The 109,770-nt window shown below is 40.0% G+C and overlaps 3 protein-coding genes across 3 annotated transcripts; 2 read left to right on the plus strand and 1 right to left on the minus strand.

Annotated features, from left to right (window-relative positions):
* The first annotated feature begins 15,968 nt into the window (after positions 1-15,968).
* On the plus strand, positions 15,969-22,329 carry TMEM37 (transmembrane protein 37). The gene is made up of 2 exons (XM_070957056.1): positions 15,969-16,045; positions 21,757-22,329. The coding sequence occupies exons 1-2, from the start codon at positions 16,025-16,027 to the stop codon at positions 22,327-22,329; spliced, it is 594 nt and encodes a 197-aa protein (XP_070813157.1). The 5' UTR covers positions 15,969-16,024.
* Positions 22,330-30,959: 8,630 nt separating this feature from the next.
* On the minus strand, positions 30,960-61,099 carry SCTR (secretin receptor). Its single transcript, XM_070957062.1, has 13 exons — positions 61,076-61,099; positions 55,970-56,099; positions 52,342-52,452; positions 50,107-50,225; positions 46,909-47,006; positions 45,712-45,847; positions 44,671-44,824; positions 43,939-43,999; positions 39,791-39,857; positions 39,468-39,559; positions 38,193-38,331; positions 37,631-37,672; positions 30,960-31,142 (listed from the first exon to the last, which is right to left on the minus strand). Exons 1-13 carry the CDS (start codon positions 61,097-61,099, stop codon positions 30,960-30,962), a joined length of 1,356 nt encoding a protein of 451 aa, XP_070813163.1.
* Positions 61,100-76,815: 15,716 nt separating this feature from the next.
* CFAP221 (cilia and flagella associated protein 221) lies at positions 76,816-105,793 on the plus strand. The gene is made up of 24 exons (XM_070957063.1): positions 76,816-76,954; positions 78,288-78,388; positions 79,111-79,197; positions 79,327-79,422; positions 81,274-81,374; positions 84,152-84,255; positions 85,450-85,609; positions 87,860-87,992; positions 88,081-88,192; positions 88,744-88,855; positions 89,932-90,019; positions 92,201-92,290; positions 93,453-93,548; positions 95,326-95,425; positions 95,902-96,038; positions 98,649-98,729; positions 99,984-100,091; positions 100,184-100,324; positions 101,240-101,392; positions 101,472-101,572; positions 102,422-102,514; positions 102,675-102,779; positions 103,735-103,800; positions 105,414-105,793. Exons 1-24 carry the CDS (start codon positions 76,816-76,818, stop codon positions 105,535-105,537), a joined length of 2,628 nt encoding a protein of 875 aa, XP_070813164.1. The 3' UTR covers positions 105,538-105,793.
* The last annotated feature ends 3,977 nt before the right edge of the window (positions 105,794-109,770 follow it).

The following is a 109,770-nucleotide window of genomic DNA, read 5'->3' on the forward strand; positions in this document are numbered from 1 at the left end:
AAGATTAAAGTTTTGGGGGTTTTGGGATGAAATCACAGAGTCAGGTAGTGCATTCCAGTCATTGACCACTCTGTTGCTGAAGTCATATTTTCAGCAATCGAGTTTGAAGAGGTTTACCTTGAGTTTGTATCTATTGTGTGCTCGTGTATTGTTGTGGTTGAAGCTGAAGTAGTCATTGACAGGTAGGACATTGTGGCAGATAATTTTATGTACTACGGTTAGGCATTGCCTAGTTGACCCAGCCAACCAGAGACTGCTATGGCCAGGAGACTCATCACTAAGGCTAAGGTGAGCTGTGAGGCTCTTTGTCTTCTCAGAATACTTCTGAGAGCCCAGCTGGCCCATGTACACTTTCCTAGGCACACTCTCAGCATCTTCGAAGGCTGGATAAATGATTTGGAGAGGAGTTGAATCTCTTGATGGATACCTCCATTTAACTATTCCAAAATGAAATCCCTATAATATTTATGAAAATGCAAGCACCTGACACAGGAACACATCTCAGCCAAAAGGATTTTCATGCTTAAGAAACTAGGTGGGAAGGTGAGATGAACACAAGCAAAATATTCCTGCAATATGTTTATAGAAAACATATGTTTGGCAAAATGTATGGGAAACCTGTTTTACTTTGCTCAAAAGGGCTTCCAGGTTGTTATTGGAACTATTATCTTCATCAAAAATGCTGAACTGGTACAGTATAGTGGTTCAGGTGCTGGCCTAGAAACCAGGAGGCTGTGAGTTCTAGTCCTGCTTTAGACATGAAAGCTGTTGTGGTCGGCCAGCAGTCTGCGGAGATGGCAGCGGAGTCAGACAGTGAGGAGGCTGGGGAAGAATATGGGCCAGCTGAGTGACTTTGGGCCATCACACTCTCTCAACCCAACCCAACTCACGGGGTGCTTGTTGTATGGAAAATAAGAGAAAAGAGAATTAGGTACCGTATGTTTGCCTCCTTGTATTTCTTATAAAGGAAGAAAGGCGGGATTAAAATCTAATAAACAACCAACCAGAATAGGAAACCTTGCTTTCAATGCAGTTGGGAAGCTAAGCAGACTCAGGTAGGGTTAATATTTCAATGGGGAGAACCACCAGGAAATACCCAAGGTGGTAGGAGTTTTAGAAAGAGATGAAACTTTCCAGCTACTCAGTTTGGGACGGGGGGGGAGGGGGGAGGATATATCCTCAAAGAAATCAATGACAACATCATTTCTGTACTGTTGCCAGGAAAAATACATGGATATGAAACCACCAGGAATTAACTACAATTCAGAGGAAGTTTTATGGCCTTGAAAAGTCTACTTCTATTACATGGAAATAAAGCATGAGCCCTTAACCTTACCTTTATTCTGTTTATTTGCATTGTGATGAGCTACATTCAGAATCAGTGTCTTTAAATGTCTACATACCCCTTCAGTGCCAAACTATGGGAACAAAAATCCATTTTTACTGTTTCCACCAGCATTGCCATCTCCACCCCACTTCCTTGGCTTTCCAATGTGATCATATCGGCTGTCTTTACAAAGCTATTTAAGAGAATCAACCCAATAGTTTGTCAACAACAGATGACACCATGAATCATCTTTATCTTTCAAGAATGTTTAAAGGTCATGTGGACTCCACAGTCATTTTGTTAATTAAGAAAGGTACTTTGCTTTGTAGATGCTAGCCTCCTTTTTTTTAAAAAAAAAAGTTTAAAATTTAGTCAACGTGGAATATGGGATTTAGTATGCATTTTCTGGCATTTTGATGTCCACCAATGAACATCATTGATGTCTTGCTCAAGGGAATTGTTAGAAGAGAATATTTGTAGCTGAGGATTAAACTGGGGGTCCTTGGTGCTCTCTGAGTTTGGTGGTTTTCTTGCAAACATTTCATTAGCAAACTAGCGCGAAAAAAACCCTACCAAGCTCAGAGAACACCAAGGACCCCTCAAGGGAGTTGTCAAACTTCCTGATCATGCTCTAATTAAACATCTAGATTGCCATGTCTGCAGGAGCCCATTTGGACTTTGGCAGCGATACTGCTGCACTGCTGATAAAATAGGCTGTTTTTCTTTTTGATGCTCATGTTGCAACTTTGTCTGAAACAGGAACCATTGATCAAGTATGGCAAAAGTGTACAAAAGTTGACCATTTAATCTCAGTGATAAGGTTTTCCTGCTTATTTTAGTAATTAGAACACTATCTTGTTCAGTGTATGTAGAATCAAATGTTAATGTCTGAGACCTTTAGCCAATTCTCTGACCCATGCAAAGCTGTCAGTCTGTCCTCTAAATGTTAATCTCTGCTGTGTTTTCTGTTTGATCTTTAAAGGTATATTTGGAGGAAGGCTTAATTTGGGGGAAAAAAAAGACTTCCTAAAATGACAAAATAGAATGAATGAATGAATGAATGAATGTGTGTGTGTGTGTGTATATATATATATGCCACTAAAAGTACAATCATTCCTTAAATTTAATTACATTATTATTATGTGGAATCAAGTCAATGAAATGAGGTCTTGAAGTGTGTCAAGGAATTGCATAGAAGTCATCATCCAGAAAGAAAAAACAGCAGATACTTAGGAACACAGGAATATCATGAGGTAAATTAAACCGTATACTGAATACACAAAAGAAAAAAGCGGGAAAAAAGGGAAACTCCCCCTTTACACTTACGGCAGCCAATCATACCGTAGATTGCCTCATGCATGAATCAGCAGTCTCTAATCAACTATAACCAGTGGTGGTTTGCTACTGGTTCACCCCGGATCAGGCAAACCGGTAGTGGCGGCAGCGGGAGGCTCTGCCCACCTGCCCGGATGTTTCTGTGCATGCGCAGAAGCATCGCACGCACATACATGCGCACGAACACGCGCACGAACACAAGCACAAGCAAACCGGTAACAAACTAAACTGAAACCCACTATTGACTACAACTGTGTGTTCTGGCCTATTGTACACTTTACTGTTCCAGCTAAATTCAATTTCCTAATGAAGTGCAACTCTACAGTTCTTCAAAAGTGATCCACAGGATGCTTTGGGTCATTACTTGTAAGGAGTAATATTGCATAAAACTAACAAAATAATCAAATAAACATATTGCATTAATCATAAGAAAAGGTCAGAAGAGCACGCAGATCTGCTATATATTTCAGAACAACAACAAAAAGAAAATGGCCCATTCTGAAAGAAAATAACAGAAAATAGATGCATTATTTATGGCACAATTATATGCATATGTATTCAGGACTCTTCCTCAGTTCCTAAATTACAGTGCTGTCCACACTTTCTTGAGCCAGCAGAAAACTATCAAAACCGAACATTTGCTAATCCCATTGACAATTCCTATCCTGCCAGCATAAAATCAGCAAGGGGTGCTGTATGTATTTATGGTGTAGATGACACACCAGGAAAAGGGACTGGTGGATCCACCTAGTTTTGTGTTCTTCCTCTGTTATTGGATACCACTATCTGGCAGAAAACCATCTACCAGTCACTCACCTTCATGTGGGAATCCTGATAGGTAGCTAGGTTGTCGGATTCAATTTTATTCCACAGAAGCATTAAAATCCGTGTTGCAAACTGCCAACTGATAAAGAAGACTGCAGCCTGAGACCTTGTCTCCTTGTCTCCCACTTCTACTTTGCTGGGCAGCTCCGTTCCAACTGGTCAGCTGCAGATCCAGCCTGCAAACTGAGAAGTGCCCAGTTTGAAAGAATACAACTTTTCCCACTGCCCAAAGCCGAATGGCCCTGAGTCTCCAGGGACTGGGGGAAAATAGTGGTCAATAGATGCTAGACTGAATCCACCCTATATGGCTCACCAAGCTGTGCCACTGGCAAAATGCCTGGGAGAGTGCATCAGAGGGTATCCAGGGCAAAACCGGTGATAAAATAAGATAAGGATGACCTTATATTCTCTTGTATGGGCTGGGCATCAACTGAAGACAACATCACAGCAGACATAAAAATTTGGAAGGGCATGTTGGTGCTGACATTAGCTGCCAATAAGGAAAGGCTCTCATATACATTCTACTGTAATATAATTCAAAGGTCACAGAATGTGAAGCTCATGTATTTTTCATCATATCCACATTTCATTACTGAAGTCAGATGGAGGGGGAAGGGTTTTTTCCTGTCTTCTGCATGAGATCTTTGAAAAGGGAAGTGAAATGTGAATCCACATTCAAATCCTCATTAGTTTTCAGCCCAGCCTGCCTTAGAAGTTTCTTCTTAAAAGGATAAAATCAAATACTCCACATATCCTACTCCCATATTCCCCCAACCAACCCTTAATGCTTGGTTTAAAGATGTGCCTCCCAAGATGATCTGAGAACACAACCTGCAGCCCAAAGGAACTCTTGTATAAATTTATATCCAAGTCACAAAGGATGGAGAAACTACAGTACTCAGAATCTTCTTGTTGCTCCATCATCCTGTTCCAACAATCACTTCATTGCACAGACAAGGAGTGCTCAAGTCAAAATAGTCTTGCTCTGCTTGAGCAGAGGGTTGTCCTAGATGATCTCCAAGGTCCCTTCCAACTCTATTATTCTGTGTTTTATCTGTTTCCTTCATTCTGTAATTCCTGGATAGTTAATTCATATATCTATCTCATTTTTTATTGTTACACAGAGTATGCGGGTAGGATATGTGGAGCAGAGGTGGGTTTCAGCAGGTTCTGACCAGTTCTGGAGAACCAGTAGTGGAAATTTTGAGTAGTTCGGAGAACCGGTAGTAAAAATTCTGACTGGCCCCACCCCCATCTATTCTCTGCTTCCCAAGTCCCAGCTAATCGGGAGAAAATGGATTTTGCAGTAACCTTCCCCTGGAGTAGGGTGGGAATGGAGATTTTACAGTATCCTTCCCCTGGAGTGGGGTGGGAATGGAGATTTTACAGTATCCTTCCCCTGCCACGCCTGCCAAGCCACACCCACTAAGCCATGCCACATCCACCAAGCCACACCCACAGAACCGGTCGTAAAAAAATTGGAAACCCACAACTGATGTGGAGTATTTCATTTTATTCTCTTAAGAAGAACTTTCTAAGCCAGGCTGGGCTGAAAACTAATGAGGATTTGAATGTGGATCTCAAGGGACTATGCTCCATGCACATTCCCTACTTGTTCCAACTTGTGAGCATAAGGGGAAACATAGAGGAATAGTAGAAGATTGCCCATGGATCATCTTAGCATAATAATGAGATTAAAAGTGATCAGCAAAAGACAAAACGCTGACATGGGTTCCAGTTTTTCCAGACTCGCTAGAATTGTCCAAGTCCATATTTCTCCTGTGTCTTCTAATGTTATATATGTTGTGTAATTCTTGCTGGGCTTATCCCTGAGATGTTTTATAAGAAGGGATGGATATTTGTAACATTGTAAAGACGTAGCAAAGTAAAGCTTTGCAGGCTCATTCAGCTATGAAACATATGAAATGCTTTCCTTGGTTGAAAGGTTTTATACAAATAGGTTTTGAGATATCATAAAATCTGATTTGGCGTTTGTTTCATTGTTGCAGGCAAGGTATTAAGTTAATAAGCCAATAAAACAAAATAATGGCGTTATATGCAATTAGATGAGATGCAAGAAACAATTGGTTAATTTTTCTAACTCAACTGTCCTCCTATATATCAAAACATCTGCCAATAACGCTACTGCAGTACAGGTAGTCCTTACAACCATTCATTTAGTGAGCATCTGAAGTTACAATAGCACTGAAAAAGTGACTTAAAAAGTGACTTATTTTCACACTTACGACCATTGCAGCATCCCCATGGTCACGCAATCAAAGGCGCTTGGCAACTGGCATGTATTTATAGTTGCAGTGTCCCAGGGTCATGCGATCACCTTTTGTGACTTTCCCAGCTGGCTTCCATCAAGCAAAGTTAGTGGGGGAACCCAGATTTGTTTAACAACTGCACAATTTGCTTAACTGCAGTGATTCAGTTAACTGCTGCAAAAAAAAAAGTTGTAAAATGGGGTGCAACTCACAATTGTCTTGCTTAGCAACAGAAATTTTGGGCTTAATTGTGGTTGTAAGTTGAGGACTACTTATACATATGTGGTGGATCTGATTGGATTACTCTACCATATCTACACTCATTCATTTGACTCCTCTTACATCCCATTTTCTTCTTATCCAAGTTGAGCAAAGCTTTTGTTTTGTAAAAAAAAATAGATTAGAGTCCTGAAGGGAGCTGAGTCACAAGCAGTACTATACTTAGAATGGACGTTGTCTTACCTGAACGTCCCTTTTCTGGGCGCTGCGTACACTATCCATCAATGGGGGTTAACTTCTTCAGCCTTTGGCAATAACTGAGTGAGAGCTCAATTTCCCTTTCCTGTTGCCCTGACACGCCCCTCAATCCCATGATCCCCAGTCTGAACGAAGTTACAGGAGAACACACCGTGTCAGGTAAACAACATAACTTTAATGAAAACCATCTGTAAACACCAACAACTGTAATGGCAGAAGCCAACGAAAAGAAAGGGGAGGGTATGGATAGTGTACGCAGCGCCCAGAAAAGGGACGTTCAGGTAAGACAACGTCCATTTTCCTGTGCGCTGCTCCCACTATCCATCAATGGGATATACCCAAGTTTAAACCCCATGGGCGGGAAGCTGAGTGCCTCCAGAGTCCTCCTCTGTCACCACCGTCTGCAGCACCCTACGGCCAAAGGATGCTTCTGCAGAGCTGTAGGCGTCTATCTTATAGTGGCGGATGAAGGGCGTCACCGATGACCAGGTTGCTGCTCTGCAAATATCTGCCACCGACGCCTGCGTTGTCCAGGCCGCCGTTGTGGCCGCGCTGCGAGTGGAGTGTGGGAGAATCCTTCCCGGAAGAGGTTTGGTGTTCAGCTCGTACGCCAACGCGATGCAGGCCTTAATCCATCTGCTCACCGTAGATGCTGAAATCTTCCGTCCCATGGAGGCCGGGTTGAAGGATACTAAGAGCGCCTCGGTGTGACGGAAGGCCGCTGTCCTGTCAATGTAAATGCGAAGGGCGCGGCGGACATCAAGGGAGTGCCATTGTTGTTCTCTGCCGTTGCTGGGGCAGGGGCAGAAGTCCGGAAGGATGAGTTCCTGGGCACGGTGGAACCAGGAATTCACCTTGGGGATGAAGGTCGGGTCCAGCCGGAGGACCACCGTGGTGTCCCTGAAGATGCAGAGGTCCTTCCGGATTGAGAGAGCTGCTAGCTCCGAGACTCTTCTGGCTGAGGTGACTGCCAGGAGGAAGGCCACCTTGAACGATAGGTGTTTTAGGGACACTGAGCTCAAGGGCTCAAATGGGGGGGCTGTTAGGGCCCGGAGGACCAGCGGGAGGTCCCAGGACGGGTACCGGTGCACTGTGGGGGGGCGCAAGTTCTTGGCGCCGTGAAGGAATCCCTTGATGCGCGGGTGATGGGACAGCGCTTGGTAGGGAGGTGATGCGATGACCGTGGATAGCGCTGCTGTCTGGCGCCTTAGGGTTGCTGGCGCCAGCCCTTTCTCCAGTCCTGACTGCAGGAATTCGAGGATGCTCTGGATTGAAGCCGATGTAGGGTCTTCGTGGTGCTGAGAACACCAGCGGCAGAATGCCCGCCACGAGGCCTCGTAAATGCGGTTCGTTGAGGGCCGTCTGGCAGCCTGGATAGTATTTACTACGCCATCAGATAGTCTATCTCTCTTTAGGATGACCCTCTCAAGTGCCAGACGGTCAATCGTAGCCACTGAGGCTCTGGATGACTGACCGCCCCCTGGCAGAGCTCCAGCTGGAGGGGAGGGATCTGCCAGGGTTGCTCCACGGATAACGCCACGAGGTCGGCGTACCACGGTCTTCGAGGCCAATGCGGTGCCACCAGCAGTAGGTCGGCCTCCTCCGCCAGTAGCTTCCGGATGAGACGAGGGATGAGGGGAATCGGTGGAAAGGCGTAGAGTAGGCCCCTGGGCCATCTGCATCTTAGGGCGTCGTGGTCTTCCGCCTGTGCGGATGGGTATCGAGATATGAAGCGAGTTAGCTGGGCGTTGGTCGGGGTCGCGAAGAGGTCCACCTCCGGCATCCCAAAGCGGTCGCTGAGCTCCCGGAACAGGCGTGGGTGTAGTTGCCACTCCGCTGGGTCTATCAGTTCGCGGCTGAGCCAGTCCGCCCTGACATTGGTTGATCCCGAGATGTGCTCCGCTTTGATCGAGAGCAGATGAGACTCCGCCCAGGCGAATAGAGCCTCGGACTCGAACATCAGTGTGTGAGACCTCGTGCCGCCTTCCCTGTTGACGTGAGCTTTTGCCGAGATGTTGTCTGTGCGGATCAGAACGTGCTGTCCTTGAACTGCTGTCTGGAATTGCCGTAGTGCCAGCCTGATTGCCCGGAGTTCCAGGAGGTTGATGCTGCTTTGCCGTTCGCTCCTGGACCACTGGCCCTGGGCTACCAGGTGGTGCAGATGGGCACCCCATCCCCGCAGGCTTGCATCTGTGGTCAGTGTGAGCCTGTCCGGGTCCAGGAACTCGCAGCCCTTGAGGAGTGCCGGGGACCTCCACCATCCGAGGGAGAGACGGACCTGAGGTGGTAAGGTTACCCTGCGTTTCAGGTTGGTCTTGCCTGCTCTCTGGAAGGGCAGCAGGAACCATTGGAGGGCCCGCGAGTGTCTGCGTGCCCACGGAACGATACCGAAGCAGGAGACCATCTTCCCGAGGAGTGAAGCCAGCTGTATCAGGGGCACTCTCCCCGCTTCCGAGACCTGTTGGATTAGGTCTCGAATGCTCAGGATCCTCTCTTGAGAGAGGAAGACTTGGCCTCTGATTGAGTCGATCTCCGCCCCCAGGTGCAGCAGTCGAGAGGATGGCTGTAGCTGGCTTTTCTCGAAGTTGATGGAAAACCCGTGGTCTTGGAATGCCCTCAGGACTCTTTCCATATCCTTGGTAGCCTGGCTGTGTGACGACGATAGGATCAGAATGTCGTCGAGGTAGCAGAGGAGACGCACTGGGATGGCGTGTAGTGTGGCCGCCACCACCGCTACCAGCTTGGTGAAGGTACGAGGTGCCGACGAGAGGCCAAAGGGCATTGCGCGGTACTGGAAGTGCTGACCTGCAAATTCGAATCTCAGGAAGCGCCGGTGGCCGGGGTGGATCGGTACATGCAGATATGCCTCCCGCAGGTCGACTGACTGGAGGAGGTCTCCTTTCCTTACGCCCGCTAATATTGTCTTGAGGGAGTGCATTTTGAATCTGCGGTACTTTACCGACCGGTTTAGTCGTTTGAGATTCAGAATGGCTCTCCAGCCTCCCGAGCTTTTGGGCACCAGGAAGAGAGTTGAATAGAAGCCTGTACCCTGCTGGTCGTGAGGCACCGGTTCTATGGCTCGTATCTCCAGCAGGTGTGCGATCTCCTGTGCCAGAAGGTCTCTGAGGTCTTTGGACTGTGGGACCGGGCAACGTACAAAGCGACTGGGTGTAGGACCAGAGAATTCGATGGAGAGCCCCGATGAGATGGTGCGCTGAATCCACGAGTCCTCCGTTGATCGGGCCCATTGCTGGTGGAAGCGTTGGAGTCTCCCACCGATGGGGCCCCCGGCCCGGCCGTCACTTCCCCCTTCTGGCGGTTTTGAAACCGGCCCCGCGGAAGGACCGTTTGGCTTGCTGGGGTCGGCCGCGGTCTCGGAACTGAGATCTGTCCTGGTGTCTGCTTGCACTCTGGAATTGGGAGCGTTGTGGTGGGGTCCCCCTCGGCCCTGAGCTGGTCCGAAAGGGCTGCTGGTAAGAGTAAGGTGTGTATCTGCGGTCCTGCCGCCGGTACGCTGATGGGAGCACCTTCCTCTTGTCTTTATCTTCGATCAAGACTGGGTCCAAGGCTGCCCCAAACAAGTCTGGGGCTTTGTACGGGGCTGCGGCTAGCTTCCATTTGGCTTTAAGATCTGCCTTCCAGGGGCGAAGCCAGAACAGCCTCCTTGCTGTGATGTTCGAGGCCAGAGATCTAGAAGCGAATTTGGCGGAATTCAGGGATGCATCCGCGGCATATTCGGTGGCGGCTAGGATCTTATTCAAATCCTGATGTAGCCTAGCGTCTTCTGGGGGCAGTTTTTCCTGTAGTTGGCGTAGCCAGATGAGGGTGGCTCTGTTGAAAAAGGAGGTCGCCGTTGCCGTCCTGATTGCCCAGGCCGCTGCTTGATGGGACTTACGGAGGGCCCACTCTGTCCTCTTGTCCTCAGCTTTGAGCCCGTCTGCAGCATCCGTGGACACCATCGATGAGGAAGACAGGGAGGCTACTGGCTGGTCCACCGATGGCAGAGTTAAGAGGTCCTCCAATTCCTGGGCTGAGCAGTAGAGCTTCTTGTCTAGGCTGCTTGGGGTTGTTAGCGAGGCTGGCTGTCCCCAGGGGTTCTGGATCACGTCCGAAAACAGCTGGGGGCAGGGGATGCAGTCCTTCTCCTGCTTGGAAGACTTGAAGAGCGCATCGTGGGGGCCCGTGGTAGCGGGTTTAGGCGCGGACGTCTCGCCAGGTACGCCTAAATTGGTTGTGAGGCGCGCCTTGTGTAGGAGCGATTTGAATAATGCTGGGCGGAAGAGGCCCGTAAAAGCCGGAGCATCTGGCATCAGACCTTCGTCCTCTGATAACTCGAAGGTCTCTGGGCCCTCCTCGGCCTGGTCTGAATCCTCTGACGAGGATGACTGGGCATGCGCCTGTTGGTGCTGGGCCGGTTGCTGTTGGGGCGCCCCCTGGGCTGGTAGTTGGCGGGGGGCCCCTCCTGCAGCCTGCTGCCAGCCTGCGGCCAGGAAGGAAGACATTGCGGCTGAAAACATGGTTTGGAAGTCTAGCTGGCTGGCTGGTAGGGGTCCCTCTGGGGCACGCAGGCCAGCTGCCGTTGGTGTAAATGTAGCTTCCGCCCCACGGTGGCGCCAGTGAGGAGGGTCCGATAGTGGGGCATCTGGCAATGATCGGGATGCTCCTCTGGGCCGTGGCAGCTGCTGGTTGAGGCCAGCTGCCCACGGGGTTGCCGGTGTTAGTGTCAGCTCGGCCAGACTCGTGATGCCAGGGCCCGCCTCCGCACATACCTGAGGAGAGGGACTAGGGGGCTCGGGCCCTTGAAGAGGTGTTGCCGCTTTCTCCTTCTGTGCCTTCTCGCAGAGGCGTTCAAGGGTCTTATGGTGCCTTGCAGCATCCTTGTCGAGGATCGGGGGGGCCTTTTCCCCACGGTCTTTATGATGTGATGACCGTTTCCTTGAATGCTTTTTAGAGGATCTGGACCCCTTGCGAGCTGGGCTTGTTTCAAGCTCTGGGTCCGAGGAGAAAGGAGAGTCTGACAAGCCCAAAGCTGCCATCTGGCTCTCTCCACAATATGGCTTGCTGTGCTTAAAGGGGAAGGCTTCTGTGCTTGCAGCCGGATGGGGCCCGAAGATCCTCAAATTTAAAACAGCAGGCCCGTTGGGGAGGCCCTATGAGAGGTGTGGGCCTCCAACTGCCAATAAGGGCGGAGCTACCCTTATCCGGATGCAGCCAAGATGGCGGATCTGGAAATCCCCTGCAATGGAGGGAGCACGTGGCTTGCAATCCGAGGGCTGGGGAGGCTGCGGTCTCACAGCGGTGGCCCGGGGGTCCTACCGCCTGCCGCGCTCAGCCCGGTGCGGCCCCAAGGGCTCTGGCAGCGAAGAGGAGGAGGGGGGAGGCTGCTTCCCTCACCGCGCTGCTCTCCTCCGATCCACGTGTGAGCTGTGTTGCTTCGGGAGGCTGCGGACTCACAGCGGCGGCCCGAAGGTCCTACCGCCTGCCGCGCTTGTTTAAAGTGCTCCGCGGGGCTCCTGGACGGCGGGGAGGGAGGAGGGAGGGGTAGCTGCCTCACCGCTCTCCGCTCTCTCCCTCGTCGTTCCGTCGGGCGGCTGCTTCAATCGCCGCTCGCGTGGGTGGCTGCCAAGGCTCGCTCTCTCTCTCCCCCCCACTCTAAAGCGCCGGAGGAGCCTGCGAGGTGAAGCGTGGGCGGCCGGAGCGATCGCGCCGCTCAGCTGTAGAGCCGAACCTCCGCTTGATGCAGGCAGGGAGCCAAAAGAGAAAAAACAAGTAAAAAAGCTACTCAAAAATAAAATAAAAAAACCTAGGAAAGGGAGAAATTAGCTTGAAAGCCTGGAGCTCTAGGAAAACACTTCAGTCTTTGCCAATAACTGAGTGAAGACTGGGGATCATGGGATTGAGGGGCGTGTCAGGGCAACAGGAAAGGGAAATTGAGCTCTCACTCAGTTATTGCCAAAGGCTGAAGAAGTTAACCCCCATTGATGGATAGTGGGAGCAGCGCACAGGAAAATATTCTGCTCTTCTTTATCTTTCTTTATCTGTAGACTTTGATCCAGGAGGCTGAGCTTGATTATTTGCTTGCAGATATTCACCAGACTAGGTAATATCATCTTCAAGGACTCCTCAGTTCAATCCTGAACTACATATATTCTCTTCTACTGAAATTTTACATAATTTGCAATTGCTATAAGATGTTGATTTCATGAAGAAAAATAAACTATTTTAACAGCAGTACAGCTATGGATTAAGTAATTAAGCTGCTTTACTCAAAAGAGACAAATTATTATTAGAAACATGGCATCTTCCACCCAAAAACAAAAATTAGCCAAGGCATACTGGTCCTGGTTAGGTGACTGTAGAAAAAGGTCTTTTTAAACCCAGATTGCCATCCTGAAATGTTTTTTGAAAAAGGATGTTCAAAGGAAAACTGAAGTATGGAGCACCTGAATCGAAAATCTTAGCCTGGATTGAGTCACACATTAGACTCAGCCAAGTCTAATGTATGACTAAGTCCTGGCAAACTCAGCCAAGATAATTTAAAAATAACGTTTTAAGTAACAATGGTATAGCTAAATATTTAGCACTTCTCCTGTTTATTCAGGGAGTTTCTGGGAGCACATATGCTATTTTTTCTACCTTTCTAACTTTGCATCAATCCCATCAGATAAATCAAGATTGAATGGTCAGACAAGAAGCTCTGAGGTTGAGATAAAATTTGCACCCAAATATTTTACTCCCAATGTAACCTTCTATCAACTAAATGTTGCTCTTCCTTCTTTGTTTTGTTCTTGTAGGATTTACACTTCATCCAACAAAATTAGAGCATTACACAGTGTTGTTTTCACTTCCCTTCAAACCTTAATTTCCACCTCCTGGGCATAGTGTTTGATGCATATATTTTAACACTGCTCATCTCATTATTACCAGGAGTCTAATCAATCAAACACTGTCAGCTGCATGGCTGATTCAAAAAATACATTTAAGCACATCCCTCCCTTTCTTTCCACCAGTTTGCAGATAATAAGTGAACAGAGAAAAATGCTGAAATCAAGGGATTCCCAGAATCCTGATTTATTTTTGTTTTCCTGAATGGATATTATCTCAATTTTGCTGTACTTCAGAATGAGTAGTGTCTTCATAATACACCTTGTTCATACCAAAAAAAAAAAAAAAGTTTTCCTGTCCAGAGAATGGAAAAACAACTTTTGAAAACAGGGATAAGGAAAAGAAAATGTAATTATCTTCTTGACATAATAAATAATTGAGGGGGTAGGACACCTTTCCTAGCCTAGGACCCTATAGATCGGGGGTGCCACGTCATCACATGACATATTATGACTTTTTTTCCCTTCGCTAAACCAGGGGTGTGGCCAGCACATGACGCATTGGACCCGTGGGCCATGAGTTTGACACCCCTGCAATAGATGTACAGATAATCCTCAACTTACAACCATTTGTTTAGTGACCATCAAAAGTTATAACAGCACAGAAAAAAAGTGACTTATGATCAGTCCTCACATTTATGACCATCACACCATTCCTACAGTTATGTGATCAAATGTGACTTGGCAGAGTTGGGTGCTTGGCATCCAACGTTTATTTATGACAGTTACAGCACCTTGGAGTCATGCAATCACCATTTGCGACTTTCCCAACCAATTTCCAACACCAAAGTCAATGGGGAAAGTTGGCCTTGCTTAACCATGTGCTTCACTTAACTAGTGCTTCACTTAACAACCATTGCAAAAAAGGTTGTACAATTGTATTACAGCGATTGAGAGATGGGTCTTTATCCTACCTAATTTTGCTGGCTGGGTGTAGCATTCTGGATCAAGCAGGATAGGGCAGAGCAGGCAATATCCTTATCATATTTTAATTACTCCAATGTCCTGTCTTGTGCAACACACTGACCCAGAAACTAACCAGAAAGGCTGGGTTTGCACAGAACTGCTTATTAAATGAAAAGATAACTGGGTTGTGCTTCAGAGACTCACATAACTCAGTCACTGATTACAGTTAAAAAGCAGAAACTTTCCAAAATTCCACAATGTTCCCATTTCTACAATTAATCTACATTTGGGATGGGGCTACCAAAAGTGATCTGGAAAACTGACAATCACTGGAAGACAAGGTGGACAGTAAACTCTTATCGCTTTGTTACCATTTAGTGACCATCTTGATTTGGAAGTGTTTGCCTTTGTCACCAGAAAGTCAACATGATGTGATTATACTGATTGCAAGTAGCCGAGTCTGACTGCAAGAAGATGAAATCTTTTTTTTGGGGGGGAGAGAGGGGTTGTGGGCTTATTCTAGCCTCTCTTCTTCTGGCCTTTAACCCTCTTTATTTATCTGCTTTTAAAGAAGGATAAGCAGTGGGTGTCACTGCCCTGCAATTCTTTCCCGGGCGTTGAGTGGGATCCAGGAAATAAGATGCTACTCAGGCGTTGCAACATCCTGCCTGCATTTACATAAGAGATTAATCTTGATGAGTTTTTAACTTTGCTCAGATGTTTGTGTTTGTTTTCTTTGCGGCAGCCTATTGTGCGCAACCCATTCCGTGTGATTAGCTCACGGTCTCTTGTGCAACCATCTCAAGCGATTGGGTTAATTCAGGTTCCCGAGTTCCACTACTGTAATTAAGGTCTTCAGCCAGTCACAATGCAGCACAACCTCGGGGTTTGAATGACCCACTGACCCGCTAACCCCAAAGCAGCCACCCTTATATTAACTCAGCCTAGGGCAACACACGAACCAACATACTCGTTCCCTTTACAGCCCAATGTGTGGTGGCAAACCTAGGGGAGGGAGGAGGGAATGAGAAAGAGAGAGAATGAGAGAGAGAGAGAGAGGGAGAGAGAATGAGAGAGGGGGGAGAGGGAGGGGGAGGGAGAGAATAAGAGGACCCGGATTGTGGGGGCAATAAGCTGACTTTGTATAAAAAAGAACACCGCTTAGGGGGGCCCAAAAGCCCTACTAAGCAGGTATATACAAAAGTATGAAGGCTATTGCTTAACGCATTGTAAGCCGCCCTGAGTCTCCGGAGAAGGGCGGCATATAAACCGAACCAATCAATCAATCAATCAATCAATCAATCAATAAGAGAGAGAGAATGAGAGAGAGAGGGAGGGGGAGAGAGAAAATGAGAGAGAAAGAGAGAGAGAATGGGAGAGAGAGGGAGGGGGGAGAGAGAAAATGAGAGAGAAAGAGAGAATGAGAGAGAGAATGAGAGAGAGGGGGAGAGGGAGGGGGGAGAGAGAGAGAATGAGAGAATGAGGGAGGAAGGAGGAAGAGAGAGAGAGAGAGAGAGAGAGAGAGAGAGAGAGAGAGAGAGAGAGAGCACCGCCTTCTTGGAAGAACCGCGGGGGGGGCAAGGGGGATGTCTTGCCTTAAGTATTGACCCCCCCCCTCAATTTCGCGAAGTCGGCGCAGCAGGCAGCGGCTCTTCCCGGCGCGCCTTGTTTCTCCGGTGCACTCCCCCTCCCGTTTTTGCCCGCCTCCTCCTCCTCCTCCTCTCCTCCTCCTCTCCTCCTCCTCCCGGAGTCTCTGGGCTGCTGACTCAGCCGGAGGGAAAACTCAAAGGGCGCTCCGCCGCCCGGCTTGCCCGCCTCCCCGAGGATGTCGCCCGGGGGCCCGCTCTCTTCGCAGCTCTTGCTCGAAGCCGCCTGGCTCTGAAAGGGACGCGCGGAGCGGCCGCGGGAGACTTTTCCCGCCAGCGCCGGGAACAAAGCGGAGCGAAGTTGCCCTTGGTTTCCCTTCTCCTCCTCCTCCTCCGCCGGGAACCCCAGTCACCATGACAGCCATAGCAGCGCAAGTAAGTTGGGGAGAGCGGGGGCAGAGGGCCGCGTCCTGGGGGCGGGAGGGGCGCTCTTTGGGACAGGGGAGCGAGGTTTGGGGTGGGGGGGCAGGACAAGGAGGGAGGGGGGTCCCATCCCTGGAAGCCTTGTGTCGGCCGGTCCTTTGTTCTACCTGGTACAATGTTCGCTCTTCGCCCTACAGGCGGAGCGGTTCCTCTGGGACTGGGCGATCGGCGGACTCACCTGTTGCTCTTCGCAAATTTTCTCTCCAAACGCGGAGTGGGTGGAGGGTGGTGGAGGAAGAGAGCCCTCGCGTCCCCAAATCGAAAATCCCGACCGTTGCGTTTTCTCTTTTAGACGGAGGGCTTTCCCTAACCGAGCACTCAAATAGTGGAAAGTGGAAAGTCTTTTTGTCATGCGATTCTGTTCCTCTCCTTGCTCGCCCAGAAGTTGACTTTTAAATCTGCCTTCCGAAATTTTCTATCGCCCAGGGATGACAAATGGCTCGCTTTTTGTTGGCGAGTGGGTTGCACAGCTTGGAGAAGGGTTTTAGGGCTTGGGGAGAAGGGGGTGGAGGTGGGACACAATTGAAGATGGGGCTTCGAGTAAAGAGTGCGGTTCTCTCTCTCTCTCTCTCTCTCTCTCTCTCTCTCTCTCTCTCTCTCTCTCTCTCTTTCTTTCTTTCTTTCTGGTTCCTCACATAGTTCAAACTTTCTGGCCATCCATTAGCTGGGTGACTCTCCCAAAAGTGAACTAAATGAGATTAAAAAAAACCCAGGGTGGGTGTGATGGGAGAAGCTGGCAAAAGAAAGACTAAATTTCACAAAAGGAAAGCAGATCTGCTTGGAAGACAATCTTCCTGGAAGAAACACACACACACACACACACACACACACACACACACACACACACACACACACAAAAGGCAGCTGAGAAAGCTGTTGTTGGTCCATTCTTAACCTCCTCTCCTAGTCACATGACCCAGGGCAGAGCAATTAAGGCGAACAAAAGTAGGCATCCTCTCTTTCAAGATGGAAGGTCATCTGGTTTAGAAAGAAGCATTTACAGCCTGCCCTATTCTTCCCAGGGCTTACATACACTCAAACAAGACAGATGCAGCATGATGGGGTGGGGATGGGGGCAGTAACGCAGATACCATCAATCTACAGTATATGCATCAGCCTGATAATATTTTGAGGGGGATTCAAATAAACACATGCAAATCCAACTAGTGGAGTGAGGAGAGGCATACTATATGCAAAGTGAAATGTTTCCAACACAACAGAAGGTTGGAAAGAAATTGTGTAGAGAGATTCGGGACCCTGTCTATCTGCTCATGTGGAGAATATCCGTCCAAACATTGAACAGAGTTAGACTAAATCTAAGAAGGGAAGCCAACGAAAGACAGTGGAGTTTGAAAATTGGCCAGAGTTGGCCAAAAAGACTGCAAAGAAAAATATTCCGGGGGGGGGGGGGACTGCCTGTGCATCCCTATGGATGATCGTTTGGGTATTTTCACAGATTGAAATTAACTATTGCATTCTAAGACGGTTTTCCTTTTCTCTCTCCTGGTCATGTGAGCAGAGTATCTGCACACACACACACTCATGCAAACATTACACAAACACAGACAAGAGGTAAGAAAGAAATCACACTAACTCAGAGAGATGGAACATGTTACTTCATTATACAGAAGCAAGTACAGATGCCTCCTCTAACTATCGTTGATAAGGAGCTTGGAACAAATTAAATAACTTATGCTCCATATTCTTTCTCTATTTTTTTTTTTAGGGGTGAGGGCATCCAAGAACCAAAGCAACTCAACTTGCTCAACTTCCTTCTTTTTTCTTAGAATGCAATGAGTTGTTTACAAAGATCAGCAAATCTGTCTCTTGCTGGCATGTTGTTCCTGATGTTTCAGCAAAACTAGCTCATACACAGCAAGGCTTGTACAAGAGTGATTTTCAAAACAAAGTGCGCCACAGGAATGACAATTAAGAGAAACGGAAATCTGAGGGAATATTTCTTGGTCAATACTTTTAGAGCTAAATTTCTCAGAAATGGGACAGTGCTGATTAATGTGAGATATATTTCTTTAATCATCTTTAGCATTTATGTATATTAGAGTTTTCAATACCTCTAAATGCAAGGATGATAAATCATTAGTCCTCCAAATATTGCTGACCTTCAGTTCCCAGCATTCCTCATAATTGACCATGATGATTGGGAATTGGGGAAGTTTTAATTGAGCAATATCTGGAGCACTATTGTGTACCCATTTTGCTATAGTGTACTACTTCTTTATTTTCTCATATTTTGTCCAAAGTGAAGTGCACAATCTCTCATCTCTTGTTCTTATTTTTTTGACATACACACACACACACACACACACACACACACACACACACACACACACATTTCTTTCCTTCCTTCCTTCCTTCCTTCCTTCCTTCCTTCCTTCCTTCCTTCCTTCCTTCCTTCCGCCCTCCTTCCCTCCCCCCTCTCTTTCTTTCTTTCTTTCCTTCCTTCCTTCTGTGCAAAGTTTGGTCATTGCCTGCCAATTACTGCTGCTTGTTTCTCTTGGTCTTCTTCTGTCTTCTTTTCATCCACCTATGTCTATCAGATATTTAGCTCACTGAAGGTTTAGAATCTGTTTGGTATCTTCCCTTCAGCCCGTGTTCACATAGCATGTTTAACTGGGTCAAAGAGGGTATTAGGGGGGTCATGTGAACATCATAACACAGTGAAATAAATCTCAGTCAATGTTAATGCCAAGAAGAATTAATTTTTGCTGGAAATAAGTCCCAAGTTGTTCAAAGCCAAACCCCCACTTAGCTATCTGAAGAAGGTAAGAAAAAAAGCAGAAGAGGATAGGATAGATAAGTCCCCACAATTTTTTTAGATGATCATTCACTAAAAAAAAGAAAGAAATCCCCACGATAGTTGGATGACTTCAAAAATGTCCACCACGAGAGCATCCATAATCAAGTGGTGCTAAGCGTGGAGAGAATTGATTGCCAGCTGAGCAGCTGACTCAGAAATGCTATCCATACAGATCTTGCAAAGGTTCCTTATCCTTGGAAAGCCTTCTATTGCTTCATCTCTCCATGCTGATAATTCCAGCACATCTCTTTGTGTCACCATTACTCTACAACTCCATTGATCCTGAAATGAATGAAATGAATTCTCCCTTGGTAACCCTGATGCCAGAAACTATTTAAAAGAAAACCTTCCTCAAACTCCCCTCTCCTGAAAAGCCTTGAGAACTTTCTCTCTCTACCTCAATACTGTTATGTTATAAGCAAAACCACATGACCTGGGGTGGGGTGGGGGTATACCTATTCTTTCTTGCTATTCTGTTTTTCTTCTTTTGGGGGAGGAAGGTTGTTCCCTGGCCTGTCTTAGACTGCAGTCCTTTGGAATTAAAGTGTTTCCAGCCTGTTGCTTGTAAAATATAAGGAATACAGGTAGTCCTCGACTTACAACCGTTTGTTTAGTGAGTGTTCAAAGTTACAATAGCACTGAAAAAAGTGACGTACGAACATTTTTCACACTTACAACCATTGCAGCATCCCCATGGTCATGTGATCAAAATCCAGATGCAACTGGCAGATATGAGGGCTGCGGTGTCCGGGGGTGGTGGTGGTCATGTGATCACCTTTTGTGACCTGCTGCCAAGCAAAGCTGATGGGAAGCCAGATTCATTTAACAACTGTGTTACTAACTTAATCATACATGCAGGGATTCACTTAACAACTGTGGCAAGAAAGGACATAAAATGGGGCAAAACTCAGTATCTGTCTTCCGTAGCCATGGAAATTTGGGGCTCAATTGTGGTCGTAAGTCGAGGACTACCTGTATTACAAAACGAGTACAGTATTACACAGATGAGGGAAAGCAATTGAAAAACAGAGAATGAAGGATTGCTTCTTTGGCTCTGCCAGCGTGCCTTATAACAATGGCTATGGTTTTGTCCCTTATGGTTAACTACGTTTTAATGCCAGATAAACATCAAGAGCTAGCACTGTACAGTAGTCAAAGTGTTGGACGAGAACTAGGGAGGCCCAGATTCTAATATTTTCTAGCCAAAGAAACCTATTGGGTGATTCCGCATCTGCCACTGTCTCTCAGCTCAACCTACCTCACAAGGTAGCTCTTATGGATTAAAAATGAAGATAGTCCTACTGTAAGTGAAATAAATGTACATAGTTGGAGGACACCAACTATGGAGGATGGAAAAGCGGTTGCCCTTGTGCATGCACGAGATAGTCAAAAGAAGCTCTTTCTGGGACTCGGGATGTACTAAGGTTATTTCCACAAGAGGTGAAAGTAGAACCTTGATATTGTTACGACGAGAAAAGCTACAGCAAAGGCAACACATGTCTAATCCTGCAGCATTATTTCCTGTTATTCCCTTTCGGGGGGGTGGGGGGAAGCAGCACACAGACAAAGTGAGTTGGATTGTGCCAACTCCCTTCTTCCCAGTTTTGCCTCTGTTCCATTATTTTTCCTCAAGGATGTAGGAGTAAAGCAAAGGTCCTGCATGAGGCTTTGCAAACCAAATGGGCCAGGCAGATAAAGTCTGTGGGAGTCAAGCGAGAATGTTTGCTTGGGATATTTGTAGCACAATCTTAAGCCAAATAGTGCAATCGAGTTAATCAGAAATGCTTAGGTAAATAGATCTGTGCTATTCACAGAAATTTTAAAAGCCTATTTTGTAATGGGGTGGGGGGATTTCCTGTGAATGTCAAGCATCAGTCTCAACTCTGTTTGCAAAATGCATGCTTCTAGCTGTATCCGCTAGTATTAATAGCTGTATCTTGAGACTTCTTTGAATAGTTTGCCTGTCAGGATGTGTGTACAAAAAAATTCAAAGAAGGAAGCCACATTAAAATGACTGTTTTGGTTTAATTTCCTTGGGAATGACAAATTACAGATAATGTTCTTTATTTCCAAATATTACATTCCTATTGAAAAACTGATGGAACATTTACTAGGGCTTTTATTCTATAGAATTCATGAATTACATCAATATTGTTTATTATGCATTCTTCCCAAGGCACTTTCAGATCAATTGTGTATAAATGGTCTTTAAAGTATATTTAATTGACTTCACTGATGGTATTTATTGGCATGCCAAAAATCACAGTTTGTTCATTGTTTAAAAGAGATCCAGTATGGTAATGTTATACAACCTTCAGGCTGTTTTCAGAAACTTTGCAAGTGGGCAATTTAGATCTTCACTAACAACAACCTGCCCTGCCACCCTAAGGGACAGAGAGAAAGAAAGAATAGTAGAAAGATAAAGAATTAGAAAAGGAAACATCAGAAAGACAATATGCATGAGGGGTCCTTGGTGCTCTGACTTTCGTTGTCTTCTTGTAATGTTTCACTACCCAAAGTAGGTAACATAATTAGTGCACTGTAATGTTACCTAGTTTGGGTAATGAAACATTTGCAAGAAAACAACCAAGCACAGAGAGCACCAAGGATCCCTGAGTTACAGATATTCTCCTTTATCGGTAAAATATGCATGGCCTTTTGGACACTTAGGTGTGTGACTGCACAGCTACTGTCTGTCTTGGTTCCAGCCATCACAGGCACTGTGACTTTGAAAAGATAATCTTGAGGCAATGTAGCTCTTAACGAAAACGGTCTGTTCCACCTGAACTAAATCTATGTTTCTTTTTTCTTTTTCCTGTTCTTTCTTTGGGAATTTCTCCTGAAGACCCAGTGGTTACTTACTCGTAGAAGACCGAAGAAATCATTCTTTGAGACCTTTATCAGGAGCTTAATTATCCTCTGTGTTGCAATTGCCATTGTTCTGTTGTCCATTGCGGTATGCGATGGCCATTGGCTTTTCACAAAAGGAAAACTCTTTGGTCTGTGGCATTTCTGTACCCTTGGAAGCAACAGCACCTTGAAATGCACCATTGATCTCTCTTTGACCAATATCAAAGGGATAAGCATAGGAATGACCTTTATAAGAAGCGTGGTGTCTTTTGCCATTGTTGTTGCAATCTTTGGCCTGGAACTTCTCATGGTCTCTCAAGTCTGCGAAGATATCAATTCAAGGAGAAAATGGTCCATGGGCTCAGTCCTCATTCTTGTCTCATTTCTACTGTCATCGGCTGGAATGGTGAGCTTCTTAATCCTCCTGAGAGACTACATCACGTTCACAAGTTTTACGTTAACCTATTGGTGTGAATTTATTGCAACGTTCCTTTTCTTCCTTAATGGAATCAGTGGACTTCACCTTAACAACCTAACTTTTCCATGGAACAGAGTGAGAAAAAATTAAACATGATGAACCAAATATCCCAAGAATATATTGCAGCTCATTAACGTTCGAGAAAGACACCAAGGGGGGTTGTTTTTGAGGGGAATTGTTTAGTTTGATTTTTTGATTTTTGATTTTTTTGGTAGCATAAGGTAAAAGATTTCCAACAGCTTGCCACTTTCTAGAGGATGTCTCCAAATTAAGTTGATAATGGATGCTGAGTACTGGAAATGGGAAATTATAACCTGTTGGGATTTTAAATAATGCATCTAACCATAGTAATGGAATAGCAAAAAGTAACTTGCTTAATTTAAAACTCAGTTTCTAAGCCTCAACATCCTTAGTCCAGTTACAGTCATTATCTTTTAAGTGTCTCACTGAAATGAATATGACAACCAATCACATTATTTTTATTTGAGTTGGGTGGGAACCAAATTCCATAGCCAAGTAGAATAAGACCTATGCTGTGTAAATGGATTTTGTGCATTTTCATGATTGTGTTCTTCATATCAGTAATTTGTATCACCAGAAATATTTGTACTATGTAGGACATAGGACAGTACCAACTAAAACTTTACTTTCTAATAAACACAAATAATTTGCCTTTCCACATTGTCATATATAAGCCACGATTAAAGTCTGTGCTTTTATCATATATTCTCTGGCAAATATATGATGTATAAACCATGCCAGTACTGTGTGCATTTTCTACCAAAGTAAGATCCTTTACTGCTGAGAAGCAAGCTATCCAACCAACATCTTTTTAAAAGAGGCCTGTGCCACTTTTAATTATTTCATTAAAACAATTTAATGAATGATAATGGAGAGTCAGTCCCTTCCCACAAGCTAGAAATATTTTTTCATAGAGACATCTAAACTCTGTGTATTTCTAACCACAGAGTTTGTAACAAAAAATGCCCAGTTAAATTTACTTCCTGCTTTTCAAAATTACAGAAAAGTAAGTTTTTATCCTTCTAAAAAATACATTCTTTGCTAAGAATATAGGGCCAGGCCGTTATCATAGAAAGCATTTACTTGCACATATATGGTGGTAAAAGTGGAAGGAGGCTTCTGTACGCCTTTCTGGACATATAGCTTATATGATTTCAATCCTAAAACACACCCTGTGGTATGAATGAAATAAATTGTAAATCAGATTTGGTGTAAGTTTAAAGCATGAATTCTCTATTGTTCAGTAATAACTTGAACCCTTTTCTGTATATGTATTTCACAATATTTTACTACAACAATAAGTTTCATAAACTTGGGACAGTTGTTAGCATTTAAAATTGTAAATGTTTGACTCCATCCCTGTGAACTTTCTACTTCTAAATATCCTATATTATTAATCCAAATTGTTCATTATTGTCAACAACAAAAAAGTCAGTAGCCTAAGAAATGCACAGATCAGCTGGCAAATTTTCTATGGAAACCACTGCACTGAATCATTGTTTTTGAGAGAACCAGTGTTATTTCAATAAAGCTGCATGCTTGATTGAATTCTAGGTTCTCTAATCCTTATTTATATTTGTATCTTTACAGCTAACTGAAAGACTATTTAGGAATGCCCTAATTATTCTACTAAGTTTTTCACTAAAACTTTTGTAGAAGTTTCCAAGCCATTTACTTGGAAATAAACTAAAGCCAGTATGTTGGCAGTCTAGCCAAGCTTCCCCAAATCTGGCGGGGTCATATTAAATGCCTAACCCCAACCAGTATTGCATGGACTACTTTGGGCAATGGGAATTGAGGTGCAATATATTAAAAAGGACTCCAAATAGAAAGAGTGCTTAATAATTAACTAGACAGGTTATGATACCAGTAGAATCAATAGATTCACAAGCCACCATATACTTTTATATGTTTACTATGACAAAAAAAAGATACTCCATTTATTGTCCCTTAGAAAGATCTTGGCGTGTCATTCAGCTTGCATTTTTATTATTGCGTCTTATGAGCTGTTAAGATTTTGCACAGTTGAAGAACACAATACATTATACAGTGAAGTATCTCCAGACCTTTCCCAGGGTGAGGGATGACCCTGGAAAATTAGCAAATCGTATCTACCTGTATTGTTTAGTAGTCTGTATAAATTAAATTGTATGAACCTGAAGAAAGAAAGATTTGCTTGATTGGAGTTTTTCATGTTGAGAATATTTTGCAAAATCTATAGTATTTTTCCCCAGTTTAGAGCATTAATTCTCTATTATTGCCTATCTAGAAGTCTATTGTCTTGCTGATTTCATTCAACAGTTTTCCCAACTATCTGATGAAGAAATTTGAAGTCTTCTTGAAAAAAATAATGTGCTAAAGAACCGAACACAAATCTCTGTGGACCTGTCAAAATGATTGACCTTTGCTACAACAAATGTGGAATTCTTCCAGATTTCTTGCATGATATACTGCCAGTGTCTGTCTTTGCTGTTGTATTGTTTAATATATATATTTTTTGCACTGATTATTCCATCCTTTGCCTGGAATTTCAGCTCATTTTCAAAAGGTGGAACACTCTCTTCTCATGGGCTAAATGAATGACCATCATCTTTGCCTTTCAAAAATGATGGTTCTGATTAAATTAGGCCTTCAAAACTATCTAGCTGTAGTACATTAGAGATCAATTTTGAGCTGATGTTCTAAAAGAATTGTAAATACTATTTACCTTGACTCTTTTTTGTCCTATTAAAGGCCATTTGCCAGTAAATTCCAGAGAATGTTTGTTTAGGTGATCTTTATCTTTAATAATAATTGTTTTACTAAGTAAGTTATAACAAGTAAGCTTTTCTAAACTTTAATAATGATTGTTTTACTAAGTAAGTTATAACGTGGGCTTTTCTAAACTCTTTTCTACAAACTATAAAAGGAAATTGGAAGATATCTAGGATCAGAATGTCAAATGTTCAATAAACTACTTTTTAAAATGGTAATTCTAGTCACTTATAAGTGTCACAGCTGGGAGACATATAGCAAATGCATGTGAATATATATGCACACACATATACCCCAGTATATTTGCACTAAATTGTAGAGAAAAGGAACTGGAAAAGGTTCTCCTAGAAATCAGAATTTGAAAATGTTTGTAAAATAGGTTTAAACTGATAATGTCTTTTCTGCACAAACCTACCCAAATTGAAAAAGGGAGGTAACTTAAGAATTTGAAACAGAGTCATTAGATAGATAATGTGTAGAAATGAGATGCAATGTGCTTGGTCATTAGACTATTAAAAACACTCCTGAATGATGTATTTATTCAGAGTGTACCCTAACTTTTCTCTAAACCCAGCATGACTAGATGATTTTTTAAAATAAACCTAAGATTATAGAAACAACTGCCATATTTTACTGCTTTCAGCTTTGCATGGTGTACGTAGTTGTTGGATGGGATGATCCCACAAATGGGGACTGACCTTTAGAAAACAATAGTGATTCAGGAATACTGCATGGTCGGGATATATACCTTCTAGGGATAAATAATTGCCTGAGGATGCTGGCTTCCTTATTCATGCCTCATAGAAATTAATCATCTCTGAATGGCATGAAGTTGAGGAAAGTTGGGGTAAGGTATATTATCCATGGATCAAATCCAGCCAGGAAACTCTTTTCAGACATTAATTATTTAGCTTGAGCTGGTAAATCATGATAATTCACTCGGTTTATAGGTAGTCCTCAATTTACAACCATAATCGGGACCAGAAAATTTGTCATTAAGTGATACACTTATTAAGCGAGATACTATGTCACTGCACCCAATTTTACATCTTTTTGCCATATCCGTTAAGCGAGAGATTACATGATTGCGATTTGGGATCTTCCCTGCCAGTTTCCCCACTCATTTTGTTGGAATTTAGCTGGGGAGGTTGCAAGTATCAGTCACGTGACCCCAAAAAGCTGCAACTGTTGTAAATGTGAGCCAGTTGTCAACTGCTTGAATTGCAATCATGGGGACAGTAACGATTGTAAGTGTGGTGACTGATTGTGAGTCACTTTTTTCAGTACTGTTGTAACTTCAGTCACTAAATCCAATGGTTGTAAGTCAAGGATAGCTTCAAAATGATCATGATAGGCAAGTCAGACATGTCAAAAATGACTTATGGAATATTGATATTAATGGGTATTATTAAGCGCTCTCAGACTTTTTGTCTCCAGCAACTGTACATATTAAAGTATGCATGCTTATATGCACATTCACAAAAAGGTGGGTAGGTGAGAAAGAGAGCACACAAGATGGAAGCATAGCCAGAACTAAATTGACATAGATAACGCTTCTTACCATTATTGCAAAGTTCAATTCAAGACAAAGCTTAAGCATGACAAGGTTGAATTAAGACAAATACCCTAATTTTAACTACTCCAGTAAATCCGTATTATGATCAGGACAGAGAACCATCTAAGCATGCTGGCATGATGTGTGACAGCTCTTCCCCCCATTTCCTGTCTTGGGGTCTATATACTGATATCTCACCTGGGGCTAACAAACAGGTTGTTTTACTTTGAATTTCTGTTCAGGTAGCCACGTATGCCAACATAACTTTCTAACAACAAAACAAGTGTACATGGCATTCCCAGATAACAGTTGATATTAACAGAGCCTAAAGCCACTAATGTTTTTGCAACAAAGGCACCAAAGATAGGGGCATCATAAAGATCCTGTGACAAGAACAGATAGCCAGAGGCCACTCAGAGAGATAAATTTATTTCCTGCCTTTATTATTTCTATAAATATCTTAAGATGACGAACTCACACAATACTCCTTCTATCCCCTTTTCCCAACAACAACAACCCTGTGAAGAAGGTTAGGCTGAGAGAGAGAGAGAATGACTGCTCAAAGTCACCAAGCTGACCTTCATGCTTTAAGGATGCATGAAGCAGCTACCTCAATGAGTTGGTTCTCAAACTTGGCAGCATCCTAAAATGAAAAATTAATTTGTGTGATACCCCCATGAATAAAACTAATAATTTCATTGGCATCACCAGGCTTAATTATACAGTATATTTATAATTGAGAGATATAAGGCTACACAACACAGTTATGTTTGCTATGTATAGCAATTCTCCATTGAGAGCTCATGCAGGTAATTTGAGGAGAAAAGTCCAGAATAACTTTTTGACAGTGTTCCCATTTTGCTTATACATTTTTTTTAAAAAAATGTGTTCTGTCTCTTCTAAATTACTTGAGATCCTCAGTAGAGAGTCTTGGGTCACAGTTGTCAGAACTGTTGACATTACACTTTGGTCATTAACCTACGGGAGAATGGGGTTGATTTATTTTTATGCTTTTACTAAGTAAAACCCTATGAAAGCTAAGCATATACAAGGGGACTGGTTCTCCCACTCCCGTTCTCCCACTCCCATATGCAGATGCAGGAGGTTGGATTAAATGATCTCCAGACATTGTGGGCTATAATCAGGAAAAAAAAATCATAATGGTAAAACTGTTCAGCAATGGATCAGCCAGCTTTGACAGATTTTTCTCTGCTTATTCTAAAAGTTTAATCTGTTCTGCACCATAACAAGATAAAAATCTATACTGACAGTTTTCAACATAGTATAATGTGTGAACTCAATCATAGAAAACCAAAATGGGCAGAATGTAGCTGTAGGCTCTGTGTGAAATGTCTAACTGTTCCAGAAACATCCAAGTATCTTGGACAACAGATCTCATCACCTTGTACATACTGGCTTGAGATAATAATCTAACACACCCAGGGACCACTTGCATAGGGCAAGCTAATTTAGGAGTGAAGAGAGTCCACAAAAGTCATTGTTGGCTCAGAAAAAAAGTTTGTTTTGTTTTGTTTGATTTGATTTGATTTGTATACCGCCCTACTCCCGAAGGACTCAGGGCAGTGAACAGCCACAAGATAAAAACACATAAATACAAAATTTAAAAACAGAATAAAACCGAATTAAATAATTTGGCTGAAGTTGTGGGTGGTTGTTGGTTTTTTGCCTCATATGGCCCAGAAATATTATATTTGTGACTACTATTAAATACAACAGCACTTTCACTGTAGAGATATTTGGCACAGGCAGCGGATAAACTAGAATCAAATTCAATAATATGAAAACACATGCTTAACTTTCACAATAAGATGATTTCCCAAAGCCACAGAACAATACTGGTAACTGTCAATTCAAGCTACTGCCAAAATCAATATTCACTGATGCAACTCATCACAGCAAGCAAAAGTCTGACATGAACTATCTGTACTAGTTTGAACATTGTCCAACCAATGTAAAATAGCTAGAGTTTTAGCAAGTTTACAGTACCTGTCTTATTTTTTGTGAAAAATTCGGAGAAAGAGGAGGAGGAGGAGGAGAAGAAAGGCACTGCAAATGCCACTGATGTGCTAATTATTACAAAGATTTAAGTAGCTAAAAGAGCACTCTTGAAACAGTTTGATAATGAGAAACAGTCAATGGAAAGCAGGGATAAGGAACCCTCCAAATCAGTCCCAAAGGTGCTTTTTCAGGAAGCAACTGGATTTTTCTTGTTTTTTCTTTGAAAACGTTTCATTTCTCATCCAACAAGCTCCTTCAGCTTTGACTGGATGGTGGGGAATTGAAGGATTTATATTCCTTGCAGACAGCTGGTAATTTGCATCCTTTCAGAGAGTCATTGAGGCACTTGGAGGTTTATCTGTGTCCTGAGGGACATAGCCATGTACTTTGACATCAAATAATGTGGAAGTATTAACGGATTTCCAGAGGAAAAAACTGCAGACCACAGGAACCATTTGCACTACTCAGGTGACCTTGAGGACACAGATAAACCTCTAAGTGCTTCAATGACTCAATGATATGTGGACCAATTCAGAATTTTTGGCTCGCTGGGGAATTCTGGGAGTTGAAGTCCACCCATCTTCAAGTGGTAAAGGTTGAAAAATACTGCTCCAGACCTTCCTAGACTCGATTTATTATTAGTACAAGTCAGCATGGCTAATGGTCAGAGATGCTGCAAAATGTAGTACCACAGAACTGGGAAGAGTAATACTGTAGATACATAAAGCCACTTTGATACTTGGCCAATAAAGAATTCTGTTCTGTAGTAGTTAAAATATCAGGTTAGAAACTGGGAGACTGAGTCCTTCCTTAGGCATAAAACCAGCTGGGAAACCTTGAGCCATTTTCTCTCTCTTAGTCCCAGAAAGGACAAACCAGTTCCAAAATCTTGCCAAGAAAACTGCAGGGACTTGTCCAGGCATCATCAGGTGTCAACACTAGTTGAAGGCAAAGAAACACAGATATATGCATGGCACCTCCCAAATTCATTGGAGCTTTGTGAATCTAAAGCAATCTCTCAAATTAGGCTCAGAATACAACAGGAAATCATGTCAGAAAAATGGGCATCTTTCTAATCCAACTTCTGTCTTAGATGAATTGAAGATATACAGCAGTCTCTCACGGAGTGAATTGTTTTTAGCTAGCTTCCAAGTGGCAGCCCCAAGTCCCACAGAGCCACAATCAGCTCTCAAGAGGAAGTTGTAAAGGCCTTTTGTGGCAGCTGAATTGCCAAGACTTCCAAACAGCAAACTCAAATGTCCATATACAATGCCTAAAAAAATCCCTCAATTTAATTGTGGGCATGGGCTCCATACCAAAGAAATATCTTTTCTCTCTGCCAAAAAAATGTACACTCTATCATGTTCACACAATGCAACACTTACCGAAGATATATAACCAGTTTCTAAGTCAGAGTCATAAAGAAAATGGCAATACTGTTCAGAATCCTCACTCCAATAAAGAACCAAACAGAGAAGAGAAGGTACACTCTTTTGAAATGATAGATTCCAAAGAACAAAACCAGCAAGTTGAGAGGGATGTGTTGTGGTCCGCCAACAGCCTGTGGAGCTGGCAGCGGAGTCAGACAGCGATGAGGCTGAGGAAGAACATGGCCCAGTCCTGGAGGCTGGGGAAGGCCCGGATGAGGGCTCTGTGTCAGAGGCAGGAATGGGGCTAGGGCCATCGGGGAGTGATGTGCAAACTCCGGAGCCTCCAGAGGCTGACAGTAAAGAGGCAGAGGAACAGGAGGAGCCTGTTCCTAATGCACGTATGAGAAGAGCTGCCAGAAGGCAAGAGCAGCTAAAGCAAAGAGGATGACTTGAGAGTAGGACCAAGAGATGATTGGCCTCTCCCATAAGGCTTAAAAGACCAGCAACAGTTCTTAGGCTCTCTGTCGGAAAACAACGTTGATAGACTTGTTCTTGTCTTGCTGCACTTATCTCTGGTTGGCATCTTCTGCTTCTGAACTTTTGCCAAGAGAAGCCTTTGGCAGTTTGCCTAATTATACCAAGGTTGGTGATTAGACTGAAGAATTTGTCTTATGAAGAATTTGGTTTGATTTAGTTTGGACTATGCTTAGAATGAGTTAATTCTCAGCTGTTCTAATAAAGTCTGTTTGTTTTGGAACTGTTTGCGTCTAATACTACTTACTTGGGCCTGGGTCACAACAGGATGAGCCTTCTATTTGGAAATTATTTTTCACACATCATCTTTTCAAAATAATCCACATGATAGCAAGGTCAGGCCCATAGCCTAAGTCAGTCTCCAGGTAGAACTAACAACTAGCTTTTAAGTCCTGAACCACAATGCCCGATTAGGTAATGCAAGTTTCCTCTGAGTTTTAGCATGTCCTCGTGTGCCCTGGAAACATTTACAGTTTACTCAGAATTGGGTGAGAAGGTCGCCTTTCCTCCTGAGAACCAGGCTTTGTCAGCTGCAAGACTTGAGTGAGCCCGCTTACTTCATTCGGAAACAAAGAGCTGTGGTGCTTATGAGTACCGAGATGCTTCCTTAAATGCCACTGCCACCATTTTCTGTGAAGTTCCTGCCGGACCTGAACAAAAAGTTTCAGTTTAGTAAGAAGGCTCGTGGTTTTCTTAAGAGAAAGGGGACGTCCTCTCCCTCTCCAACATAGGGGATCAACCTTTGCAGTCAATAACAAGGATAAATCAGTCTCAAGTCAAGCAATATCCTGCCCTGATGGTATGTGGTTAGCCATTACTTGCCTGCAGAGGAAGGAAGCAAAGCCAAAATGTGGGCAGGGACTAACGGTGAGATTCAAGTAATTTAACAACCAGTTCTCTGCCCTAGTTATTTCTTTCAACAACCAGTTTGCCAAACTGCTCAGAAAGTTAACAACCGGTTCTCCTGAAGTGGTGCAAACTGGCTGAATCCCACCACTAGCAGGGACAATCAATTGTAGTAGACAATCATGGGTATACAAGTAGAAAAGGAGAAAGGAAGATCAGAAAGGCTAATAAATGGACAAACGTGGTGAAGAAACAAAAAGAAGAATGGGCTGAGGTAACAAGAGAAATGACATTGCATTGTAAAGATTTTAAAGACTTGATAATCCAGGACCCATTGAATCATCCTTTCAGAGATACTTTCTTATTTAAGCAGATATGGAATGATCACAGGTAGGGCAAAAAAAAACAACAGTGGGAATGGAAGGGACTTCCAATTTCCTGCTGGCTTCCCCATTGATATTGCTTCTAAGAAGCTGGCAGGGGGTATCAGAAATCATTCCTTCTCTTCCTCCTTGGCTGACCCTTAGAACTGCCTGCCACATTTGGGGGGGGGGAGAAATAAAGAGATTTGTGGACTGATAGAAAAATGGCACCCTTGCTTCTCATTCTGTTCCCAAGGGCCCCCTTGCTCCAGGGAGGAAGAAGGCATACCCATCAACTGCTGGAGACCCCAAACTAGCCCTACTTGCCAGCAGGCATCCAAATTGCTCCCTCACCCCTCCCATATTGTCCATCATTATTAAGAGATTTGAGATTCTTTCCCCACCTCTTTTGATTTTTTGTGCTGATCTTTTTACCATGGTTGTTGCATACCTTTCAAGGCTATCTTTGTACTCTTCTAAATATGTCTCCTAAAACTTCACTAGTCTGTTTCTTCCTGTTCTACATAACACTCTTTCTCCACCCAGACATACCAAGAAAAAAAACAAAGATCAAGACTATTCTGGATGCTGAAAGACAAAGCTAAAATCTTCTAGGAAGATCTCTTAAGAACTTCCCCTAATTCTAATATTCCTCTTTTCCTCCCTGCTTCCCTTAGGTTCCCTCATAAGGTACATTACCTAGTAAGACAGTCTGGCGATTCAACCAAACCGATCCAAGTTCTGCTTTTAGGAGGGGGGTATGAGGCGAGAACTCCAGCAAATGAGAAAACAAAGTGTCCCCAAGCCCCCCCTCCCAGAGTTTCAAGGATGGTTTGACCATTTGATCATTAAGAGCCATGGTGGCACAGTGATTAGAATGCAGTATTGCAGGCTAATTCTGCCAACTGTCAGTAGTTTGATCCTGACCAACTCAATATGCTGACTCTGGTAACCGCTTAGAGAGGGGTGTAAACAGTGGTGGGATTCAAGTAATTTAACAACCGGTTCTCTGCCCTAATGACTTCTTCCAACAACCAGTTCACCAAACTGCTCAGAAAGTTAACAACCGGTTCTCCCGAAGTGGTGCGAACTGGCTGAATCCCACCACTGGGTGTAAAGTACTATGAAGCGTAAGGTGACCAGACGTCCCGCTTTTGGTGGGACAGTCCCGCTTTTGAGCAATTTGTCCCACGTCCCGCGGCGTTTCAAAAAAGTCCCGATTTTTCTTGAGCCCCAGCTGATGGCTAGAAGAAAAAAAAACTGTTTAAACTCTTGCCCGGGGCTTCAAAGGGCCGCCCTACAGGCAATCAGTGTAAAGCAGTTTTTTTTTCCCCTAGCTAAGCTTCAGAAACGAAACCGAAACCAGGGTCTTTGGTGCAGCGTGACAAAATGAGGCAGAGAGAGATTTATTTTTATTTTTATTTTTCCTCCCCAAAAAAGGTAGGTGAAAAACTGCAAACAATGGGAAATTTAGGAGGAGAGTTCAAGATTTTAAAACACAAAGGAAAAAAAGCTGTATTTAACTAGGGAATTGTAATAATTGAGATACTATTAATTGTATATTGTGTTGAAAGCAGAAATGGTTAAGTTGTGGTTCGGAGGAATATATGGGAGAAATTATTTGGTTTATTATTATTGGTAAATATAATTAATTGATTTGTAAGAAATTGGATTGCATGGAAATAATTGGAATATTCATGTTCATATTGATTAATATACAAAAAAGATAGTTTTATAACTAATTGATTTATATTAAAATGTTGAATTTGTATTAAACAACTGTATTACATAATTAAACAATGTGAGGATGGATATAAAAATAGATGACAATGGGAAGGGGTATAATATAGAATAGAAGGGAAAAATTGAATTTGATTAAGATTAGAGATGAGGATGAAGGGTAATATTGGTTTTTTTAAAAAATAGATGAGGAATAAATATGGCAAAAAGGAAATATAGAAATTGTAAATTTAATTGAAATGACTAAACGCTGTTTAAATTTGTGAACCAGCCAAATATTCTGTTCAAAGAAAATACATTATATGTTTGTATGTGTGTTTCTAATTATTGCTATTTATTCATATTTGTTCTCTTTTATTCTTTAAAGTTTAACAATTCATTCTTTATCTTAATATCTTTATATTTGCTTGGGGTTGGCTTTCTTCCCTTTCATCTTTTTTATTGTACAGCAATCTTTCTCCTCAAACCTACCACCTCTCTCTTTTCTTTCCTTCTTACTTTCTCTTCCCCCCACCCTCTTTTTCTCCTCCCTACTTCCTCTTTCTTTCTCCTTCTCCTCCTCTCTTCCTCCCTCTCTTACCCTCACTCCTACTCTAATTTCCATTCCTTCATCCCTCTCTATTGCTGTAATCCTTTAATGCATATGGACTACTCAGAGGGCTGAAAAAGTTATTTTTGACTGGTCCTCACACTTTTGACCAGTCCTCGAACTTATGACTGTCCTCACATTTTACATTTTTGCCCTATCTTGTCATCATGGTGAAGAGAAGCAGTTGTGAAATGAGTGACATGGTTGTTAAGAATGCTGCATGGGCATAAATGTGAGGATGGTCATAAGTGTGAGGACCAGTCAAAAGTGCGAGGACCTGTCAGAAATGACTTTTTTCAGCTCTCTGGTTAGTCCTTTTGTGCATATGGACTACTCAGAGGGCTGAAAAAGTTATTTTTGACTGGTCCTCACACTTTTGACCAGTCCTCGAACTTACGACTGTCCTCACATTTTACATTTTTGCCCTATCTTGTCACCATGTTGAAGAGAAGCAGTTGTGAAATGAGTGACATGGTTGTTAAGAATGCTGCACGGGCATAAATGTGAGGATGGTCATAAGTGTGAGGACCAGTCAAAAGTGCGAGGACCTGTCAGAAATGACTTTTTTCAGCTCTCTGGTTAGTCCTTTTGTGCATATGGACTACTCAGAGGGCTGAAAAAGTTATTTTTGACTGGTCCTCACACTTTTGACCAGTCCTCGAACTTACGACTGTCCTCACATTTTACATTTTTGCCCTATCTTGTCACCATGTTGAAGAGAAGCAGTTGTGAAATGAGTGACATGGTTGTTAAGAATGCTGCACGGGCATAAATGTGAGGATGGTCATAAGTGTGAGGACCAGTCAAAAGTGCGAGGACCTGTCAGAAATGACTTTTTTCAGCCCTCTGGTTAGTCCTTTTGTGCATATGGACTACTCAGAGGGCTGAAAAAGTTATTTTTGACTGGTCCTCACACTTTTGACCAGTCCTCGAACTTACGACTGTCTTCACATTTTACATTTTTGCCCTATCTTGTCACCTTGTTGAAGAGAAGCAGTTGTGAAATGAGTGACATGGTTGTTAAGAATGCTGCACGGGCATAAATGTGAGGATGGTCATAAGTGTGAGGACCAGTCAAAAGTGTGAGGACCTGTCAGAAATGACTTTTCAGCCCTCTGAATAGTCCCTATACACATAGCCATGGCCACCCGGTCACATGACCAGGTAGCCACGCCCACCCAGTCACATGGCCTCCAAGCCACGCCCACACAATAAGCCACGCCCACAATGGTGTCCTTCTTACCAATGTTAAAATCTGTTCTCCTTACCCTATAGACATAGCCATGGCCACCCAGTCACATGACCAGCTAGCCACGCCCACAAAATAAGCCACGCCCACAATGTCCCTCTTTACCAATGTTAAAATCTGGTCACCTTAATGAAGCGGTATATAAGTCTAAGTGCTATTGCTATTTCTCTTGTGTGCTGCAGATGGCTGGAATTAAATCAGCAAAGCTACCCCCAGCACAAAGGCTTTTGTGAGAATATAGCTGATTTCAAAGGCAGGCAGAAGCCTCTGTGGAAGTCCCCACAGCTCCTCCCTGGATTCTTGGCTTCCTGATCTAAAAGATTTGCATAGAAATATTCCCCCACCCTACCCCAATTTCTTCCTCAAGAGACACCAGTCAGCAAGGGAGATGCTTGTACAGCAAAAGCTGGGGCATAATTCCATATCCCAATCATGGTTACTGTACCTAAACATTCTTCTGGTTTGAGGAAAAAAGTTTCTTTCCCATCAACTGGAATGACAATGATTTATCAAGCACTTTAAGGAGGGGCAGCACAAGAAAGGAGAAAAGAAAAGAAAAGAAAATAGAGGGAGTCCAACTGGTGCAAGAATCCCTCCATCCAATTTGCAACTGGAAGAAAGGACAGATCTGAATAAAAAAAAAATCAGTAGCCTGCAGTGGAGTCAGGGGTGGGCTTCAAAAATTTTAGCAAGGGGTTCTCTGCCCAGTTGCTGGGTGGGTGTGGCCATGGTGGGTGTGGCCTAGTTGGCCTCCTGCACCACAGTGGGGGGGAAGCATTTTTGCCCTCCCTGGGCTCTGGAGGCTTTCTTTGAGCTTCCGGGAGGGCAAAAACGGCCTCCCCAGGCTCCGGAGGCCCTCTGAAGGCTGGAAACGGGCCTGTTTCTGGCCTTCCCAAACTTCCGGTAGGCCTGTTTTTCACCCTCCCCGAACTTCTGTGCACAGCCTGCACTTACCTGCATCCAAAACATGCCGCGTGGGGACTCCTGGGAGGGGTGAGGGGGCGGGGCCAGCCAGGAGTGGGATTTGGGGGTTTTCCAAACTGCACAGAATCTTAGCTCGAGGTTCTCCTGAACCCCTGCAAACCTCCAGCTGCCCACCCCTGAGTGGAGACCATTAAGAAAGATGGCCTTTGAAAAGGCATTAGCTACATATTCCTAATGTGGTCCAAAAGAGCAGTAGAGTCACTTTTTTCCCCAACTAGAACAGGAACTTACCAAGTTTGCAGGTGACACAAAACACATTAAAAACACACACACACACAAAATGCCAACAAAAGTCCTGAACCCTGCTGGGTCATCTGGAATTTTGAAAGTATCTTAGGGCATTTTCACAAAACGACTTTGGTGGTGGGAGCAATAGTAACTCTAAGACCAAGAATAAACTGATCGCGTCATTAATCACCACCTCTACTCCCTTAAGATCACTATCATTTCCATTTATTTCTTTTTCTTGGGCAAGTGAGCTCTCCTTATCCCTGACTGATTTTATTTTCTGAAGCTATTTTGGGATATGTGTGGGACTTGAAAGTAAAATAAAGCTGATGTTTGAGATAAACACTTCAGTTTGCAATATACTAGCCTCCCATTTATTCTGTTTATTAGAAGGGTCAAAATCAATAATATAAAAATTAGGTGAAACATGGAGCCCAAGAGGCATGCTGATAGCAATAGCAATAGCACTTAGTAATAGCAATAGCACTTATATGCCACTTTACACTGCTTTACAGCCCTCTCTAAGCGGTTTACAGTTTCAGCATATTGCCCCCAACAACAATCTGGGTCGTCAGTTTACCGACCTCGGAAGGATAGAAGGCTGAGTCGATCTTCAGCCTGAGGGACTCAAACTGCCGAACTGCCGGCAGCCAGCAGTCTGCAGAAGTAGCCTGCAGTAATGCATTCTAACCACTGCCCAACACCGTTCTTGATGCCCAGGGATACCATGTTGGTAACCCACTATTTAATGCCATGGGTGAACAAGGACTTAAACTAGTTTCATAAGGATTCCTTGCTCCTATTTTTAAAAGTTAGATGCTGCCATTGCCTGGATTAGTAGCTTTGTTGCATGTTCTCCATTTATGAGAATGATAAACAGATAAGAATAAAATGTTCAAAATTACATAGGGTGAAGCTAAATGTATTTGCAGTAATGGCTATATATTACATGATCTATCTCAGTATCGGGAATAGCATACTCCTTACTGCTGATTGAAGGGGAACTTATGGTGAAAAGTGCTATTGTTCTCCAGCCCTGCATTTGGTGGGCTGCCATGGGAAACAGGATGCTGGGTTAGACAAACGTTTGATCTTATCCAGCAGGATTCATGACTAAATCTCAGTCCATGGGAAGCTCACCTCTCCATTAAGAAAACAGTAAAGCACAGCCACAGCCAAACCCTGAAACAAAACAAGCAAATTATTCATTATGAAATACACAATAGCAAATGGCAGTCTGCCATTCCAGAAGGAAGATGGAATGTCATTTAAAAAAAAAAAAATCACACTGAAATGTGATGCAGGTGGCAAAATGGAGATTACTTTGCAGCTTCGATGGTTCCAAAGACCAAGGCTGAGGATGGGATGTTTACTTTAGGCTGAACCTGCAGCATCCTACATGTTCTATTTACAAAATGCCTTTACCAATTATGCTAGTAAACTCATTAGGAGCTTTGAAACAAAAACAGCATGAAATAGTTTGATGCAGAAGATAGGAGTTACACCAGAGTGTGAACTTGTTAACAAGGTAGGCCAGCCTCCCCCCACAACATACACCATTCTAGAAGTTGTAACCCTAACACATTTAAGGGTTACCAGCTTGGGGAAGGTGGCTTCACTACTTTTGTGCTTACGTGCATTCTCTGAGATCCTAATTTAAGTATCTAAGGAATTTTTCATCAGAGGAACTAACCCCTCTTACCTGGAAAGATCCTAGGGCTTTTTCAAACAGAGCTTGAACTTCCATGGTGCCATTTGTGGTATCAAAAGGGAAAAAAGCAAAAAGAATGTAATGGATTCCAAAGAGAGGGATGAGCACCAATGTTGATTTAGCAAGCCTCCTAGGAGCAAGGAAAGAGAGAATGACAATAATGGTGATGATGGTGATGGTGATGGTGATGGTGATGATGATGATGATGATGATGATAATAATAATAATAATAACAACAACAACATCATCATCATCATTGTCATCTGGTACCATGTCCAAGAATTTTATAAGAGACATCAACAAATTGCAGCTTCCTGCAATAACATCAGTGGAACTGCAAAAAATTGCGCTACTTGGAACACCGTACATCTTAAGAAGGTACTAGGTTGATACCAAGGACGCTGGCAGCAACCTGTATCAACCATTAGTACCAGTCAATGGTATTTATGATGCATTTTTGAATGTTCAGTTGACTGAGTTTCATGTTTAATGAATAAAGTATATAATAATAATATTATAAATAATTATTATTATTATTATTATTATTATTATTATTTAACATTAAGAAATTGCAGCTTCCTGCAATAACACCAGCAGAACTGCAAAAAACTTCACTACTCAGAACATCATATATTTTAAGAAGATACTTGGTTGATACCTAGGACACTGGCAGCAACCCATATCAACCAATAGCACCGGTCAATGGTATTTGTGACACATTTTAAAATGTCCAGTTGACTGAGTTTCATGTTTAATGAATAAAAGAGATGATGATGATGAGAATAATAATATATTTTTTTAAAAAAGAGGGCCAGTTTAATATTGGCTTTTGGATGCAGATAGGTCTATGCTAGCTGGGGTCATCTCAATGTGTTACATTGCCACTTAGAAGTTATGGAAACCTTGTCTTCCCTGAATAACCTCTTTTCCTGTTTCCCCCAAAGATGTTGACAGGGTGGGTTCATCCTCTCCTACAGTGTTATGATATACACTTGACTTTTAGCAAGAGTTGAGGTTCTCTGTTACATAGCTGGAACTCTGCAACTTGTTCTATTCTCTGCTCCTAATAACATAGGTGAGCATAAAAACAGATGCCTTAAATAAAAACATAGATAAGTTTAGTACCCTTCACTGTAATGGGGCAATCATCCTTGAGGCAGCTTTCTAGACAGATCCATGACATGCAAACAAAGAAAACCTTCGCCCCCTGGTCATTTTGTTTGCTGTTGCATTTATTTGTGAGGCTGTTTAAAGAAGCCTCCTTACTTGTATTGACTGGAGTCCTTGCCTCTTCCATCTGGCCATCGCAGTTTGTTCATCAGAATCCTTATAATATTAACAAATAGAATGAAATTGATCTACAAAACAAGGAAGCACAAGTGAGATGGAGGTAGTTCTTCACCACACTCACCTCATTCCTCCACCAGCATTTTGTTACATCTTCTCGGATCACCCATTCATTGTTGAGCATACAAGCTTTATCCTAGGTAACACTAATAATCTCAGCACTACAACGTACATCGCTATAACTTGGTAGTGGGGAAATAGACAAGCGTTTATCTGGGAAATTAGCTGTGAAGTAGACTTACTACAATAGAAGCCACCACCGGGCCTTGAATGAGCCACAGGGCATATGTAAGATGCATATCCCAGCACCTGGAAAAACAACAAACAAACAAACCTGCAATTGTCGAATGAATAATAGGTTGTCATTTAGAAAAACCGGTGGATGAACATCCTAGAAAACTCTGTGCTGAGAGAAATATTTCATGGAAGAATGTAACCATCAGGTATTTCTTACCATCTATCACATTATAGAAATTTACGGCAGGCACATATAATTATTAGAAAAGAGGGCACATTGGGAGGGTGAAGCAGAGGGACAATCTTGTTTGGACTTGAGAGCTTAGTTTTAAGGAAGTTTTGAAAAGTTCAGATGAACTCAGGAACTTGCAGTGATGCAGCAAAGCAAGGAATCATTACACTACCCAAGCTTTTCACTTTTCTGTTGCTTGGTAGAGCTAAAGGCTGATTCACACAGGCACACATACAGGTAGATCACAAATTAGTATGAATTCAAATAGTGCAATATTCAATTTTCAATTTTAGTGCAAATTGTAAATGGATACCAGGTTGCATTTAATGAAAGTCAAAATTCAGTTAATGTAAAGCTGGTGGCCACACGGGGTTTTTGATGCTAATTGTTGTGTACACAACAACAAAAGGAAATGTTCTGTTTGGGGAAAGTTCAAAAAAGAAGGGGCTCATTTTGGAGAACCAAAGCAGAATATAGGAGATAGCTTTGGATATGAGCGAAGGCTCTAGTTTAGCTTTTGTCCATTTGATTTATTTATTTTAAATATTTAAGAGGATTATTAATCTAGAACATAGATAGGAATTATATTTAGTAACTTTGTTAAAGTTTGTTACTCTATTTTGGCAAGGTTAAGCTGGAACCAATTACCTTGATTTCCATAGAAATATCTCTTTGAATAGTGTGTAATTGAATAATGTAGCCATTTGTGTCAGCATTAATTGAGAACAGCCCCTTGATCATTGTGACACCAGGATATGTTTTCTGGATGACCAAAGTAACCAAACACCACTGGCAGAATTTTATCATCAAGTAAAGTACTGTACTTATAAATGAAATCAATTCATAAATCTCTCTCACACACTATTTTGGGTGACTGGATATCTGCAGAAAAGATTTTATTTGTATCTTTTTTTCAGCATGATGCCACTCTCCTTTATTGTACCTTATGGGACTGTGGTGAGAACAGAGGAAAATTCTTTAGGTATGCCTCCTCCTCTGCCCAAGAAACAGTGGTGGGTTTCAAATATTTTTTTAATTTTTTTTATTTTTTATTATTATAACAGTGTAATTAAAAGAGAGGGGACAAGAAGAAACTGGAATAATATAAAGGGAAAAGGGAGAAAATATAAATACTAGAAGATCATCACGAAATAGCTTTTAAGAGAGGATATATAAAAATGTTGTATGTCTTGTAATGTCATTTTATGTTCAAATATTTTTGCTACTAGTTCAGTGGGCATGGCTTGGTGGGCATGGCTTGGTGGACGTGGCAGGGGAAGGATACTGTAAAATCTCACCCCAATCCAGGGGAAGATTGCTGTAAAATCCCCATTTCCTCCCAATCAGTTGGGACTTGGAAGGCAGAAAATAGATTGGGGCAGGGCCAGTCAGAAGTGGTATTTACCGGTTTTCTGAACTACTCAAAATTTCCGCTACCAGTTCTCCAGAACTGATCAGAACCTGCTGAAACCCACCTCTGGCAAGAACTATATCACTTTCTCCCATGAGATTGTTTTCCAAATTTTCTGAAGCCCTAAAAAAGGTAAATTACCTGTCCTGATTTGATCGTAAAGTAAAAACTTAAACTAAAATGGCTCTTGGGAAAAAAGGAACTTGTCAAAATGCAACTTCTTTTATTTTCATTTGCTACATTCGATTTATTTCCCAATTTCTGAACTGGAATGCAGTCTCCTTTGAATCAGAGCATTGCAAAATCTCGCCCTATTGGATGGTAAATTCTCCATATCAAAAAACTGAATGGCATGCATTGCAGTACACTGATCATGTTTTAAGAGCCAGTTTAGTGTAGCGGTTAAGGCATCTAGTAGAAGACAATGAGATCTTGTCTCACACTTTTTAGGCACAAAGCCAGCTGGGTAAACCTGGGCCAGTCCCTCTCTCACAGTCCTAGGAACTAGGAGGCAAAAGGCAAATAACTTTGGAAAAACCTTGCCAAGAAAATTGTAGGGACTTGTCCAAGCAATCTCCCTGAGTCTGCACTGACTCGAAGGCACAAAGTAAATGTATAAATCATGTTTTAAGGGATTTAACTGCCATTTTTGCTAAGAAAGAATAAAATAGCTATGTTTTTTTTTAAAAAAATCTGTATTTTATCATGCTAAGAAATGCAAATAATAACTGCTACCTGTAATGCAAATAATAACTGCTACCTAACCTGTAATTATAGTCAAAAAGCTCCTGAAAATGTCATGCTCTCACAGAACAGTTCTAAGTTACTATAATGAACTCTGTATAGTCTGTTGATTCAGCTGAGGTCTCCTGCTAGCCCCGACAGCTAAATAACCCATTGGGTGTGTTGCTAAATTGTGCTGCATGTTGTCAGTCCAAAATATGTGCCACGCTATCATTTGGTGTATTGCTTCCTCAAAAACCCAGGCTAAAAATCTGGATTGGTTTGTTTGGCAACAAGAAGACGGGATCTCGGCATCTGATGAAATGCTAAATAATGTTGACTCTGTTTACCCCAGCAGAAGGATCCAAATGGAGCCAAACAAACTATGTTTCACTGCACATTGCTCATTCCTGGGAAGCTAGATTCATCTGAACAGAGGATAGGATCACTATCATTAAAATAACCTTGTTATTTTACTTCATTAATAAAAGTGAATTCCAGGACAAGCAGCTAGCAGCAGAAAAGATATCTCCCTGTGGTACCGTGTTTCCTTGAAAATAAGACCCTGTCTTATATATATATATTTGACCACTGAAATAAGTGCTTGGCCTTCTTGCCATGCGCTCAAAAAGCCCGATTGGGCTTATTATCAGGAGATGTCTTATTTTGGGGAAAACAGGTTATCTATTCAACAGGTATGACAATGCTTTGAAACCAGATTAACTGGAACATTATTATCCATCATTAAGAGGGACAGGAACAGTCCTTTTGTAGATTGTGAATTCTTAAATGAGAATTCTAGGGATTTAGACAAATGTTGTAGACTTGTTGTAAGTTGCCCAGAGTTGCCTTGAACTGAGCATATCAATTTCATAATAAAAAAATAAAATAAATGTGCAGTTGCCCTGTTCAACCATGGAACATTAAGGATCCCACTTCTTTCTATCTCTTTTGTTTTCTTTTCTTCTTTCTTTCTTTCTTTCTTTCTTTCTTTCTTTCTTTCTTTCTTTTTCTTTCTTTCTTTCTAATCAGTCTGTATATTCCCACTGCATTTCTACAAAATTGCCACTCCTTTCTAGAAAAATGTGTTTAAAAGGACAGTTTGGCATAACTGTGCAAAGCCCATGCTTCTCCTCTATCTCACAAAGCACTCCTGTTTGTTTCCACAATAATTATCAAAATGTCATGCTCAGAACCCATCAGAGAGAAGCAGATTTGAAATTCAGGAACGGAATATAAGAGCTGGCTTTTTATTAAGGGCTCATCTCTCTAACCGAATAGCAGAATTTCTTTCTTTTCTCAGAATCTCTGAGCACTTCACAAACAAAGAAAAAAAATCAGATTTTAAACCAATTACTACTCATTCTGTGGAGCGATGAGAAACATGAATACATAATTTGCTGTGTTTACACGAAGCCATAATATGTTATTTGTTTAGCTTTGGCAAACCAACATGAACCCTGCCATTTTATAACTTAAAAGGAGTTCTGCTGCAAAACATTCAAACCCTAAAACTAATTCTGGGTATCACAAAATAGATGGTTTCAAATATTCCAGAAGCGATCCAGAAGCTGTTCTGGACAAATTCAAAACGGGCTTATTTTGAGGATAGATCACTTCCAGAATATTCAGAGCAGTTTCTTTCAGGATCAAAACATTTTGCGATGGCACATTTTGCACACTTGCGATACTTTAGTATTCTGCTTTATTCAGTAAATCACAGTTGGAACCAACTGCGTCTTAGCATGATTTACAAACAGACTGCTGAGTTTGGAAAACGTGCTTACCCAGCATTTTCATGTAATAGTCTGGCTATGACCCATGCAATTACAAATAACTTTGGAGCACCTGCAACAGAGAAAACAATTTTGTGGTTAGTGCCTACTCATAATATAGAAGAAAAGCTAGATTAGGTTAGCTGAACATTTTGAATAATAATAACCAAGTCTAATAACCTTATGAAAAGGAAAAATGGATCTGCCTAAAAATAAAAGAAGGATGGACCCAACACACCTAACAAAAAGCTGAAGTGCACAGAAATACATAACCTTTCAAAATGTCCTTACCCATTAAGACAATTCCCCTGCTTTCACAGCTGAGTGCTGCACAAACAATAAGGGTGATGGGTGAAGGTAATGGGAATTACAACCCAAAATTCCTCTACAGAATCGTATTTGGAGGGAATGGTGTATACCTGCTTGCAGGTTCATATTCAGTTATATCAGTGGCAAGAGCTTGGGCATAAATCTCATTTTTTTCCCCCAAGCACAGGAAAAGAGATGGAAGAGGAGAAAAAAGTCCAGGACAAAGAAGAAGAGTAAAGAGGTAAAGAGGAACAAACCAGAAGCAAAATGCAAAGAGGGGGTGGGGGGGGGAAGTGAGCCAAAGGCAATGTAGGGGAGAGGGAAACTAAGAGATCACTGCCACAAAGTAGGCAAGGGGAGTATTTTGAGACTCTGCAATAGGTCACTGAACATCCCCAGACAACATACTTATCTGGTAATTATGTAGATGCTTACCCCATCCCAGAGCCACAAACCACCAGAAGAACTTTCTGCCGGAGAAGAAAGAAATGGCCAGCAGGCTGTGGAGATAAAGCCCTTCTACAAGAAGCCAACTATAATTTGCCATGATGCAGAAGTTAACAAAGGCTATGATCATCTTACACCTGCCCTGAAGAGGAAACAAGAAACATTATAAATAAGGTATGTTTCATTTATTTTCATTTTATCTCCCTTCCAGAGAACCTTTGCCCCATTGAGCTTCATTCATCAGTGGTCTATCAGTTCCTCGATCGCAACACCTTAGAAGAACCATGCTAGATCAGACCGTCTGCACTGGCATTCTGTTATCATAGCAGAAGCATAAAAGCACGTCATAAATCTGCTGAAATATGAAAATCACCACCAGAGTGTTCCAGATGTCCTCATACTGGATGAATATTTTACTGTATATTTTTCAGTTCATTTCCTAAGAGCCCTTAACATGGGATTTTTATTTTTCCACCAGCTATGGGCTAGGGTAGCATTTTCATCAGGTATTAATCCCAGAATCCTTTGAGTAGTAAAATTGCTTCTGCTTCGGTTTCTTCTAAAGATAATCAAGATTATTAGACCAATTCCTGCAAATATTTGATCTCTTGCAGGGGACAGTACCTTGAGCAAGTACCGCTAATCTTGCTACCTTACCTTTTCTAGATGACACTTTCTTCAGTCTGATATTAACTAGGAATTAACCAAAATTGTTTACAAATATGTTTGCCCTATGTTTCTCCTCTGAGCTCATATGGCTAATTAATCTGTGCTGATCATTTTAATCAAGTTGTTACTGCCACAAAATCAAAGACAAATTAAACACAATTTATGCCACTTTAAACACTAACAACTTCTCAAACTGAAATTTATTTAAACAAGAGAAAGGTACCAGAATAAGCAATGTGGCAATAACTTTATCTGAGTTTAAAAGGGATAAAAGTGATTCCCCCTCCCCCAATTTGCGTTCTCAAGTAGCTTTTTTGATGCTTTAATGAACTGGGTGGCTGTATATTTCTACTTACTTACTGTGTGTAATTCACAGTAGACAGCATCATCCGTGTCCTCTGACAGTATAGGATCCTTGATAAAGTTTGCAGTCACCCTTAAGATGAAAGAAGCAAAAAGCTGTATGTGGATGTAATTCCTTGTACAGTGGAGTCTCCTATTCAAAAGGGGAAGACAAAGCATTATGCAGGATTCAAAATAGGTATTCTCATCAGCCACATGAAGATTTAGGGAAGACAGATCATTACTATTGTCTATGCTGCTTGGAATAATTTGCTTTAATCTGCAGCAGGCTTTTCAAGATCTCAACCAGACGACTTTCCAAGTCATCTTGGTGGAACCCATTCACTAATGGCACTGGGAACTACATGTAAAAGAGAACATACTGCCTAGAACCCAATTATATGCAAAGACGAGCACATTGCCACTCTAGCTTAATATTTAATGTTGATTAAACATTCAATCGATATGCTGATTAAATTAAAAAATGTTGATTTTCAATGCTGGACACCTCCTAGAGTCACTGTGTGCAAGTCGGGCAGCCATATAAATCTACCTAATTAAATTTTAAAAATTATGGATTTATCAAATGGCTTATTCCTGAGGGTAAAAACTCAAATGAATTCAGCTGGACTTGGGTGAGTTCACAGACACACATATATAGGTTTCCTGGCTGAAGTGGTTTGCCACTGCCTATTTTCAGGATTTTTCCCAGTTTAGCCTAAAGCCCTGGAGTTCAATCAAATTCCCAGTTTAGCCTAAAGCCCTGGAGTTTTCTAGTGGTCTCACAGGCAAGTACTTTTTGAATCTCAATCCTTTTTAACTTTTTGAGATCATATGACCTCTGCTACATCCTGCAACCGAGTTGGGCTTCTGTATGGTAAAACTGATAACTAAAATATGTTAATTTCTTGCACAGTGGCTCTCATGGAAAGATGGTGTAAAATACAAAATCCACTTAACAAATTAAATGCAGTATCATACGATCAAGTAAAAGCAGATGAAGCAGTACGGTGGCACATTCTGAACATATCATGGGAAAATATTGTCAGACCTCTGAGTCTCATCATTTCTCCACTCTCAATGCCACCAATGAATGGAACAGGATTCAAAGTATCTCAGTGTTTCACATCATTTAATACACAGAGGCATATTCATGTGGGTCATTACAAGATAAACTAAGGAAAGGGAAAAAATATATGGATAATTCTTCCTCACCGAAAAGAAGCTAAAATGCCCAATGCTGCTGCCAGAGCTATGAGGGAGATGCTGCTTCCAACAGTATACACTGTCTCCAATTTCATGAGATAAGATACCTGTAAGAAGACATCCAAGGATAATTTTTTTCAGGTAGGAGTTGTGTTCATACGAGAAGCCTTTCAATGTTGCTTTTAAAAAACAATCACAGTAATGTATCTTTTATTTGCAATAAACTTTAGCACCACCATGAATTGAGGCAAATAACTTTCTCTGCAAATCCCAGTTATTTCTCTGGCAGAACTCAGCTTGGTTGAAAACATGGAAGAAACAAAACAAAGAAATATCCCCAGCCAGGTGTGTAATTCCTTTTAGCGTATTTACTGTAAATCAGAAGTGGGATATACTGGTACATATTACACTAGACCAGAATGTGATTTATTTGGGGCTCAGTTTAATGTGTGAACATCACCATTATGATTGGTAAGCCAAGATTTACAATTTAGAGTTATGTGCAAGCTCAGTCACTATGGCTTTTTTGACAGAGCATGGCTAATTATGGTCTAGCAACAGGGGTGATCTTCATGAGTACTTATGTGATTGCAGTAGAAATCAATGATCTGAGGCAGGGGTGGGCAAATATGGCCCTGTGGACTTCAACTTCCAGAATTCCTGAGCCAGCTTGGCTGTCTCAGGAATTCTGGGAGTTGAAGTCCACAGATTGTAAAAGGGCCACCCCTGATCTGAGGCATGTTAAGTTGCCTTGTTCACATGACCCTCAAAGGCAACACCTAATTCATTTAATGCAATGACAGATATATGATTCTGCCATTCCAACATTTTGAAAGGGTATGTATTAAAGAGGCTCTTGAATTGGGCAGTACTAAATTGGATCACTAGGTGTTGCTATTTACAATTATTTTTCTTACATGCAGCAGCTCTATTGTCTCTGAATCCAAGTAACCCAGCAGAAGGAATAAGCACTTATAGACTAAAGATGAAAGTAACCCCAAAAAATGCATTTTCTGTCATGATAATAAAATGTCTTTGTTCCTTGGATTTTATATCCCACCTCTATGTCTATTTAAACAGAATATAAAATGCTTAGTGCCTGTGCACAACAATTACAAAGGAACTAAATTGCAAAATAAAAGCAGGTCATAAAGCACAACCACTGAGAATAAAAGAGCCCATTAAATGACTGCAAAAATAAAACTCTCTCGGGCCTGCTTAAAAGAGGGCAAGGAAACAAACGATGACGACATCCCACTTTTTGTATATTGCACCTTCCGATCTAAGTCTGTTGGCAGCATACTCAAGTGTAACTTAAATTTTCAGGCAGTTTGCCAGGACAGTCCCTCGTGGAAGCCACTGTAGTAATCTATTCTGTAATTAAGTAGAGTGTCAAAAACAAAGGCTTGCTCCAATTCCTCCTTCAAAGGGCATAATTCACTAATCAGACAAAAAAGAGAATATGTATTCCTGCCCTTCCTGTGTGACCCACCTATCCATTTGCACATCCATGTTTCAAACATGTAGGTTTAGGAAAGTTGAATCCTTCTTCAAAATTTGTCCATAGCACAGATATAGGGGTGTCCCGTGAGTTCTTAAATTAGTGGATTTCGACCTGAATCAGTCAGGTTGGCACTCTATTTATCCTTGAGTGTGTTTCGTTGAACCCAGTCCTTCAGTGCGCCAAGAGAAAATCCAGTTCCATGAGGTCAAATGAGTGCAATTATAAATTTCAGAGATATAGAACACTTCCAGACAAGTGGTTTTTCTGATCTACCAATCCTTCTGAATCCAATTTAAAATGCACCTACTGAATGAGATGGCTTTAAACTATTTTCAGACCTATACAGAATATTAGGTACAAGGGCAGTATAGAGTTCACAGCGAATCTCCCATCAATTACTTGCTCTTTTGTCCAACAGAAAGAACTATCAGCCAATTAGGTGTCACTTAACAGCCAATCACTGCAGTGGTGGGTTCCTCCCGGTTCCACCCAGTTCCACCGAACCAGTAGCGGTGATGATATGACATCACCGAACCAGTTCTGCCCACCCTGCCCCCCCCGCCCCCACCCCACCCCCGCGTTATTTTTACCTTTTATTTGCCTCACCCCCAATCTATTGCTGCCTCCTGAGTCCCAGCTGATGGGCTATAAGGAAAAACTGTTTAAATTCTTGCTGCGGTGCTTCAAAGGGCTGCCCTACAGCTGATCAGTGGTAAAAGGCAGTTTGGTGGTAGACCGGTGCCTCCAAAAACAAATGAGTAGACCGGTGCCTGCAAAAATAAATGGGTAGACCAGTGCCTGCAAAAATAAATGGGTAGACCAGTGCCTGCAAAAATACATGAGTAGACCAGTGCCTGCAAAAATAAATGGGTAGACCGGTGCCTGCAAAAATAAATGGGTAGACTGGTACAGCTCTGCAAGCAGTTAAAAGCCTAGTAGACCAGTACCTCTGCTAAATCCTAAAGAATTGTCACATGACCATCAAGCCACGCCCACAAAATAAGCCACGCCCACAGAACCAATAGTAAAAAAATTTAGAACTCACTCCTGAATCACTGACTGCCTATATCCATGATGGCAAACCAAGCTTGGAACTCAAAAACACAACCTACAAAGTTACCCCTGCATGACCCCATGGGAGTCTGACAACCAATCAGAATACAAGGTCAAATTCAAAAGCCCAGAGAGGGTATAAAACTCAGGCACTCTCAGCATCTCTTCCCTTTTTTTTCTTCACCCAAGATCTTCAAGGCATGAGATCCTGTCCACCATTAAAAACCATCTTTCCAAGCAGCCACCATGTTTCCAGTGTCTTTCTCCACACTTGGAACTGAAACCAGAAGGACATTTCTTCCAACATTCTGAAGTTGAATTTGTTGCCTTGAAACAGCAGTTTTGCATCCGTGGTGATCAGTGATATCGCTGACATAGAGACAGTGGTGGATTTTCTTCTTATGTTGACTTTCACATTTCTGTGAATGCTAAACAGTGGCTGGACCTATGTACATGCCAATTTTCACATGTTCATAGCTAATTTATGCACCTGCAAAATATGAATGTGCTTTTACGCATTCAGAAAATACCTCCCCCTTCTTTTTTTTTTTTCTTTTTTTTGATGTTCTACACAAGGGTCAAACATTTGAGCTTGCATAAAGGATTTTCCATCGCATGCAGAAATATTATAGCTGAAGAAGTGAACTCACCTTAGATTCCCACTCAGTTATAGGGGCATTAAGTTGTTTGGCATTTAAGCCACAAGCAATATATGGTTTGGGGTATTTTTCTGACCAGCCTTCCCTGGTGCAATTACGATACATAAACCCTGTATTGCAACAACAAGAACAGGAAAAACCCATAAATTAAGTAGTGGAGTATAAATAAGAGGAAAATGTCATTTTCAATCTAAATTATTTGATTTTATTGTTAAAATTAAAGCAAATATTGATTGCAGTGTGATGAAAAGGTCTAACATTACTTCCACTTTCCTTTGCTAAGGAAATTATTTTCTTAAACATAATCTATTTTATTTTAATTTTTTAAATAGGAAGCCAGAGCTAAAACAAAGATACACACAAGACCACACAGGTTTACAGCTGTGTCGTGATCCCAAGTACAGCATTGATTGGATTAATATGTCATGCATGGAAGGTGGGGAAGGGGAGCTAGAGTAAACAAGAGGCAAATGACAAAATGTGTGGCATAGGACACAAATATAAAAGGGCCAGGTTTGCATTGTGATGCCACCATGCACACTTTATTGTTTCCTGAATTGTCATGGTTTATACCCAATGTCTCTGAAAGCGTACTAATTAATGTTTTGTTGAATGGATCATTATTAACTAAGTTTCTGCAATGCATTATGTGAGCAATATGTGAACTTTTTGTTCATTTCATAAGAACATCAAGCAAGCCCTGCTGAACAGAATCTATGATCCATCTAATGCACTACCCTCTTTTTCAGGATGGCCCCGGTAAATTCTTTTGGGAGGGCAGTTCTTCATGCTGTCCTTCTGGGATATGTAGGCCACAGCTGCCCTCCAATGTAATCTCTTCATCAACTGGAATAAGTTATTCCTCCTAACCATCATGGTTAATACACATTGATGAGTATATCTTCATCAATATAACTGTCTAGACCAGCGGTCCCCAACATTTCTGGGTTCATGGACCAACAGCAGCAGCGAATGTGTGTGTGTCTGTGTGGGTGGGTGGGTGTCAGTGGTGGTATTCAGCCAGTTCTATCTGGTTCGGGCTAACCAGATAGAACCGGCTGAAGAGGGTCCACCCACCCGCCCAGACAATGTCCCGTTTTTGATGCTCTGCGCTTGAGTGGAAGGCCCTGTGCATGCACGGAGGTGGCATGTGCAAGCAAAGCGAGCTTCCGCACGTGCACGCTCACATTTGTGAAACCAGTAGCGAAGGTAAGTGAATATCACCCCTGGTGTGTGTGAGGGGATGGTTTTGCACACACAACCTAATCCCGCACATGCACAAATGAAGCTTTGCACCCTTGCCTACCCTTGCACAGATCAGTTTGCCATGGGCCGTGGATTGGTAGTGGTCTAGACAACTACCAAGTGTCACTTTGAGTCTTGTAGGAAATAAACAAGCAAGGAAGCAATCCAATTCTTGGACCTATTACTGTTTTGCTTTTTTAATGCAACTCTCAGAGCTCAACCTACAGTGTTTTGGTGCCCAAAATGAGCAACTATGGTGTCCTGGACTTTGGGGATGAAAAATAGACAAAATTCTTCATATAAGAACAGAAGTTGGTCCCATACAGTTTGAAAAGTAGCCTATGTCAATTCTGAAGTGAACCTGGTTGAAGCCATCTTGTCCTGCCTCACAGTTGCCACAAAGCCTGAGAAAGAAGGGGAGGGGGGGAAGTAGATAGCCCAGCTTGCAGCCAAAATAAAAAATTTTCCTGTGGGAACCAAGGTCATTGTAACAGGTGGCTGGTGAAGGAGGAGAGGAGCCTGACAGCCATATTCATTGGACAACATGACTGATGACACATTGTAAGTATTATTCTTTTAATTAGGTGAAAACCACGGGAACTTTCAGTTGGTTTTTACTGGCTGTGCCGATATGTTGTATCCAATAAACATATTCTTTGGGGAATCTGCCTGCCTCAGAGTTATGCTTTCAATGGGTGCGTTACTCGGGACACTGACAGCCAAACCTAAAGCAACTCCCAGATCCTCTGAAAACATGTGAGACCATTAAATCAGTGGTGGGTTGTTACCGGTTCTCCCTGGATCGAATGAACCAGTAGTGGCGGTGGTGGGAGGCTCCACCCATCCACGCATGCGTGCGTTGCCCACGCAGGCATGCACAGAAGCGTTGCATGCATGAGCAAGCGCGCAAGCACCCACGAGCAAACTGGTAGCGATGGGTTTTGAAACCCGCCCTGCATTAAATCATGGTTTTCATGTTACCTGTTTGTCCAGTGACTATTTGAAAGGCTCGGGGACAGGGTGCACTAACAGTTTGTCCGATGGAAGAAGACAGCCAACAGGTAAGATTATCCCACATGCCAAGGCATCTGCCTAAGGTACAAGAACACAAACACATCAAAATAGTAAATGAATCCCACAGAGAGTAGGGGGAAAAAAATCACATCACGATCCAGATGCTGTCCTTGCATAACCAGTGTGGGGAAAATCAACCTCTACCATTGATGATGTTACCTAGTTGGGTAATGAAATGCCTGCAAGAAATCAGCCAAGCTCAGAGAGGGTCAAAGGCCCGTCGTTTCAGCCCTGAGCTACAGATATTCTCCTTTATTGGTAAATCAATCTCTGTGAAGCAGAGTAGAAGTGAGCAATAGCCTCACACCATGCCCTTTAGCCTCCTTCTTTCTGATGCCACCAGTATTTTACAGCTTATAAAAATATATTAAAGAGTTCCTCCTATTTACCCAGCGTCTCACAATGCATTTGCTGTAATTTCGATCAGATAGGCCTGCATAATATATAAACCAAACAACACAGGTTTTGGCAGTCTACCAGCCTCCATTAACTAATGCCAGTAATCACAAATCATGCCATCCCAGGAGCCTTTATTAATGGACTGCTGAGTGTGCTAAGAAGGAAGGGAGAGGTGAATTGGTCCCTTTATTTTCTATTAAAGGTCTACCTTTACTTTGGTGTTCAGAGCTGTGTGAGATTACTATGGGAGGGCAAGGAGCAAACATATACTCTAAAAGCAGATACAAGTTGGACAGATATTTCTGAATTCAAGGTGCTGATTAATAAGGCATGCAAGGCCATTCTTTTGTTTAGACAAGGGCTGAGTAGGTCAATGAAACCTAATTAATTAAAACCAGGAAGAAGTGCCTTCATATTAGTCTTCAATCAACCATTGTTCCAGAAATCTCTTTCCCAGAAGGCAGCTCTATTGCTAATCCTCTTGAATATTTAAGCCTACTTCATCATACCACGGAACATAAATCCACCAAACAGATCACTCTTTTTCCACAAGGTTTAATTATATACTAACTCTTTTGGTACTGTCGCTCTCTTGAGGGAGCTGGGCAGTGTGCTTTCCATTGTTCAGAAGAAATATAAAAAATAGCAAAGGGGTCATAATATTTAAATCTTCATTTCCTAGTTATTGTGATAGTCCAAAATTGTGGTATCAGAGAAAGGTTTTAGAGATTTGCGGCAAGTTAGAGTAGAGATTTTGGCAAACAGGCTATTCCCAATATTGATTTTTGAAAGTTAATCTCAACTCTTCTTCTTCAATGCACAAATTGACAAAGAGAGAGCCTATCCTGAAATGGTAAAACAATGTGATTTGGAATTCTTTCATTTTCATATCCTATACATCCTTGCTCCTATAGGAGAAGTAGACATCAGAAATTTAGGCTAGATCTATACAACACGCCATGATTTTCTGGATTCACAGGACATGCTGAACCATCAACAAACCATAAATTAGCTGAACCATGGTTTACCTAAATTATACAAGCCTATCCTTAGCGCTAATCCTTAGTCTGAATAGGCAGCTGCACTGGTTCCAAAAGTCTTTTGTCTCTATATATGAATATAAGTAGACACAAACACAGTGTATACACACACACACACACACACACACACACACACACAAACACACATACACACAAACATATGAGAGAGAGAGAGAGAGAGAGGGAGAGAGAGAGAGAGAGAAAGGGGGGGATCTTAATGTGACATTAATTAATAGTTTAACCTTCCAGCTTCTCTACGGAATATTCTTCCCTGATCAGTATAGCTACAGAACTAATTGCAAATTAGTCTTTGGTTCCCCCTTAATTAATCTTTTATTCCTTATATGGAATTATTCTGATCTTTCCTTCTTCCTTTCTTATAATCCTCCACTTCCTGAGTTCTTTATAAAAATGAAAAAATAGGTTCAAAAAACCAGAGAAGAACTATGGATTAAATTGCCATTTCTAAATTTGCAACATAAGCTGTTTAATTAAAAGGCACTTTATCACTAATCATTCAACTAAATCAAACAGGAGTAATATAATCACAAAAGTTGCAAATAAGTGATCATATTTCTGCTATAACTTGGAATACAAGTTGCTTATTGAATACCTTAGTTTGGGGGAGGGGGAGTGAAGGCTGAATAAAAATCACTGTGTTGCACAGGATCCCAAATGCTGTGTTTGGATGGTTGTAGAAAAGACCCTGACAAAATAACAGATTATGAAGCAACTGAATACAATAGCTCAAAATTGGGAAAGAAGTGCACCAAGGCTATATAATGTCACTTTACTTATTTAACCTGCATGCAGAAGATATGAGAAAAAATAGAAATTGGAATTTAAAGCACTGGGAGAAATATCAATAACCTCAAAGAGAACTGCAAATGCGAAAGACTTAAGGAATCTTTTGTTGAAACTGCAAGAGAATACCAAAGCCAGTTTGCTGATGAATATTAAAACAATACCAAAATAACGTCGGCAGATAAAGTGAACTAGTGTAAATAAGCAGAGGAAAAGTTAAATAGTAAAAGTTTATCTTATAGTCTCATAAATTCACCAAGAGATGGTGACTATAGCTGTAAAATAAAAAGATTTTGATTCTTGGAAGAAAATCTAGACAATACACAGGCACACAGACGAAGCTATACCTAGGCAAGATTTTAATGTGTAGAGATGTTATGCTGATAACTAAGATATATATTGTCAAAGCCAGGGATTTCCAGTTGTAAATGAAAACTGGACTAGAGGACCCAAAATATGGAAACACTCTTGAGAGCTTTGAATTGCCAAAAGTAAAACTTTATTGGATACACCAATTTTGGTACTGAAGGATTAAAACCAGCTCTGGTTTTCCCATGTGAATAACTTATTCAGCTGTCATACAATCTTACCCAGTGGTGAAATCCAAATTTTTTACTACCGTTTCTGTGGGCATGGCTTGGTGGGCGTGGTGTGGCTTGGTGGGCGTGGCAGGGGAAGGATACTGCAAAATCTCCATTCCCAACCCACTCCAGGGGAAAGATACTGCAAAATCTCCATTCCCACCCCACTCTAGGGGAAGACTACTGCAAAATCCCCATTCCCTCCCCACTCTGGGGCCAGACAGGTGGTATTTGCCAGTTCTCTGAACTGCTCAAGATTTCCTCTACTAGTTCTCCAGAACCTTCAGAACCTGCTGGATTTCAACCCTGATCTTACCCCAACCTGTCTCTGATTATTTTATCAGCATAATTTACTGTATACCTATCACTACCTTACAAATTCTTATTTTAATAGAAGTCCACAATGATCTAGATCAGAGGTAAAGATCAGAGCTGTCAAACTCCTGGCCCACTGGCCGCATGTGTCATGTGCTGATCAGGCCCACGCCCAGTTTAGTGAAGGGGGAAAAAGTCCCGATACGTCACGTGACACCACCATGATGACATGAGTTTGACACGCCTGGTCTAGATCATTGTGGGCTTCAATTCCCAGAATTCCTCAGCCAGCATGGCTGATTGAGGAATTCTGGGTATCTGAAGTTCATAATTCTTAAAGTTGCCAAATTGGAGACCCCTGATCTAAATGGCCCCAATTGATACTCTGGGACATACCTGCACTCCTCAATAATTCATTTCCAGCTGTTCTGTTTGCTTCTTCCTGGGCAAGTGCTGAGGAGCACAGTTCTTCTTCCATCCTCATGGTTTTTTTTATTTCGCATGATGAAATGAAAGCTCCAATCTGCTGTATTAAAAAGTATCATTTTATCACTCTTTTGTTACTTTGATTACAAAATACTGCAGCTAGGTCCTTTTTATATATAGTTATAATTACAGCATTTTAAAATAACACAGTGACTTGTTTTTCTTCTGAACTCAACTAGAATCCAAACTCATTAGAATTCAATCCCGTGATTTGTTTGCAGAAGTGGGGAAGCATTCTGGAAGACAAAGCTGCTTTCTTCCACCCTGAAAAAAATTTTTTTTTTAGCAATCCCACAACAGTTCTGAAAAGGGTATTCAAACTTAAGGACAAAATGGTTAGCTAGATTCCAATGTAGACAGATCTTTTTTTTTAATTGCCTTTCTCAGGTTGTTTCACGTTACACCTAATTCCAATCAATGAATCACATAATTCCAGATGAGGCTTATAGCACAATCAGTCAAAACCATAATGAGGTTATTCCATCAAGGTTGTCATAGGCATATACTTCAAACTGGGAAGGCAGAAAAACGACCCAAAAAATGCATTCTTATATCATTATGTAAATGCTTAAATTCTGGGCATTATTTTGTGACATCACAATGCAATATGTTGTGACATCACAACATTCCTTTGTGTCTTCTTGTCCTCTTGGGAGGTCTCCTCTGATAGTTGTCCCCATTCCATTCACTACTGAGGCCTCTTTGTATTCGTCCAATCTTTTTTGCTTAATGCAAGTAGTGTACAACACAATCTAAATTGAAAATTATTTACTCATCAACTCTATTTTTGGGGTTTTTCTAAGGAATTTATTAAGTCTGGGTTTGTACCACATGCTGTATTCAAATGTGATTGGCTGGTCTGCGGTTTAGTAAGTCTTCCGAATGCAACTACAATGCAGTTACTGTGTCTTTTGACTGGATGCATGGGAAATTGAAAGTGCCCCCGTTTCTCTATGCCTGCACAATTTAGGCACTACCAGTGGAATTAAGATTGTAAATTGTATATTGCTAGTAAGAAGATCCTGGGCAACCTTTTGCAATTCCAAACAAGCAGCCCCAAGAGATTTACAACATTCCTGGCAACTGCCTTATATGGTGGTAAAGCATAGTTAGCTTTGCAGGTCAGTTTATGCAAGCCTGATTTACATCAACCCTGCCTAGTGTACAAGAAGTATCTATTACTATTTGTGTAGCTGGGCTAATCTATTTTCACGCATTATGAAAAAAGGTAGTATCACCATTATTGGGCCCTGAATCCGCTTCTTCTACTAAAATCAATTATGTATCTAAATTAGAAAGTTTTATGCAATAGATACCCCAGAACTGATGATAACAGTTTATCTTGACATGTTACCTCCTGCAAAGGATTGTTGAATGCTGAATGCCCACAAGGCTGTCTCTCTCACCCAACCATTCTTCATATAGGTTTCTATTACTTTACTTAAAATACTTTTGAAATTCTAATTCGCAGGCCAGTTTATGTTACAGTAAAATGATTGCCTTTTAAATCAGATTTCTTAATCCATCTATTCCTCTCTCTACCTGGATGGGGTTATGTCCAGCTAGATAGCTATCCAAAAACCAAAGGGGAAAGAAGAATTGGTTCAGAAAGAGCAACTGTAGGCAGAAGGGGGAAAGCATAGGATGTTTAGCACATCAAACACATGCAATTTCTCTATTAAGGAATTACAAAGGCTATTGCATAGGTAGATCCAAATCAAAATTTATTTTATAGAGCATCTCTTTTAGGGTATGCAACAACCCATCAGTTATATATTAGTAAGACTTTCTGTTTATGCAGCTGAATCATTTCTTTGATTAAGAGATGTGAGTCTTATTGGAATTAAGCTTGAGTTTTAATTTATGAGACCTTTTAGAATATGGCTGTAACTCAATGAAAAACATTTCAACTTGATTAACCTAATATTATGATTAAGTAACTATGCAGATAGATGTTGCAGTCAGATGCATGGTGTCAACATTAGATATGTCACACAGAAGGCAAAGATCGCCATCTTTGCCATAAGTAAACTGTCTTCAATCCTGGGTAGGTGAGATATAAGGCTTCTACTATCAAAGAAAAACAGTTTTGCAAAATTTGCAAAAAGTCCTTCAGGCTTTTTGCAAATAATTTAGGAAAGTTATAAAACATAAGCGGTTATCTTTATACCAGTCAAAACTATTTTGTCCACCAAGCCAATACTATATTTTCAATTCTGACAGGCAATTGCTTGCTGTATTCTTAGGGGAAGATCTTCCTTTTCTTCTGTTCTTTCTGAACAGAGATGCTAGAAATACAGCCTAATGTTTGAGAGGTCACACTTGGATTTTTGCAGACTGTGGTAAGGCAAGGGTAAAGTAGGAGTATCCCACGGAAAGCTCTTATTTTGCCTTAGCTGCATCCACTTTTTGAGGGTGATTTCTCCACTCCCATCCATTTTCTCACTTTGTCTTAAAATGACATTTAATTTTATTTACCTATCAATAAATTCATAAGGAGTTGAGGAGAGATATACAGGAAATATTAAGAGCTTGATGCATCTTGAAGATATACAACAATATTGACCTCCATATGGGAGACAGGGCTTCAACTTTGCATATGGTCAAATGGGATGATGGCAGTTATATGTTCACCCTATCTGGAAGATCATAGCTTTCCTACTAGTAATCTACCAATTGGCCTAACCTTATCCATGTTGATGAGACAATGACAAGACTCCCAACAAAAAGGGGAGGTTTCTACTTGAGGACATTTCTCTAATCGCTATACCAAAGACAGAGTATTTAATTTTTTTTGTTATTTATTTATTTGTTGAGTACGTATTAGATAATATATATAAGTATAAGCATAAAATGAATACATAAAATGAATACAATTAAAGGGAACATTAGGACAGGGACGGTAGGCACGCTACTCTTATGCACGCCCCTTACAAACCTCTTAGGAATGGGGTGAGGCCAACAGTAGACAGTCTAAGGTTAAAATTTTGGGGGTTTTGGGATGAAATCACAGAGTCAGGTAATGCATTCCAGGCATTGACCACTCTGTTGCTGAAGTCATATTTTCTGCAGTCGAGTTTGGAGTAGTTCACTTTAGGTTTGTATCTATTGTGTGCTTGTGTATTGTTGTGGTTGAAGCTGAAGTAGTCATTGACAGGTAGGGCATTGTAGCAGATGAATTTATGAGCTATGTATAGGTCATACCGAAGGTGGCATAGCAGGGGTGGGTTCAATTTACCTTTATCTCTGGTTCGCAATGGGGCCGCCCGTACGCGGTTGCTTTGCTCGCTCGCGCACACTTCTACACATGCGCAGAATGACATCAAGGTCGATGGGCGGAGCCTCCTGCTGGTTTTACTACCAGTCAGGGTGGATAAAAATCAATGATTTTTTTAAAAAAATAAAAAAAATCAGATTTTTTTAATTTAAATCCGATTTTTTTGATTTAAATCAGATTTTTTTTTATTTTTATTGAATTTATTTTAATAAAAAACTTTTGGGGTAAAAATCTATCATAAGATAGTTTTCTATTTAAGATACATAAATAATTTAGTTTATTCAGCATGAAATGGAGCTTAGTTATGTAGCATGAGGCTGTATATTCTCCAACACTGGGACTATCGGTGAGTCAACAGTGGGTCAAAGGAGTAGCAGAGATGACAGTTGCTCTTTAAAAATTATGATTTAAATCGAGTTGATTTAAATCAAGCCTTTTTACTAGTGATTTAAATCAACTCAATTTAAATCAAATCCACCCTGCTACCAGTTCTTGCGAACCAATCCGAACCGGGGGCAACCCACTATAGTGATGTAGTTCTAAATTTTCTAAGCCCAAAATTTAAAGTCTGTTGGCATAAGCTATTTTGTTGCGAGCAGAGGAGTGGAGGACTACTCTTGTGAAATATTTCTGGACACGTTCAATTGTATTAATGTCCGATATGCAGTGCGGATTCCAGAAACTTCAGTTAAGAAGACAGCCTAATATTGATAGACATTAAAGCAAGCTGTCAGTCATATACAGAAGGAATCATGTTTATGCAAGAGGGAGTTTTTCTTTCTTTGTCCTAAATGGCAGATGTTATATAAAATTGATGAGCATTTATTTTGGAAAAAGAAACCTATGACAGAAGGCATCAAGTGTGAAACTTAGCGGTACCATATCAGATCTGGAATGTAACTTCTGGAAGATCACTCAGTGGAAAGAAAGAAAGACAGACAGACAGATAGAATGCTCTTTTCATTCTAATGATTGCCCAGATTTTTGCAGCCTAGATCCAGTAGCCCTAATGAAGTTTGAGCCTTATAACCACAACCATAAGAAATGCAGGACAGCAAGTTAAAATTAAAACAATAAAAATAAAATTAAAAGTTAAAATTAAAACAATAGAATACCTTATGCCACCAGGCTTGAAATCTTGGACTTAGACAACTTAGAACTACGCCGCCTTCGGTCTGACCTAAGCGTAGTACACAAAATTATCTGCTAAAACGTCCTACCTGTCAATGACCACTTCAGCTTCAACCGCAATAATACACTAGCACACAATAGATACAAACATAAGGTAAACCGCTCCAAACTTTTTTTGCAGAAAATATGACTTCAGCAACAGAGTGGTCAATGCCTGGAATGCACTACCTGACTCTGTGGTTACTTCCCCAAACCCCCATAACTTTAACCTTAGACTGTCTACAGTTGACCTCACCCCATTCCTAAGAGGTCTGTAAGGGGCGTGCATAAGCGCACCAGCGTGCCTACCGTCCCTGTCCTACTGTCCCCATTTATTCGTATCCTTATCCTGTATTCATAATCATGTTTATACTTATATCTGTTATCTTATATGTATTTGACAAATAAATAAATAAATAAATAAATAAATAAATAAATAAATAAATACTTCTTCTATTTCAACTTGCAGAAGTAAATCAAAATTGCCCGAAATAAGTCAGGACTAGCAACAGGTTTCAACACAAGATGCATTCTGCCTTTCAAGAACAAAGCAAGACCTTTTCCCTCACCTTAGAGGATGTACCGGTAAACATGTCAGAATAAGTCACATCACATACGGTTTCCTGAAGTGATTCAAGGGCTTGAATTGGTTTCCATGCCTGACATTCTAAATACCAAGTGATGTTTATAAATGTGTGTGAAATAAGTTGCCTGAAAAAGGGAAAGGCATGAAACGGTGCTGCTACAGTTACTCAGTCAGTAACTCATAAGTCTTGCAGTAGGTACGGATAGCACATCCTTATCACAAGACAGTGTCACAATTGCTGCACCTGCTTATGTGTACGATATGGGGAGGGGGAAGGAGTGGGAGAAGTATAGAGGAAACTATAATGTGATGGAATGTGATGAACACTATGCAAAAGATTTTAAGGTCCCTCAGCTACTGTCCTCTAAATATTTTGGATGTCAACTTATCATCCCAAGCTATCATGGCATTTTGCTGGGAAATTAGGAGACTTCTTGGAGGGTACCAAGCAGTGGTGGAATTCATTTTTTTTAATACCAGTTCTGTGGGCGTGGTGTGGTGTGGTGTGCGTGGTGTGGCTTGGTGGGTGTGGCAAGGGAAGGATACTGCAAAATCTCCATTCCCACCCCACTCCAGGAGACGGATACTGCAAACTATCCATTACCACCCCACTCCAGGGGAAGGATACTGCAAAATCCCCATTCCCTCCCCACTCCTGGGGGAAGGATATTGCAAAATCTCCATTCCCACCCCACTCTGGGGCCAGCCAGAGATGGTATTTGCCGATTCTCCAAACTACTCAAAATTTCTGCTACTGGTTCTCCAGAACCTGTCAGAACCTGCTGGATTTCATGTCTGGTACCAAGTTAGGATGATCGGCCCTTCTCTACTCGGGTTCTGTAACAGGTCATGACTAAAAACAACCAAACATTCCATTTTAAATGTTGCATACCACTAAATGCTAGTGCTCGGAAAGGGGAGAATTTCTATGCACAATTCAGTTTATTAATCACCCTGTCCTGTAGATATACAGTGGGGCAAAAAAGTATTTAGTCAGCAACTAATTGTGCAAGTTCTCCCACTTAAAAAGATGAGAGAGGCCTGTAATTGACATCATAGGTAGACCTCAACTATGAGAGACAAAATGAGAAAACAAATCCAGACAATCACATTGTCTGATTTGGAAAGAATTTATTTGCAAATTATGGTGGAAAATAAGTATTTGGTCACCTACAAACAAGCAAGATTTCTGGCTCTCACAGACCTGTAACTTCTTCTTTAAGAGGCTCCTCTGTCCTCCACTCATTACCTGTATTAATGGCACCTGTTTGAACTTGTTATCAGTATAAAAGACACCTGTCCACAACCTCAAACAGTCACACTCCAAATTCCACTATGGTGAAGACCAAAGAGCTGTTGAAGGACACCAAAAACAAAATTGTAGACCTGCACCAGGCTGGGAAGACTGAATCTGCAATAGGCAAGCAGCTTGGTGTGAAGAAATCAACTGTGGGAGCAATAATTAGAAAATGGAAGACATATAAGATCACTGATAATCTCCCTTGATCTGGGGCTCCATGCAAGATCTCACCCCATGGGGTCAAAATGATCACAAGAACAGTGAGCAAAAATCCCAGAACCACACGGGGGGACCTAGTGAATGACCTGCAGAGAGCTGGGACCAACGTAACAAAGGCTACCATCAGTAACACACTACGCCGCCAGGGACTCAGATCCTGCAGTGCCAGACGTGTCCCCCTGCTTAAGCCCGTACATGTCTGGGCCCATCTGAAGTTTGCTAGAGAGCATTTGGATGATCCAGAAGAGGATTGGGAGAATGTCATATGGTCAGATGAAACCAAAGTAGAACTGTTTGGTAAAAACACAACTCGTCGTGTTTGGAGGAGAGAGAATGCTGAGTTGCATCCAAAGAACACCGTACCTACTGTGAAGCATGGGGGTGGCAACATTATGCTTTGGGGCTGTTTCTCTGCAAAGGGACTAGGACAACTGATCCATGTACAGGAAAGAAGAATGATTTTGAGTGCAAACCTCCTTCCACCAGCAAGGGCATTGAAGATGAAACGTGGCTGGGTCTTTCAGCATGACAATGATCCCAAACACACCGCCTGGGCAATGAAGGAATGGCTTCGTAAGAAGCATTTCAAGGTCCTGGAGCCTAGCCAGTCTCCAGATCTCAACCCCAGAGAAAACCTTTGGAGGGAGTTGAAAGTCCGTGTTGCCCAGCGACAGCCCCAAAACATCACTGCTCTAGAAGAGATCTGCATGGAGGAATGGGCCAACATACCAGCAACAGTGTGTGCCAACCTTGTGAAGACTTACAGAAAACATTTGGCCTCTGTCATTGCCAACAAAGGATATATAACAAAGTATTGAGATGAACTTTTGATATCGACCAAATACTTATTTTCCACCATAATTTGCAAATAAATTCTTTCCAAATCAGACAATGTGATTGTCTGGATTTGTTTTCTCATTTTGTCTCTCATAGTTGAGGTCTACCTATGATGACAATTACAGGCCTCTCTCATCTTTTTAAGTGGGAGAACTTGCAGAATTGGTGGCTGACTAAATACTTTTTTTGCCCCACTGTAATATGTTTTAAGGCAGGGATCCCTGAGATTTGAAAATTATTTCAAGGGGCTTCAAGGGTAAAAAGCTTGAGAAAGACTGATCTAGACAGTGATTCAATATTGAAGCTCTTATTAGTGTCCCAAATGTGCTTTTTCAAAAGGCAACTAGATTTCTGGTTTTTCTTTGAAGTCGATTCACTTCTCATCCAAGAAGCTTCTTCAGCTCTGACTGGATAGTGGGGAATGGAAGGATTTATATTCCTTGTAGACAGCTGATCTCCAGGTAGCCTCAGTGACTCGCTAAAAGAATGCAAATGACCAGCTGTCCGCAAGGAGTATAAATCCTTCCATTCCCCACCATTCAGTCAGAGCTGAAGAAGCTTCTTGGATGAGAAGCAAAATGTTTTCAAAGAAAAACCAGAAAGTCCAATTGCCTCTTGAAAAAAGCACCTTTGAGACAACCATGACCTGGATAACTGAGAATCTTCATAGACTCAAAATTTTGAGCGGATTTTTTATATTTATAAGCAGATTGGCTCAAGGCCTTATCCTTGATCCAGTGGTGAAATCCAAATTTTTTTACTACCGGTTCTGTGGGCGTGGTATGGCTTGATGAGCATGGCAGAGGAAGGATACTGCAAAATCTCCATTCCCACCCCACTCCAAAGGAAGGATACTGCAAAATCCCCATTCCCTCCCCGCTCCTGGGGGAAGGATATTGCAAATTCCTCTGGGTGGCATTTGCCGGTTCTCTGAACTACTCCAAATTTCCGCAACTGGTTCTCCAGAACCTGTCAGAACCTGCTGGATTTCAACCCTGCCTTGATCCCTATCCCTAATGAAAGATTGGTGAAATGGTTGCCTTTCAAGATACTGGATTAGTTTCCAATACTCCTAGCTAGCATAACAAGCATAGTAGTTACTAATCATGACACTTATATTCCAAGAACATTAATCACATCTCACTCTTAGCTATAAAATCTCAGGAACTTCTGCATAATCAAATATTGACAAACCTTTCCATCGGACTAAATAAAGAAGCAATTGGTTGGATTTACATAGCCTGTTAAGACAAAACCAATAGTCCTCCTCCTCCCCCTTCCTGCAATACATTTTGGCTTAGCACAATGTGCTATAGTAGAATATTAAAAAAGTGAGCCATAACTTGTGATCTATGGTGAGCGCGAATGTAAAAACAGATGCCAGGTTCAATTTTCTTCTTAGATAATTTTGGGTTCTAAGTTATCATCCTTCAGAGCCATTCCAAACACAGGGGTTGTACCCAGGCAGTCCTCAACGTACAACGATTCGTTTAGTGACTGTACAAAGATACACTCAATGGCACTGGAAAAAGTGACTTATGAGAGTTTTTCACCCACACAACCATGACAGTATCTCCATGGTGACATGATCAAAATTCAGATACTTGGCAACGGACTCATACTTATGATGGTTGCAGTGTCCCGGGATCATGTGATCACCTTTTGTAACCTGCCATCTGAAATGGTGTAGGGTCTCTTGCTTGGGTGGGGGGTTGGACTAGATGACCTACAAGTCCCTTCCAACTCTGCTATCCTGTTAAAGTATTCTAAAGGTAAGTATTCTGACCTTCTGACATGCCAAGTCAATGGGTAAACCACATTCACTTAACAACTATGTTACTAACTTAACAACTGCCGTGATTCACTTAATAACTGTGGCAAGAAAGGTCATAAAGTGGGGCAAAACTCACTTAACAACTGTCTCGCTTAGCAACAAAATTTTGTGGTCAGTCGAGGACTACCTGTACCTCCAAAATCATCGCTGTTACACTACTACACATCCCACAGGAAATGTTACCGAAATATCATACAGCTTCCCAGGGTCTTCATGAAATGAATTGATTAATCAATCACTCCTCTTTTTTTTTCCAGAAGAAATGTAGCAAGGACAGATTTGCTATATCTCCTCTATAGCTGCAAGGCATTGATTGCTTCATTTAGAGGCAAAGTAAGGATGTCTCAGTGCAATCACTTTTTTAAAATTGAAAAAAGTAACGAGATGCTAAATTTAATTTAATTTGGGCTATAATTTTGCACAGGGACTTGTATCACATCTGAAACTCAGCTTACTCTTAAACGTAAGGAATTAAAATTTTAGATTTTGTCTGAGAATAATAATAAACACTCTTAGTTTAGAAACTACTCTGATTAATAATTGTTAGTATTTTGGGTGCCTTTGCTAAGTATTGACTTGATTTTAACAATAAATTTTAAATACTAAGGTCATCTTTGTATACAATGCTAATATAATATTACTTTGAAAATTCTTATTTAATTTTATATGGCTTGGAAATCTTGTCTCTGTCTCTGTCTCTGTCTCTCTCTCTCTCTCTCTCTCTCTTTCTATATATATATATATAACATATTACATAACATATATATATAACATATATATTACATATTACATAATATATATATATAATATAATATATATATATATATATATATATATATATATATAATATACATATTACATAACATATATATATAACATATATATTACATAAACAAATATATATATATATATATATATATACACTGTATACACACACATTGACTTATGACAATTGAGCCCAACATTTCTGTTGCTAAACAAAACAGTTGTTAAGTGAGTTTTGCTCCATTTTATGGCCTTTTTTGCCACAGTTGTTAAGTGAATCATTGAAGTTGTTAAGTTAGTAACACGGTTATAAAGTGAATCTGGCTTCTCTATTGAGTTTGCTTGACAGAAGGTCTCAAAGGTAATTTCATGACCCCGGGACACTGCAATTGACATAAATATGAGTTAGGTGCCAAGCGTCTAAATTTTGATCACATGACCATGGAATGCTGCAATGGTCCTAAGTGTGAAAAATAGTCATAAGTCAACTTTTTTAGTGCCACTGTAATTTCAAAGGGTCACTAAATGAACGGTTGTAAGTTGAGAGCTACCTGTATACACACATTCATACATACACGCCCACACTCTTTTCTTTCATTTTTTCCTTCTTCTTGGTTGCACTTCAAATAAAATGTGTGTGTGAGAGACAGTGGTGGGTTGCCTCCGGTTCAGACCTGTTCGCAAGAACCGGTAGTAAAACTGGCAGGAAGCTCCACCCACTGACCCGGATGTCATCAGAAGTGATCTGCATGATGCGAACTAGTAGTAAAGGTAAGTAGAGCCCATCCTTGGTGTGTGTGTGTGAGAAAGAGAAAGAGATGGAGGGAGGGAGGGAGGGAGGGAGAGAGAGAGAGAGAGAGAGAGAGAGAGAAGGAGAGGGAGAGAGGGAGAGAGATCTGCAGGGCAGGTGATTCTCTACAGGAAAAACCTTCAGTCTTGTTTCAGTTCCTGGCATTTTGCTCTTCCAAGAAGCAAAGTTATAATGCCACTTTGTCAATGGGATCATTTTGCAAATAGGACAAAATTATGGAAGTTAACATCTTAGAACCACAGTGCCACATCACAACTTTATTGCAACTTATGCAGGACTAAGGCACAATTACATCACAAAAGTCATAGATTTTGTAAATAATGTTGATTTTGTAAATAATTTTCGCCAAAATACCTGAACAGAAAAGTCACAGATGACTTCTGATACTTATTATTTATCCAATACTATCATAGCAAAACAAATTATCTGTCATTTAAAACTTATAAAAATAAATGCAATATTTTATTCCATTTATTTTTATTTCGATTTACTATTTAGCTTCCCTTAAGTGTTAACCCTCTGTGAATAGAAAAATTTCAAAATGAACGATTCAATAAATTGTTATAAACTGAATAATAATTCAAATTTCATGTTTACATATTCATCTTTTTTATTAGAAACATAATAAGTTCTATTTATTTATACCATTATTTGCATGCAGTCTCACCTGACAACTAATCATATTTTTAATATGTGCTGGATTATTTGTTTCATCTCTATATCTTGGGCCTCAATTTAAACTAATCATTCTAGCCCATACTAAGCAATATTTGAACACGAGACAAGGAGCAAGAAATAACCTTTTAATCAGACATACATTAGCACAGTTCCTAATTTTAAAGTGAAATTAGTGTGTCAATTACAATAAATTATTATACAGAACACAATTAAATATTTATGTTTGACTAGCAACTGTCTTTATATGCTCCTTGACAATCCAGCAAATTGCTGTCATAAATTATATTTTTACAGACTGCGTAACGAGCTGATTGTCCTGTCACTATAATGCACAGCTCTTGTGCGTTTTGGTCTCTGAAGCACAATCAGACAAGTTTATGCAACCTACACATTTTAACTTTGATGAGGGCAGGGGGGACTCTCTAAAGCGCATTGTCATACTTTTTATAATCCCACTGAAAGAGTTCTAAGATATTTTAAGCAACTCCAAATCCCGGTTTGGATTTTTCCCCCATTTTATATCACAATCCTATATAGATTGTGGCTCAGAAGCAAATTCCATTGAATTTTAAAGAAGTTGTTCTGTATAAGTGCACACGGGACTGCTCCAATAGCCCTCTCCCATATTTTTCTCCTTCTCCTTTAAGTGGGTGGACAGAGACATTTGGCTTCCTTGCTACCAAACACGGTATTCCCCTGATCAGTTACAGCCCTTACCGTTAGCTCCAGAGATGTGAAGATAATTAACGTAAAAACCCACATGGCTGGTGCTTCCTTCTTCCCTTCACTCCTTGCACACAGATCAAAAGTTACTTCCATGGGTTCCTTGATGTTCTTCCCTCTCTCCTGGATAACGTGGCTGTCTGCATCTTGCTGGTGCTGTTATATCTGTCTCTGAATACCAACAGGATGCTACAACACCTCCAGCCACAGGCATGTTAGGGTTTGTGCAGTCATGATATTTCCACCTCTCTCTTCCATTACTCATTGTTATCATCTCATGTCAAGAGGAAAGATCAATCCTTTGTGTTCCCATGGATAAGGGAACAAATCTGGTTATGGGACAACTGCATTCGTTTCACCCAACCAAAGATAAATCTGTCAAGGCATGGAAAATAACAGAAATTGTTCCAGAACCTAGAAGGAATAAAGTGGCGGCATAAACCAATTTCTGGCAGGAGAAAAGCCACCATCCATGGGGTGATTCAGCTAAACTGAAACACTTTGCTAGTATCTGCCCTGTGCAAATTGCATTTCCCAGGAGCACAGATATTCAGAGAGCATCTTTGACAAAAATGTATGCTCCATCTCACAGGATGGCTGCTGGATGGAGTAGTCTTGTCTCCTTACTTGGGCAGAAAGCAACATCAGTACAAAGCAATCTATTCTGGTATGACAACTATATAATTCCATCTATACCAACATGATTCTCTAAACAAAAGGGAAAGACAGGATATAAGTTTCATAGAGACCAAGAAACTTTTTAATAACTACAGGTTATATTGATGTGGATGGAGGAATGGAAGAGGGAGGGAGAGAGGGGGGGGAGGGAGAGAGGGGGGGGGAGAGAGAGAAAGAGAAACTAGATGTACCAGAACTCAAAGTTACCATAACAAGTTAATTTTCAGAAACAGAAGGATTCAGAAGAGGAAAAAAAGTAAGATAAGAACACATATTGTTCCATTTATGTTTAACTTACACAGCATATGCATCATAAGCATAGTGTGGGGAAGAGATGACAGCTGGAATAAAAGTTGAAAAGTTTCAAAACAATAAGAATTTGTGATATGTAGATGATGCCAGGGGTGAAATCCAGCAGGTTCTGACAGGTTCTAGAGAACCAGTAGCGGAAATTTTGAGCAGTTCGGAGAACCAACTGTTCTTTGGAGGGACAAAAACTGAAGCTCAAGCTCAAATACTTTGGCCACTGAATGAGAAGAGAGGACTCCCTTGAAAAAAACCCTGATGTTGGGAAAGATGGAAGGCAAAAGGAGAAGGAGACAGCAGATGATGAGATGGTTACAGAATGTAGATTGTGCAACCTTTCAGTACCGGAATCACTTCCAACACTGGTTTAACATTCTCACAGTATTCAAATGCCCCTGCACAAAAGGGGCCACAAACAATATAGCCTTAGCTCTGCATTGTTGGAAGAAATGTCCATCTGGGTTCAGTTCCAAGTGGGGAGAAAGACACTGGAAACATGGAGGCTGCTTGGAAAGCTAGTTTAATGGAGCAGAACCATTAAGCACGTGGTCTTGGTGCAGCTGAACACATGGAGTGGAGAGTGAGTGTTATTTATACCCTCTCTTGGGCCTTGTCCTAGAGCTTCCTGTTCCTGTGTAAGAAATGTATCCTATTTGTTGCTGTAGGGGTCATGTGCAAATCCTAGGACCGTGATGGCGAACCTATGGCACGTGTGCCACAGGTGGCACCTGGAGCCATATCTGTGGGCACGCAAGCATTGCCTAACTCAGCTCCAGCACGCATGTGCATGCTGGCCAGCTGATTTTCGGGCCCTCCAGGCCCACTGGAAGTCGGGAAATGGGCTGTTTCCGGCCTCTGGAGGGCCTCCGGGGGGAGTGGGGAAGGTCGTTTTCACTCTCCCCAGGTTCCAAGAAAGCCTCTGGAGCCTGGGGAGGGTGAAAAATGGGCCTCCTGGGCCCACTAGTAACATTTTTGCCATCATGTGCCAAAAGCGGGGAGAGCACGGGGGGCCGCGTGCGCATGCGCAGGGGATGGGAAGGCATTGAATTGTGGGTGTGGGCACACGGGCACGCAACCACCCTGTGCTCCCCCCATTTTTGGCACGCAACGGCAAAAAGGTTAGCCATCACTGTCCTAGGAGATTGTCTGAGATAAACCTGGTTGAACTGTGCTGGGTGATGTAATATCCCCAGATGCCATGTGGTGAGCTCTGCTGCTAGATGGGTAGAGGGCTAATCCTATTATGTCCTGGAGGGTCATGTCTTAATCCCATCACCCTGGAGCTGGAAGCCTTTTGTTATGTAGATAGGATGGCCCAGTCTTTCTGGGGCTATTAACAAAAGTGGGGGCTGCTTTCCAAGAGCTTGTTTCTCCTTTTCTCATCCAGGGAGGTATAATATTCTGCCTTTTCAATATTTCCTAGAATATTTCGTTCTTCTGGGAGATGGGTGGGTGCTAACTTTCTATAGCATCGGATAGTGAAGTTGGACTTACTGAAAGTAAGCAAACATCTTAAGTTAAAATTGGCACTATTTTGCTTGGAATGAGGCAATAGTTCCATTTGCAGTTTCATGTTTATATATAATAGGTAGCAGCACAGTGTCTTCTTCCACTGGGCTTGTTTCTAGTATCTGGGTAAAATATTTATTGCAGATAATGCTGCTTATCTATCACAATGCTTTAGAAATGATCAAAATGAGCATAGTACATTTGCAAACCTGCTACTTTCAGGGAACCTTTTTCTCAAAAGCTGGAACAGTTCCAATTATTTATTTAAATATTTATATCCTGCCTCCCCCTCCACAGACTTATTTGAAAAAAGATATAATCCAGACCTAGAAGTATACCTGCTCTGTTTCAATTGGAAGGAAGATGTATCTTGGCAGGAATGGGAAATGTGCGGCCTTTGCTGAGCTTCATCTCACAGCATTTCTTGACAGTGGGCTTACTAGTTAGAGCAGCTGCAAGCTGTCCTTTAAGAGTGCCATAAAGTCTCCACTGTTGACACAGAGAACAATGCAATAAATCAGAAGATGGCAAAAAGATGCTCCCCTCATGGAGAGCCTAAAGGGAATAATCTGGCGCTGGAGGTCATGTCCTAATGCTACACTACCCTCTGGTTTGATTTGAAAATATATGCAGTGCAGCTAAGAACTGTACTGTATTTTTTAAAAAGGCAAAATCTTTAAATGAAGCTCAGATCCCAGTGACTTCACAGGTATGTCCTTAAAGGGATTTTGGAAATTGTACTAAAGCTCTTTACTAGATTGTTTCAGTACAAGCCTAGTGACAGTCCTGGGATTTTCTGGTGGTCTTCTCTCCTAGTGCTCTCAAGATCAGTTGTCAGTTATTTGCTGCTACCAAGCAAAGCGATTGGGCATGGACACACATATCTATACAATACACAATATTGACTGCAAAATATGGGTTACTCTATATATCCTTTTAAATACGTAGTCTTAGCAGCTAAAAATGTATCAGCATATTTTTACAGTGACTGTGCTGGCACATTTACTTCTCAACTCTTCCCTGTTTTATTTTTTATTTGATGTTTTCTCGGATATAGTTTTTTGGGAAAAACAGCTTTGAAGTCGAACTATATACACGTAGCTGAGATAATAAAGGCGAAGGGTGTTTACCGTGTCCCCCTTTATTAATTCTACCCGCCCCATTTCCTCTTTCAAATTCAAATTCAAGTCTTGCAATCCCTCGGCCGTCTCGGCTAAATAATTAATTGCCACAATTTGCTACTGGTTAATTGCCAGTAATTAATCGTACAGCGCTGTCTCTATTATTCAACTCCCAACTCTTTTCTAAGAGTTGCAACGCAACCCGAACGAGCACAAAACCATTCTGCTTTCCACGGCCGAGACAGACGTTGTACGCTTTGCTGGCCGTCCGTCAACATCTCTTCTCCTTGTCTTCCCCTCCCAGGGTTAGAGAATGGTACGGTCCAAAGCCCTGTTGCCGCTCTAGAACGTCACAGTTGATGAACAGCATAGCAACCGAAGCTTTTGAGGCGGGCGGGCGCGAAGTGGTTTGTGAGCTACAGATCGCACCTGGCCGGTTCACCGGCTCAAAATTCTTCCTCTGTGGAAGGACCTCCGCTCCTGGTAGGTTCGCCGGTCCCTCCAAGCGAAGGACAAAATAAAACTGGGAGGGACCGTGGAGGGGGGCAGGTAATTGAGAGTTTCTGGGTTCCGCTGCAAATGCAAACTCCTCTCCTTCGGAGCAGCGCCTGCCCGCTTTGATCTAGTAGTGGCTTCTTTCTGTTTTGCCTTAAGACTAAAAGTTACCACTTGCACATTTTACTCCAGGTTCTTTCTCCACCTCACCAAAACAGACTATATATTTTGTGTATTTGTGTGTGTGTACACACACACACACACACACACAAATATATAGCAGGGGGCTTTAATTGGAAATGCTAGGCATTAGACTGAAGATTTCTTTTTTTTTTTTAGCAAGCATTCTGCTTGCTGCTAAATTATCAGCACTCCACTCAGCTGAATCTTATGTTTAAGCATGTGAAGAAGCAAGCTTGCTTTTTTTCTAGGTACCAAGATTGTTAATTATAGTATATATTTTATACTATTTATAAAATTACACGTTTAAAAAAGGTGTATAATATATTTTTATATTATTTGTAAAATTATATATTTTTAAAAAAGATACACAGGTAGTCCTCGACTTACAACCATTCAGTTAGTGACCATTTGAAGTTACAACGGCACTGAAAAAAGAGATTTATGACCATTTTTCACACCATTGTGTTCACAAAAACACAATGGTTTACAACCATTGCAGGATCTCTATGGTCATGTGATCAAAATCCAGGCGCTTGGCAACTGGCTCACATTTATGACAGTTGCAGTGTCCCAGGGTCATGTGATCACCTTTGTGACCTTCTGATAAGCAAAGTCAATTCAAAAGCCAGTTACTAACCATGTTAGTAACTTAACAAATGTAGTCATTCATTTTACAACTGGGGCAACAAAGGCGTAAAATGGAACTAAACTCACTTAACAACTGTCTTGCGTAACAACAGAAATTTTGGACTCCATTGTGGTCGTAATTCGAGGACTACCTGTAATGCAGTTTGGCCATCTCAACTGTGCCATAATAGAAAAGGAAAGCTCCAGAAACTAACTGGCAGGTGTCCAACTCTGTCTCCATTTCTTGGCCAAGGGAGCCAGTGTTGTCACATAACATTTTCAATGGTTATGTGGCCAGCATGAATATATGCCAAAGGCGTATGGAACACTGTTACCTTCCCACCAAAGTGGTACCTTTTAATCTACTTGCATTTGCATGCTTTCGAACTACTAGGTGGGCAGGAGCTGGGGCAAGTAACAGGAGCTCACCCCGTTGCGTGGAGTTCGGCTCTTGTACTTGGACTGTTAGCATCTTTAACTGCTGAGGCATCTATGGCCCATTGCAATCACTATATCTAATGAAGACAACTAAATGGAAAGAAGGAGTAACCTTCTTATGTCACTTTGCTGCCCAGTCGTGTTGAGATTTTAAACCCTTCAGAAGGGTGATGCTACCTGCTGAGGCAAGTCAGTATTATATTTTCTTGGAAGAGAGATATAGAAGGTACGGCACAGCAATAAATTAAAAACTGCACCTTCACTCTTTTTCTTCTCAATACAGGATTTCTTGCTCATGCCTTTTGCCAGCTAACTCAACAACCTAAAGCCATAATACTGTAGAACAAGGCTAGGGAAATAGATTCACGCATCATGTCAACCAGGGTGGATAAAAATCAATGATTTTTTTTAAAAAAATCAGACTTTTTTGATTTAAATTGGATTTTTTTGATTTAAATCGGATTTTTTTATTTTTATCGAATTTATTTTAATAAAAAACTTTTGGGGTAAAAATCTATCATAAGATAGTTTTCTATTTAAGATACATAAATAATTTAGTTTATTCAGCATGAAATGGAGCTTAGTTATGTAGCATGAGGCTGTATATTCTGCAATACTGAGACTATCTGTGAGTCAACAGTGGGTCAAAGGAGTAGCAGAGATGACAGTTGCTCTTTAAAAATTATGATTTAAATCGAGTTGATTTAAATCAAGCCTTTTTACTAGTGATTTAAATCAACTCGATTTAAATTAAATCCACCCTGATGTCAACCATACTCTAATGTAATTTGTTTGAAGTTTGAATGTGTGTTTTCAGCCATTGTCACTTGTAAATCAGGTTTTATGATTTGGCATGATGCATAAGCTCAGGCAATTACAATTTACTAGTAAAGTATTGTTAACCAAATTATGAGTTGGCAGAGTGTATGACCTAGCAGTGGGTGAGGGATGACATAGAAACATAGAAAACTGACAGCAGAAAAAGACCCAGTGGTCCATCAAGTCTGCCTTTTGAGTGTTTTATTTGTTTTTGTTTTCTTTTTAATTTATTATTTTTAATTTTAATTATTTTCTTATTATGGTTCATCGCACAGTAAGCCAGATGTTCAGACTGGTTTGGCATTTTTATCAAGTTCTTTCTAAGGACTTGGAATAGGCACATGTGGATGTTTAATGGTATTACAGACATTGTCACAGGTTGTAAGCTGTTCTAAGAACAGCTGTTCTTAGCTGTTGTAAGCTGTCTTTTGCAATTGACTGATAGTGAATTTATCAGTGCTGGTGGTGCTCAAGTGGTGCTCCATTTGTTTTGGGATTTCACCCAAACCTCCTATTTACTGTTCTTTTCTTTTTCCACAGTCATTGTATTTCTAGTTGCAGGTCTTTATATTTCTATTTTGCTGTCTCCAGGTACTGCCACATCCACTAGCTAGACCAGTGTCAGCGCATCTTTTCGGCACCAAGTGCCAAAAACTCACACGTGCACATGCCAAAAACTGGAAGAGCATATGCATGTGTATGCTCACGCCGGAAACCGGAAGATTAGCCACCCGGTGCCTGCATGCACACCAGGCAGCTGCTCTTCCGGTTTCCAGTGCTCCCGGGCTCGTGAAGACCAGCTGGCCGGTGCGCCAGAACCCAGAAGAGCAATGAGCGATGGCTCACATGCCCAGCGAGATGGCTCTGTGTGCCACTTCCAGCACGTGTGCCATAGGTTCACTATCATGGATCTAGACTTTTTTGTCTTTTTTATTGAAATTTGTTAAGTCTAGGGTGTTATGTGGCAGGTGCCTGTCTGCTTACTATTATTTTATTTATTTATTTTTGTTGGATGATGGGCCTGTGTTTATCCCAAGCTGGTTTAAACTCAGTTACTGATGACTGATCCACTACCTCTGTTGGAAGTTGATTCCAAGCTTCTACTACTCTTTCTTTGAAGTAATACTTTCTAACAGTACTTTTGAACTTTCCCTCCTGTCAGTTTGAGATTATGTCCCTGTGTTCTTGATTTTTGCTTAATAGTGAAAATACTGCCTTCTAGAACCTTATTCACACCCTTAATATATTTAAGGGTTTCAGTCATGTCCACCGCTTTCCCTCCTATCCTGCCGGCTGTACATATTCAGTTCCTCCAATCTCGTCTTAAGTCATTTGGTTAGGTGTAAGAAGTTTTGGCATTGGGATGCTGTTTAATGGTCAGCTTCACATTATAATATTTATTTATTTATTTATTTATTTATTTATTTATTTAGTTAGTTAGTTAGTTAGTTAGTTAGTTAGTTAGTTAGTTAGTTAGTTTTTTTATCTTCCTGAAAAAGTATTTGTTTCCCTTTGACATTGTGAGGGAATTGGCAGTGACAGTTGTCAAAAAGTCATATTTTGGGAACTGGCGTTTTATAGTTTAATTTTCTGTGCTGAGCCTCAAGCTAGATTTACATTTAAATAATTCATCTTATTCCAATTGGACATATAATTTCTTCTAGGTCCTACTGTGTTTTATAATTATCTTCATTATGTAAACAACCCATTCTAAAGTTATTTTAAACTTTAAACGCTACTGTTATGCCCCGTATTAAATGAATGAAGAAAAAACTGGAAAAGTTAAGATACTTCTAAATATTGCCTGAGGAAAATAATTATCAAATAGACAGATACAGGGGTGAGGGTGGAGGAATCATTTCAAGCTGTGGGCAGCAATCATTTGTTTAATTTCATTGGAAAATCTTACTAATTTGTATACCACATAGCAGTTGAAATAAATATATTGGTGCATGTAGAATTTTTATATGTAGTGGCCTGGTTGTGAGGATGCTCACCTCCCACTTGGAAGGTTGAGAGTTCAATACCCAGTAGCGGCAGATGTTTCTTTCCTAGGCATAAAGAAAAAATATCTGCTGCAAACTCTACATGGTGTCAGGAGGGACATCTGGCCAATAAATGCTCAGTTCCATCCGGTTGCCCTGACTCTACTCCGAATTAAGGGATAACAGCAAGCCTGTCAAACTGGCAGCCTGCAGGCCAGATATGGTCCAAACGGTCCACACCCACCCTGGCTCTGCAAAGGCAAAAAACATCCCAATGTGATTGGGTTTGACACCCCTGGATTACAGGGAGGGTTTTTTTTATGTTACATGTTTTGTTTCAGGTAACAAGGTACTATCTTTTTGCTATTCTAGAAACCATAAACTCCAACCAGAGGATGGAAGTTGTGAGTAATATTCAGACTGACTTCCACAGCACCAAAGGGTCTTTCAGAAGCCCTCCATCCCTTCTTCTGGACAGCTTTGTGGAGGAGTCCCAGCATACAACTGATGTTCCCCATCACCTCCTGGAATCAAGTGAGTGATTAGTTGACTATTCTCAGGCAGAAAAGAATTGTTGGTTACCTTAATAATCTTGACGAACTTGATTGTTTATCACCTTGGCTTACAGGCAGAGTCTTGTTGCACCTAAATTCATTTCAAAATATAATAATTCAGTAGATTATCACCAGTTGTTGCTGTCTCTGTTAATACCATGCAGGCCATTCCTCCCTTGCAATCCACTTCTGAGGTTGGAAGATCCTTCCCAGTGGTTGAGGAAGGGGGAAATGTAGGGCATTGCCAGTGGAGAACAGAGAATTTCACTGAACTAACAGTCCTCTTTTATATTCTTTCAAGACATATATCATCATGTAAAATAATCTGAATTTGAATATTTTGTTTAGCCAAGTGTGATTAGACACATAAGGAATATTTCTCCGGTGCAGAAACTTTCACTGTACATGCAAAGCAACAGAATAATAATAACCATAATCTTAATACCAATATGAGGAGGTAGTAAAGAAGATAATAAGATGGATAAATAATAACACTTCAGCCATACATGGGTAAATATACATATATACATGACAGAAACATAGAAACATAGACAGAAACATAGTTTCTGACATTCTAGACATTCATATTGAATGAACAGAGAATATTAGTTATTTGTTAAATTTATTGGCTGCCTATGTCACTGTGGGGCTAAACTAGTTTACAATAATAAGAAAATGAAAGGAGCATAAACAGAAGAGAAATAAAATAATGGAACAATAAAACAAATAATGAAAAAGCAACACAACAAGAGTACAACAATATGATAACCAAAAAGATGGACAGGTGGAAAACAGAGAGCGGGGGGGGGAGGCAGGGGGGACGACTCTGCCATCAGTCCAGCAGCCACCTCCAGTTTAGAACTCCCCCATTTGATCCCCAGGTTCTTGTGGAAGGATAAGAGGGTGGGAGCAGATTTTAGATCTTAAGATACTCCAAAGCACAAGCACCGCAGCAGAGAAGGCTCCTGGATCCCAATAGTTGGAGTGGGATCTGAAATAGTCCCTCTCTACCTATATAACATAACTGAATAATACAATATAATTGATCTGCAGTTGAATTCCATACATAATGCTACCTTAGGATGAAGCCTAGTATTGGCCAGAAAAAAAAAGACTGTCAGATTGAGGAATGGGGTAGTTTGTGGTTTGGTAGGCTAAATAGATTGTTTTCGTGCAGGGAAGATCTTAAAATAGATTATATCAGTCTATCTAATATTAGGAAAAAAATAGAATAAAATTAGTCATAGTGAATTCCTGGAGCTATTGTCTGGCTGTGCCAATTATTGTTTTGTTTCCTTTTTTTATTATTTCAGAGATTTATACAAAGCTATTAAGAAATAATGCTATACAAGCTAAACCTGCTATCATGCATTATGGAGGATTTGAGGTAGAAAAACATCATCAGCAAGTGCTGGTAAGTAAGGAAAGAGTTGATAGCTGATACCCTGAAATGAGTTCATGCATTTATTAACTTATTTATTATTTACCCACATATATATTTAGGGTGGGTGGCTTAGGGGTTTTAATGTCTTGATTTTTAATATTGTAATCCATCCTTGGTCACGTATTTGTGAGTCGGGTGGCCATATAAATTTGCTTAATTTATAAATAAATATAGTCCTTATGACTCAAAGCCACTTACAATGTATAAAGATAATGACATATATAAAACATAATTTTAAAAGCAATAAATTAATTACTGTTCATAAAAGCTTGTTGTCCTTGGGGGCATGTGATTTTAGAGGGAGGGAGCTGCTCCTGAGAATGCAATTCTCCAAATCCCAGCATCCCACTTGTATTGTATTCTCTTTCTGCTAAAACAGAGTAGGGCAGACAGATTCTACAAGAAGAAGAAAGTCCCCAAAATAATGAGGTCCTAACTGTATAAGATGCTATACTCAGGGCTTTGAATTGGCTTCAGAAGCCATAGTCAACCAGTGCAGCTCCTGCAGAGGGGCATTACCCACCTGAATTGACTAGTGCCAGTTAACAAGTTGTATTCTGTTCCATTCATGTCCTCCACATTAACTTAAATGTTAACCATTTTATCTACATCACTTTCTGTCTGTAATTGTGCCAAAAATACTGACAGGAATATCTTTTTTCTTTCTTTGAATTATTTGCTTTATCCTACAGAAACTGATAAATATTTCCGGAGAAGTTATAAACATCCATATTATTCCGCCAGAGACAAACTATTTCCAGATCAAATATAACAAAATTGTAAGTGTCTGTTCAGTAACCTTGAGAGTGCTCACGATTATTTCATTTCTTCCTTTTTGAACTTCGCCAAATTGCAAAACAAATAATTTGAAGCCTTCCATAGGAAATTGTTCTGCTCTGTTTTTATAGCAGCGGCTTGTCCCTGGCTTGTCCTTTACAGTAACAGTTGATTTTTGCCCTGATGAATGGCGATACTATTACGACTGCATCCGAATCCATTCTCAGGTAAGAAAAGACAATAAATCTAGGTAGGAACTCTCCTCTCCCTATAAATGCAAATCAAGATAGTGCTGACTGTTCTTGACATCAGCACATACAATGAATATTTTTACTATGCTTAGATTGAAGATTCTTTAGACTCTTTAATGATCAGTTCTTTTACTAGGTTCTTTGACTCATTCCTTTTCTTCAAGTTATTTTGTTCCAAGGCCAATCAAAAGAGAATGCACCCAGCACCCGGGTGGCATGGGGGGGTGGGGGGGATGGACCAGTGGTGGGTTTCAAATTTTTTTACTACCGGTTCTGTGGGTGTGGCTTGGTGGTGTGGCATGGCTTGGTGGGCATGGCAGGGGAAGGATACTATAAAATCTCTATTCCCATCCCACTCCAGGGGAAAGTTACTGCAAAATCCCCATTTCCTCCCAATCAGCTGGGTCTCAGGAGGCAGAGAATAGATGGGGGTGGGGCCAGTCAGAATTTTTACTATCGGTTCTCCAAACTACTAAACATTTCCGCTACCGGTTCTCCAGAAGTGGTCAGAACCTGCTGAAACCCACCTCTGAAATGGACGCTCAAAAGGAATATATACTTCGGTTTAAAATAAAGTAGGTGACGGGTTTCCAGCATTTTTTTTAATTGCTTTCCTAGGAACTGGGATGCCTATTTAAAAACATTCATGAACATTTTGTAAGATGGAACATGTAAACTAGGTTATCAGCTTTAATACTAATTGTGCTACATGCAACTTTCATACTAATTGTGATGAACGTTAGTAAATTGGCCAAAATGTGCCAAAAGCGATCAGTAATTATATTAACAGTATTGATCACTTTGGCACATTTTGGCCAATTTATCACAACTTCAACCAAAGCTCAGTTTTATTCCGAATTTCTTCTACTCTAAGTTACGATTTCTGATTTAGAGATTTTCTTGCAAACCAAGATACTGGTTGCATCCCACCAACTATGCAATACATTTATGCATAGTGAATTGTAACTAGGTTTCACGAGGTTTCTTTTTTCTGTTTAGAACTCATGTTTCCAAGTACTTTGGCATCCTGTTTCTTACACCTTTTCTGAATTCAGCATAATATTTATTCTTTTTTAATACAATAATTTTTTATCCAGAAATTTAAAATACAAGCTCCAAAAAAGATTTTTTTTTCCAAAATAAAACAGTTAGACAAAATGTTTTTTTAAAATGTGCATTAGGAAAGACACACAAACACAGACAGATAGACAGACAGATAAACAGAGAGACAGACTGACTAGAGATAGATATAGTCTCCCTACTTGAATACTGATAAATATATTGCAGCAATAATAGTTTCTGCCCCTTGCAAAGCAGACCTACAATTTATAAATTTCTGCAATCTATTTACTTCTAATTTAATCTGTCATCTATCTACTACCATATAGGTAAAGAAAGGTAGTTAACAGGAAAATTAAACAGCAAAATTAAACATCAAAGCCCTCTGTTAACAATCTAATGTTGTATTTAACTAGTCAAAAGTCTAAATGTTTCTCACCCTAAAAGAAATACCATGGTGTACATGCATGTGTGCATGCATGCAAGTGGAAAAATTCAGATCATGTTAATTTTGGGTGTCAAAACTTCAAGAACAGGCATGGTAATAGGTTTAGTCCTCCCAGGTCTTAAATCTAGGAAGATATATAAAATTAGGCTTTCATATGCTGCATGTTTTATATTAACTGGGAATTAAAATATCCCCATAATTATTTAAGTCATTATGAGCAGTGTAATCTTAATGGTGTAAGAGAGCAGAACTAGTTTCCCTCTAGATCACAATTCTCCTGAGACTGACTGTATCCTTCTCTTCTCTTCTTTTCTTCTCAGGGAGATGAAACTTTGCTGATCCCTCTCCATGCCTATCCTGTGATGAATAATGTAGATTTTCCAGCCTACATTAATTTGTCGGATGTTCCACTGGGACAATGGCAAGTGGCTATTAAAGCAATAACTTTTCTTTCATCTCTTCTTCATGCATGATAAAAAGAATTGGCATAATTAGACTTTGGCCGGTGGGCAGCGAAAGAACAGAATGCCTCATCTACAGCAATGATTCAATCGGGAAATGCAATTGAAGTTGTTTTTATTCTCAGCATATTTATATATTTTTCATTTGGTGATGAGGCACTGTGAAATGTAATTCTGGAATTACTTTGTAAAATTATTGATAGCTATCACACCCTGGTTGTGTTTGTTCACTGATGACTCTGAGAACATTTGCAAAGAGAGAAAATGAAAGTGGGAGACTAAAGTTCTAGATAATATTTTTGTTTTCTGGAGCCTTACATCTGTTAAGAAAATGTGATTGGTGGGGAAGTATTCCTCTTTTTTTTTTTTTCCCCTGATCTTACTGTTTTGAAAAAAAAAACAGGATTTGTTTCATCTTTTTCTCTGAACATCTTTATATTGGTAGGGATAAATGATTATATATGGAGAAAGAATATGCCTATGGATAACTGCTATGAAATAATAGTGTGTTCGTAGTATAAACTGAGTAGAATTACTGCTCTCTGAACTTACTGTAGTTGTTTTCTTGCAGATGTTTCATTACTCAAACTAGGTAACATTATAAATGATGATTTTACCTAGTTTGGCTATAATGAAACATCTGCAAGAAAACAACCCAAGTTCAGAGAGCACCAATGACCCCTCATTTCATTCCTGAACTGCAAATGTTCTCCTTTATGAGTAGTATAACTTGGTAGTAGGAGTAGTAAGTTTTATACTCAAATATACTGTACCATCCCTGCCTGTTGAAGGGAGCCAGTTTACCTGCAGTTCGTGGTGCCAATTTCAATTGTATATTCAAGATTGAACTTCTTTTCTGTTGTAGAATCAGATGTATACATAATTGGAAAAAATTATATAAAGAGGTTTTTGTGTTCTCTGTGTTGTAAATTTCATATATCTCTTGTTGGAGCAAGGTCTGAAATTTATGGCAGCCCCGCCTATCTCTAGCTTTCAGGATAATCCTGCATTATTTCTCAAGAATGTTCAAATTCTCCATCTAATATACTTTTTAAATGAACTGAGAATTATTTCTGAGTGCATCTCAGAAATAACGAAATGAGAAATGAGTAGGATTAAGGGGTTAGATTTTTTTTTTTACTTTTAAATCTTACATTTTATTTTATTTTTTCCATTACAAATGCTGTCTTTTTTTTCCCTTTTCTTTCCTCCTGCTTTGATTCTTGGCCAATACCCTCTATACATCCATGGCTTCAATTATTTGCAAAGGAAAGAAATGCTTCCCAGGTTGAACTTCTTAAACGCCCATCAAAAAAAAAGATACTATTGTTGGTATTCACACAAACAAGAAAGACAGAAAGAATTGTTTTTAGGAAGTACTGTATGTAAACTGCATTCCATTGTAATCGGCTAGACAGGATTCAAGTGAGACAGTTTATTTATATTGGAGTTCATGGAATGAAGTAGACTTAAATGGAGAATATTCAGAATTTTTTTCCCTAAATAATAGTGAAGCAGGAATTGCTTATCTGCACAGAAAAGTAAACTTGGGAAAAAATTATGAGATACTCAAGAACCTACAAATTGAAGCTACATGCTAGTTATAATAGCATTGGATTTTATGGAGGAAGTCCATTCCCTGAAGCTCCATTGTCTAATGCCCGCCTAGAGGGTCATGGCAGAATTGCATTCAGTGCTTCACCCTTGAATTCCATACTAAGTAAAGCTTAGTTATTGATTTAAGCTGCTGTCCTAAACAAGAAATGAACTCATGCACATAAACATATCAATTATTAAACAAGGCTTTATAAATATGGTACCGTATATGCAGTATATATTACAAGTAAGAGTCAAGCTATAGATTTAGTTGTCCTCAATTCTACCCTTATTGGTAAAGAAATCTAATTTCCAAATGTCCCTTGTTCATTTTTATTATTCATGTCATTCCACTTGAAAAATCCCATTAACAGAAGTGAAAAAATTGTAGTCTTACATCCGTAGCCATTAGTGATTCTTTTCCCATATTACTTTCCAGAATTAAATTTACCGAATTAAAAAACGTGCAGTTTCATAGACTTTGCTGTGTTTTAAAAACAGAACAAAGTCTGTGAGGTTGCATGTTTTTGAATCGCAACAAGTAATGAATATTGCAGACCTATTAAAGAAGTAAGCCTCACTGAATTCAACAGGATTTCAGGGAGGTGGATGGAATAGAAATATGAAATAAATAAATTACAGCCGTGAAGCTTTAATTGTTAATTTTTAAAAAGGAAGAATATTTAAATTAAAATCAAGTGAGGTCTGTTTTTTACTCATGAAAACAGGAAGCTGCTTTTTCTTTTATACGAATTTATAATGCAAAAGCTCAAACCTCACTAAAATAAATTACATACATACAGAGGTAAATGCATATGTGTTTTCACATATTAATACGAGACTGCCAACTTTCATAAAATATGAAATCATAATTTATCTAATATAGTTGCTTGATTAGGGCTGCGTATTCATGTAGCTCATTCTCCAGTAACTAAATAAAATTTGGGTGCAAATCATTTAAATTGGAACAGGCTTTAATTTAACATATGGCAGGCATTATTTTGAAAATTGCTCTCCTGTTTACAGGTTCCGTATTTTATGCCATCATATCAGCATATTTTCTGCCATGCTACTGCTGGAATGATAATATTAAAAATTTGAATATAATTATTTGCTATTTGGTCCTGTTCTCCTTTTTCAGTAAGTCCTATGTGATCCCACTGCAGTGTAGCTGCCCCATAGATTTTGAGTTTCAGATTGAGTACCTTCAATCCCACAAAGCCTTTACTGTACAACCCATGTCAGGTAAGTTCTGAAAGGGAAGCCATGTTTCATGAATGTTTGGAATTTTACATAGTAATATGAATGAATGAATGAATGAATGAATGAATGAATGAATGAATGAATGAATTTTAAATGGCTATCTCCCAGTATGATTTCATGTGTCACCTTAAGTCCTCCCAAGTTCTGTTTGATTTTCACTGAGCATGTTATGTGAACCTATCCATAGGTTCTAATTTATACACCAAAGCAAATCAACTTACCATGTATATACTTCCTTCCTACTCTGCCTTGATAATGGGGACATTTGCTCAAGCATAGATTTTCGAAATACAGATGGTCTTCCCAAAACTTAGCCTGCCTTGGATGCCAGTCTCCGTAGGATAGGAATGGTGCACAGACCCTCTTTTTGTAAAGCTAACCAAAACTGACCTTTCGTAATCAAAACATTTTATGTTGCTTTTAAATCCTCTGCATCAATGTGTCCAGACATTGGAATGAACAATAAGAAAAATAATGGGAAGGATTTGAAAAAGCATGAATTAGGAAAGCCATGTCATGAACTTCTTAGAAAGCAGTCCTAACTGAAATTCAAGGGGAAGCAATGTACTCAAAATTTTCAAAACCCACCAATTCACACAGGCAGAAGTACTTTTCTTGGGCTTTTCAGTGCAGTGGATCTAGTTTTTGGGAAATTGACCCTACCCTCCAATTGAAAATAGCATAATGATCTGAAGGAGATGGGCAGTTCAGAAATATGAAAACTAATTAAATTAAATGTATTATACTACTCTAAATTGATTATTTGGGAAACTTGATCCAAGTCTTTCCAGGGAAACAAGAGGCTTTTGAATTCAAAATAATTTAGTTCCAAGCTACTTTTATTCCAGAATCATCTTTCGATACATTGGGCCACAAGGACAGCCAATGTACGATATGTACAAAGGTTCAGAGAGGAGACATGTTAATTCTTTAGAAAGCAATCCAAGTAGTTGAAAGTTGCTTTGCGTAGCATTATTTTCCAATTAGCTGATCAAAATATTTTCTCTCAACACACACACACACACACACACACACAGAGAGAGAGAGAGAGAGAGAGAGAGAGAGAGAGAGGGAGGGAGGGAGGGAGGGAGAGAGAATATTTAGACAGGAAAAGAATAGGAGATTTTTAGAATAAGTACATTAACTCCAACATAACATTTTGTTTGTTCATTACAGGAATAATTCCAGCCAGTGGGAAAGCAGAAGTGATGGTTACATTTGCACCTTTTGAATATGGGACAGCCCAAATAAAAATCCAGTTGTGGATTTCGCAGTTTAACTCAAAACCTTACAGTTGTACATTCACGGGAACATCTATTCCACACCTAAACTTTATGTATGTGAAGCTCATAATGTTTTGAATATTAGTTAACAGAGATCTTTATTAGATAATATTTGCAATTGAGGGTTACATATTCAAAAAAACTATATCAACTGAGTAGGTCTAACTCCCAAAAACATATCATGTTGAAAATGTTAATTACATTTATCTCCCATTGAAATTGATGTGCTATAAAATATCAGTCCTGGTTAAACTCTTTTTTTTTTGCATTGCAATCCGTAGATGCTTGCCTCAGTGATAGTTTGACTACTAGACCATGTTTATCAAGAATCCTAGTTAGTGGATTCTGGACCAGTGAAAAGATAACATTGTTCAACCATGCTTCCTGTCACTTAGGCTAGTAGAGGAAAGTAGCAAAACTGAACTATTTCACAAAACAATTGTCCACGGAGTACAATGGCTGGAGGGGAAATTTAGGTGAAAAGTTTTCATTTGAGTTGTAAGTGCGGGACAGCATGTCAGCAACAGAATCACTTAATATACAGGTAGTTCTCGTTTAATAACCATTCTGAGTTAAAATGACACTGAAAAAACTGATTTATGACAATTTTTCACACTTATGAACGTTGTAGCGTCCCCATGGTCACGTGATTTACATTCAGATGCTTGACACCTGTTTCATATTTATGACGGTTGCAATGTCCCTGGGTCATATGATCACCTTTTGGGTCCTTCTGACAAACAAAGTCAGTGGAGATTCACTCAACAATCATGTTAAATCATGTTTAACTGAAGTGATTCACTTAAGAAATGTGGCGAGAAAAGTCGTAAAATGGGACAAAACTCACTTAACAAATTTCTCACTTAGCAACATAAATTCTGGCCTCAATTGTGATCCTAAGTTGAGGGCTACCTGTAAAAAGAAACAAATGGAAGTAGGTCATTATAAAATGGTTCACTAGTCATAGGCGCCTTCCACCTGCAAAGGACTCACTAATATTGGCATTTCACGTCCCTGCTGGGTTATGGATTCCAGTTGTCTTCAGAAACTAAACTGATTAACTCAAGATGATTAACACAAGTTAATCAACTCAGCTCCAACATCAGAGGAAACACTGTGATGATAGTACTTCCTCTAAACTTGTGAAATAGCTTACACATTGTTGAGAATGCCAGCCTCATCTGTCTCCTGGATTCCCTCTCTTCCCCCCCCCCTCCTCCTCCTAGAAGCTATGGAGCTATGACTTCTCCTCAATCCCAGCTGCACAGAGAAGTAGCTTTACTGTTCCCTAAAGAGAGGTCAGCTTGCTTCCCCCCCCCTCCTTCCCTCATTGTTAGCTAATGCAGCATGACATGTGATGGAGACAAGCAGTAGAAAACCAGCTGTCTCCTCTTTTTGATACTCTGTTTATAAACTGGCTGCAGGAAGCATTGACAAGTGCCAAGAGGGTACAGATGATCATTAGAGTGATGAGGGCAAAGATGATGTCTGTGAGGAAAGAAATCATAGTATTTCAATCAGGAGAACATCATTCCAGAAACGTTCAATCATATCTAAGCCTTCAGAGCTCCAGGGAGAAAGCTGCCCTTGAAGACATTTAAAGAATGGACTGTTTTGGAGTAATAAACCAAACAAGCCAGTTTGAAATAAATAATATGCAAAGATTTTAATTGCAATTGAGTCTGGAGAAGTGATATTGCATTCCACGCCATTGAAGCAGTTTGCCAATTTTGGCCTCAGATTTCAAGAATCCCCATAAAGTATGTTTCAAAGGGAAAAGCGTTTGCTACAAGATTTTTTTTCTTCCAGTCCAAATGAAAATCTGAATTGGAGAACAGTCTTGGCCTCCCCCTTGGTTACTGCCACCACATTCCATTATTTCCCAAGTCTACTGGTGCTACACTCTAGCACAGGGGTGGGGAACTACGGCCCTTTTATGACTTGTGAACTTCAACTCTCAGAATTCCTGAGCCAACCATGCTGGCTTAGGAATTCTGGGAGTTGACATTCACAAGTCATAAAGGGACCATAGTTCCCCACCTCTGCTCTAGCACATCCCTTTCTTTTTCCTCAAAAATAGCAGGAACCAGTTTAATGTATATGGTGAAAAGGGAAATGTCTCCGTTTGTGCTGCATAATTTGAACTGAGTTCTGTGTGTGCTATGAATGTATGTAATTTTCCCAAGGGATCCTCTCTTTACTAGAGCTTTACCTTTTTAGAACAATATTTCATTACCCAGATAATAAAGCTAATGTGTTTCTCCTCCCCCCTAAATTTCTATACTCCCCCCCCCCAATTCCAGAAGAAGAGATTTGGAGAACCAAGAGTCAGTTTTGCAAAGAATACCAAAGTCTGCTGAAAAAGCAGTGTTGTGCCTGCCACAGAAAACACGATCACCAAAAGACAAAAAGCCCAGGCCGCTACAAAAAGGACAGGTACAGAATGGACAAAGATAAATTGTTGCTATAAAGGAAGGAAATAACATTCAACAGTCATTTTGACATAGCCTATTTATTTTCGTAGACTATTGAATATAAAAACTTGAGGTTCCCTGTTGATTTGTCAAATCCTTACGCTGTGGGAACAGTTTTGATTCAGGAACCAGGCAAATTGAAGATTAAACATTTAAGGGAAGGTAATAACTTTTATTATTATTGTTTGGTCACACAATCATCCAAATATTTAGACTCGATTTGGCATTTTTATCCACCAATCAAGTCCTACTCAAAGATAGTTAGGCAGATGTTGTTTGATGGTGTTAAAAGTCTCATTGCAGGATGGAAGCTGTTCTAGTTAAGCTGCCTTTTGCAATTAACTGACAGTGATTTTTGTCAATTCCAATGTATGTTCTTACTATACTTAATTATATATTTTATCCTGCCCTATTATATACAGTTTAAATTTATTTTACCAAGGACTCCACAAATTTATCATATATATAATAAATTAGCATTTATTGTGTGTGTGTGTGTCAATCGTGTAGGAAGTAATATAAAACGTATTTAATGATAATAATTTAATAATTAAATAAATTATCTTAGGATGCTCCTGATATCAGTGCAGTGTTTTGAAATCTTGCAACTTCTCAATAATTCTGCTTCTTTCAGATATTTAAGAATGAGAAATATGCTTAATGCTACCCTTTTAATATCCTGATTAACAGTTTTTTATTTCTGTGTTATGCAGTCCTAGGAGGACAAGGTGATGGAGGAACTAAAACACGACAGATAAAAGAAGCTGTTTTTCAACTAAAAGTCAAACAGGATATACAAGAAGAGGAAATTAATCAACTTAAGTGGTGAGTGATGGCACACTTTATACCAAACAGGCAGGAAGTTAAAATAACTCTTCCAATCAAATTATTCTGCCAGTTAGCATATTAATAAAAGAGGTTTTGCAATAAAAGTTACATAATTATCATTTCTCAGTTTGTCTGTTTGATTACATGTTCTAAAATTGTGGTTAGTTATTTCACTGTAGGTAAGCAGCAGATACCAATAAAAGTGGGAAGGAACATTTTTTAAACTGTTGGTGGCCTTGTAATAACTCTAGGTGTACTAACACATACATCCAAGGATAATAAAGAGGCTTGATAGAGGTTTTAGAATAATGTGAAAAAGCAGAAATAATAAGAGGGAATAATAAATAATCAAGTGTATTGCTTGATCATTTGATTGATTGATTGATTGCCTTAACATGAACAGAAGCATTTTTGCCAAGCCACCAATGGGTACAGTCAATTGACTAGATTAACACAATGCTCTAAGACTTTAAAAAATGTAAAAACAAATCGGGGCAAAGTATAAGATGTTAACCTAATTTATTACTTTCAAACCATGATTTGTGGTTTACTGCGCTCTGTGAATTCAGCCATTGTGGATTCACAGAGCGCAGTGATATGTTTAACAACCAGAGTTGAAACAAGCCATGATTTTACATATGTATGAATTAACCATTATGATCTTTGACCTGGCTTGTCCATTATTAATTACAAGTCCCACAGTTCTAAATTTGTGAAAACCCTATGAAGCATAAGTCAGCCAAGCATTTTACAGTTGGGTGACTTCAGGAGAACAAATTTAAGTTAATTTTGTTAACTAAAATAAGTGGATTTTTAAAATGTTCAACTCTAGAATATTGTTATCCATCCTGTCGCCTCACTGTCAGTCATGTGCAGCAACATGATTGATTGATTAATTTGATGTGTTTTAGTGAAGTGACAGCAGGTCAGTGAACAGATAATCTACAAAAGTCATTTTTATATTACCGGTAGGTTTATTTTTCTTCAGATGGAAGGATTGTTGGTCAAGAGGGCTTTGTCTGATCTTATTTTTTTTTTACTAAAACTCTTCTTCTTTTGAATTTCAAACATAGGCAAGTTCATTTAGGTAAAGATCCAATATGTCCAACTCTTCAAAAGCAAATCCTTGAAGATCGACTGAAAGAAGAAGAAATTTACAAGGTGAGTAGAGTATTATAATGTATAAAAATAACTCCTGGCTTTATATATCTATGGAGATTCTCAATAATTCAGGTCGTGGTTGTCCCAAAGATGATTTTTTTTTCCAAAAGGCAACTGGACTTTCTTGGTGTTTGCTTTGAAAACCTTTCGCTTCAGGAACTGAAAAACATTCTTGGATGAGAAGCAAAACGTTTTCCAAGAAAACACCAAGAAAGTCCAGTTGCCTTCGAAAAAGAAACAGCTTTGGGACTCTGGCTTCATATATTCTGGGAAATATCAGGAGAGTAGAATAATTTTTTTAGACTAAAGAAAATGGGATCTTATCTTGAAACACAGCAGACATCATCGTTGCTGCCATAATCTTTTGTATATCTTACTCTTATTTTTAAAAAATGGTTTATTTTCCTAACTCCAGAGTTCACATGCAATGTCAAAAGAAAAGAAGAGCAGCAGAAGAGAAATGGGGACAGTCTGCTGGAGAATCCCTTTGGGAACATCTATCCATAGTCTCTTGTGGTTTGGATCCAAAGATAGCACTACTGCTTTATTTCTTTTCGAGTCCTTCATTTTGTATATGTCAGATTGCACTTGGATGATATCCTGTCCCATAGAAAAACATGAGCTCTTCTGTGAAACCAGAGATCTGTCGCTTTCCAACTCTTTGTTTTTTATTTCTATCCTTTATTACAATTCTGTGGGTCCCATCATCTCCGACATCTTCTCTCAATTTATTTTTTCCGAAAGATAGCTCTCTACTCCAAGCCAGTTTTCCTTGAAAGAGTTATTTTTTAATGAACAACAGGGATGTGGAACTGAATAGATGGTGTTATAATTACAATCCCTTCCTAAGCACTTTGAAATGATTATTAGGGCTGTGCAGCAATCCAGACTGAAAGTGGAAAATTGCTTGGCTTTGTTGAACTACGATAGCATAAGGTCAGGAAAAGATGCTGCTTCACTAAGAGCCAACACCAACTTGATGGCACATGATCAGCCTTTAAGAAAGTATCAACGGACCTTATTTGAGCTTCCATGCAGATTCCAAATCACCTTTTCATCTTCAAGTGTAGCTTGTTGCAGGGCTTTCATTATTCTCCCTGCAGGCCTGATCTTACGGTTCTGAAAGGAATCCCATTGAACATAGCTGTATTTCATTCTGAATAGGTTGAAGATCTTCGATTTAAGATTGCTTTCAGCTGTATAAAATGATCTAAGGAATCCACGTATCATCTGCAATCCCTTTTTTTCCCCCTTCTAATTGTTCTAATTAAAATCCCTCACTTGTCAATATCTATCTCTGTTAGATACAGGTAGTCCACAATTGGGATGGGAATTTCCATCACGTGGTTGATAAGCAAACCAGACTTCCCCAATTGACTTTGCTTGTTGGAAATGGATTGGGAAGATACAGACCATGATCATGTGACCACAAAACATTGCTACCATTGTAAAGGCAAGCTAGTTGCCAAGTTGCCTGAATTGTGATCCCAGGACCAGGCGGGTGGTGCAACAGATGTAACGGGTCAAAAGTGACTTTTTCAAGTAGTTCTGAGAAGAAACATTTTGCGATAGCTTAAAGAGAAAAAGAGTCATATATAAATGTCTGTGGACAATTCTCAGTCATCCAGGTCGTGGTTTTCCCTTTTTGAAAAGGCAACTGGACTTCGCTTTTTCCTGGAAGACGTTTCATTTCTCATCCAAAAAGCTGCTTCAGTTCTTCAAGGTCTTTGCCTTCAAGGAAAAACAAAGTCCAGTTGCCTTTTGAAAAAGCACCTTTAGGTCATATATAGATCTCATTAGATTCCCGGGAACTATAATGTTACTATTAAATTTTCACTTCTGGAGAAAAGCAATGATGCTACAATATTTGGAGCTTTGGGTCTGAAAACAGCCCTATCCTGTCATGGGAATTAAGAGACTTGGACTGTCCAGATGTTTTAGACTTCAATATCTTCTAGCTCCAACCAATATGATAATTGCAAAGACATGTTGGAACTGTAGTCTAAAACATCTGGCAGGTTGTATGTCTATTCCTGCTCTACATTCACAGCGGTTTGTGCTTGGATGGTAATAGCAACCTTGGCGTGCAACATTTTGCTAATCAGCTCTGCTCATTATTACTAAACACAACGCTTTTGATTGATGTGTTTTATTCATTCATTCCTTTATGGTCCAAACTAGATTAAAAGAAGAGATCCCATTCTGGAGAAGGAGTTTGAAAGAAAGCATATTGAAATCTCTGTGAAACGTATCGTCCGACACATCAGTGAGGTATGGATTTGTTAAAAAGGCTTAAAAGTAGATGGAATTATACTTTAAAATTAAAATATACAAGTAAATGTTCATTTCCATTGTCAGGCCCTCTTGTTAGAATATTAACGGACGGAGAAGTCTAGATGTTTGGAGTTGCACAAGTGAGAATTAGATTAGTATTGCACAGGGATCAGATAGAAGATAGGTTTAACGGGATTCTCCTAGATTTAACTCATGTGAAGTTGGTAAAAAAAGAAAGAAAGAAGAAAGAAAGAAAGAAAGAAAGAAAGAAAGAAAGAAAGAAAGAAAGAAAGAAAGAAAGAAAGAAAGAAATTACATTGTCATCATAAATCTTTGATTATGATTTAGATTAGATTTTAAAAAAAAATTTAATTCTTTAATTTTACTTTTAATAAACTTCTCTAGCCACCTTCCTCCAGATGTGCTGGATTTTAAACTCACCATAATCCCCACCTAACATCCCCACCTCAGTTCAGGGGAACTGAAGCTTAAAACATCTGGAGGAAGCAGGTTGAAGAATGCAGAGTCTAGAACGTCAAAGATAAATCCATTTACAAGGAGTCCTTGACTTAACGACCACGATCGAGCCTCAAATTTCCATTGCTAAGCAAGACATTTAAGTGAGTTTTGCCCCATTTTATGACCTTTCTTGCTATGATTGTTAAGTGAATCACTGCTGCTGTTAAGTTCGTAGCAACGTTAAGCTTCCCCATTGACTTTGCTTGTTGCAAAAGGGGGTCACATGACCTTTGGACAGTGCAACTGTCATAAATACATGCCAGTTGCCAAGTATTTTGATCATGTGTCCGTGGGGATGCTACCAACATTCATAAATGTGAAAAACAGTCATAAGTCACTTTTTTTCAGTGCTGTTTCAGTGCTTTTTCAGTGTTCAAACAGTCACTAAGTGAATGGTCGTGAGCTGAAGTCTACCTGTAGTTATTAATAGGTACTGCTTAAGGAAGCTTCAGGGTCCTCCTTTTGTATTTTTACTGCTTACCACTTTGGGTGTTAAGGAAGATAAAAAGTTCAGGATTGCTGAGATGTAATGTTCCATTGTTAAATTAGATGTAATAACATTAAATCGGTAGTATCATTGGTTAAAATTCAAAACTCTGAACATTTATGGCTGCAACTTTCTTTTCTTGTCTGCCAATAGCGTCCCCAATTTCAGCCTACTTTTGACCTTCTGCTTAATAATCCTTGGTATCACAAGCACAGAATTCAGCAGCGATTCCAACAAGCTGCACGAAAGGTACTGAAACAAAATTGCTGCAGGTAAATACACACATGCAGATATCAGCTGCAGATATACTTATTCATTTTTGCCCAGCCTTTTTCTGATCCTATAGATATATGGTACCTGATCAATTTGCCTAAGAGATGAGCGCTTTTTAAAATTGTACTTATTGGAGCTATTGTAGATTCACAGTGTTTACCTGCATGAATAGAGTTGTGTATCTTCAGCCCAGAAAAACTTTCCATTTAGTTGAAGTGGAAAGGGTGGATCTATATTTATAATTTGCTTAGGACTAAACTGTGGAGTTCTGTTGCCCCCCCTTTTTTTTAGTACATATAATACGATCGTATAAATATGCTGTAGATTTTATTTTTCATAAAATAGAAACGTCATCCTTCGTATTTTGCTTCAGTATGAAAAGTTCTAAGTTCTGATTAAAATCAACAAGTCTGAGCATTAAAACGAAGGAATTCCAATATATATTATAAAGCTATTATAACCTTTAACATTCGCAACACTTGGCTCTAAATTTTTTAGATATCTGTTGACTGATAAATCTTCAAGTTTAGAAAAAATGTATTTCAATTTTCAATAAGCAAAGGCTCTGCTAAATTAAAATAATTTGAAATATATAATCTCAGTTTAGTCAGTATTAATACTGTTTTGTGCATTTCACGAACTCTCTATGCAATTATAATAATGTTCAGTATCAAAGAATAATATCCTATTATCGAAGAATAATATCCTATTATCAAAGACCAAAAAAATTATCATAATTCAATTCTTGATTTTAACAAGACATTATATTTATTTTCCCCACACTGGTCATACTCTTCTGCTGATCAAATTGTATTTCAAAAAATTCATGCTATTAACTACTTTTAATCTGCTATTGCAGTTGTTATGTTTACTCTTTTCAATACAGTGCTACCTTTTGAGGTAACTATTTGGCGAAATTAACATGAAATTTCCCCAAATAAATAAATAAATAAATGACGATAATAAAAACTTCCTCCTGTACTTTCTGCTTTTTAATTGGCTCAGACTAGCTATCATGGTTATGAAGCTTAACTGACTGGGTACCATGTTTTAATTTGACAAATTATGACTAGTAATTGTCTAGTAACCAGTATCAGAATATTTACTATGGAAAGTTTTGTGCTCCCTTAATCATTTTGTTCCTATAATTTTGGAAGCTTATTTTTAGAAATTTGGGTGTTCAGTTACAGTTAGGATAAGCCTAGGTATGCAGTCTATTTACTCCCAATGTGTTTAGTCTTTTATTCTCCATTCTCCGATATATGGTACTTTTCAGATATTTCAGAACTGCAGCTTGCACAGTCATAGCCTACATAGCGAAATACCAGGATTACTGGGGATTCTGGGAGTCGTAGTCACCAAATTCTGAGTAATCACAATAATGCATTGGTGATCAGCTTTCAGTTATTTTACATCCTTTCAGGAACATTTTGCAGTTTTTGGCTTATTTGCAAAAAGTTAAAAACAGTGTTTTGGCCTTTTGTCTCAAATATATATTATTATGATATCTCAGTGTTTATTTATTGTGCCTTAGTTTTTTTAAAAAAAAAATATGCCAAAGGATTATTTGTCTTACCTGTTTTCAAGATTGTTCTATAAACATTTATGTTCTATAAATTTAATAGAGAAAAACTGAGCCTGTCACTTTTTAGACTTACTGACTGATGGCACCTAGCTGAACATATCTCAAAGATAGACACCACTTTACAGAATTACTGAAAAACCACTGAATAAGTCTTAATCATTTTTATAGGTCCTGATTCAGATTCGGCTAGATAAAGTGATAAATTTGCTTCATGACGTATTTAAGCAGTACAAAGAACAAGAGGAAGAAGAGAAGAGATTGATATCAGGTAAACCCTCAGAATTACACAACTATTGCCAGTTTTTGATTCCTTTACAAGTACAGGTCATTTCATATGTTGCAATTAAAATATGTGCCGCCACAATGTGTAAATTGTGTGATGAAAACATGGAATTTATTAGATGTAAATAATTAGAAAAACATTTCCATGAAGGTGGCTTCCATTGTCAAGTGGGCCCATGTCTTTTTGTTGTGCTGCTTTCCCCACTTCTTTGTTGCCGGGCCATAACTCACAATTATTGAAGCCACAGAAGATGGGTAAATAGGTTGGCCCATTTGACTCATAAAAATCAAGCGATAGAGCACAAGGAAAAGATGAAACGATACATCTTGTCCTCTTCTTCCTCATCCTTGGAGTCAAGAGGTAAATGACTAGATGAAGCACCAGAATGCTTCTCTGTCGCCCATCCAATGTTCTTATACTTCAGATCTTAGCATTTGTCCATGTCTGTCTCCGTGTGGCAGAATGCAGCAGTTTTAAAACATCCAGCACCGCTGCTATAAATGAAGAGGAGAAGAGAATGCCTTTTGCCTTGATTGCAGCTCGAATACAGCCGTTTGAATTCCCTACTTACAATCCACCACAATGGGCTGATGAACTGGTAAGTACCACCAGGAGGACACTAACAATGCAATCCCTAAGAACCCTCTTTGAACCCTATTTTTTCTGAAGCCAACCAATCTATAGAACCAGCATCAGTGAAGCTGTCAAAACAAGTTTGTGAACATTATAAGCACTAAACCTCAGTTCTCTTAATTTTTCACAATTGCCCTTTTAGATGATCTTGTTAAAGGTATTATCCTAAAACAGATGTTGGATTTTTTCCCCCCTTACATGAGCCTGTGTGGCCATCGTCGTCGTTCAAGTTAAACCTGATTCACCAAATGTAAACATAAGTTTATTTATTTAGAAAATTTATATGGCCATCCATCTTAAATAAGGGACATGGTGGCTCAGTGGCTAAGACGCTGAGCTTGTTGATCGAAAGGTCGGCAGTTCAGCGGTTCGGATCCCTAGTGCTGCGTAACGGGGTGAGCTCCCGTTACTTGTCCCAGCTTTTGCCAACCTAGCATTTTGAAAGCACATAAAAATGCAAATAGAAAAAATAAGGACCACCTTCGGTGGGAAGATAACAGCGATCCGTGCGCCTTTGGCATATAGTCATGCCGGCCACATGACCACGGAGACGTCTTCGGACAGCGCTGGCTCTTTGGCTTTGAAACAGAGATGAGCACCACCCCCTAGGGTCAGGAACAACTAGCACATATGTGCAAGGGGAACCTTTACCTTTACCATCTTAAATACATACTCTGGGTGGCTAACAACCAAATAACCAAAAATAATTTAAAAACAAAATCCTATAGCCCCTGTAACCAAACAAACTATAGATAAAATATAAAAAGGAAGGGTTGGGGCATATTGAAATAGAGTCAAGGGAATGGCGGTGAAAATTTTTATCATGCAAGAAGAAAAAGAGAATAGGAAGTGAGGAAGGAAAAATGAATCTCTGACGCTTGCTCCCCTCAGTAGCTAACTTTTCAAAAGGTTTTTCTCACTCTGTCAGGTTGGAAGATTTTTTTTTTTAATGAACTTCAATATTCTGCTGATACAGTATTAACTTTTAAAGGGTTTTGGGATTGGTTTGGTTTTGATTTGTTTTTGTTTAGGTGGCTAGTGGGCTGACATCTTTTTGCAATGATTTGGAAAAAAAGGAACTGCTGGCTTAGCTCGTGTAATATTCCATGGCAAAATCTACTGAGGTTTTTTTGCTACTGTTTGTTTGTTTGCTGTGTGAACCAGCCATTGTAGTTTACAAACCATAGTTTATGTACAGTGCATTTTGTGAACGTAACCATTTGTAGTTTATTGAATTATACGAACATAGCAATAGTTTAACATGTGCAACTCATCCAGTCTCATAAACAATTTATGGGATAGGATAAGGTGGAAGGAGACATAAAGGCCAGCCTCAGAGCTGCACAGTTTCCCTCTTTGGACCTAAAAAAAGATTTGCAACCTTAATGTAGTAGCATTGTCTGGATAGTTCTGCCTAGCCAGGATTACTCTCAATGGAGGCAGTATACCATCTGTTACTGTATTACCTGGACTCTTATTCTGGATAGAGAATGGCAGAAATGTATCTGTAGAGATTCTAAACCATCCTGGTCATGGTTGCCCCAAAGGTGTTTTTCGAAAGAGAACTGGACTTTCTTGTTTTTTTTCTGAAATTTCTGTCAGAACTGAAGAAGCTTATTGAAGGGGTCCCCAACCCCCGGGCCATGGCCCACTACCGGGCCTTGAGCCTTTCAGAACCGGGCCACTGAAGTGGCGGGCAAGTGCATGCGCACCCCCATCTCACAAGCAGCAGGTAAGCACTTGCGCAAATGGAGCTGCACACCCACTCACCCATGCATGGAACCATCCCTTCCCCTAGGGGTGAAATCTACTTACTTTCCTTACCAGTTCGGAAGTGCACACGCCCCATGCGTGCATCACATGTGCGTGCAGACCCTCTGCGCATGCACAGAGGTTAAAAAACACATTACTTCCTGGTTTTAACGACACCTGGGTGGGTGGGCGGAGCCTCGCGCCGCCATCGCTACCGGATTGCCCAATCCAGTCCGAACTGGGAGCATTTCACACCTGCCTTCCCCCTCCTCCCCCACTCCTGCCAGTCTGCAAAGCCAAAAAGGTTGTGGAACTCTGGCTTATTGGATGAGAAGCTAAACGTTTTCAAGGAAAAAAATCAAGGAAGTCCAGTTGCCTTTTGAAAAGCACCTTTGGGGCAGAAATGTCCATGTCCTTGTCTTGGCTCTTTGCTGGATCTGTCGTGATGTGATCACACGTCTTCCTTTTGATCCTCCTGCAAGTAATCTTGGCTGCATTTATATACATCATGGAGCCAGGATTCTTTTCAATATACTTGTTCAACAAGCCATTGGTTTTGGACATAATGCTAAACTACGATAGGTGGATTTTCTCATCACAGCAAGCAACAGAAATAACCATACATTAGCCTAGTATTAAATGTGAACCAAGTAAATGTATGTGTCAGAATTTATTTTTGCAAATCATGACTAACAATGTGATATGTAAGCTACATTATGAACAAAATAAGTTCCAATCTATTACTGATGATTTTTTTAAAAAATGAGCAGAAACACATATCCAGATAACAATTTGGTTTGTTGATTTTTTTTTCTCCCTCCAGGCACCAGAAGTTTTGGGCATAGTTCCTCTTAAGTCTGCTTCAGTGAAAATCAAACAGCTCCACCACTTTTATGATCTAAAGGTTAGCTGCAATTGATTGAGTCATGCTCTGTGGTCAAAATAATGTATTCTATGCAAGCAGTAGTTAATGTTAATTTAGTGGCTGTACCCAATTCGGCATCTCCAAGTATGTAGGATTTCAATTATTGCAGCCCGAGATGACAATATGTTCATTTTTAATTGGGGGTGGGGTGTGTGGAATTTTAGAGGAGCAGAAGGTTCTGAATATAGGTTCTGAACATCACTTGTTGGCCTCCTTAAAGGAACTGCCCCTGCTGGGCTCCCACAGTAACCATGCCACCTATAAGTAAGGAGGCCCCAAGAGTGCTTTCGTACCCACTCCAAAGGATTTTCTCTCACCCTATCAGTACCCCTTAGTTCAAATGCACACAGGCAGTCCTCAATGTACGACTACAATCGAGCCCAACATTCCTGCTCTTAAGTGAGACATTTCTTAAATGAGTTCTGCCCCCATTTTACGAACTTTCTTGCCACCGTTGTTAAGTGAATCACTGCAGTTGTAAAGTTAGTAACACGGTTGTTAAGCGAATCTGGCTTCCCCATTGACTTTGCTTGCCAGAAGGTCCCCAGGACACTGCAACTGTCATAAATACATGCCAGCTGCTAAGAGTCTTGAGTTTTGATTACATGACCATGGGGATGGGTGGGGTCGTAAGTGTGAAAAACAGTCCTAAATCACTTTTTTTTTCAGTGCCATTGTAATTTGGAATGGTTACCAAATGTACTGTTGTAAGTTGAGGACTATCTGTATATTCTTGGGACTGTACAGCTACTGTGAGTCCAGGAAAAGATGCAACCTCTTGAAGGAGCCCAACAAGAGAGGCATGTATGCCAGTGGTTAAATTCAAAACTACCGGTTCTGTGGGCATGGCTTGGTGGGCATGGTAGGGGAAGGATACTGCAAAATCTCCATTTCCATCCCACTCTGGGACCAGCCAGAGGTGGCATTTGCCGGTTCTCCGATCTACTCAAAATTTCCGCTACCGGTTCTCCAGAACCTGTCAGAACCTGCTGAATTTCATCCCTGATGTATGCCCATATATGCCTATGAAGGAACCTTGCTGCTTCAGATTCAAAGTACCAGGCATCCATGGCATAACATTTTTCCTGTACCAAGAGATCTTTTGTAGCAAGTTATATATGCTGGGTGTGTGAATCATTAACAGTAAGGTACTTTTTAAATTTCATTTGGTTCATTCATTTGATTTTTAGGGATATCTGGTTTTTGTTTTGTTTTGTTTTGTTTTACCTCAAGGTACCCCAGCATTTCAGTAGCATGGCATATCAACCATTCTGTGTACATCATGCAGCCACTAGTTACAAGGTTCCAAAATATTCTCAAACTCTGAAATCAGGCGCAGAGGTAATTAATCTGTTCTGTGTTTTACTTTTCTTTTTCGGATCTGTTTTTTTGGTCGTGCTATTTCCCTGCAATAATTTTCTGCCTTTTTTCAGGAAGAGCTGATTCCACTAATACCTGCCTCTGAAGAAGAACCCTCAGTTACACAGGCTGAGGAATGGGACACTTCCCTCTTAAACCTGAAAGCCCCCGAAGCTTTGCTTCACCCTCCAAACCATCATCCACTTCAAATTTTTGTGAGTAAAACAGAGTAAGGAACACTGGGACAGTTTGTCCCACCAACAAAGGATGAGGAATACACGCAGATAAGATTGTTGCTGTATAATTTTAGGACAGTTGTATTTGATCTTGATCATATGCATACACACACACACTTTATTTAATATTTGGACAATAATCTTATCTAATTCAGGATTAATTAACAAATGTTTGCTAAGATCTTGGGTTTTATTCCCATTCCTGAATGTTTCCCAATGCCATTGTGTTGATTGGATTTGCACATTGTGCTGAAGCATAGTATAGTTTGCTTGTTCACACTTCTGGTTAGTGGATCCTATCCTATGACTTAGCATGTTGTGAGAATGCAACCATGGATGTTTATTAAATAAATCTTAAGAGTGTTCCCTAAACAAACAATTCCTCCCAGGCAAAAATTTATAGTCCTTTTTGCTCCAAGGATGTCTCTCCATCAGCAGCCAAGTATCATTTGGCCCTTGGATGGAAGCCTTTTTAAAAATGCAACCTCCAACTATAAAATAGTTTTCTAGCATGATTTATTTGAGCACCGTTGGTGAAGTTTGCATAGTCCACTAAGATACAACCCAAAGAGGCTACTTTCCCACAGTAGAAAAGGAGCAGCTATATTTTACCATGGTGAACGAACCCAGTCAAAAATATCAAGATCACTAATCAGAACTTTCAGAATTGCTAGGCTGATAATCTTTCTATCAGACTCAGCATGTCATCCTGTGTGACTTCATTTTATATGCTGAGGTGCTTCCTTTTTGATGGCAGTAAAAGCTATGCAAGATAACTGTAAGCTTTTCTTTGTTTTTGTTCCACAATTACTTGTCAAGGTTTCCCCTCCCCCCCCCCCCCCCAGTTGGCCCAAAAGTATTCTTGCTTCAATGTTTTTCTTCTTTGCTTTTCAGAATCCTTGTCCAGGACTGCTTGATCTCAAGCTACCCCTACCCTATACAGAAACCAACATGGAATATCACGTTTGCCCTCTTCCAAAATTTCCAAATTGCAATAAATTCCCAAACGGCACTACAGTTACACAAAAGAAGTTTCTTCATCATAGGGTAAAACTTGTCACTGGAACTTTTAACGGCTGACAGGGATGGTGGATAGCTTTTCCTAACACATTTATGGTCATTTCAGGAAGTGATTCGTGGTGTGACTAACTGGAGAAAATTCCCACCAGTTATCAATTCAACCTTATCAGGCACACTGCCTTTGAGTAACACGGCAGTGCCATTTTGGTAAGAATAATTATCATTTTTATTAAGAGCATCTTCACTCTCTAGAGCAGAGGTCTTCAAACTTGGCAGCTTTAAGACTTGTGGACTTCAACTCCCAGAGTTGAATAGCTGACTGGAGAATTCTGGGAGTTCAAGTCCACAAGTCTTAAAGCTGCCAAGTTTGAAGACCTCTGCTCTAGACCAAAGTGGGCCTTTTTCACTTGGAATACTGCTAAAAATGGTAAAGAGAGTTTCAGCAACATAATAGAAAAAGTTTGGAAGTGTTTGACTTTGTAAGAAGCAGTGGAAGCCCTTCCCCCAAAATTTCTGGATGCTTTCAGGCTGCTTTTCTTAAAGAAAAATGTCCTCTGGGTGTTTTAGATCCCCTATATTCCCAAATAAAATGTTTGTCATATTTTATAGGTTTGGTTAAAATTAAAAATATTGAGAGAGGATTAAGCTGATGCCTCTGCTGTAAAGTAATACTGCTTCTAGACACATTATATGAGTTGATTATATGGAATACTTTTAGTATCCTACTCTTCAGCTGTTTAGGTTCTTAAATTTGTTAGCTAAAGTCAGTTGCAAACAATGTGATTATTATTGCTCATCAGTACCTGGCTCAGATTTAGCTATAGGTACAAATCCTGGAGCTTACTTAGTTTGCTTATACTAGGCATATTTAATAGAAAATGAAACATAGTTAAAGTGTAAAGCATTGGGACCTCCACTTGTGTTAGAATGCAATACTTCTATGGATTAGGAGACATGAAGTCCCAATAAAACTGAAAGAGCCAGCCCTGAGGTTAATTTCAATTGTCCTTACCACGTGCTTCCCTTAACATCTCAATATGATTCCACTTTCTGCAGCATTGATCCTTATAACCCCGACATGCTTCCAGATGATGCGCCTCCAATTCTGCATGAGTTACCACAACAAGACAAGGAAAATGTGGTGGACGAGTAAGTTTTTTCTCCACTGTTCATTCCGCATAATTCTATTGCATATCAAGCACTGGGATTTAATATAAGCAGGTGTTTATGTGTGGGCGCATAATTAAAAGCTCACAAGATTGCCGTCAGACATCTTGAAAAGTAAAATAATTGGTAACTTAAATTTTAGAGCAATTGAAGGAGAGGCTGCAGTCTTACTTACACCACAGATGATAAAAGCCGAATTTCCACAGATTGACTTGTTAGCAGAAGAGAATAAATCAAAGGAGGGAAGGTATGTCTGTTTCCGCTGAAATCTCATGCAAAGCCTATGCTCTGGTCCTTAAAATGTGGACTTCAGGCAACATGCAGTTGTTCTGAACAGGAAATGCAGGGATGAAATATTCTGAATGGATAGCTTTCATGTGAGAGAAAGAGAGGTTTAAATGCTTCATGAGCCTTAGGAATAGTCCACAACTATTTATGGATGGTTTTGCCCTTAAGCACAAAAATCAGATAGGGGTTAGATACAGAAATCTACTCAGACGTGTAGTTTTTGTAGTAAGGAAGTAAAATATTTAACCAACCTTTCCTTGAGTTACAGTCTGGAATTGGGGAAAGGGATTATTTTTCTTCCTAAATAATAGTTCTTTGAACAAAAAAATGTTGCCACATTCTCTGTATTCAACTCAAGCTTGCTTGGATTTTTGTGGCAAAGCAATACACTTTATAATGCTGACTGACGAATATTTATCCTCTAGGCTTGATTAAGTTTTTCTGTTCTTAAGTCTAGAGTCTTAAGGCAACTAAGACGATGGTCGGAATAGTTCCTTAAAAATGTGTTCCAGGCGGCCAAGCGTGGTGCCCAAACTGCTACATTGTGCCACCATAAATTGCCACTACTTTAGTTCTGGAGAGCTTGCTGTCACATACATAATTTAAATGGCATTCAGCTCCATTTAAATCACATTCACACTAATAAAATGCATTGGCGACAAGCTTATTCATGCAGGAATGTTCCCTACAGGCAGAGTTGACAAAGAAGACTGGTCCATCACTCTTTGCCCCATCCCTGCACTTATTAGTTATATTAATTTATTTCTGAACACCAGGCCTTCTAAGACATTCTGGAAAAGTCAAATGTTTGCTTGCGCACTCCTTTATGTCATTCTATTGCTCATAATAAAATTATTACCCAATAATAGAGGGGTGCTTTTTTGACAATTATTTCTCTTTTATTTCTCTTTTAGTGAAGGAAATGCAGAAATGAAAATCGGTTCTTTTACATCTCTATATAAATCTGTGCCTATTTCCAGGTAATGGAATTGTTTGAATTGTAAACGCCAATGGATTGCTTTGGTATTAGTGCTAATAGAAATCATACTGAAGTGTATTGTTAGATGTACACTTCAATAAGGTTCCTTATGGCCTTATTCAGTGGATTCAAAAGAGCAAAAGGATAAGGCTGGATGCCCTCAAGAAACTTAATAAAAAAAACTAAGAAAGGCTGGATTTTAGTAAAATTCAGCAAAGAATTGCAAATATTGATAAAGCAATGGGGCTTACTTCCGAAAAGGCCTAATAATGTTCGGTGATTTCTCATTCTTTACAGGTTTATTTGAATTTGGGCTTCCTTAACTGATTTTATTGAGATTGGAAGGTTTTTCCCTTTATTTGGCTTTACCAAAACTCAATAATGATGCTAGTGGCATTATAGAATAAAAAAGAAACTAGAGTGTATTTCAAAGAAATGGGGTTTTGTTTTTTTTAGCATGTTACAGACTTGCATTTTTTTAAAAAAAAAACATCATAGAATGGCTGTTTTCACAAAAAGGCAAAGTGATGTCACATTTTTTTTTTTTAAAAAAGTCTTATTTTGCCCTAGGGCAGAGTTTGTTGGAACTTGGCGACTTTAAGAGGATTGAAATTCTGGAAGTTGGAGTCCATATATTTTAAAGTTGTCAGGTTCCAAAAACCCTTCTCTAGCACTTCAATACAAAATGAAGATGGGATATGAACATAAGCTTTCTTTTTATTCTACAGTTCTTCAGATCTTCAAAACATACTTTTCTTCCTCTTCTTCTCCCATCCCACCCCACCTCACCCTATCATATACCTCCCACTTTCCAACATACAAGATCTTTTCTCTCTCTCCAGTGCTGTTTGTTTCATGGTCAGTTCTCTTCAAGCATGTGGAATATTTTTGTTCTTTCCCTCATTTCCATAACACTTAGAACAGGGGTGTCAAACTCACAGCCCATGAGCCAAATGTGTCACGCGCTGGCCATGCCCACCTCCACCCCCGGTTTAGTGAAGGGGGGAAAAGTCACGTGACACCCCTGACTTAGAACATATGGAAATCACTTAATTGATTCTGCTCCCTGAGGCAGAAAGAGAAAACTGGTTTAGCCTTCTGATAAAACCTGCTCCTTAAGGATACTAAACTCATGATGAAGCACACCAGGGAAGCTGCTATTGAGAACTCACTCCATCTTTTCTTGTAAAGAGGAAGTTAGTTGTACCAAATAGGTAACCCATCCTCCCCCTTGAAGGTCTGTAGAACCATTTTTTACAAGACTGGTTTTTTTATCTATATATTTATAAATTGGCCAGGATATCCAGCTTTGAGGGCAAAACTAGAACAACCTAATCAAAACAGAATCTATGGTAAAAATAGAATATGTTTTGTTAGCCTGACTCTGTTTAAATTCTAAGAACAGTTTTAAACAACAGCAGGCTATGGATGATAATATAAGATTATATTTTGAGACCTCAAGGTATGATCCAAATATATAACTTTGACAGCAAATCTTTTATTTTCCAAATCATCATTTGCCTAACTTTTTTTATTTAAAACAGTATTTCCTTTTGCTGGTCTAAAAACAACCTAATTTACATGTTCAAACTTTTTCTGTATTCTTATTTCTAGTGATGTGAGGGACATCGTGGATTCATATATTACGAGTCAGAAAAATATATATGGCCGAAGGATTTCAGAAACTGCGGAGAAACTGAAAGAGAAGACAATTGACAAGACTATGATCCTAAATTAGATTGTCTCCTTGGGACAGGCTTGAATGTTTTTAAGTGCCATTCACATTTTTCTATGCTTCTTATAATGTGAGTCACCCAGTAGGGACACACAACATTCTAGTGATTCAGGAACAGACCATTCCAGAGAGTTCCAAAATATTCTGTTTCCCTTTTAGATTATGTCAAACCGAGGAGCAATGGAACATTCCATTGTTTTTCCCACTTCTAAATTGTCAAATTTTGCTGGTCCTTAGTGCCCCTACTGTTTTACTTCCATGCAAGATACTATAACTTTGCAAATTAAATTGTATTTGTGCAGGAGCCTCTGTTACACAAAATGAAGCATATATTTCCTAGCTACTGAGATCAACTTTGTATATTAGCACAGGAAAGAGCGTCAAATAAGTTGTTAAGGGTGTGATAATCCTCCTTGGGTAATTGCCAATTTGATCTTCTATGTTCCTTATTTCTTACTCTCATCTCCTATGTGGCCTATTTAATTATTGCTGTTAATATGTATATATTTATCCATCCCATTAAAATTCCTAGACTGGCCAGTGTATATACATAAACCCACCTAAACTATTTTTATATCTGTGCATGTATAGTGTTGTCAGTCTCCTGTGAATGAACCCTTACCGCTTTCCAATAAAATGTAGAGAAAGTACTACATTCTGTATTTGTGCTGAGTGGCTATAATATGAATAGTATTATAAGATGGACCATCTTGAAGTATTTAATTCTCTTGTATTCCTGAGTCTAATACAATGGCTGTTCTTCAGACTACAAGTCAAATAGATCAGGTCAGGAGTAGGCGGGATCAGATGGTTTGAACTTCAGTTCTTGTTAGCTGTATCCAGCGCAGCGATGGACAAGGGACCAGGGGCAGGGGGTTAGAGTTTTAAAAGAGCTGCACTAATTTGCCAACCCCTGGAAAAAGCACATTAAGTAGAAAAAGTGATCAGGAATAGGCAAACACATGGCCCTGCTCAGAACATGAATCCATTCAGAACCAATTTAAAATGATACATAAAAGTTGTCTTAGCAGCAGTCAAAACAGAAAGGAAGTCTTATTTGTTGTTCCAGCAAAGCCAAGAAAAATATCATGCAAACAAAATGTCAGCAAATAAACTTGCTCCTATTAAAGACAATAAATAAATGTGCTTCATTCTCTCCTTTTTTTTTTTTTTTTTGTAATAGGATTAATTTGTTAGGCAGGTTTTCTTACCTTGTTGCCTCATATCTGTTTCACCTGGCAAATCATCATGTATTTATTAATACACATATTAATATATTGATTCATGGCTTTCATTCATGTAAAATTGTGTTACGAGGGGTGGATTTATGGTGTTCATTAATATCTTAAAAATTGGAAAATGCTGATGAGTTTTGATGCTTGGCGTTCATAGAAAAGCAGTGTATTTTCTAATGTTAGAATTACAACATAATTAGGGTGAATTGTATGGCTAACTACAGTTAACAGGTGTAGTAGTAAGTGGTTTATCTTAAACTGCAGGATTATAGGGAGAGGAGAAAAATAAACTGACCTGAATAACAAATAGATTTAAGCCTTTTTAAATTCTAATGAATAATATCCTAAAGCTGTAAATGTCTGATTCAGACCTGCATTCATTTCTGTGTACTGTACGTTGCTTAATTTTCATTTTCTGTGAGGACGCAGAATATATTTAAGTTTATGAAAGTATTCTTCTAAATCTGCAGGTGGTACTATATTTGCAGTTTTCTACTGACAGGTGTTAGCTGTTGTCTTCTAATGGATATTGTGAACCTTCTCTTAGGGACACTGAATATTGCACTGAAGACTTTTTTCAGTGCCGTTGTAACTTTGAATGGTCCTTAAGTGGTGTAAGTTGAGGGGAATTTTTTTTTCCTAGCAGTTGAATCTAGCACATAAAAATAGCCTTGTTGGATGAGACCAAGGTGCATCTTGGTCAGCATTTTTTGTTTGTTTGTTTGTTTGTTTTCACAGTGACCATGGCCATGCTTTGGGTTGCTGTCAAAGAGAAAATGAGATTTTCTGCTCTCCTACCTTTGCTCCCTTTGGAATCCTCCGGATGTACAGATGGCATGGGCTAGAGAGCAGCCCATCTCAATAGTGGCAAACATGCTATGGGATGTTCTCCCAACCAGAAATACAAATGCACCTTTCTTTTCACAATGTTGTAAAGACTTCCCTAATCTAGAGTCAGATAGCAGGTAGTGTCACGGTGCAATACTAGAAAGAGTCAAGAAAGCAAGTTAAGAGCTCTCTTGTTATCCAAGTAGATGTCTAGTTTGAAAATGCCTTTAGAAGAGTCAATCTAAATAAACAAAGCCATTCTGTTTTCAGGAACCATTTTTGTTTCCATTCTTTTTTTCCTCCTTTTTCCGTTACTCCTTTCTAGGGTGCCTCCTGTTAGTGATCTGTAAGCTAGCACGCCCGGATTCCTTTATTTGTGAAGTGGGAATATAAATTATTTAAATGTTAACCAAACAAATAATCCAGTTAATAACCAAAAGGTTGGCTGGTGGGCTTTAAGGCCAAAAACTTTTCAGATGACTTGTGATTTATAACAGAGTATGACTCTAATGTGGCCACTTTGAAAAATGATTACAAATCTTCAGCTGATGCACAAAAGGCAAATAAAGGACTCTGAAAATTAAGAACTGTGCTGCCATTTTTAAGACACCAGCCTTAACTACTAAAGTTGGTAGTTCTCTTCAAAGCAAGATTCAGAGTATTTATACCTTTCACTTTCTGTATGGCTTAGGATCAATATGTTATCTAGAACAATTGCTCTTGTACAAATCTGCTGGATGTTAAGATCTATTAAAGAAATAAAGAGAATAGTAACCATAAATTAAGATTTTTTTTCCCCCAGTGGAGGGGGGAATATCTCATTTTTAAAATCCCTTCTGTCAAGGATGCTTACCCAGCACTGGTTTTACTATTTTTCTTCCTGCATTTAACAATCTTTTTAAAATGTCTACATTGGGATTTGCAGACTTCATTTAAGCAAAGATTTTACATCTACTTTGGTTTGTGTTTTCTCATACCACCATCTTTTATTGTTCTATGCAGTTGTTACAAAATAAATGTAACATAAAGGACTCTGTTTAACCACACCCATTAAACCATTCAAGCATTATTTGTTCCTGCATCATTCTTCAGAAATTAGAGTGTTGACTTCTTCAAGTTGATTCATATTAAAATAGTTATTATATCAGGTGGGTACATCCTATTTGTACATCTTTTTTTTATGGATATTTAAAAACTGAATTAAGATGTGAATAAGGTTAAGAAATCTTAACTTGTATAAATAATAGTTGGTGCAATCATAATTCTAACAGTAAACTCTTACGTAAGTCAATAAACTAGCAACTAAATTGGCAATAAATCAGGAACAGGCAGAAAGAAATATTTATTCACAAGTGGATAATTGCATTATGGAATTCGTTGTTACCAGGGCCAGCAATGTATTGGTGATTTTAAAACATAATCACGCACATTTATTTTTTATGAAGTGTTTATAATCTGCAAGGATTCCTGCTGGTTAACAATAACAGATGGTATGCATAAAAATTAAAATGTTCACAGCAAAAATGTATTTAATTAAAAACATTAAAACAAACAATGCAGCGACAATAACATTCTAACAGCACAGACAGCATCGTGTTACTCTCCAAATACTCTCCAGAAGATCTCTGTTTTCAACAGTTTGCAGTGAGCAAAGATGGGCTAATCTGATTTTTAACAGGCAGCCCTTCCAATCCAGGTGCCACTCAAAAATTAGCTTCTCTGAAACTCATCCTCCACCTTATAAAAGTGAGGAACTTCTTATGCTTTCTGTTGGAATCACAAATCAGACCAGTTGATTCCAGCTGAAATCTTCCTTGATGATGCCTTCACTTGTCCATCCAACAGTATAATCCAGTCCAGAACCATGCCCAAATCCTAGACTTGATTCTTCTGGTGTTATGCCTTTCCTGCAAGAACCACACCTAGGGCTGATGGAGAACCTCAGTGAAGAAACAAAAACCTCCACTTCTCTTGAGTTCAGCTTTAGTCTATTTCATCCCACCTAAATCCCAACAGCCTCCGAGCATGGGTAAAAGATTATGACAGTATCTTCAACTTCATCTAAAGTGGCAGTGCCCCATATGGAAAACATAATTGAACGCACTAAGAATTGGCTGGCTGATTAAGAAGTGCTAAAACCAGAAGAGATGAAGTCAGAAATGAACCAATTAAG

This window comes from Pituophis catenifer, unplaced genomic scaffold, assembly GCF_029215685.1.
Source record: "Pituophis catenifer annectens isolate HBS135680 unplaced genomic scaffold, rPitCat1.0.hap2 SCAF_1, whole genome shotgun sequence".
NCBI classification, from domain to species: domain Eukaryota; kingdom Metazoa; phylum Chordata; class Lepidosauria; order Squamata; family Colubridae; genus Pituophis; species Pituophis catenifer.

Bases quoted from the DNA above. Each gene is read 5' to 3' on its own strand.
- TMEM37 (XM_070957056.1), top strand. From the start codon at position 16,025: ATGACAGCCATAGCAGCGCAA. The intron at 16,046-21,756 runs GTAAGTTGGGGA...TTTCTCCTGAAG, and splicing joins TGACAGCCATAGCAGCGCAA to ACCCAGTGGTTACTTACTCG.
- SCTR (XM_070957062.1), bottom strand. From the start codon at position 61,099: ATGTTTACCGGTACATCCTCTAAG. The intron at 52,453-55,969 runs GTATGTCCCAGA...CTTGTACCTTAG, and splicing joins TGAATTATTGAGGAGTGCAG to GCAGATGCCTTGGCATGTGG. The intron at 44,825-45,711 runs GTAAGTAAGTAG...TTTCCTCTTCAG, and splicing joins TCTACTGTGAATTACACACA to GGCAGGTGTAAGATGATCAT.
- CFAP221 (XM_070957063.1), top strand. From the start codon at position 76,816: ATGGAAGTTGTGAGTAATATTCAGACTGACTTCCACAGCACCAAAGGG. The intron at 85,610-87,859 runs GTATGTGAAGCT...CCCCAATTCCAG, and splicing joins ATTCCACACCTAAACTTTAT to AAGAAGAGATTTGGAGAACC. The intron at 95,426-95,901 runs GTAAACCCTCAG...TCCGTGTGGCAG, and splicing joins AGAGAAGAGATTGATATCAG to AATGCAGCAGTTTTAAAACA.